Raw genomic sequence first — 112,875 nt, forward strand, 5'->3', positions numbered from 1 at the left:
GTCTCTTGTAGCCTCTGCCAGAAAGGACACACATCACTCCTCCTCGCATTCCATCGGCCAGAGCAAATCGCATAGCCACATTTGAGTTCAAGAGGGCAGGAAGCTACAATCTTCTTAGAGAAGGAAGCTGGGTATTGCTGCAAAGGAAATTTATTATCTCACATACCAAGAATTCTGGAAGCAGAAACCATATTCAATGTCAAGAGGCACAAGCCAGAAACAATAGTAGCTTTGAAACGGAGATTTATTTCTCTCTCCCATCGCGGAACTCTAAAGTGTGTAGTCCGGTGCTGAAGAAGGGGTTCCTTGGTGTCATAAGGGACTAGGTTTCTCCTGACATAATGCTCTGCAATGCTTAGCACGTGGCTCTAATCCTCAAGATCACAAAATGGCTGCAGGAACCTCAGCAAGCATGTCATATTCCCGGGGGAAAAGCAAGAAGAAAAGAAAAAGGTGGGGTTTGGGGAAGGCACCGCTAAGTGAGTTTATGCCTTTTCAAAAGACTTCCCAGGATCTCCTCCCAAAGACTTCTACTTACTTCTCATTGGCCACCTTCTATTTGCAAAAAGTTGGGAAATGTAGTCTTTTAGCGGAGTCCACAACACCCTAAATATCATCATGGAAAACAGTAGCCCCAAGGAATTGGGCGATGTAGTGAGGAGGATGCTGGGCTTGTCCTAAATTAAGGGTGGGGACTCAAGCTGTTTTTATTCTAATATGAAAGGAAAAGGTAAATCTTTTTTTTTTAACTTTTGACGTTTATTCATTTTTGAGAGGAAGAGAGAGACAGAGTGCAAGTGGGGGTGGGGCAGAGAGAGAGAGGGAGACAGAATCTGAAGCAGGCTCCAGGCTCCGAGCTCTCAGCACAGAGCCCGAGGTGCGGCTTGAACTCATGAACTTCAAGATCATGACCTAAGCCGAAGTTGGACACTTAACCTGCTCACCACCCAGGCGCCCCAGGAAAAGGTAATTCTTAAGACTGGAGTCTGTTGAGACCTCCAGGGGACAGAACACTGAATCTCTGGCTTGGAAAACATATCCCGAAATCTCTCCAACAGCTCTCAAAAAGCTGTTCATCTGCTGCCCCAACCCTTCCCGGCACAAGACCCCTTTTTCTGTTGTGTGATATCTACGCTGCGGCCTTCTCCTCCACTCTTACATCAGGGGAGAGACGGCTTGCCAAGAGCTAATGGAATTGCCCTTGTAATGCGGCCAGGCTCCTGAGTACAATATTGACAAGATTCTCGTTCTGGAAGAATTAAGGCCGAATCACGCTAACTGGAAGGAATCTGCTTTCTTCACATGGGACCACACCGTGCTTTTTGGGGGGTGTTGGGAGGGACTTCCAAGGCTTGCTTCAGTGAGGTGTTGCTTCTACTGAGGTTGGTGAGTCGGTGAGCTCCTGCCGGTGGGGAGATTAGACAGGATTTGTTTGTTTTTTTTTTTTTAATTTTTTTTTTTTTTCAACGTTTATTTATTTTTGGGACAGCGAGAGACAGAGCATGAACGGGGGAGGGGCAGAGAGAGAGGGAGACACAGAATCGGAAGCAGGCTCCAGGCTCCGAGCCGTCAGCCCAGAGCCCGACGCGGGGCTCGAACCCACGGACCGCGAGATCGTGACCTGGCTGAAGTCGGACGCCCAACCGACTGCGCCACCCAGGCGCCCCAAGACAGGATTTAAAACATCTTGTGAGGTGGCTTTGTGGTGTGTCCATGCTAAATGACATTTCCTAGCATTCCCCTCCTTGCACGCTTCTGCTTAGGGTGGCCTGCAAGAGAAGTTCGCATCAGAGATTGCTGGGTCGGGGTTGGAGCAGTGGTCATTTTACGGCTTCCCCTGGCTGTGGCTTATCTGCGACTCATCTCGTTGGCAGAAGGCAGCCGGGCCTGTCCCGTCTCCCCCTCTGTCAGCTCCCCCAACTCCTGGGCCAGATGTGAGCCTCGCCCTGTGACGGGGTGTCCCGGTGGTGGCAGCACATTGCACCACCAAGATCACGGGCAACGAGGACGGCGTGGGGTTCAGTCCACCCTCATGAACTCCAGCTTGCGTTGGCGGGTTCCAGACTGTTCTCGCTCTTCCTGACCTTACACTTGCCTTCCCTTCCTGACCGCCTGCCCAGTGGACTTCTAGTCCAACGTCGAGCACAGAGACAACAGCCTTACAGAGACAGCTTAACTAGCTCCCACCATTGTGAAAGGTCAAATTCCTGTGACGAATGTGTGTGTGTGTGTGTGTGTGTTTTAGTGGTTCTGCTCTGCTGATAACAGAATGTGGTCTAGGAGTGGTTCCAGAAAAGCCGAATCTTAAGGATGAGTTCTGGCTTTTTCTGGAATTGTTTTCCTGATCTAATTAGATCGAAAGGCATCGGTGAGCCTGTTTCCAGTGGTACAGGGGGCACTGAGAGTCCATTGTACGAAGCGGTGAAGCAGTCACTCAGATCAGTACGAGTGGCTTCCTGTATCTGTAGGCAAGCCTCGGGGTGACCAAGTATTTCCTCCCAAAGAACATTTTAGTAAAACTCAGGCGTGTAAGAGTTTCTTGGTTGCCTCTAATGATGCTGGAAAACCCTGGGAAAGAAATGGGGAGCTCAGACTTTTACATTTTGCCATCTCAAGAGCTGTACAAGGGACTTAACAGTTTCTGCGACTGCATGGAAAGAAACTCTTATTTCCCATTGACACAGGGCCAAGAGTTCTAAACGCCAAATCAACGTGAAATCCTGTGGGTGGCCAAATTACTACTCAAATCAAACCTCCAACCCCACAGGGTCTTTTTGTTAATGTTAGAGCATCACGCGGGAAGAAACAGGGGCCTGAAAATTGGGATTGAGATATATGAGCAGATTCTTTATATTTTTTATTTTGTTTTTTAAAATTTTTTTTGAAAGAGAGAGAGAGAGAGAGCGAGTGTGTGCAAGGGAGGGACAGAGAGAGAGAGAGAGAGAGAGAGAGAATCCCAAGCAGGCTCTGTGCTGTCAGTGCAGAGCCCGATGCGGGGCTCAAACTCACGGACGGCGAGTCAAGAAATCAAGAGTCAGATGCCTAACTGACTGAGCCACCAGAGCACCCTGAGCAGATCCTAATAAGGCTGTCGAGTCTTCTTTGCCCACAGAGTGAGCCTGCACCCCTGCCTGAGGAGGTTAGTCTCCTCCTGCTTGAAGAAACGGTAATGGCCTTCCCTAAGGTAGCCGCCTTGCAAGGGGCCGCTTATCCTCCTACATCCTTTTCTTGCCTCTGAAACCTATACCTAGACTCAAGTCTCAACAGAACCCAAAGGGTGAAGTACAAAATATGACCCATGAGGAGGTCACCAAAACAATTGCCAATTTCCGTTTGCCAATGTGTAGCAACAGAAAACCGCAGAATGGGTATGGAAATGGGTCATAGGTGAGCTGAATCAAGGTGGTGACAGAACATAAAGTTGGATCAGGCCAAATTTATTGATTGCGTCCACTGAGCAGAGATTCTGGATTCCGTGTTTGAACGTACGGGTCTAAGAATATCTCTGCCGGTTTGCTTGGTTTTTTGACTGACATATGCACCCAAAGGTTGCCTGTACTGGGTTAAAATGTCAGAGGTTCTTTGGAGTACCACAGAGCATGAATCAGCAAACCTTTTCTGCAAAAAGCCAGACAGTGTATGTTTTAGGTTTTATAGGTCAGTGTCAGCTTCAACTCTGCCATTATGGCAGAAACGCAGCCAAAGACAATTTGCAAATGAATAAGCATGGCCGTGTCCCAATAAAAGTTTACTTAGGAACACTGAAATCTGAACTTCATATCGTTTGCATGGACCACAAGATGTTATTCTTCTTTTGATTTTATTTGAATTAAAAAGGTACAAACCATTTTCAGTAGCCTGTGGGCCATACGAAAACAGCCTGTACAGTAGGTTCGGTCCCTAGGCTAGAGTTTGCTGACTTCTGTTATAGAGGAAGGTATCCAAAAAGCTTGAGACCTAGAGGACACTGTGCTAAGTAAAATAAGCCAGACACAGAGAAATAAATATTGCATGATATCACTTATAAGTGGAATCTATAAAAATCAAACTAATAAAAGCAGAGAGTGGAGTGGGGGTTGCCAGAGACAGGGGGATGCGGGAAATGGGGAGAAGTGGGTCAAAGGGCACGAAGTTCCAGTTATACAAGTAAATTCCAGAGATCTAATTGTACAGCTTGGTGACCATAGTTAATAATAGTGTTCTTATTACAGTGATACTGGATTTTGCTAAGAGAACAGATCTTAGGTGTTCTTACCACACACACACACACACACACACACACACACACAACTATATGAGGTGATGGAAATGTTAATTAGCTTGATTGTGGAAATCATTTCACGATGTGTACGTACATCAAAACAACACACTGTACACCTTAAATATATGTAATTTTTATTTATCAATTATACCTCAGTAAAGCTGGGGGAAAACCCACCCAGGCTTAGAAAGATTGGAACACTGAATGGCTTTGTCATTTAAGAGTTGCTTATACACGCACAGTGGGGAGTTAAGGGACCACAGTGACATCACTATCATTAGCTGTCATGTGGCTGTCAAATAAATTTATAAGAAGGAGTCTTAGCATCCTGGAAGAGCTTTATGGTGGCTCTTCTTCGTAAAAAATTCTAGAGGAAATGGCTGTCGTTGAACTGGGATCTTTAAATGCAATAGGCATGATGGAACCCACAGGTGGCAGGGACCCCTGGTGGCACTTGCACACCAAAGATAAGACAGCATGGCTTCCACAGTGGGTAGTGAAGCCAAACCAGTAATGGGAATAGTCTGACTTGCAGAGACCATTGGCATTTACCAGTTTGTCATGGCTTCCCTAGAAATGAAGCAGGAGGGCAGCCTACTAAAAGTCTTGCTCAATTTGAATAAGTGGATGAGTTCTGGGTCTAGTGAACGAAGTCTAACCCGAATGACCAAAACCTAGGCATGGTGTCTCGCTTACTTCCTACACTTGAGCCTTTGATCGAAGGAGAGGCCAGGTTCCTTTGAGCAAGGACCCTGTTCCACTGCCGAAAGTGTATGCTGTTAATCTGTCTCCTAGACTTCTCCAAAGAGACCTGTGGCCGTTTACCAGGCAGCTGTGCGCTGGGGAAAAGGAAATAAGCAGATTTTCTAAGGATTACTGGACCCTGGGTGGCCACTGACTCTAGTTCCTGGAATCCCAGGAAGTAGTGTTTCACTAGTCAGAGGGGGGCTATGGAGGTCAGGTGATCAATGGAGTTTGGGGGAAGGCCTAGCTGGTCACTGAACCCACCCTGTGGATACCCAAGTAAATTTGTTCAACGCTTAGCTGCAAAAATTGAATAGACATATTGAGCAATTAGAAGAATTCCAACACTGGTGCCTTGAACCATGGAGTGAGGGATACAATGGTTAGAAAAGCCAAGTGGGAGCCACTAGAGCTCTCTCTACCTATGCAAATACTAAGCCCAAAGCAATACCACGTTCCCAGAGAAACTGCAGAGATTGGTGCCTTTGTTAACACTTGAAGGATGCAAGGGTGGTGATTCCCACCACATCCCCATCAACTTGCCTATCTGGCCTGTGCAGAAGACAGAGGGATCAGGGAGAATGACAGTGGATCATCATAAACTTCATCAGGTGGTGGCTCCAATTGCTGCTGTCCCAAATGGGGTTTTGTTGCTGGAGCAATCAATACATCTCCCGGGACCTGTTATATAGGTATTGATCTAGAAAATGCCTTTTTATCTACTATACCTGATTGTAAAAACCATCAGAAGTTTGTTTTCAGCTGGCAAAGCCAGACACGCCTTTATTGTCCCAGCTTAGAGGTATACCAATGCTCCAGCTCTACATCATAATATGGTCTGGACTGATCTTCGTCACCTTCCTTTTACACAAGACACCATGCTGGCCCATTACGTGGATGATACTATGAGGATGGGATCTGATGACCAAGAAGTAGCAACCACTTTAGACACATTGGTAAGACACTTGCATGCCAAAGAGTGGGAAGTAAATCCCACCCACGAAAATTTGTGGCCTATAACTTCAATGAATGTTTTTAGGGTCCAATGATTTGAGGGGTGTTGAGATATTCCTTCCTATGTGAAGGAGAAGTTGCTGCCCGTGGCCCCTCCTGACACCGAAAGAGACACACAATGCCTGGGGAGCCTCTCTGGATTTTGGAGTCAACGTATACCTCATTTGGGAATGCTGCTGTAACTCACGTGTTGAGTAACCCGAAAAGCCGCCATTTTTGAGTGGGATCCAGAATAAGGGAATGCTCTGCAACGGACTCAGGCTATGATGGTGCTTGAAGTGTCAGTGGTAGATAGGGATGCTGTTTGGCCACTGGCAGCCCCCCTCTAGGTGAGTCACAGTGTAGACCTCTAGGATGTTGGAGCAAAGTCATATCCTTCTCTGAAAATAATTATTCTACCTTTGAGAAACGGCTCTTGGCTTTCTACTGGGCTTTAGTAGAGTCTATCTACTTGAACGCAGACCACTAAGACGCTATGCAAACTGAGCTATGTATCATGACCTGTTGTATGACCCAAGGAGTCACAAAGTTAGGCATGCACCACAGCAGCAATCTGCGGGAGTGATTTATACAAGATGGCTCTAGCAGGAGGCGGAGGCACAGGTACTTTGCGTGAGGGAGTTGACCCGATGTCCAGATCCCTGCTTCCTGCTTCAATGCCTTCTCTCTCCCAAACCTCAGCTATCGCTAATGGAGAGTTCTCTACGACCAGTTGACTGAGGAAGAAAAAAAATTGTTTTACAAATTGTAAAACTCCGGTTACATAAAACCCTGGTTCACACATAGTTCTGCAGGACATGGAGGCACCGCCCAAAAGTGGACAGCTGCATTCAATCACTGTAGCCTCCTTCTGGGACACCCTTGAAGGATAAGGGTAATGGAAATTTTCCTAATGGGCAGAAATTTGAGCATTGCACCTGGTTGCCCATTTTGACCAGGAGGAGAGATGCCCAGAAATATGGATTTATATCAATTCATCAGTTGTGACTAATGGTTTGGCCAGACGGTCAAAGACTGGTTGAAAATGGTTTGTCCAGGGGCGCCTGGGTGGCTCAGTCGGTTAAGCGGCCGACTTCGGCTCAGGTCATGATCTCGCGGTCTGTGAGTTCGAGCCCCGCGTCGGGCTCTGGGCTGACCGCTCAGAGCCTGGAGCCTGTTTCGGATTCTGTGTCTCCCTCTCTCTGCCCCTCCCCTGTTCATGCTCTGTCTCTCCCTGTCTCAAAAATAAATAAAAAGTTAAAAAAATTAAAAAAAAAAAAAAAGAAAATGGTTTGTCTAGATGGTCAGAGACTGCTACAAAGAGGTCTGGGGAAGAGATAAGTAGATAGACTCTCCAGAGGAGGAAAATAATTGATTCCATGTGAATGCTCGCCAAAGAGTGACCTTAGAAAATAAGATTTTAGGAATATAAGATAACCCATTTGTGTACACCAATCAACCACTTTCCCCAGCCACTCCTGTCGTCGCCCAGCCAGTTCATCGACAAGGTAGCCAGGGTGGTAGTCATGGGAGCTGTGCATGAAGCAACAAGAACTTCCACTCACAAAGGCTGACCTGGCTACTGCCACCAATAAGTGCCCAATCTGCCAGCAGCAAAGACCCGCCCTGAATCCTGTGACATACCGGGGTATGCTGTGTGCACCACTCCTCAACAGGATCAGTCAGCTTGACGATGGCAGGTTGGTTTCATTAAAACGCTTCCCTCATGGAAAGACCAGCACTTTTTAAAATAACCACATTCTTGTACTATAATTTACATACCACATCTTTATAGTGTATAAGCTAATGGTTTTTAGTATATTCATAGATACGCCCAACAATCAGTTTTAGAACATTTTCATCGCCCCACATGGAAACCCCAGGAGAATTCTGGGAAGATGGAAGAGTAGGAACCGCGAGGGATCTGTCTCCCCACCTGGACAACAACTGGACTGGCGGACTCATTTTGGAACTTTGGAGTCTATTCAAAGCCAACAACTTCCAGAGGAAGGCTTGGATACTAGATTGTGGTTGATTTTAGTCAATTTCAGCTCTTAGCAGAGTAGCAGTTCTCCATCAGCCAACCCCAGCTTTGTGGCAGGCAGCCATGAACATGTTCCTGCAGCAGCTTGCATACACCCTGTAGGACCAAAGTGGGCAAAAAGCATCTTGTCCTCCATTATAGAGGATCAGTGGTCTGATCGCTGATTGCTGCTTCTGATCACAGAGGTGCAGATAAAGAGGCAGGTAGCCATTAGTGTTGCACCTCCCCTCATTGTTCCAGCCTCTTCCTCTTCAGCTGAAGTGACTTCCCAGGAACTTAAAGAGCTGGTGACTTTTTATCCCCACCTTCATTTTTCGTTTTCCCCTTCTGGGAGCTAGATAGTAAAGACTAGGACATTAAAACAACTGCATATACAGGGGAAGGTGCAAGGTCAGAAAAAACCTCAGAAGACCTTAGGTTTACACCCCAGGCTGATCCTCAACACAGAAACAGCTTACAACAATTAGGAGGAAAGAAAAAGAAAGAAAGAAAGAAAGAAAGAAAGAAAGAAAGAAAGAAAGAAGAGAAAGAGGAGAGCCTGGGTGGCTCAGTCAGTTAAGTATCCGACTCTTGGTTTCTGCTCAGATCGTGACCTCGTGGCTTCATGGGTTCGAGCCCTGCATCAGGCTCTGCACTGGCAATGCAGAGCCTGCTTGGGATTCTCTCTCTCTCCCTCTCTCTCTCCCTCTCTCTCTCCCTCTCTCCCATTTGCACTGTCTCTGTCTCTCTCAAAATGAATAAATAAGCTTTAAAAAAAAAGAAAAGGTATTGGAGGCCTTGTTATTAAGAAAGAAAGAAAGAAAGAAAGAAAGAAAGAAAGAAAGAAAGGGAAAGAAACACCAATAAGCAAAAACAATAACAAAAAACAGCAAACCCTGGGGATGAAGAGAATCTGATTTCTAGAGTTACCACATTATTAGTTTTATATGGCCATTTTTCCAAAAAAAAAAAAAAAATCACAAGGCATACAAAGAAACAAGAAAACATGACCCATTCAGAGGAAAAAAATAAAGTAACCTAAACTGTCCCTGAAAATTGTCTGGTGACAGACCTATAAACAACTTTAAGACAACTGCCTTAAAGAAACTCAAACAGCTAAAAGAATATATGGGGAAAGTCAACAAAATGATGTGTGAACAAAATGGAAATATCAATAAGGACAGAAAACCCGAAGAGGAACTTAAAAAAAACTTCTGCAACTAAAATGTATAAAAGCTGAAATGAAAAACTCACTAGAGGGATTCAATGGCAGATTTGAGCAGACAGAAGAAAGAATCAGTGAATTCAAAGATAGGACGATGGAAATTATTGAGTCTGAGGAATAGAAAGAAAAAAAGATTGAAAGGCGAACAGAGCCTAAGTGACCCATGGAACACCATCAGGTGGGCCAATATACATATTGTGGGAGTGTCAGAAGAAGAGAGAAAGGGGTAGAGAGCATATTTGAAGAAATAATGGCTGAAAACTTCCCAAATTTAGTGAAAGACATGAATATAAACATCTAAGAATCTCAACTCTAAGTAAAATGAACACTGGAACACATTATAATCAAACTTTCAAAAGCCAATGAAATGTGCATTGGTGGTATACTGGTGAGCATAGCTGCCTTCCAGAACCCCAAGGAACAAAAGATGGAATCTTGAAAGCAGCAAGAGAGAAGCGACTTTTCACCTCCTCAATGTGATTATCAGCCGATTTCTCATCGGATACTTAGGAAGACAGAAGGCAGTTGGCTGATATATTCAAAGATATAAAAGAAAAAAAAAACCTGTTAACCAAGAATTCCATATCCAGCAACTGTCTTTCAAAAGTGACAGAAAAATTAAAACATTCTCATATTAAAATGTAAGCTGAAGGAGTTTATTCCATCACAAGACATGTTTAAGGTCGTCCTGCAGGGTGAAATGAAGACACTAGACAGTGGCTGGAAGCCATATAAGGAAATGAAGATCTCAATAGGTGATAATAAAGATCTCACATGGTGAGATTCCATGCCCAATTCTGACATGTGGGTGTTTTTCCCCCTCACCAAGCAATTCTCCAACAGCAGCTGGGTGTCTTACAATTTCACAATTTTGACACCATCTACTCTGAGATAGTATCAGATGCCACAGCTCAAAGGCTCCGTTCTACCAGACTGCCTTCCCTTCAGATGTCACTTGTAAGCCCAGACTGTTGTCTGTGCTTCTGACTGACTGGTTATAAATCAGAGGCTCCCATGACCCCCTCCTTGGCTTCAATTAGCTTGCTAGAGTGGCTCGCAGAACTCAGGGAAACAGTTCACTTACTAGATTACTGGTTTATTATAAAAGGATATAACTCAGGAACAGCCAGATAGAAGAGATGCATAGGGAAAGGTATGGGGTAGGGGTGCGATGCTTCTGTGTCCTCTCTGAGTGTGTCAGTCTCCCCAGATGTCCATGTCTTCACCCACCCAGAAGCTCTACGAACCTCATCTTTTGGGGATTTTATGGAGGCTTCATTACATAGGCAAGTGTGATTAAATCATTGACCGCTGGTGATTAAACTCAACCTTCAGCCTCTTTCTTCCCTTCTAAGGGAAGGTGGGGTGGTAAGACTGAAAGTTCCAAATCTCTAGTCACATGATTGGCTCCTCTGGCATCATCTTCCATTTCCAAGAATCACCTCATTAACATAACAAAAGACATCTTGATTACTCTGATTCAAGGGTTTTAGGAGTTCTGTGCCAGGAATGGGGATGGAGACCACACATATATTTCTTATTATAAATCCCAATAATGCACCTGGGCAATTAAAAAGCTAATATTATTTTCATAATGATTTATAACTGCACTTTTTGTTTTCTATATTATCGGAGAGACATTTTTAAAATTATTATTCTAAAAGCTAGTAGTATGGTGGCTTCGGTTTGTAACATCACACTTTGTCTTCTAAATAATTTGAGACTAATTTAAATATTTCATTACAAAAACAGTTAACTGAACATAAAAGAAGACGGTAATGGAGGAAATGAGAGACTAAAAGCTGTAAAACGTGGAAATCAAATAGGAAAACAGCAGAAGGTAAGTCCCTCCTTACCAAGAATTACTTTAAATGGAAATGAATTAAACTCTCCAATCAAAAGACAGAGAGACTGACAGAATGGGTAAAAAAGAACATACACCATCTACAAGAGACTCATTTCAGATCCAAGGAATCTTCTCTCTGTGTGGCTGTCAGGTCATGATCTCACAATTCATGGGTTCCAGCCCTGCATCGGGTTCTGTGTTGACAGCCTGGAGCCTGCTTCAGATTCTGTGTCTCCCTCTCTCTCTCTCTTCCCCCATCCCCTGCTCACTCTCTGTCTCTCTGTCTCTCTCTTTCAAAAATAAATAAATGTTAAAAAAGTAAAAAAACCAAACAAACAAGAAAACTTGCAAATCAACAACCTAACCCTATAACCCAAGGCACTAGAAGGAGAAGAACAAATGAAACCCAAAGCTAGCACAAGGAAGGAAAAATAAAGATTAGGGTAGAGATGAACAAAATAGAGAATAGAAAAACAATAGTGAAAAACAATGAGATAAAAAGCTGATTCTTTGAACTATAGAGAACAAACTGATGGTTACCAGAGGGAGGTGGGTGGGGGGATGGGTGAAACGGGTGAAGGGGATTAAGAGTACATTTAGAGGGGCCCCTGGGTGGCTCAGTCAGTTAAGCATCCGACTTTAGCTCAGGTCATGATCTCGCGGTTTGTGAGTTCGAGCCCCGCGTCGGGTTCTGTGCTGACAGCTCAGAACCTGGAGCCTGCTTCGGATTCTGTGTCTCCCTCTCTCTCTGCCACTCCCCTGCTCATGCTCTGTCTCTCTCTGTCTCAAAAATAAATAAAACATTTAGAAAAAAAGGTACATTTAGAGCACTGGGTAATGTATAGAATTGTTGAATCACTATGTTGTACACCTGAAACTAAAATAACGCGGTATTTAACTGTACCGGAATTTAAAAAAAATTTTTTTTAAATTTGTTTTTTAACGTTTATTTATTTTTGAGACAGAGAGAGACAGAGCATGAACGGGGGAGGGGCAGAGAGAGAGGGAGACACAGAATCGGAAACAGGCTCCAGGCTCTGAGCCATCAGCCCAGAGCCCGACGCGGGGCTCGAACTCACGGACTGCGAGATCGTGACCTGAGCTGAAGTCGGACGCTCAACCCACTGAGCCACCCAGGTGCCCAGCAAAGGAGGGATTCTTATGGGAGATTTGGGGCAGGGGGGAAGTAGAGGCCACTTAGAGGCTCACACATGCTGTCCTTTATCTGCTGACTCACTCCATTGGTCCTGAGACTTCTCCACCGTCCCCTGGACCCTTCTTCAGCTTCCTAGTTCCTGAGCCAGGTGTGCGTTTAGCTCCATGACGAAGGGCCCTGGCTCCAGCCGGACACGCACATCACCAAGGTCGTCAGAGGCAACAAGACCCAACATGTGCTGAGTCCACGCTCGTGGACTCCAGCTTGTGCCGCGTGCTCCTGCCAACTCTTGCTCTCTCTGACCTTACGTCTGTCTTCCCTTCCTGACTGCCTGCCCCGTGGACTCCAAGTTCCCGTATGAGACTGCTTCACTAGCTCCCCAGATTGCATAAGATCCAGGAACAAGTGCCTTCATAGCTATTTATACATATATCCTGGTGGTTCTGTTTCTCCGGTTGAATCCTGACTGATACACCCACCAAATTCTTGTGACTTCAGAACCAGAGCCTGGAACGTGGGCGTGGACCCTCGGGAGTAGGAGATCTGGCCAGAAGAGAGTTTCTATTAGCCTCTGACTGAAGCTCCCCCTCCCACCCCCGTCCTGCAAAAAGAGATGGCAGGATGGAATTTCACAGGGAAGAGGGGAGGAATGCTAGATTCCATGGCCGGAAGGAAGGGCAATAGCGGGGAGGCTGAGAAGAGAATAGGAGAAAAGATTTCCCTGCAGGCACAGAGGTGCACTCCTAATGTCGTCCTTGGAGCACCTGGATCCAACTCTGCCTGAAGCCAAGTACATTTGAGTGCACCGATAAGATCCACCTCCTCTGTTGGTGTTCTGTTTAAGTCCGTTTGCAATTGGGGTTCTGACACTTGCCGCAGACTCAACACTAATAAACCGACCCCTCAGTGAAAGAACTTATGTATAGTTGCCTCACATCTAACGTGTGTTTGATTTGGGGGAAAATTAAGGAGGCTGGAGACACCATTAACAATGACAGCTAACCTTACGGAGCGCTTATTATGCACCGGGTGCCCTTTAAACGCCACATGTATCTCAATGTCCCCATGAGGAGGCTACCAAAATTGCCCCCAGGTTTCAGATGTGGCGCAGACGGCTTAGGCAGCCACCTCCGGGTTACGCAACAGGCAAGAAGCATCCGTGGGAAAGGGAATGTCAACCCCTTCCTGACAGCAGCGACTGGGAGGACTCCCCAAGAGTGGGAGAGGGAAAGGTTGTATCCTGATTGCACTGGTCCAGGCTAGTTGACCTCTTCTAAGTGCCGCTGTATGGCTGTTTTAATCGTTATCACGATAATGTTATGAATAACGTGCCTCACTCGGCCCTGGACCCTCCCAGGTAAGCTGATTCTATCTGCCCCATGCCAAGACCTGCGGCGCTAAAGCAGCTCCCCGGGCCCTGTGTCTTCTCTGTCATCAACCCCTGGTTTCTTCCACCGGTGCCTGTGGGCTGTTCCAGCTGCTCTCAAAATATATTCCGTGTGTGGGCTGATGAACTCCTTGCTTCATGGTTTGTAAGGAACATCAGTCCAGGGAAATGCTGAGCTCTCCAGGTCTGTTTTTTCTTAGCGTGGTCGCATCTGACCCACCAGGGGTTGTGGTGGTTGTTGTTGTTTTTAAGTTTATTTGTTTATTTTGAGAGAGACAGAGAGACCGTGAACAGGGGAGGGGCAGAGAGAGAGAGAGGAAGAGAGAGAATCCCACGCAAGCTCCATGCTCAATGCAGATCTCGTTTCGAGGCTCAATCTCGTGACTGTGAGATCATGACCTGAGCCTAAATCAAGAATCAGAGGCCTGGGGCGCCTGAGTGGCTCAGTTGGTTAAGTGTCTGACTCTTGATTTCAGGTCAGGTCATGATCTCACGGCGTTCGTGAGTTCCAGCCCCGCGTCAGTCTCTGCTGATGGTGCGGAGCCTGCTTGGGACTCTCTCTCTCTCCCTCACTCTCTCGCTCTCTCTGACCGTCCCCAACTTGCACTGTCTCTGTCTCTCTCAAAAATAAATAAATAAACTTAAAAAAAAAAAAAAAAAGAGTCAGAGGCTTAACTGACTGAGCCACCCAGCCACCCCCAGAAGTTGACTTTTAAACCCAGTCTATGGGGTGCCTGGGTGGCCTTAGTTGGCTAAACATTTAAGTCTCAGACTTGGCTCAGGTCATGATCTCATAGTTTGTGGGTTCGAGCCCCATGTAGGGTTCTGTGCTGACAGCTCAGAGCCTGGAGCTGCTTCAGATTCTGTGTCTCCCTCTCTCTCTCAAAAATAAGCACTAAAAATTTTTTAAAAAAAAACAACAGTCTTCATTAACAGAAGGCACTTCCGGAAGGGGCGGAGTCCTCTTCTGTGCCCCGCAGCTGTGTGCAATCTGTATCCTAAACCTAGTTGCCAGGATCTGGTGGGAGAAAGTGTGAAAGAGGTCATTTACAAGAACATGTCCCTTGCACCGGGGTAGTAGCCTTGTGTGACTCGTGCTTAGGATAAAACCCAAACGCCCCGCCCTGCTGCAGGCCCTGCCTGGCCTGGGCGCCCGCACCCACAGCCCCGTGTCCGCGGCTCCCGCCCTGCTTCCACTCGCTCTGCACTCCAGCTTCAGGCTCGGACTCACCTTCTCTCTCTGCACAAGGCTTTTGCACATGCTATGCCTTCTCCCTGAAACACTCTTCCCTGCATTCTTTATCTAGTTGACTCCTCACATCCTTCAAGTTTCTGCTCAAATTTCATGTCCCCAGAAAAGCCTTCTTGGAGCCCCTATATGATATGCTCTCGTGAATTCCTGTACTTTTCCTTCACGGCATTTACATGTTTATATGTGTGTGTGGTTATTTCGGTAAACTGTTCACTCCCTTTGAGAATGTAAGCTCGGAGCACCTGGGTGGTTCAGTGAGTTGAGCATCTGACTGACTCTTGATTTCAGCTCAGGTCATGATCCCAGGGTCGTGGGATTGAGCCCTGCGTTGGGCTCTGCACTGAGCACGGAGCCTGCTTAAGATTTTCTCTCTCTCTCTCTCTCTCTCTCTCTCTCCCCCCCTCATCTAGCCCCTCCCCCGCTCATGCTCTCTCTCTCTCTCTCTCTCTCTCACTCTCGCTCTCTAAAAAAAAAAAAAAGAAAGAACGTAAGCTCCGTCCATGTGGGGAACTGACCAGTAGTGTGCTCACAAATGTTTAACGAGCAGCTATATAGGGTGTTCACCTTAAAAGTCAATTATTTTGCTAGCAAAATTGGATTTCTTTGGGAATGGCATAGATTGCCATTTGGAATGTGCAAACAATGGCAGAACCATAGGCAAGTCCAGAGAATAAAGGAGAGGAGTATTATTTTATGGAGAAAAAGGAAGAAGTCGGGAGCCGTTGTTCTCAATGGAAGTCCATTGGAGAAAAGCAAGAGTGATAGTGGTTTCTCATTGGCTGAGCTTCCAAGCGGTCCATTTTTTAGGGCCTTTAGTTGATCACTCTTTCCTGTTGGGGATTCTTCCTTGGGGTCTGTAGGAATTGACAATTCTTCCTGCAATCGACATAGAGCAGTACGGCCCCCTTCCAGCCCCCCACTGGACTTTAGTAAGGTTTCCTTTTATTGATTTCCGAAGGGGTAAGGTCTGTGTGTAGGGGGGCACTGATGATAGCTTTTGATGACTGGTGTGGCCTGTCTCAAGCCACCCGTGTGATTTCAACCAAAATTCCTGAAAATTTTAACGATTCCTGCCAACTTGTATCAACCAGCTCCAGCACACCACTGCAGCTGAAACCCCAGCACCCAGCACACGTTTGTAGAATGAGTGAATGAATGAATGAATGAATGAATTTAATCCCACAGAAATAGCTTCCCCTATTTGTACCTATCCATGGCACATTCTCATCTGTCCACTGTAGATTTTTTAAAAAGGAAAACTGTGATGTTTTTATCAAGCAAAGTGTATTCAGCATAAAGGATTATTCTTTGGGTACAACCTTCCGATTTTTTCCTGGTGTTAAAACATCCTTTCTTGCACATAATTAAAGCTTTGCAGACTGTGAGTAGTGACTCATTAGTGGTTCATGAGATCAATTTGGAAGGTCATGACAAGCATTTTTAAAATGAAATTGAGTAGAAGAGAAGAGAAATTCCAAAGTATCAGAATTTGTCTTGGGCTATTAGGAAGTATTGTTTTGGGAAACTTCCGTTGGGAGCATATGTTCATCATGACTTGTGATGTAAAGTGACTTTTTAGAGTCAAGAAAGTTTGAAAGCCATTGGGATTGAGAGCAATACTTTTTTTAAAAAAACACTGATAAACTTTATTTTTAAAGCAACTTTAGGTTTGCAGCAAAATTGGGTGAAAAGTACAGAGATTTCCCATAAAACTCCTATGCCCACAGCCCATGCAGGCACAGCCTCCTTCCTGTTATTAACACCTCCCGCCAGAGTGGTCCATTTGTTACGATCAAACCCACAATGACACATCATCACCCAAAGTACATAGTTAACATTACAATTCACTCTTGGTTGTGTACATTCTATGGGTTTGGTCAAATGTATGACATGCCAATCATTGTCTTATCCTACAGAGTAGTTTGACTGCCCTAAAAATCCCCTGTGTTCTGCCATTTCTTTTTATTTTTTTATTTTTTATTTAAAAAAAATTTTTTTTAAAGTTTATTTATTTTTGAGACAGAGAGAGACAGAGCATGAACGGGGGAGGGGCAGAGAGAGAGGGAGACACAGAATCGGAAGCAGGCTCCAGGCTCTGAGCCATCAGCCCAGAGCCCGACGCGGGGCTCGAACCCACGGACCGCGAGATCGTGACCTGAGCTGAAGTCGGACGCCCAACCGACTGAGCCACCCAGGCGCCCCTGCCATTTCTTTTTAGTGCTGCTCGATGTTTCATTGTCTGGATGGATATACCACAGTTTACTGATCCATTCACCTGCTTAACAACATCTTAGTCTTTCCCAAGTTTGGCTAATTGCAAATAGAGCTGTGATAAACATTGGCTGCGGGTGTTTGTGTGGACCCAAGTTTTGACCTCCTTGGGTTAATCACCAAGAAGTTCTCTTCCTGGGTCACGTGGTAAGAGTAGGTTTAGATTTGTTAGAAACTGAAAAACTGTCTTCCAAAGTGGCTGGACCATTTTGCACTCCCGCCAGCAATGAGTGAGAGTTCCTGGTGCTCACATCCTCGCCAGTATTTAGTGATGTCAGTGTTTTGGATTTTGGCCATTCTGATAGGTATGTAGTGGTATCTTGTTTGGATTTACATTTCCCTGATGACACATAATGGTGCACATGTTTTTATATGCTTATTTGCCATCTGTATATTTTCTTTGCAGAAGTGTCTGTTCAGATCTTTTGCCCATTTTTTTTATCAGAGCAATGCTTTTAATTTACTAGTTTTGTTTTATTTTCCGTGTCCTTACTTGCAAAATTTTTCAAAAACAAGAACACTATATCAATCTATCTATCTATCGATAGATAGATTGATATATATATCAATATCAGACTTCATATTTTTGTGGCACATTTTACCAGTGTCTAAAGAAAAAAAAACCCACCAAAGTCTAAACAAAACCAAACCAAACCACCCAGCTTTCCCGAGACCCTGTCTCCCATCCCCCAGTGACCTAAAGGGTTAAGCCCACTGAGCTCTGAGAGATGATAGAGATAGATAGCTAGATAATTGGTAGATAGATAACAGGTTGATAGATGAGAGAGAGAGAGAGAGAGAGAGAGAGAGAGAGAGAGAGGAAGGTGTCTGGCTTGGGGGCCAGGGAACTTCCTGTTCTAGGCTACCCCCTCCCACTCTTCCCCAGTGCCCCTAGTTATAAGTGTTCATCCCAGAGTTGTGGGACCCTTTTTAGTCTAGCTGCCCCCACCTGGTGACAGCATGAGCAGGGCAGGGAGCATCATAGGGCTGACGCTTGCTGTTCCCATCCATCCTACATGCAGGGGACGGCCCTTAGCTGGCCCTTAAGAGCTAAGGTAAGGGTTGGAGGAGGGTTGGAGGTGAAGCTTGACCCAGGCCACTGGCAGTCACATGTCCTGCCAAGAAACCTCTCCAGATTGTAGCTGGCTGACCAAATGACGTGGTGAATCAGTTTTCCATCTGCTGCCTGGAGCCCTGCACTAGACACTTTTATCTGTGTGAGTTCATTACATCTGCACCCCTGCTGTGTGAGCTGCGCCAGCACGCGCATCCCTGATGGGGAGGAGTGATGGGGGGGGGGGAGAAGCGTGGAGGTACTACGGTGAGCCTCAGTTTTCAGAGAACAAGGTCACACAGCCAGGAAGCCACCGTCACGGCTGGAATCTGAGCACTGGGGAGTCACGTACAGGTAACCGCCGTGCCAGCCCTCTCCCAGAGATTTCACGACAGCCCTAAGGTGCTAATGATAGTCCTATAGTGGCTGACCCTTAGGGGGCACCTGTATGAACCAAGCTCCATGCGCTCCGAGTGCCTCAGATAGGTTGTCTTCAGAGGACGTGTCTACTGTTATGCCCGCTTTACCGAAGAGGAAATTGAGGCACAGAGAAGGCACAATCACCTGGAAAAGAGCAGACAGGGAGTGCAGCTGAACCTTGAGCCCTCTGAGCACCTAGCCTGTGCCAGGGGGTGTGCTGGGCACTGGGGTGACAGCTGTGACCGCAGCAGCCCCACCAACATGAAAGCCTCAGGGAAAAGGAAGTAAAGCAGGTCCCCGTGACTGGGAAGGAGCTGTGGGGCAGGGGGCTGGTCCCTCAGTTGGGGTGGTCAGGGAGGGCTGCTCGGAGGAGGGGACCTGGCTGAGACCTGAGGGCTAAGAAGGAGCCAGCCTCGCAAAGTTCTTGGGGAAGGGTGTCTCAGGCAGAGGGAACAGCAAGCACAAACAAATGTCTCGAGACGGGAACAAAAATTTGGTGTGTTTGAGGAACAGAAAAAAAGGAAGTGAGAATGAGAAGGGAGAGCAGGAGGGAAGGGTGGGAGGGTGGGGAGGGGAGGGGCAGGGAGAGGGAGAGGAAAACAAGCTTTGGACAGGGGGAGGGTTTCTGGGTGGCCCCAGCAGCCTCAGAAGGGGAGGGAGGGCTGTGGGACGTGGTCTCCAAGGTAGGGTTCACTGTCACCCTCTCCTCCTGGCTCTTGAGGAGTGCATACACCTCTCCCCCTTCCCCACTCAGGCTGTCTGCCCTGTCCTCTTCCCCTGCAGTATCTACAGTCTGACCCCAGCTCCCCCGTTGCTACAGAGCTCATGGCTTCCTTCTGAGCGGGAAGACAGGGCTCTTGTATATAGTTCCTGCCTGTAGGCATTCATTCATTAATTCATTTATCCACTCACCCATAAAGTGTTGATTTGTCTCAGGTCTTTTGCTTTTGCAGGTCCCTGTGCCTGGCACATTGTCTTGTATTCCTCAGGGCTCTGCTTCCCATGGTGCCTCTTCCAAGATGCCTTCCCTGACTACCCCCAGCTAATTTAGCCCCTTATACCCTGTTAGCAACCGTACTGCTCTTCATGATAAAACAGGATAGGCTGGTGCTCCCAGGGGCTCTCTCTATACGTAAGAGATATATTAGCCCAATGGGCATTCATTTCCCTTCTCGTTTTCTTTTGGGAACCATCCTTTCCTTCTCTGTGCAATTTGTTGATGTCAGCCCCATTCCCCAGCTCCACAAATGAGCACATCACCCAGGGAAAGCCAATGAGAGACGGCTGCAGGACTTTTGCTGGAGCTCCTGGAACGCTGAGTTTTGTGCTGCCGTGGTTGTTTACCTGGTAGGCTGGCAGGCTGGCACTGCCGGGGGAGGAGAGGGCCTGCCTGAAAACGAAATCAATATCGAGGGAAGAAAAGGTGAAAGAAGGAGAGATGTACAGTCCTGAGATTGTTGGAGCACCTGGATCCAGCCATACCTGAAATCCAAACTCCCTCCCGCTGGACTTTTTCACTGTAAGAATCAGTAAGTTCCCGTGGTGTTTAAGCTAGTTTGGGTTTCCGTAGCCTCCAAGATAACAAAGCCTCAAAGATATGCAGGCAGCCAAGCTTAGGTACTTTCCCCTTGAGGGATGTGGGCAGGTGTTTCCCTCGCTCAGAAGTCACGTCCCCTCTAGAGGCTCCTTTTCTACAAGGCCTGAATGTTTGGGGTTCGCTCCACCTGAGGCAAAAAAGCAGAAGCAAAGTGCGAGGCCAGAGGTGGGGTGCCTACAGAAACAGCCATGCGACCAGCAGCAGGAAGTGGGGATCTGCATTATTACTGTGCTAACCCATTTCCCTGCTTCTCGGTAGGCTGAGCCCTGATTGTCTTAGCTTGTTTATTAGCTCTGTCCATGTGTTTCGGGGAGGTGTCTAAGCCAGTCATAGTTCCCCAGTCTCCCGGTCAGTGACTGGTTCTGGAAGGAGCCGTGACTCACTCCTAGACAAGAACATGTGAGGGTAAGTCTGCTGGGAAGTGGTTAGGGGAGGTTTCTGGAGGAAAATGGTTTTGCTCTTAAAAAGTAATGCAAGGGAAAGACGCTTCCCTTTTCTGCCTCCCACAGAAAGTACGGCGGCGTGGGGAGACACCAACTGATGGTGGGATTTTCGTTTTCTCGAACTCTTAGTCTAAAGCAGAATCACGACAGAGTCTGTGTTTGGTTTTGCCCTCCAACCACGTGGGAGAAAAAGGGGGGAGGGCGGTGCTAATAACACTCCCCTGGTTTAACAACAACAAAAAAACACCTCGCAAATATTTAGCCTTTTCAAAATCTACATGCCCACTTAAGTATTATTCCCAGGGCAATAAGTTATTAAGTAAGACAAATCAGAATTACAGATTTTGGAAGGTTGGAGCTGCCTTTCACAAGATGTAGCAATCTCTGAAGTCTGTATGGCCTACGAAAAGTATTTGCAAGGGGAGTTTTACGTTGCCGAGGAGTGTCTGATTTTCTGCAGCTGCAAAGAAAGATCATTTTTCTGCTTCTCTTTCTGCAATTTCTTTCACCAGCACTTTGAAGACCCTATAATCCTCAAAGCCAAGAGCAGGATTTACACTAAGTCCCAAGAGCAAACCCAGAGAGGCAAAACACTTAAAATGTAGGGGGGAGACGGGCAGAGTAGGATTTTAGCAAAAGGAAGTATAAGGCTGTTGTGTTCTGCCTCTAGAGGAAACGAGGGCTGGCACTGTGGCAGCTATGTTGCCACCTTAAGGGAAGACACTGCCCACGTGCCGAGGAATCTTCGTCCGACACCGTTGAACGTGAACACCGTTCACAAGAACACCGTTCAACGGGTGGGCTGACCGCTGTACAACCTCCCTACCTTGGTGAGATTAGCTGTTTGGGAAAATAATAAAGGCCTTTAGTTTTCAAGGTATTTGGAATCTCTTGTTCCCTTACCTGCAACCAGCAGCAGCCTACGTGATACACCCAGAGTGTGTGGTGCACACGGGACGGCATGGGGACGTCAACAGTATGGCCCGTTCGGTGCCCAGAGCACTGCCCTCACCAGACACGGTCCTGGCTGTCAGGGTGAGAGCCCCCCCATTCCCTCCCGGCCCAGCCACTGCTGGCATCATAGTGTTGATTATGCTTTCCATATTCTTCAGAGGGGAACAGTCGTTATGTTTTAAACTCTAGCCACCAACCCATAAAGTTTGGTGAAGGTCACTCCCAGAACGTACGTGTCATCGACCCTGATAATTTGACAGTGAAGTTAAAAAAATATCAGAGCCATGACTGCCTTTGGGGGTGGGGTGGGGATGACCCAAGCCGGTAACTTTGTGGGGTGATGGAACTGTCCTTTGTGTCAATAGGGGTTGACCCGTCTATGTGCCAGTCAAAACCCAGTAACCTGCGTTGAAGATTTGCGCATTTCATTGTATGCAAATTTCACCTCACAAAAGAACCGTGGGGAGCCTGGGTGGGGTGGCTCAGTGGGTCAAGCAGCTGACTTCAGCTCAGGTCATGATCTGAGCCAGTTCGAGCGCCTCGTTGGGCTCTGGGCTGACAGCTCAGAACCTGGAGCCTACTTTACATTCTGTGTCTCCCTCTCTCTGCCCCTCCCCTGCTCATGCTCTGTCTCTCTTTCTCTCCCAAAAATAAATAAACATTAAAAAAGATTTTTTTTAAAGAACTGTAAGGATTGAATTCTAATTAGTGATATGGACGCTGAGATATTTAGAAGTTAAAAGTGCAGATGTCTGCTTGAAAATACTTCACTTTAACTCATTTAAAAATCCAGCAAAGAAATCATGTGTTTGAATAAATAGAGGATGGACAGATAGGTATGTGATAAAGCACATGTAGAAAATTGTTAACAAGGGGCGCCTTGGTGGCTCAGTCAGTTAAGCGTCCGATTTCGGCTCAGGTCACGATCTCGAGGTTTGTGGGTTGGAGCCCCACGTCGGGATCTGTGCTGACAGCTCGGAGCCTGGAGCCTGCTTCGGATTCTCTCTCTCTACCTCTCCCCCACTCGTGTTCTGTCCCTGTCTCTCTCTCAAAAATAAATAACATTAAAAAAAATTTTTTTAACGTTAACAAGTGTAGAATCCAGATGATAGGTGCATGGGAGTCATGGTAAAATTCATTCACCTTCTCTGTAGGTTTGAAAATTCTCATAATTCAGTGTTGGGGGGGGGCAAGGAAAGCCTATGGAGAGTCAGGAAATTGAGTCCACTGCTGTGGAAGATGCTCAAATCAATGGTGGCTCGGGGCATCTGGGTGGCCCGTCCGTCAAGAGTCCCATTCTTGTTACTGGCTCAGGTCGTGATCCTGCCGTTCTGCGTCAGACTCTTGATTTCAGCTCAGGTCATGATCTCAGGGTTCCTGAGATCGAGTCCCACAGCGGCTCTGAGCTGACAAGTGTGGAGCCTGCTTGGGATTCTCTCTCGTCCTCTCGCTCTGCCCCTGCCCCACCTCAAAATAAAGAAATAAACATTAAAAAAAATAATGTCGGCTCAAATCGGGCAGAAGCCTGGATCTTTCTTGGGGACGGCGCCCCTCTCTCCTGCTGGGGGGGCCAGCCGAGGGTGTTGTCCTCAGTGGCTCACAGTCGCCAGGTCCAGGGAGGAAAGGCAGGAAGGGGAAATGGAGATCTGTCTGTGGTTGGGACTTACAAAGCTAACAGAGAAACCAAAAGGGATGACAATTATAACGACAATGGCCAGCATACCCCCTTACAGGAGGCGCGGCCCTCTTCCAAGGGCATTACAGGGTTCATCCCTGTGACCCTCACGACCTTGTGAGGTAGGTACCTGCTGTTGTTCTCATTTCCGGATGTGGAAGCTGAGGCCCAGGGATGTTGAGCCGAGTCATTATGTCAGGAAGGACACGGCATGAAACGAATCCCCATCCCCCGGGGCCGGAAGTCAATGGCTTTGCGGGTGACACTGACGAATCAAAACCCAGAGGCATAAACATCTTAAGAGTTGGGGAGATGGTGATGGAAGGGTGACAGGCCGCCGTGACTACTGCTTGTGTCTGGAGGGAGGAAGTGGTGGAGGGTGGGTGAGGGAGGGGGTGGCAGGCACGGAGGCCACAGCTGCTATGTCAGGAAATGAGGCCTGGGGGCGCCTGGGTGGCTCAGTCGGTTGCACATTCCAACTTGGTCTCAGGTCATGATCTCACGGCTCGTGAGTTCGAGCCCCACGTCGGGCTCTGCGCTGACAGCTCGGAGCCTGGAGCCTGCTTCGGATTCTGTGTCTCCCTCTCTCTCTGCCCCTCCCCTGCTTGCGCTCTGTCTCTCTCTGTCTCTCTCTCAAATATAAACATTAAGCAAATAAATAAATATTTTACAATTTAAAAAAAAAAGGAAATGAGGCCCGAAGGCGTGAATCTGGGAGTCGGGCAGGTTCTGCGCGTGAGCTCCCCAGTGTCTGCCCGGCTCATTCACGTGAGCGTCCACACCCACTGTCGGCATCCGGGATGGGGGTCAGCAAAATCAGCGCCGATGAGCGAGGCCGGTGGAGCCGGACAGCCTGCCTGCAGGGAAGACCCCGGCTGGACGCACCAGACGAGGAGCGGCCCACAGGGGCACAGCCACAGGGGCCTCTCCCAGCATCAGGCCAGTTCCGCAAAAACCACCATTGAAGACAGCAGCACCAGCTGCCGCCACCAACATTCGGAAGCACATTTCTAGCCAGGCGCTGCTCTAAGTGTTACAGGGCCGAGAACGGATTCCAAACTCGGGGTCGGCTGCTGGCCGCTCTAAAGCCAGACACAAGTGAGGGTGGGAAGGCAAGGTTGCTTTATTCAGGAAGCGGGCAACCCGGGAGGATGGTGGACTGATGTCTCAAAACCATCTGCCCTGTCCAGGGGGAGCCGGAGGGTTTTAACGCGGAAGGCACAGGAAGAGGGCAGGGGCTTGCGTGCGGGAGAAGCTGGCGGCCAGGCCATTCGGCGGAGGTCCACGCGGCCCTGAACAGACTCGGCATCAGGGACGGCTGTTTTCAAATGTGGTCATGCCTTCTCTTCTGGGGAGGGGTGGGCCTTCACTTCCCAAGGCCAGCGGTCTGCAAATCTCGAGGAAAGTTGCTTAGTTCTTCTACAGAACAAGGGACTTAGGTCCGCAAGCCAGGGGCTCGTGGACTTGAAGCAGGTTATCCCTTAAGACCTGCTGGAGCGCTGTTACGTAAGCACTACACATGCATTAACTCACTCGATCCTCCCGGCGACAGGGACGGGGAGGGGACCCGGAGGCTCAGGGCGGGGTCCCATGAAAGGCCGTGGCACCGGGGATCCCCCGGGGGAACCTGCGGCCACGAAGGGTCACTGCAGCGTAATGTTAGTCAAACATCAGCTTGCCCGAACGTGGACAGTTACGTGGCTCACTTCCAGTGCCCTCGGCTTGAATCTCAGCCGCAGGAGCCACATCGGCGCACAAGTGCAGAGCGAGCCACCGTGGAGGAGCCACCCGGCACGCGCCTGCATCGGCAAAATGGCAATAGTAGGAGCACTTTGCAGAGAGTCCACTGAGGCCGGCGAGCTCCTCGTGTGGGGAACTCAGGGCCCCGCTGGCCCTAAGGCCAGTTAGCGTTAGCACTGTGATTCTTGCTTTGATAGAAGGTCAGCGAAGGAAGAAGGAAGGAGGGGAAGAAGGCAGGAAAGAGACGAGAGAAGAGCACATCTTCACATTGAAGGGGAAAGAAGGCAGTGAGGAGGGAGGGGTGGGATGAGGGACAGAAGAAGAAATGTAAAGCGGGTGGAATGTTCCCGAAGGTTCCCACGAACAGCTAAGCTTTGTCCTCAGTGGGGTAGATGGGTCCCGACCACACAGCCGAGCAGGTTTTCTGAGCGGGTTAAGAGTCTTCCTGGGTCCATTTCCAGCTCTGCCATGTCCCAGCTGAGGCGACGAGCAAGTGACCTTCTCTCTCTGCGCCTCAGTTTCCCCGTGCCAGCAGGTTGGGAACCCGAGGAGCCCATGTAGCCAAGCATGCTTGCTGTCTTTGTTAAGGGGCGGGCGGTGACGCCCGGATTCTGCTCATGAGATGTCATTACATTCACCCAGTTCTCAGTCGGCTGACAAATCAAAAGCATATAAATAGCCACGTTCGGTTTCTCATAAATGCATTAAAAAATGACTCGGCGTGACTGTTTTGCAGAGATCTAACGGGTGTCAAGGTCACGGGCTCAGAAGGAACTGCAGCTGCCCGGTGGCACCAGGTGTCGTCCCTCTCAGCCCATGCCCTCCTTGGCACAGGCTCACGCTGCCACTCCGGGCCCTGGCAAGCCCTGCCCGGTGACTCAGGCCCGGCCACTGCCCGTTTGCCAGGACTCAGCCCTCTGGCCCAGCCTGCATTAGGTCAGTCTGTTCACAAGCGGGTTCCGGGAAGGCTGTGCCAGGCCGTGGGTGGAGGGGAGAGCAGGGAGACACAGACACGGTGAGGGGAAAGACTGGGCTGTCCTGGGGCCCCCCCTCCACCTCCCTTCCTAAAGTTCTCGGAGGCTGACCTCACCCCTGGCTCAGAAGAGGGACGCTGGGGACAGCAGACACAGCTTCGGGACTCCACTGTCTGGATTCAGTTCCTCGCTGCCCCACACGTGACCTCAGGCTTATTCACCCTATCAGTGCCTCACCTTCCCCATCTGCAAAATGGACATAATAACAGTGCTACCCCACAGGGTTGCTGGAAGGTTTAAATGGTTCAATGGATATTATTACCGTTATGTCCTGATGCTCCCAACAATGTCAGGCACAGAGTATCTTCTCCGAATAAGGCTTGCTATTATGACTCCTTTTCTGTGAAGTAGTTAAGAGCAAGGAGTCTGGAGCAGCCTCGTTGGGTTCAGCTCCCGGCCTGGCCACTCATTACCTGCGAACCCTTAGACATGGATCTTAATCTCTGTGCCTCAGTTCCCTCATCTATAAACTGGAGATGATGATAACCTCATAGGGTGTGAGGACTAAATAAGTTACCACCTGCCAAGTGCTTAGAACAGTGCCTGGCACACAGTGAGCACTCTGCCGTTGTCTCTGTCGTCGTGAGAGGTATGCTCTCCTTCCACTGCGATGTAATCCTGGAGCTGCCCTCATCTCTTGGGAAGCATCTGCCTGAGGATTAAGGCAATGCAGAAAAAAGGGGAGTGAAGACAACGTGGGAGGACACTGTTTGAGCACCTGGATCTAACTGTGCCTGAAGCAGAACTACTCTTGGACTTCTCCACTCCAAGAGCCAATACACTCCTTCTGAGCTTGAACCACTTTGCCTGGATCTCTGGTACTTGCAGCCAAAGGTGTTCTGACTGATACAGAAGGCTATTGGAGGCTCAAACAACACAGAGGGGAAACACATGGGGTGGTGGGGAAGCTAAGGAAAGGAACACGAGTGATACAGCTGGGAAGACTTAGTTTCCTCCTCCTGGGTTAGAACCCAGCCGTGTTCCTTGCTGCCTACGTAAAGCGATTACAGAAAGGATGCAGCCCATCACTCCTCCCTGTATGCATTCTGCCAGTGTGACTTTGCTCCTCTTCTCATCAAAAGATGGAGTCTATTTCCTCACGCTTACAATCTGGGCTGACCTTGTAACTTGCCGCGGCCAATAGAACACAGAGAAAGGGATGCTGTGCTACTTCTAAGCTTAGCCTGTGCAGCTTCTGCTTGCTTTCTTGCAGCCTTGCCATGACCTCGTGAACGTGTCCAGGCTAGCCTGCTGCGGGTAGGAGACTGAAGGCTCCCCAGCCAACTGCCACCCAGCCCCCTGAAGCAGAGCCATCTAGCTTCCGGTAGACCAGAAGAACTACCCAGCTGAGCCCAGCCTGTTACCGACCTACAGAATGGAGAGGTAAAGAAATAATCGTATCAAACCACTGCATTTTAAATGGTTTCTCCTGCAGCAGTAGATAACAGATCTTATTTATTTATTTATTTATTTTTCAACGTTTATTTTTTTGGGACAGAGAGAGACAGAGCATGAATGGGGGAGGGGCAGAGAGAGAGGGAGACACAGAATCAGAAGCAGGCTCCAGGCTCTGAGCCATCAGCCCAGAGCCTGACGCGGGGCTCGAACTCACGGACCGCGAGATCGTGACCTGGCTGATGTCGGACGCTTAACCTACTGCGCCACCCCGGCGCCCCAACAGATCTTATTTAATCCAGCCTTGCCCAGGGGTCTTTCCCAAGCCTAACCTTCAAGGCACATGGAAGGCAAGCCAAGGCCACTCTGCCCAAGTCCCTGGTCAAATGCTACCTCTGAGCTTGGGCCTCAAAAGGCCCTGCAGCTTCTGTCCACTTTCTTGGACCCTTCCCACCGCCTTGTGGACAAGCCTGGCTCTCTGCCTGCTGGAGGATGAGACCACGTGGAGAGCCCAGCTGCCCCAGCCCACTGCCGGCACCTGGTCCAGCCTGGACGGCCGACTCCTGCACACGTAAGGCACCTCAGCCAAGACTGGAGGGCCAACCCCAGGCCGCTGTTGATCAGAGAAGCACGAATAATCCCAGCTGAGACCCGAACTACCGAGCTGGTCGCTAGACTTGTAAGCAATCATAGACTCTTACTATTTTAAATCCCTGATTTGGGAGGATGTTTTTATTTTGCAGCCGTAATTGATACACTAAGTGTGTATCCATAGGCAAGTAGATTTACCCTTCTAGCCCTCAGTTTCCTCCTGCGGGGGAAAACAAATCACTTGGGATGGTCGTGAGGATGCTGTGCGCTCATGATCCTAAAGCTTTTGGCACAGTGCCTGGCAGAGACTAAGCACTCAACTAAGGGAAGTTGTTTTAAAAGAGGTAAAACGAAGGGCAGACAGCTGACAAACACCCCCTCACTTTGCATCTCCCCGCCTTGTCTGGCCAGCTGTGGCTCATTCCAGAGATGACCAGTGGTCCATAGATTCCCAAGCCTTTTGTCCTTTTTTTTTTAAATTTTTTTTAACATTTATTTATTTTTGAGACAGAGAGAGAGCATGAACGGGGGAGGGGCAGAGAGAGAGGGAGACACAGAATCCGAAACAGGCTCCAGGCTCCGAGCAGTCAGCACAGAGCCCGACGCGGGGCTCGAACTCACGGACCGCGAGATCATGACCTGAGCCGAAGTCGGCCGCTTAACCGACGGAGCCACCCAGGCGCCCCAAGCCTTTTGTCCTTTAATGTCACCAATGCAGAGATATTGGAGGTAGGGCTGAAAACCCTTGAGAAGGTAGTTTAACACCTAGCACCCCAAGGCCTTCCTGTCCAGGAAAGGTAGCCACACAGTACTCAGAACAAGTTTTGAACGGAGACCTAGGTTCTGATCCAATCGCTGCCATTTTCCTGCCATGTGTCATTGAGCAACCAATGCAACCATTCTGAGCTTCCATTTCATCCCTGTAAAATAGCGATAATTATACTGACCTCCTAGGATTATGGCTCATTGATTTCTTCCTTCAGTCAATTGACACTCTTGCTATGTTCCAGCTGTTTCAGGAGTAGGAGATACAGTGGGGAAACAACAACAAAAAATATCCCTGACCTCATGGAGCTCTCAGTTCAGTGGGTAAAGAAAAATATTAGCCCAACGGCGACAAAAGCAAGTGAAAAATCGCAGAAGTGACAAGTGTTTTGGAAGGAGTGTGTGTCAGTCAGGATAGGCTGCTTATGCTGTGGTAACAAACATCCCCCAAGCCTTACGGCTTATAATAACAAAAGTTTATTTCTAACTTATGTGCCATGTGTATTGTGAGTCAGCTGGAACTCTGCTCATACCTCGACCCAGGCTGGCAGAACACCCTCCATCTCAAGGGCCATGGGTTCTGCACAGAGGAAAGAGGACTCCAGAGTATTTTGCTCTGGAATTAAGTGCTCTAGCTTAGAAGTGACTTGGATTACTTCTGCCATGATCTCATGGTTCGTGGGTTCGAGCCCCACGTCGGGCTCTGTACTGACAGCTTGGAGTCCGGAGCCTGCTTCAATTCTCTGTCTCCCTCTCTCTCTCTCTGCCCCTCCCCTGCTCATGCTCTGTCTCTCTCTCAAAAGCAAACATTAAAAAAGAAATTCTTGTTAAAAAGAAAGTATCAGCAAGGAGCTAGGAGGTCTGAACAACTAGATGGAAATTTGAGAACCAAAAAATACTTTAGCCAAAGGAAAAGGCTCACTGGACGGACGGAAGAACACAGCAGAGAGGACCCAGGGAGGTGACAGCAAACTTGATCAACAGACGTTCTCTGACCTGAAGAGAAGATGGGGGGGGGCGGTGGGGAATCAACAGCCTCAGGGACCCGTGGGACAGCAGCAGGTCTAACATCCATGTCCCAGGAGACAAGAGGGGAACATGTGGCTGAGAAAATACTTGCAGAATCTAATCTGGGGAAGCGGAAGTGAGGGAAAGCAAGGCCCGAGAGGGGCTCACCTGATGAACGGGCATGGATGGGCCGGTTGCCGCTGTGCCCACCTGAAGGTCGGTGTCACTGAAGAGCCTGAGGGAAGGTGTTGGATGCGCCCCAGACCTGTGGCTCCCACCGCCATCCCTCTTGGGTAAGGATTGCTCCCGGGGGCACCAGCTGCCCAGCTGCCGGCCTGGCTCCTGAGGGGAGGCAACTGTCTGCGTCACCGCTGAAGCTGCAGGGGACCTCAGGGGGACCGGGGGTTATGGGGGGGGGGGGAGTTTGTTGCCTACCACTGCGTAACAAATGGCAGTACACTAAGTGGCTTAAAACCACACACGTGCATGATAGCCCAGTGTCCAGGGGTCAGGAGTCCGGATGCGGCTCCCTGGGGTCCTCTGCTCAGTCCAAGTGTCGGTCAGGCTGTGTTCTCATCCGGATGCTCGACAGAAGAACCTGCCTCCCGCCTTACTCAAATTGTTGGCAGAGTTTATTTCCTGGGGACCGTGTGACTGAGGCCCGGGCTGTCACCTCAGGTCCTAAAGACTACTTGTGGCTCCTAGAGGCCGCTCACGGTTCGCACCAAGCGGGCTTCCGTGCCATGGCTGCTGACCTCACCCGGCCAGCGAGCCTCTCTCTGCATCCGGGAGGCTAAGACAGAGTCTCATACAACGTAGCCTCATCCAGGGGTGACATCCTGACCCCTTAACAGTAAGAATATGAATATGAATGTGGTTAGAAGCAAGTCACCGGTGCCATCCACACTGGACGGGAAGGGGAACCCCACAAAGCGTGGACACCAGGAGGTGGAAATCACTGGGGTCACCTTAGTGTCTGCCTGCCGCCGGGGGACGTGGACTGCCTTGGCTGTGGACTGTGGTCCTCAGGCCTGGGGGCAGCCTGTGCTTGGTGCTGGCTGTTCCACCCCCGGCTACCGCGCCATGTGCCGCCGCGGGTGCGGGAAACCGGGGGTTCTGGGGAGCTGGTCGGAGGGCCCCAAGGTCTTCCTTCACTCTCCCGTTGCTGGCCCCATCTCAAGTTTGCTGTGTGACCTCAGGCAGGGTGCTTGAGCCCTCTGTGCCTTGATGTCTTCAACTACAAAACGAGGTTTGGAGGCGCCTGGGTGGCTCCGTCGGTTAAGCGTCCGACTTCGGCTCAGGTCATGCTCTCACGGTTCGTGGGTTCGAGCCCCGCGTGGGGCTCTGTGCTGACAGCTCGGGGCCTGGAGCCTGCCTCGGATTCTGGGTCTCCTTCTCTCTCTGCCCCTCCCCCGCTCGAACTCGGTCTCTCTCTGTCTCTCAAAAATAAATAAACGTTAAAAAACCATTTCAAAACAAGGTTGGGAGGAACCCCAGCCTCATGGGTGGCTGGCTGTGAGGACATAAAGTTCATGAAGGTGTGAGTTCTGATCATGCCAGGAAGTTCACAAACATTTGCCATTGCTGTCATCATTATTCTCTGCCTCTGTTTCCCAACGGACCCTGTTTAGTTCTCCACGAATGTCCTCCCGATTCTGCAGGAACCTTTGTGTCTGTGGGCACCGTGAGAAGCCTTAAGTGTTTTGGCAACAGTGTCTGGTAAGCGAGGAGTGAGCTCTGCCCTCTGCTCAGGGGCAGAAGCTCCGTTCTGGAAGTTTCAGATCTGTCCAGTGGGATATCAGGGCAACGAGTTTTACGAGGCATTAATATTTTATTTCTCACTCTTGCACTCTGCGGAACAGTGTATATAATTTCTGGGAACAACTAGGCTTGGTGACTCCCGTGGGTCAGCTGGGCCAGGCCTGGCGCCTTGTCCTGGTAGAACGGGTCTGTCTCTCCTTCTTGGGGCTCTCTCTCCACTGCAAGAGCCAGGAGGGGTGACACAGGTCCGGCGGCCCGGGGCTACGACCCTGGGAACACCCTCTGCCTCGGACAGATATGGCTAAGCCTGAAAGCCCTCAGCACATCTGAGGGAGTGCGGGGCAAGGACAACCAAGGAAAGGCAGAGCCCAGTGCTGATCTGCAGGTCGGGGTGTGACCCCCCCTCCGCTACTCCCTCCCATCCTGTCTCAGCCCTTGTCCTCGGGGGAATGCAGTAAGCTGCCTAAGGTGGCTACAGTTTACCAACTCCCAGAGACTCGCCCTGAAAACGGTGAGTTCCATCTCTCCCGTCCTCCCCGTGAGGAAAACAAGACTTGAGCTCAAACTGGAGCGCCCCCACCCCCCACCTTCCAATTACTGGACAGTAGTTGCCTCAGTTTCCTCATCTGCGGGATGGGGATTGTTAAGGGGTTAACAGAGCAGGACCTGGAACAGGGAAGAGCTCATCAGCCTTCGCTGCGGCCATGGGCCTGTTCTGCACCTGCGGGCACCGCCTCTGCCGCCCCCCACCCCCCCGGAAGTGCCTTGGGAAGGACAGTTAAAGTGACGGAGACACAGGAGGCCAAGTGTCCTGGGCACAGAGGGCTTGCTTCATTTCACCAGCAGCACCCGGTCACTGCTTTTGCCCTGGGAAGGGTGGAAGATCTTGAGCAGCACCCCCAGCAGGCCCAGGACCGTGCCCAGCAGCAGCAGCAACTTGAGCCCCTTGAGGATGGAGCTGGCCTTCCCCTCCTGGGTCTTCCCTTTCCCCCGGTGTGGCCCGCCTTCCTCTTCCCTGAGAGTCTCCGCCGTGCCTGGAAAGGGCACGGGGTTGAACCGGGCCATGAGCTCCTGCTGCACGAAGCACTTGTAAATGGCCGGCTGGAAGACCCGCAGTTGCTTGCCGCCGTTGGAAGGTTCCAGAATGGTGTCCAAGTCCTGGCTGGAGAGCTGGCTCTGCCAGGTCAGGGGGATGTTGTCGGCTTCCCAGAGGATGGGCCTGCAAAGGAGGACAAGGTCAGCTGCTGTGGCCCCGGGGGGGTACGTGGGGGACTGGTGTCTGAGAGGAGATGGGGACAGCGGCGCCCTCCTCCCTGGGGAACAGCGCACAGTGCTACAGAGCAGGGGGAAGGTGGGGACGGGTGTCGGGGAGCTCAGAGCCCCACCCCCACTCGATCTGCGACAGGAAAATGCCTCTAGCTCTTCAAGCCTCCCATTGCTCATCTGAAAACCGGGGGGTGTGACTATACCTGCCTCTGAGGGTTACTTGGAGGAATCAGCAAGAACGCACACCCCCACTGCCCCCCACCCCACTTTCCTGGCCGGGCCTCATTTTCCCCACTCTGTCTCTCACTGAGGCTGCCCCAGCCACATTGGCCTCCTAGGTGGTCCTCCAGCACGCACCTTCCTGCCTCAGGGCCATTGCCCTGGCCGTTCCCTCTGCCTCGAGGGCTGTGCCTCGGCACACAGGGCTGGCTCCCTCATCTCCTTTCAGTGCTGGCAACTTCTCAGCCCGTCGTGACCGAGGAACAGAAAGGAGACCCAACAGACGGCATTGACAGGGCCGGTCATCATGCAAGCGAAAACGAACACCCACTAGAGGGTGGGGCTTTGCGTCTGGACAGGCATTTGCCCCTTAGACATCACAATGAGCCCGTGATGGATCGTGTTGGATCGTGTCCTCCCCAAATTCGTGTTCTAAACCTCAGGACGTGACCTTCTTTGGAAATTGGGGTGTTGCAGATGTAATTAGTGAAGACGAGGTCAGACTGGAGTAAATCCCTGGACCCTAAATGCAATACAACCTGTGTCCTTTTGAGAAAGGGAGAAGAGGGGCGCCTGGGTGGCTCAGTGGGGTAAGCGTCCGACTTTGGCTCAGGTCATGATCTTGCAGTTCACGAGTTCGAGCCCCGCGTTGGGCTCTCTGCCGACTGACAGCCTGGAGCCTGCTTCGGATTCTGCGTCCCCCTCTCTCTCTGTCTCTCCCCCACTCACGCTCTGTCTGTCTCGAAAGTAAACATTAAATAAATTTTAAAAAAAGAAAGGGAGAAGAGACACAGACCCAAACAGACAGGGAAAATGCCGAGTGATGACAGGGACAGATGGGGGGCGGGGGGATGCAGCTACAAGCCAAGGTAGGCCAAGGATTGCCTGCCACTCCCAGGAGCTAGGCAGAGGCAGGACAGATTCCACCCAGCATCTCACAGGGCGCGTGGCCCTGGTGACGCCTTGGCTTTGGACTTCTGGCCTCCAGAACTGCAAGAGAATACATTTACATTGCTGTAAGCCACCCAGTGTGTGGTACTGTGTTGTGACAGCCTTAGGAAATGAATGCAACCCGCATTCTACAGACAGGGAGACTGAGGCCCAGAGGGACACCACAGGCCCAAAGTCGCACAGCTGGAAAAGCGGCAGAGCTGGGATTGGAGCCCAGGTCTGGATGAATCCAGAGTCCAAGATGTAAACCTCACAGGAAATGCCACTCCACTCGGCTCCCTTGAGACCCGGCAACTCCTAAAGCCTCTGGGGACCTCCCTTGATTCTTATCTCAGGTCCCCAGTGACTGGCAGCCAGGGACTCCTTGTCTGGCAAGCGGCGTGGAGTGGGTGGCCCAGTCCAGGTAAGAGGAGAGACTCGTGTGCCCTTTCCTGCACTTCTGAACTGGGTGGCGGGGGAGGGTTATAGGGAGTAGCTGTTACTTTTATACTTAAAGGAGGAGGGGAAAAGGAGGAAGGGACACCATGGAGAGAGGGTGAGAAGGAGAAGAGGTCAGAGGTCACAGCTGGAACAAGGGAGAGCAAACCAGATGGAGGTAGCGGGTTCACACTGACAGAGCCTGTGGCTACAGAGGCCCCAAGGGGTTGCTGGGGCCCCCACCTTGCAAGGGAGGGGCCATCCCTGGCACGCGGGGCTGGAGGCCACGGGGACTCTGCAGCCAAGCTTGCAGGATTTAGGGCCACCGTGGATCCCCCCCCCCCCCCCCCCCGCTCCGGGCAAGGACTGTGCCTTCTGAGAGCTGCAGCTTCTTCATCTGTAAATGGCCCCCCTGGGGCCCACGGCTCTGGCTCTGGGGCTGGGATGCAGCCCGTGGCCAAAGTGCAGGGTTGTGAGTGGTTGTAATTCTTCTCACCGGGGTCAGGGTCATCAGTGCGGGTGGCTTAGGGAAGACAGGCCAAGGGGAGATTTCCCAGGGGCTCCAGGCAGGAATATAAGAACATGAGTGTGCGTTCTGCGAGGCAGACCCTGATGGGTACCCTCCCGGGGCAGCCTCCTCTCCTCGGGGCTCTCTGATCCTCCCCAATGAGCAGAGGTCTCAGGGTCCCACAGCGTTCTGAGCTTCCCCCGGCATAGCCTCATTACTCACGTGGGCTTCTCCCATCCCAGCCCTGACCACCCCGGGCTGTCCACCCCCCATCCCCACCCCCAGGCTGGGGGCTTCCGCAGGGGTGTCTGATGAGCGCCACATCCACAGCATGGCCGACCACAGGAGCGGCCACAGAATCGGCCAAGCCCTCCCGAAGGGTCAGCGGTCCTGTTCTACCTGTGTGACTCAATTGTGTGTGGGCGCCAGGAGGCTCTTACCAAAGGCACATCTGAAGAGGCCGGCAGAGAGCAAGCTGACCATGTGGGCCCCCTCCCCTCTGCAGGAATTCATCATGAAGGCTCCCAGCCTGGGGGACCCTGGCTAGGAGCCAAGGGCAGGGCTGGTGCCTGTCTCCATCACCTGTAGACAGATCCCAGGGGGCAGGTGAGCCACACGGATCCCGACTCCTCAGTGATCTCAAAGTTGTCAAAGGGGACGTAATCCGACGTCAGTGCCGTGCACGGGACGTGGCAGGCGTCCACCTGCATCTCGGGCCGCATGCGGCTGGACCACACCTTCCTACCTCCCAGATACAGCCAGCAGGGCATGGGTTCCTGCAGGGGCTCCTCGATGTAGCAGTACCCCAGGCGTTTCCGCTCGCCCAGCCCCCCACAGCGGTTACAGTCCTGCCAGGGCTCCCAGCGGGTGAAGACGATCCCTTTGCCACCCAGACTCAGGCTCTCGTTCCGCAGGGGCTTCTGACCCAGTCCCTTGTGTGTTATGTGCAGGGTGCTGACATCCTGGAAGTCAATCTCATACTGTACCACTTGGAGGCCGTCCTTGTCCTGGCAGTGGTAGAAACCCGTCTGGGAGGGCAACGGACTCTGAATGAGAACGCCACTGTCAGGTATGATTTCTATGTTGGAAGCACTGGAGAGTGTGTGGGACCAGCTGGTCCCATCTTGCAGGAAGAAGTACCACTGTGACCCAGAAGAGTTGCAGGGCAAGAAGACGTCATTGTCCGAGAGGAGGGCTCTTTGGCATTGTTTCTCGTTGGGACAGCTGAAGGAGACATAGAACCCTGGCAAGGGGACAGCAAAGCTGAGCAGCAGCCATAGGGTGGTTAGCATGGTGGACTGGGACTGTGGCGGTGGGCAGGGCACCACGCTGGCCATTGTGAAGTCACCCATGAAACCCAGGCCGGCCCTGGGCAGCAGGCTGAATTGTAGCTCACCTCATGGCTAAGTGAGGTCACAATCCCTGTTTGACTGGTGACAGTTTAACAACTCTAATATCTATTCCAAGCCCTCCACTCTGCTGGGATAGGAGGAAACTTAATTTGTCTATTCAGGATTTTCTCTACCATTCCCTGCTCTGGCATTAACGTGCCACATGTGAACGTTCAACACATTTTTCCTGAACACCTACTATGTTCTGTACACAGTTCTTAGTGCAGGGGGTGGAGAGGTGAATAAATTCTGTCTGGTTACCATTCTTATTTCCTACCCCTCTCCCCCAGCCTCTCCTCCCCAGACATGCTGGCCTCCCTGCCACCTTCTGAAAACATCAGGCAAGCAAAGGGCTCCTGCCCCAGGACCTTTGCATGTGCTGGTCCCAGACTCTTGCCACAGATATCTGCATGATTCAACTCATCTTAAATAAGCAAATATTTTTCTCAGTGGTCCCCTTTCCAAACCCTTTCCTAAACTCCTTCTCAGTACTGAAATTAAAAACAATTATTGTGCAGGCTTGATATGCCATCGCTCACTCATTTCACAAGTTTCCTGAATGCCTACCATGTGCCTTATTCTAATCACAGCCCCAAACAGGTTAGACAAAGCCTCTTCCCTCTTGGACTTACCTTCTAGTGGAACAGACAGATAATAAACAAATATATAATACACAATACCAGATACAGGTGATTCTCCTTATTCATGGTGGTTATGTTCTATAAAGTTGCTGAATTAGCAAATACTGAACATTGTTTGTAGGAGACATACAGACTTAAGCAAGGTCCTACGAGCCTTTGGTCATAACATTTTCTGTCAACTGCTCAACATATAACTTTGCTATATGTATATTTTTGTTTAAAGGCCTCTTAGTTAATATATATCGTTAATTAATTAACAATGAACTTGTACACAACAGCACTATTAACTCATGCCTGAACAATGCTTCTCTAACACACGTGTTTTCTTGACCAGACATGTCACAGCCTTCTCGTGCTTAGGGACACTGGCTAACATGTCAGCACTGCCTGGGAGCCATTTTAAATAGTGAAATCATCAACAAAAAGTACAAAAATGCAACAACAACAAAAAAAGTGGCACTAAGCAGACCATGAAAAAGGATACTTGTTAATAGTATGATAGCTGATGGGGCGCCTGGGTGACGCAGTCGGTTAAGCGTCCGACTTCAGCCAGGTCACGATCTCGCGGTCTGGGAGTTCGAGCCCCGCGTCGGGCTCTGGGCTGATGGCTCAGAGCCTGGAGCCTGTTTCCGATTCTGTGTCTCCCTCTCTCTCTGCCCCTCGCCTGTTCATGCTCTGTCTCTCTCTGTCCCAAAAATAAAATAAAAACGTTGAAAAAAAAAATTTAAAATAGTATGATAGCTGAAACCAGAAGGCAGTGTCTCCCTGTTCAACCTCAGCTGGGAATGTGCATTAAGTGATTCGACTGTTTCACTCCTCTTTGCATGTCCACAAATGACTTTGGAACCACTGTGGGGGTTGACCTGGGGCTACAAATAAATTTTAGCGAGCGGGTGAATTCACAATCATGGAACCCTCAGATGATGAGGACTAATAATCACTAAAGATAAGAGTAAAGCAGGGGATCGCTTCTCAGCCTTTTGGCTGAGATCAAGTGAAGAGTAAAGCAGGGAAATGGGCATAGAAAGTGAGGAGATGGACGTGAGCGCGAGCTGAGGGAGGTTGGTCAGGCCTGTCTGAACACTCACCGAGGAGGTGAAGTTGCACAAACACCTGAATAAATTGACATAAAGGGCCGTGTGGGTTTCTGGAGGAAGAATATTCCCAAGAGATGGCTAGACCCTGACATGGCTGCCATATTTAAAGGGTGTAGAGGCCAGAGCGGCTAAGGAGCAGTGGACAAGGAGGAGAGTGGTGAGTGGGTGAGGTCAAAGTTCCATCCAAGTCTTTGCTAAGACATCCTGCCTTCCTCTACCTGGCTCCTTATGACCGGGGGCTCTCTCAGTCATGTCCCTGTCCCATGTGGAGACCTCTACAGGCTGTGTTTGGCATAAGCTGTGCGCTTCGACTCTGGAACTGCTGCTTCCATACCATTTCACCACCACCACCTTCACCACAGGAGTGGGCCACACATCTCCTCTGTTCTCGGATCTGTAAAACCGTTCAGAGTTTTTGTCTGCTCCCCAGGACCTTCTAAAATCCCTCTCTCTGAGACACATTAACAGTCGTACTTGTGTTGTTTCCCCTCCAGCTCTCTCCCTCTCTGTCTCCTCAGCCCAGGGGATCTTTTCTAAACACGTAAGCGGGGATATGGGGCCACTGTGAGATAGCCCACTTCCGATTTTCACACGGTCTAGGTGAGAAGTAACAGACTGGCTGGATACAGCCTGAATAAATGTTTGAATTGGCCTCCCTGGTGGAGGGGGTTGGGTATTTAAATCAGCGGCCAACATGTAAAAGCCAAGAGATTTCACATGAGAATCCAGATTCCCTGCTATTCTTTAATAATGTGGGTGGGGTTTCCGCTTACTACTACAACCGAGAAGCTTAGATCAACACCCTTGCTAATAACAACTATAGATTTTAAGACAACCATGATTAATATGTTCAGGAGAGGACAAGAAGAGGATTTTGAACCGGTAGAAAAGAATCAAATGGAAATATTAGAACTAAAAAATAAAATTTGTGAAATTGAGGATTCTCTAGAAAGGATAGCAATCTATTAAACACAACAGAAAAGAAGATCAGGGAAATGAAAGATGGGACCACAGAAAAATATCTATACTGAAGTATACAAAGAAAAAGTGCAAGACACATATAAGACATAGCAAAAAGTTCTAACGTTCATGTAAATGGAGACTCAGAAGCACATAAGTAATATTTTAAGGTACTGAATGAAAACTTTCCAAAACTGACAAAAAACATCAAGCAACAAATTCAAGATGGCCTTCAAATCCCATACAGGGTAAATATAAATGGAGCCACACCCAGGAACTTTATAGGAAAACACTGCTGAAAAGCAAAGAAGAAATAATAAAGATGGCCAGAGAAAGGGCGCCTGGGTGGCTCAGTCGGCCGGGCGTCTGATTTCGGCTCAGGTCATGATCTCACAGCTCATGAGTTCGAGCCCCACGTTGGGCTCTGTGCTGACAGCCCGGAGCCTGGAGCCTGGAGCCTGGAGCCTGCTTCGGATTCTGTGTCTCTGTCTCTCTCTCTGCCCCTCCCTGGCTCATGCTCTCTCTCTCTCTCTCTCAAAAATAAATTTAAAAAATTAAAAAAAAATGTTTTTAAATGGCCAGAGAAGAAAAAGATACAAACTTTGAAAGTGATAATCCTAAGACCCTACACGGACTTTTAAAAAGAAATGATGGGAAAAAAAAAAAAAAAAAGAAATGATGGAAGCTAGAAGACAATGCAATGCCACCTTCAAAACACTAAAAGTAAACGACTGCCAATCTAGAATTCTATATATAGATTTCTATAGACCACAATTAAAATATCTTCTAAAGACGGAGGCAAAAAATAATGATATTTTCAGATGAAAACTGAGAGGATTTACCATAGCAGAGCATACTAAAAGTAATACCAAAGAGAATTCTCCAGGCAGCAGGAAACTGATCCCAAATGAAAGCAAGGCAACACAGGAATAAAAACTACCAGAAGAGTAAATATGTGGGCAAAATTAAATTAATATTTAGAGTATTTAAAAATAATGTCTTATGGGGTTTAAAATATATTTAAAATAAAAAATACTAAGCACAACAGACGGAAGCATAAATGGAGCTAAAAAGTTATAAGGTCTCCACATTGTCGAGGTAATGGTACAAGTACAAATTTATATTATATTATATTCTAATGAGTGAGAATTAATTTTGTAATCTCTAGCGAAATCATAAAAGAATGCATACCTAATAAGCTAATAGATGGGGAAATGGAATAATTAAAAAATACTGGGTAAAAAAAAAAAGTACTTGGTGAATCCAGTACTATGTTGAATGAAAGTGGCAAGAATGGACATCCTTATCTTTTTCTTGACCTTACGGGGAAAGCTCTCAATTTTTCCCCACTGAATATAATGTTCACTGTGGGTTTTTCATATGTGGCCTTTGTTGAGGGCTTTTATCATGATTGGATGTTGTACTTTGTCAAATGCTTTTTCCGCATCTATTGAAAAGATCATATGGTTTTTATTATTTCTCTAATTAATGTAATGTACCATGTTGATTGATTTACAAATATTGAGCCACCTTTGTATACAAGGAATAAATCCCACCTGATTGTGGCAAACAGGATAGAAAACCCAGAAAAACCCCCACAATTATATGATCACTTAATCATCAAAAAAACAGGAAAGAATATCCAATAGGAAAAAGACACTCTCTTTGATAAATGGTGTTGGGAAAACTGGTCAGCGACATGCAAAAGAATAAAACTGGACCACTTTCTTACACCATACACAAAAATAAACTCGAAATGGATTAAAGACCTAAGTGTAAGACTGAAACCATAAAAATCCGAGAAGAGAGAACAGGCAATAGTGCCTCTGACATTGGCCTTAGAACGTTTTTCTAGATATGTCTCCTAAAGCAAGGGAAATAAAAGCAAAAATAAACTATTGAGACTACATCAAAACAAAAAGCTTCTACACGACAAAGGAAACAGTCAACAAAACTGAAAGGCAACCTACTGAATAGAAGAAGATATTTGCAAATGACATATCCAATAAAGGGTTAGTATCCAAAATATATAAATAACTGATACAACTCAACACCCCAAAAACAATAATCCAATTAAAAATGGCCAAAAGACATGAACGGACATTTCTCCAAAGAAGTCATCCGAATAACCAACAGACACATGAAAAGATGCTAATATCACTCATCATCAGGGAAATGCAAATCAAAACTGCAATAAGATATCACCTCACACCTATCAGAATGGCTAAAATAAAAAACCCAAGAAACAGCAAGTGTTGGCAAGGATATGGAGAAAATGAACACCCTTGCACTGTTGGTAGGAATACAAACTGGTGCAGCCACTGTGGAAAATGGTATGGAGGTTCCTCAAAATGTTAAAAATAGAACTTCCCTATGATCCAGTAATTGCACTATTGGGTATTCACTCTCAAAATACAAAAACCCTCATTCAAAAAGATATATGCACCCATATGTTTATAACAGCATTATTTAAAATAGTCAAATTATGGAAGCAGCCCAAGTGTCCACCAATAGATGAATGCATAAGGAAGATATGATATCTATACAATGGGATGTTATTCAGCCATAAAGAAGAACGAAAGTTTGCCATTTGCAACAACATGGATGGAGCTAGACAGTATAATGCTAAATGAAATAAGTCAGAGAAAGACAAATTATTTCATTCATAAGTGAAATTTAAGAAACAAAACAAATGAGTAAAGGAAAAAAAAAAGGAGAGAAAGAGAGAGGAAAACCAAGAAACAGAATCTTAACTATAGAGAATTGATGGTTACCAGACGGGAGGTAGGTGGGGGGATGAGTTAAATAGGTGATGGAGATTAAGGAATGCATTTGTTGTGATAAGCACTGGGTGATGTATAGAACTGTTGAATCACGATATTGTACACCTGAAACTAATATAACATTGTATGTTAACTATATTGGAATTAAAATTTTTAAAAATACTTGGTAAATCCAAAAGTAAAACAAGACAAAAGAGCCAAAGAAGGGACAGAACATGTAACAAGCAAAGAGGAAGATGGTAAACTTAAACCCAACTATATCAGTAATTACATTAAATGTAAATGAACTAAATACTGCAATTAAAAGACAAAGATTTTCACACTGAATACCAAAACAAAAATCTAAATATATACTTCTTTTTTTTAATGTTTATTTTTTTTTAGAGAGAGAGAGGCAGAGCACAAGCTGTCGGGGGGTGGGAGGTAGAGAGAGAGGGAGACACAGAATCCGAAGCAGGCTCCAGTCTCTGAGCTGTCAGCACATCACCTGATGCAGGGCTCGAATTCATGAGCCGTGAGATCATACCCGAGCCAAAGTCAGACGCTCAACCAACTGAGTCACCCAGGTGCCCCTAAATATCTACTTCTTAAGAGATTAATTTTAAGTAAAAAGATATAGAAAAGTTGAAAGTAAAGACATGGAAAAATATCATGCAAACACTAAATAACAGAAAACTGGTATAGTGGTTATACTAATAACAGAAAGTAAACATTAAGGCCAAAAGTATTAATAAGAGATTACAAGAGCCATTGTATAAGATGGTCAGTTCGATAGGAAGTTATAATGATCCTAAATTTGTGTGAAACTAAAAATATATGAAGCAAAACCTTCTAGCACTAAATGTTGAAATAGACAAATCCACAAGGCAATATGCAAACAAAAATTTAGTAACAATAAAGAATATTTGAGCTATATGATATAAACTTGACTTAATCATATATATAATGTAGAACACTGCACTCAACTTCAGATCACATATTTTTTCTAATTACATGAAATATTTGGCAAAATCGACCATATTTTAGATCATAAAACAAGTCTCAATAAATGTTAAAGGAACAGAATCACATTTTTGGTCAGTAGAATTAAGTTAGACTCAAATGACAAAAAGATAACAAGAACATCACTAGATATTCGAAATTTGTACAGTGAAATGTCTAAATAACTAATGGATCAAAAGAGAAACCACAATTGAAAATATAAAGTATTTTTAACTGAATGAAGATAAAAATATAACATTAAAACTTGTAAGATGCAAGTAAGTTATATCTAGGGGGAAATTTCCAGCCTAAATACATATTTTGAGGGGGTGGGGGATAGAAACTAGAGATCTAGGCAAGTATCTCAAACACCAGAAATCAATTAGATAGAAAACAAAACCAACAAACCAAAAGTTGGTTCTTTAAAAGATGAATGAGGGGCGCCTGGGTGGCGCAGTCGGTTGGGCGTCCGACTTCAGCCAGGTCACGATCTCGCGGTCCGTGAGTTCGAGCCCCGCGTCAGGCTCTGGGCTGATGGCTCAGAGCCTGGAGCCTGTTTCCGATTCTGTGTCTCCCTCTCTCTCTGCCCCTCCCCCGTTCATGCTCTGTCTCTCTCTGTCCCAAAAATAAATAAACATTAAAAAAAAAATTAAAAAATAAATAAATAAATAAATAAATAAATAAATAAAAGATGAATGAGATTGATAAAGCCCTAGCAAGATTGATCAAGAAAAAAACAGGAAGAAGGCCTAAATAACAAATACTAGTAATGAAAAAAAGAGATATTACTACTTTCAGGCATAAAAAGATAATCAGATGATATTAAAAACAACTTTTGGCCAAAACTTACACAAAAATTTAGATAAAATGGATAAATTCATTGAAAAGCTTAACGACACTGTCACAAGAAAAATTCTGAACTGTTCTATATTTTCTATTAAAGAAATTGAATTTGTAATTAAAAACCTATGCACAAAATCTTTCTAATTCCAGAAAGCTTTACCACTGAATTCTTGCAAACATTTCTTAATGATTAAGAAATGGGATCAATCTTTCAAAATCGCTCCAAAAATATAAAAAGATGAAACACTTCCAAACTTCTATGAGGCCTGCATCACCTTGACACCAAAACCTTATGAGGATATCACCACTAAGGAAAATATCAGGCCAATCTCTTTCATGAACAAGGACACAATATCCTAAACAAAATATTAGCAAATTTCTTCCAATGATAAGTAAAAAGAATAAACATCATGACCACACTGGGTTTATCCCAGGAAGGCAAGCTTGGGTTTACATATGAACATCAATCAATGTAATTCACCATAATAACACAACAAAGGAGAAAACCATATTATCCCCTTATTAGATGCAGAAAAATCATTTGATAAAATTCAACACTCATTCATGGCTCAAAACTCTTGGAAAACTAGGAATAAAGGGAATTTTACTAATTTGATAGTATTTCTACTAAAAACCTAGAGCAGTATTATATTTAATAGTGATAAGCATGTCTGCCATCAACCTCTCCACTCAGCATTTTACTAGAGGTAAGTGAATTTAGCAAAATAATTTGATACAAAGTCATATACAAATACCAAGTATATTTTTATATACCAACAACAAACAATTAGAAGATGAAACTTAGAAGATATAATTTGTCTCTTTAGCTGCCCCTCCAAAGTTGACAGGCATGTGTTTCAGCCCTCCACTCACCTGCACCCCTGCCAAAGCTAATGGATGCACCCAGGCCCTGTGCTCTCCTTCTGTCTCATGAAAACTGGCCAGTATGCCAACCAACCAGTTGACACAGGGGATTCCCCTTAATTGCCTGGTTCTGGTAGTTGGTTCTGGGGAGGGGGTGTAGGGCTTGTGTTTCTAGGCCCCAGTGGGACTGAAACAATTAGAGAGACAGTGCGGGTAGGCTACTATCCCTAGGGCACTCTACAGAAGACTGAAACACATCCCAGTCTTCCTGTGAAAAAGACCTATCTACCCATCCTAGAGTTTTGCCACACATCTAGAGGCTATGAAGGAGCTCTCAGAGAATGTAGGCCACGGGCACCATCTTTGTGTTCTCCCTTGGCCTTACTACAGTTCACTGTTACCTTCCAGAATGGAGCTTATAAACTCATCTGGAGCCCTAATTTTCACATCTGTCACACAAGGGACACCTACAGATCAACTAGTTTAGAAGCCAGCAGGGTTTATAACTGTTGTCTCATAGGACTGTATAAATTGGCATAATTTAAAAGCTGCTGCCAATCAGCCTGAAACTAGGTGTTGACTGAGATTCCTCCCTTTGAAACACTGAAAATTCTTGGCACACCCTCACCAAATGGGACCAAGCAAGAATAAGTCAGGCTCCTTGAACAATCAAAAAGGTATGAGAGAAAATCAAGAACTAGGGAACAGTTGAATGATAAAGGTTCATCTCCTACACAAAGTCACAAAGTCATTTCTTCAAGACTGGGAGAGGTAGCTATTTCACCTAAGATCTAGAAACAAACACATAAAGTTGAGCAAGTTGAGGAAACAGAGGAGTTTTTTTCCAAATGAAGGAACAAGATAAAATTTAGAAAAAAAATTAATAAAATGGAGATAAGTAACTTACCCAAGAGAGTAAGAGTTCAAAGTAATGGTCACAAAACGATACTCAGGAGAAAAATGAATGAACACAGTGAGAACTTCAACAAAAACAAATAAATAAAATCTAAGAAAGTACCAAACAGAAGCCACAGAACTGTAAACAATAACTGAGCTGAAAATGCACAACAGGAGTTCAACAGCAGACTAGATGAAACAGAATAAAGGATCACTGATCTGGAAGACAGGGCAGTGGAACTCACACAAACAGAGCAGCAAAAAGAGGAAAAAAGAATTTTAAAAAGTAAAGATAGCTTAAGGGACCTAGAATACAACATCAAGCAGGATAACATTCACATTATAGGAGACTCAGAAGGAGAAGAGAGAGAGAAGGGAGAAGAAAACTTATTTGAATAAATAATGGCTGAAAAATTCCCTAAACTGAAGAAGGAAACATACATCCAGATCCAGGAATCCCAGAGGGTTCCAAAAAAGATGAACTCAAAGAGATCCGTACACCAAGACACATATATAACTAAAATGTCAAGAGATAGAGATAAAGATAACGAGAGAATCTTAAAAGCAGTGAGAGAAAAGCAACTTATTACATACAAGGGAACCCCCATAAGACTATCAGTAGAGTTTTCAGCAGACATGTTGCAGGAAGAAGGAAGTTGGCATAATATATTCAAAATGCTGAAATGAAAAACTTCCAACCAAAATACTCTACCTGGAAAGGTTATCATTTAGAATTGAAAGAGAAAAAGAATTTTCCAGGCAAACAGAAGCTAAAGAAGTTCATCATCACTAAACCAGCCTTATGAGAAATGTTAAAGGAACTTACATATGCCAAAAAGAAAGGACACTAATTAGTAACAATAAATGTATGAAAGTAAAAATATCACTGGTAAAGATAAATATACAGTAATAAAGATAATGGATTAATCACAAAGCTAGTGTGAAGGTTAAAAGACAAAATTAGGGGCACCTGGGTGCTCAGTCTGTTAAGCATCTGATTCTGGATTTTGGCCCAGGTCATGATCTCACAGTCATGAGATCAGCCCTGTGTTGGGCTCTGCACTGGCTGTGGAGCCTGCTTGGGATTCTCTCCCTCCCTCTCCCTCCACTCCTGGTGCTGCTGCTTGTGCACATGCTTGCAATCAATCAATCAATCAATCAATCAAAACTATACCCACAATAATTAGTTAAGGGATACACAAAAATAAAAAGATGTAAAATGTGACATCAAAAACATAAAACAGAAGGGTGGAAGTAAAAATGTAGAGTTTTAGAATGTGCTCAAACTCAGCTGGCTATCAATTTAAAATAGACTATTATATATAAGGCCATTATATGTGAGACTCATGGTAACCACAAAACAAAAACCTATAGCAGATACACAAAAGATGAGAAAGGAATCTAATCATAACACTAAAGAAAGTCACCAAACAACAAGGGAAGAGAGCAAGAGAAGAATAAAGGAACAAAGAGAAACTACAAAACAGCCAGAAACCAATTAATAAAATGGGAATAAGTATATACCTATTAATAATTACTTTAAATGTAAATGAACTAAATTCTCCAATCAAAAGACATAGAGTGGCTGCATGGATTTAAAAACAAAAAACAAAAAACAAAACCCATTAATATGCTGCCTAAAAGAGACTCACTTCAGATGTAAAATTACACAGAAACTGAAAGTGCTAGAAAAAGATGTTTCATGCAAATGAAAACAAACAAAAGGCTGAAACCTAACTTATATCAGGTAAAATAGACTTTAAAATAAATTCTGTAATTAAAGACAAAGATGGGCATTACATAAAGAATTCAACCCAACAAGCTATAACATCTGTAAACATTAATGCACCCAACACAGAAGCACCTAAATATGTAAAGGAAATATTAACAGGGAGAAACTGACAGCAAAACAATAGTAGGGGACTTTAGTACACTACTTACATCAATGGATAGATCATCCAGACAGAAAATCAATAAGGAAATAACAGCATTAAATGACACATTAGGTAAGATGGACTTAATAGGTATTCACAGAACATCCTATCCAAAGCAGTAGATGCACATTATTCTCAAGTGCACATGGAACATTCTCTAAGATAGATCATATGTTAGGCCACAAAACAAGTCTCAGTAAATTAAAGAAGATTGAAATCATATTGGGCATCTTTTCCAACCCCAATAGTATGAAATTAGAAATCAATTACAAGAAGAAAACTGGAAAAATCACAAATATGTGGAGATTAAACAACATGCTCCTGAACAGCCAATGTGTCAGTAAAGAAATGAAAGGAGAAATCAAAGGATACCTGAGACAAATGAAAATGGAAATACAACATACCATATTCTATGATATAGAAAAAGTAGTTTTAAGAGGGAAGTCCATAGTGATACAGACCTCAAGAAACCAGAAAATCTCAAATAAGCAATCTAACTTTACACCCAAAGAAACTAAAAAAAGAACAAATGAAACCCAAAGTTAGTAGAAGGAAAAAAATAATAAAGGTCAGAGCGGAAATAAATGAAATGGAAACTAAAATGACAATGGAAAAGATCAACATAACTAAGAGTTGGTTCCTTGAAAAGATAAACAAAGTTGGCAAACCTTTAGCTAGACTCACTAAAGGAGAAAGAGAGAGAGGTGGGGAGAAAGGGCCCAAACAGATAAAATCAGACATGAATGAGAAGTTACAATCGATATCACAAAAATATAAAGGAACATAAGAGACTACTGTGAATAATTATACATCAACAAATTGGACAACCAAAAAGAAACGGATAAACTTCTAGAAAAATAAAATTTTCCAAGACTGAATCATAAAGAAACAGAAAACCCCAAAAGACATTACTAGTATAGAGATTGAATCAATAATCTAAAACCTCCCAACAAACAAAAGTCCAGGACCAGACAGTTTCACTGGTGAATTCCACCAAACATTCAAAGAAGATTTAATACTTATCCTTCTCAAACTCTTCCAAAAAAATTCAAGAGGAGGCAAACTCATCTTTTTAGACCAGCATTACCCTGATGCCAAAACTAGACAAGGATGCAGAAGAAGAAGAAGGGGAAGAGGAAGAGGAAGAGGAAGAGGAAGAGGAAGGAGGAAGAGAAGGAAGAGAAGGGGGAAGAGGAGGAGGAGGGGGAAGAGGGAAGGAAGGCAGGGGTAGAAGAAGAAGAAGGAGAAATAGGGGGCAGAGGGAAAGGAAGACGGAAGGAAGGGAGGGAAGAAGAAAGAAGGAAGGAAGGAGGGAGGAGAGAGAAGGAAAAAGGAAAGGAAAGAAGGAAGGAAGGTGGAGAGGGAGGGAGGGATGAAAAGAGGAAGGAAGGGAGGGAGGGAGGGAGGAAGGGAGGGAGAGAAAGGAGGAAAGGAAAAAGGAAAGGAAAGGAAAGGAAAGGAAAGGAAAGGAAAGGAAAGGAAAGGAAAGGAAAGGAAAGGAAATAATTACAGGCCAACATCCCCAATGAACACAGATGCAGAAATCCTCAAGAAAATATTAGCAAACCAAATTCAACAATACATTAAAAGGCTCATAAGCCATGACCAAGTGAGATTTATTCCAGGAATTCAAGAATGATTCAACATCCACAAATCAACCAATGAATGTGATACACCATGTCAACAGAATGAAGGATAAAAGTCATATGATTATCTCAGTAGATACAGAAAAAGCATTTTACAAAATTCAACATCCATTTATAATAAAAATTCTCAAAAGTAGTTATAGAGGGAATGTACCTCAACATAACAAAGACCATATATGACAAGCCCACAGTTAACATTATAGTTAATGGTGAAAACCTGGAAGCTTTTCCTCTAACGTCAGGAACAAGACAAAGATGCCCACTCTCACCACTTTTATTCAACATAGTACTGGAAATCCTAGACATAGCAATTAGACAAGACAAAGAAATAAGACATCCAACTTGGAAAGGAAGTAGTAAAACGATCACTATTTGTGGACAATATGGTTTTATATGTAGAAAACCCTAAGGACTTCACCAAAAAATTGTTTAAATAAACAAAGCCAATAAAGTGGTAGTGTACAAAACCAATGTACAAAAATAAGTTGCCTTTCCATACATCAACTATAGTTAGAAAGAGAAATTAAGATAATAATCTCATTTACATCAAAAAGAATAAAATACCTAGGAATAAGTTTAACCCACAAGGTGAAAGACTTATATACTGAAAACTGTAGTCAATGATGAAAGAAATTGAAGGAGACACCAATAAATAGAAAGATATTCTGTGCTCATGAATTGGAAGAATTAATATTATTAAAGTGTCCATATTACCCATATTACCTATAGATTCAAGACAATCCCTATCAAAACTCTGATAGCATTCTTTACAGAAATAGAACAAATAATCCTAAAATTTGTATGGAACCCCAAAGACTCCAAATAACCAAAGCAATTTTGAGAAATAACAAAGCTGGAGGCATCACACCCCAAGATTTCAAACTATATTACACAGCCATAATAATCAAAATAGTGTGGAATTAGCATAAAAATAGACACATAGATCAATAGAACAGAACAGAGAACGCAGAAGTAAATTCACACATATATGGTCAATTTATGACAAAGTATCCAAGAATATATAATTAGGAAAGGACAGTCTCTTTAATAAATGGTGTTGGGAAAAACTGGATGCTACATGCAAAGGAATGAAACTAGACCTTCATGTTACATTATACACAAAAATCAACTCAAATGGATTAAATGCTTAAATATAAGACCTGAAACCATAAAACTCCTAGAAGAAAACATAAGCAGTTAGCTCTTTGACATTGGTCTTGGCAACATATCTTTGGATTTGACCCCAAAAGCAATGCCAACAAAAGTAAAAATAAAAAAATGGGACATTAAACTAAAAAGATTCCACACAGCAAAGAAAATCATCAACAAAATGAAAAGGAAACCTACTGAATGGGAGAAAACATTTGAAAATTATTTTTCCAAGAAGGGGTTAATATCCAAAATACATGAAGAACTTATACAACTCAATAGCAAAAACCCAAATCATCGAATTTAAAAATGGACAGAGCATCTGAATACATGTTTTTCCAAAGAAGACATATAGCTAACAGGCACATGAACAGGCACAGGCTCAACATCACTCATCATCAGGGAAATTTAAATCAAAACCACAATGAGATATCACATCACACCTGTTAGAATGGCTATTATTTAAAAGATAAGAAATAACAAGTGTTGGTGAGAATGTGGAGAAAAATGAACCCTCATGTACTGATGGTGGGAATGTAAATTTGTACAGCCACAATGGAAAACGGTTTGGAGGTTCCTCCAAAAACGAAAAATAGAACTACTACATGATCCAGCAAGTCCATTTCTGGGAACTTACCTCAAGAAAATGAAAACGCTGATTTGAAATGATATACACACCCTTATGTTCACTGAAGCATTATTTACAATGACCAAGATACAGAAACAATCTAAATGTCCATCAGTGGATGAACGGCTAAAGAAGATGGAGTGTAAATTCACGGTGGAATACTACTCAGCCATAAAAAAGAATGGAATATTGACATTTACGACAATATGGGTGGACCTTGAAGGCATTATACTAGGTGAAATAAGTCAGACAGAGAAAGACAAATACCATGATTTTACTTGTATGTGGAATCTAAAAAACTCAACAAACTAAAATTTATAGAAATAAAAAACAGATTGGTTGCTAGAGGGGAGGAACGTTGAGGAGTGGGTGAAATTAGTGATGGGAGTCAAGAAGTACAAAATTCCAGTTATAAAATAAACAAATCATGGAGATGTAATGTACAACATGGTGACAATGGTCAATAATATTTTATTGCATATTTGAAAGTTATTAAGAGAATAAATCTTAAAAATTCTTATTACAAGAAAAAAATTTTGTAATTTTGTATGATGATGGATGGTAATTAGATTTATCACGGTGATTATTTCACAGTGTATACAAATATCGAATCACTATGTTGTACACCTGAAACTAATATAACATTATATTTCAGTTATACCTGTCTCTCTATAGAGGGATGATAATTGAAGAGGGGTTTGAACAGGGATAATTAAAATAGAAGGTTATATTAGTTTCAGGTGTACAACATAATATAATACTGTATATAATATATATTTTATGTATGTTGTACATTACAATAATATGTATAATATATTTGTTATGTGTATGTATATATATAATATATACCTGTGACTTGAATCAGATCTTAATATCAGGTATATTAAAATTTTGTCAATAGTCAAAACACTGTTTACAACCTTGGATTATTTTATTTCATGTACCGACGTACTAAATCATGCCTTATAAATCCATAAAAAAGACACATTCGTAATTGCATGAAAATCAAGTATTTAGAAATAAATATAATAAAACATGTAAAATCTCTACATTAATAGCTGTACATTACTGGGAGAAATTTAACAAATCCTAAATAAAAGAAATATTTATGATGTTAATGGATCAGAAGTCTAAATATTGTAATATATTGATTCTACCCAAATTTATCTTTCAATTCAATGAAGTCCCCATTTATTAAAACATAGGGTTTTGGCGGGGATGGAAACTACAAGCTGATTCCAAAATTTTTATACAAACGGCTAAGACTAATCAAGACAGTCTTGAAGGACGAAGTTGGAAAATCTATACTACCAGATATCATGACTTATTACAAAGGGACAGTAATAAAAATACCACGGCATTGATGCAAGGATGCGTAAACAAATTGTATTCATCAGAGTTCAGTGAGGAGACAGAAACAACACTAGTGATGATGTTGACATGAATATGGGCCAAAGTGCTTGGTCTCTAGGTTTCACATTTGGTCACTCCTGAATATCAGGAGCCTATGAAGGCAGGGACTAAACTTTTTTGGTCACCCCTGTGTCCCCAGTAGCACCCTACCCAGGGCCTGGCTCAGAAGGAGCAAAAGTAGTTCCTACTGAATGAACATCTACCTGAACAAGCCAGTGAAGAGACCCCTTCCTGGACAGACTGACCATGAAGGCTTATGGGTGGGAGACAGAGCCTGCTTTTCCACTGGAAGGCAAACCCCTGGCCCAGGTGGGCTTAGGAAACAAAGCCTAGGTGAGGGTCAGGTGCAGGGCTGATGCCCTGGTCCAGTCACCTGTAGATGGAGGTCAAGGGGCAGGTAAGCCACATGTTGTTGGTCAACTTGCCCAACTGATATATGTCAAAGATGAAGTATGGCTGGTTGATTTCCTTAACGTGGTCACAGGGTACAAGACAGGCTTCCACCTGCAATTCGGGCTGCATACGGCTGTGTCGTGCCTTCTCCGCTCTCAGATAGAGCCAACAGGGCATGGGTTTTTCCTGGGGCTCCCCAATGTAGCAATACCCCAGGCGTTTCCGCTCACCAGGCCCCCCACAGCGGTTACAGTCCTGCCAGGGCTCCCAGTGGGTGAAGACGAGTGGCCACCCAGTCTCAGGGTCTCATTTTGCAGGGGCTCTTGGCCCAGGCTTTCGTGCGTAACATGCAAGGCGGTGGCATCTTGGAAATCAATCTCATACTCTACCACAAGGGCGTTGTCATTGTCCTGGCAGTGATAGAGGCCTGTCTGGGAGGGCTGAGGGTTGGTCAGTTGAAGGCTGCCCCCAGGCAGTTTCTTTATGTGAGGCATTGAAGAGAGCAGGAAGGGATCTTCCCCTAGAATGGAAGAGAAGTACCAGAGTGCTTTGGGATAGTCACACTGCAGGACGACATCATTGCCTGAGACTAGGGCCTGCTGGCAGAGACTCTTATAGGCACAACTGATTAATATCTGGGCCCACAGAGTGGGGAGAGAAAGGCTAAGCAGCCACAGGGTGGCCAACATGGTAACCTGAGACTACAAAAGAACGCTGGGAACCATCTTGGGCATTGTGAAGTCACCCACAGAACTTGGGCATCAGCCCTGGGCAGTAGAATGAAACTTGGTCTGCTGCACTTCTAGGAGTATACAGACATCACTGGTCTGTACCATTTCTAAAATCCACTGAGTAAACACTGCAAGGGCCTCCTGTCTTGTAACTGGGGAGGACTGCTTAATTAGCACCAGATCTGCTAATTGAGGTGGGGTGGGGGTGCTTTCTAAATCTTTGTTCCCTGGGCTCCTGTCCCCACTCTCCAGAGAAATATCTTCTTTGCCATTATCATCCTTGGTTACATCTGAGGTGACACTGAAAGAGGTGCCCTCCTTTCCACATGAACAGTTTCCTTGGCCTGCTTCCTGCCTTCCAAAGTTTGGGACCTAAGGATTCTAAGAGGCTCCAGCCAACTCCATTTGCAAAAAAACCCACACCCACAGTTCTGTGCAAGGTGTGCCCCATCTCTTTCCCACTCTCTCCCTCTCTGTCTCTCTGTCACTGCAGAGGCACCATATCAGGCATGCATCGGGAGCCATATTCTTCATTTCTCTTTCACTGAGCACTTTTGCCTACCTGGGGGTATCTTAAGGATTTTCTGGGAGTATCTGAATTCATTCAGAGTCTTTAACAATGGGTAATAAAGATTTAACTAGCTAATTGGATTTTGCCTCTCAAAGGCCTTCCCAAATTTTGGCCAACTTTAGTGAACTTTCACGCACACTCTTCTGTATTCCAGCTGCTTCCACTAAAGCTGCAAGTTCATGAAGTATATCATTTGCCTTTAAAAGTATCTCAGGCAGGGGTGCCTGGGTGGCTCAGTCCGTTAAGCACCCGACTTCTGGTTTCGGCTCAGGTCATGATCTCAAGGTTCATGAGTTTGATCCCTGCCTTGGGCTCTACGCTGACAGTGCGGAGCCTTCTTGGGATTCTTTCTCTCCCTCTCTCTGCCCCTCCCATGTGCTCTCTCTCTCTCAAAATAAATAAATAAACCTAAAAAAAAAAGTAGCTCAGCCAACAGCCTCCATCCTGCTGGTTTCAAATACATTTCTTGTTCCTTTTGTTGTGTTTGAAGCCAGTGCCATGTGTTTTTATTTTTGGTTACAGCAACACCTCACTCCTGATACTAATTTCTGTATCACTCAAGATAGGCTATTTGCTTGTACGGCAAATGTAGAAATACCTCAGGCTTACACATCTCAATGACTTACAAAAACAAAGGTTTATTTCTCACTCAAGCTCCACATCCATTGTGGGTTGGTATTATAATCACTCAGGGACCGAGGATGATGGAGCAAAACTACCCCAAACATTTCCAGTTTCATATCAGAGGAGGAAAAAAGAGAGCTCTGTAGGATTTCATATCCGTAATTAAATGCTCTGGACTGAAATGACACCCGTCACTTGCTCACAAACCACTGGCCAGAAATGGTTACATGGTACCACCAGTTCACCAATCCAACAAAGGAAATGGAATTCTACTATGCCCAGAAAACATTTAGTAGAAGGAAGTCAGTTTAGTAGAAGGAAGTCAGTTAAAACATTTAGTAGAAGGAAGTCAGATTACCACAGTTGATAGTTACCACAAGGAGTGTTCTTTTACATCAGAAAGTTAAAATCATTTGCAAAATCATCCCATCAGATCTCCTAAGGTTCCATTAGCCAAGATTAGGTCCCATGTGCAGACCCAAACCAATCCCTGAGAGAAAAGAGAATTCCCATGATTGGCTTAAGACAATCAGAATTTGTTTTCTAGGACTGAGGAAGTATAACCCTCTCTGACTACAGAAGTCATTGAAGACAAACAAAATCCGGGCGTTGTATACAGAAGAGATGTAGAAGAGAATGCTTATTTGGGGGGAGTAATTCTATACTATCTAGAAGATCAGAAGAATGCAGTGTAGCTAAAGTGGCAGTCACTCATATGACCTGGGAGAGGGGGAGGACATTTGGTATTTTGTGGCTTGGACAATGTTCCTGTCATGTCTGTTCAGACATGATTATAGCGTGATGTTGTTTTTGTCTTGGTTCATCACAGTCACAGAGAGGCTTTGTGTGATACTAGTATTCTGTTAGATTGTTTCTGTTCTATAGCATACCATGACTTAGCTGTGAGTTACAGGCCACCTCCTAGTGACACCAACACTGTGATTAGTGTCAGGTCAGCTACCAGCTATCAGGGGCTGCTTTTTCTCTTTCTTACAATTTAAGGAACTGCAATGAAGTCTCTTCCTGCAATGGAGGCCTGATCAAATGGCTTTCTCTTTGTAAACCTGTTTCCTCATTTTCAAACAGGGATTTTAATGGTACTGGCAATCAAGGGCACTTATGAAGATTTGATGAAATGTTGTAAATAAAGTGCTCAGCCACTGTTGTTATTGGGGAATGTGCAACAAGGACTTTGCCCTCTAAATCAAGGTTCTGTGTTCTGACTGCAGATTACTGCTTCTGATCACAGAAGTGCAGACACAGAGGCAGGCCACCATTGTTTCGACCCCCGCTGGCTGAAGCAGCTTCCGGGAAATTTAAAAGGGCAGCCTCTGGGCTTTCTCCCCTTTCACCCCTTTTGGAAGCCAGACATTTATGGATTAGGACATTTGCAAGCAACCATACACACAGAATGTAGGGGAATTTAGAAAGTCATTGCACAAGTCCAGGGGAAAATGCAAACTCAGAAAAGATCTGAGATGACCCGAAACTTACACTTTGGGCTGATCCCCAGCACAGAGATACCTTAAAACGACAACAACTACCAGCAAGCCCTGGGGAGAGGGGGATATATGATATCCAGAGTTACCACATTATAAGATTCAAATGTCCATCTGAAACAAACAAAAAAAAGGGGGCGGCTGGGTGGCACAGTCGGCTAAGCGTCCGACTTCAGCCAGGTCACGATCTCGCAGTCCGTGAGTTCGAGCCCCGCGTCGGGCTCTGGGCTGATGGCTCAGAGCCTGGAGCCTGTTTCCGATTCTGTGTCTCCCTCTCTCTCTGCCCCTCCCCCGTTCATGCTCTGTCTCTCTCTGTCCCAAAAATAAATAAACGTTGAAAAAAAAAATTAAAAAAAAAAAAAGTAATAAGGCATTAAAGAAACAGAAAAGTATAGCCCATTCAAAGAAAAAATTATCCCCAAGGAAGCCCAGGTGGCAGACTACTAGACAAAGACTTAAACAATAGTCTTAAAATGTTAAAAGAGCTTAAGAAGACATGGTGAAAAACAGGACAATGATGTATGAACAAAATGAGAATATCAATAGGGAGATCGAAAATATTACAAATAGACATTCTGGAGCTGAATAATACAATTACTGAGATGAAAAATTCATTCGAGGAGTTCAAAACAGATGTGAGGAGGCAGAAGACATAATCAGTGAACTTGAAGATAGGACAACTGCCAGTATTGAGTCTGAGGAATAGAAGGGAAGAAGATTGAAGAAGAGTGAACAGAACCTCAGGGACCTATGAAACACCATCAGGCAGACCAACATATGTATTGTTGGAGTCCCAGAAGAAGACAGAGAGAAAGCTACTACAAAACTATTTGAAGAAATATTGGCCAGAAACCTCCCAAGTTTTAAGAAAGACATGAATCTATAAATCAAAGAAGCTCACCAAACTTCAACAGCATTAACCTCAAAAGAGGCACGCCAAGACACATTGTAACCAAACTGGCAAAAGCCAAAGAGAAAGAGACAATCTTGAAAGCAGCAAAAGAGAAGCAACTTGTTACATAAAGTGGTTCCCAGTAAGAGTTTCAGCTGATTTCTTGTCAGAAACCCTGGAGGCCAGAAGGCAATGGGTTGAAATATTCAAAGTTCTGAGAGAAAAGAATTTTTTTCAACCAGGAATTCTATAAGTAGCAAAATTATCCTTCAACAATGAGAGGAAAATTAAAGCATGCCCAGATAAGCAAAAGCTGAGAGATGTTGTTGCCATTAGATCTGCCCTGAAAGAAATGATAAAGGGAGTCCTCCTAATTGAAATGAAAGGATGCTGGACAGTAACCAGAAGCTATAGGAAGAAATAGAGCTCTGCAGCAGAGGTAAATACATGGGCAATTATTAAAGCTAATATTATTATATTAAAATCCACTTTTATTTTTAAAAAAAAATTTTTTTTCAACGTTTATTTATTTTTGGGACAGAGAGAGACAGAGCATGAACGGGGGAGGGGCAGAGAGAGAGGGAGACACAGAATCGGAAACAGGCTCCAGGCTCTGAGCCATCAGCCCAGAGCCTGATGCGGGGCTCGAACTCACGGACTGCGAGATCGTGACCTGGCTGAAGTCGGACGCTTAACCGACTGCGCCACCCAGGCGCCCCTAAAATCCACTTTTAATTGTCTACATGACTTAGAAGAAAATCCATAAAAATAATTATTAATCTTTGCTATTGGGAAAACACTTTATGAAGATGTAATTTGAGACACCAATAATGGAAGGAGGTGATAGAGATGTACAGGAGCCCAGTTTTTATATGATATTGAAGTTAATTAAGCTGGTATAAATTCAAACTGAAGTGTTATAACTTCAGGAGATTTTATATGTAATGTAATTCCCAGGGTTACCACAAAGAAAATTGCCATAGGATATATATATATATATATATATAATTGGAAATGAGAAGGGAGTCAAAACATTTTACTGTAAAAACATGAACTAAACACAGAATAAGGCAGTAATGGAGTAAATGAAAGGCACAAAGAGAAGGCTTTGAGGCATACAGAAAATGAATAGCAAAGTGGCAAAAATAAGTCCCTCCTCATCAGTAATTACTTTAAGTCAAAAGATGGGAGATTGGTGGAATAGATAAAGAAAACATGATCCAACCATAGGCTGTCTACAAGAGACTCACTTTAGACTCAAAGACACAAACAGGATGAAAGTGAAAGGATAGAAAAGAATATTCCATGCAAATCATAACCAAAAGAGAGCTGGAATGGCTATGTTAATATCAGACAAATTGAAAATAGGTTTCAAGAGACAAAGAAAGACAGTATCTATTAATAACAGTTTCAGCACAGCAAGAAACCATAACCTATACATTTATGTACCTTAAAATATGAAGCAAATGTGAACAGAACTGCACAGAGAAATAGACAGTTCTACAATAATTGTTGAAGGCTTCAATATTCCGCTTTCAATAATGGATAGAACAAACAAGTAGTAAGTAAGGAATAAAAGACCTGAACAACACAATAAAACAACTAGCACTGACAGACATATACAGAACATTCTACCCAACAACAAATACAAGTATGCATGAGTCATTTTCCAGGATATACCATGTGTTAGGCCACCAACTAAATCTCAGCAGATTTAAAAAAAATAAAAAATAGGTATCCTACAAACCATCTTCTCTGGTCACAGTGAGCTTAAGTAAGAAATCAATAACAGAAAGAAAAACAGAAAATTTACAACTGTGGAAAATAAACACTCTAAAACAGTGAGTCAAAAGAAATCACAAGGGAAATTAGAAAATACTTAGAGATAAATTAAAATGCAATATACCAAAACTTAAACTAGTAGAAGGAAGGAAATAATGAAAAGTAGACCAGAATGAAATAAAATAGAGAAGTGGGGGGAAGAGAAACAATGAAACCAAAAGGTTTTTTTTTAATATCAACAAAAATGGCAAACCTTTGGCTAGACTGATAAAACAAAAGATAGAAGACACAAATAACTGAAATCAGAAATGAAAGTGAGGACACTACTACTGACCCTACAGAAATAAAAAGAATTACAAGAGAATACTAGGAATAACTATCTGCCAAGAAATTAGATAACCTAGAAGAAATGGACAAATTCCTTGAAACATACATCTACCTAAACTAACTCAAAAAGAAACAGAAAATCTCAACAGACCTATAATAAGTAAAGAGACTGAATCAGTGATCTAAAACCTCCCAGCAAAGAAAAGCCAGGGACAGATGATTTCACAGATTAACAAAACATTTAAAGAAGAATTAACATCAATCCTTCTCAAATTCTTCCAAAAAATTGAAGGGGGGGGGGGGGGAAACACTTCATAATTCATTCTATGTAGCCAACATTACCCTGATACCAAAGCCAGACAAAGACATGACAAGAAAAGAAAATTACAGTTCATTGTCCCTTATGCATATAGATGCAAAAATCACAAGAAAATATTAGCAATGCAAAACCAACAGCATATTAAAAGATACTAACTAGAATTTATCCAAGAATGTAAGGGGGGTGGTTCAACATAAGAAAACTAATCAAAGTAATACATCACATTAATAGAATGAAAGGAAAAGAAACGCATGATTATCTCGATGGAGAAAAGGCATTTGACAAAATCAAATAAACTCTATTGACAAAAACCCTCTGAAAACTAAGAATAGAGGGAAAATTCTCAACCTGATAAAGAGTATTATGGAAATCCACAGCTACATCATACTCAATGGTGAAAGATTGAATATTTTCCTTCTAAGGTCAAGAACAAGACAAGCATGCCTACTTTCACTGCCTCTATTCAATACTAGAAATCCTAACATAGCAATCAGACAAGAAAAAGAAGTAAAAAGCATTCAAATTGGAGAGAGATAAAATTACCCCTACTCACAAATGACATGATCCTGTATAGAAAAAGTCCAAGAGAATGCACAAGAAAGCCACCAGAGTTTATAAATAAATGAATTCAAGAAACTTTCAAGGTATAAGACTAACACAAAAGTCAGTTGTGTTTCAATACAACAGCATTAAACAACCAAAGAAGAAATAAAAAAACAATTCCATTTAATTTACAGTAGCATCTAAAAGAATTGAATACTTAAGATAAATTTAATCAAGGAAGTGAGAGGTACCTGGGTGACTTACTTAGTTGAGCGTCTGACTCTTGTTTCAGTTGAGGTCATGACCCCAGGGTCGTGGGATCGAGCCCCATGTTGGGCTCTGCACCGAACATGGAGCCTGCTTAAGATCCTCTCTCTCTTCTCTCTCTGCTCCTCTCCTCCACTTGTGTGCGGCACACCTGCTCTATCAAATTAAAAAAAAAAAAAAAGGAGGTGAAAGACTTGGAAGCTGAAACTATAAAAGATTGTTGAAAGAAGTTAAAGAATATCTAAAGAAATGGAAAGACATTCAGTGTTCATAGATGGGAAGACTTAACATGTCAATACTACCCAGAGTGATCTACAAATTCAATGCAATGCCTATCGAAGTTCCAACAGCCTATTTCAAAGAAATAGAAGCAAATCTTCACATTCATATGGAATTGCCCTGAACCTGAATAGCCAAAACAACCTTGGGGAGAAAAAGAACAAAGTCAGAGGACTCACACTTCAAATCTTACTACAAAGCTACAGAAATTGAAACAGTATGGTACTGTCATAAGGGCAGATATAGAGACCAATGGAATAGAACAGAGAACCCAGAAATAAACCCTCATATATGTGGTCAATTGAGTTTTGACAAAGGTGCCCAAATCATTCAACGGTTAAAGGACAGTCTTTTCCACAAATGGTGCTGGGAAAACTGGATGACCACATGCAGAAGAATGAAGTTGGGACTCTTACCTTGTCCCATGTACAAAAATTAATTCAAAATACATCAAAGATCTAACTTAAGAGCCGAAACTATAAAACTCTTAGAAGAAAATATTGGGAAAAATATTCATGACCTTGGATTTGGCAACAATTTCATGGATATGACACCAAAAGCGTAGGCAACAAAAGAAAAAAAAAACAGATAAACAGAACTGCATCAAATTAAGAACCTTTGTTAAGAACTTAATAGTGTCAAAGACCACTGTTAAGAAAGTGAAAAGACAACCTACAGAATGGGGAAAATATTTGCAGATTATATATCTGACGAGGGATTGATATTTAGAATATAGAAAGAATTTCAACTCAATAACAACAACAACAACAACAAAACAACCCAATTCAAAAATGGGTAAATATTTGAACAGACATTTCTCCAAAGAAGATGTACAAATGGCCAATAAGTACAAGAAAAGGTGCTCACCATCCCTAGTCATTAGGGAAATGGAAAGCAAAACTATGATGAGATGCTACTTCACACCAACTAGTATGGCTATAATCGGGAAGATGGGAAATAATAAATGTCAGTGAGGCCGTGGAGAGGTTGGAACCATCCTGGGTTAGTGGTGGGAATGTAAAAGGTGCAGCTGATGTGATCTTGGCAGTTACTCAAGATTAGGAACTACCATATGACCTAGAAATCCTACTCCTGGATATATATCCTAATGAACTGAAAGCAGGTCTATATACACCAATGTTCACAGCAGCATTAGGTACAATAATCAAAAGGTGGAAAAGAACACAAGGGTCTAACAATAGATAAGTGGACAAAATGTGGCATACATTGGATACTTTAAATGGAAGCCATAAAATGGAAGGAAATTTTCGGTGTGATATATCCTACGACATCGACAGACCTTGAAAACATTATGCTTAGTGAATAAGCCAGACATAGAAGGACAAATGTTGTATGATTCCACTTACATGAGTTACTCAGAATAGACGGAGTTTGACAAAGAAAGTAGAGAAAAGGTTACCAGGGGTTGGGGGCAGGTAGGAATGGGGAGTTATGGTTGAATTGATAGAGTTTATTGGGGATGATGAAAAAAGGGTATAGATAGTGGCGATGAGAAGGTAACGCTATGAATGTAATTAATGCCACTGAACTGGACACTTACAAATAGGTTGGGGCACCTCGGTGGCTCTTGATTTTGGTTCAGGTCATGGTCTCTCCATTGGTGGGATCGAGACCTATGTCAGGCTCCTTGCTGACGGCAAAGGAGCCTGCTTGGGATTCTCTCTCTCTCTCTCTCTCTCTCTCTCTCTCTCTCAAAATAAACAACTAAACTTTAAAAAATAAATGCAAATGGCTAAAATGGTATGTATATTTTATCACAGATACACAAAAAATAAAGAGGCGAGGGAGGGTTGAAATTTTATAAGAAATGACCTTTCTGTAGAGCCGTAAAGGAGGCGGAAAGCCAAGTGGCCATCTGCAGGAAGGGGGTTCGGCCAGAGGGAGTAGTACAACAGGTCTGAGTGGGAGTGGGAGAGACACATTCCAGTATCGGGCGGGAGCCCGTGTGGCTGGAGTTGAGTGAGCCTGGAGGAGAGTGGAAGGAGGGGAAGCCAGAGAGAGCTCAGGCCGCGGTAAGTATTTTGGTTTCTTCTGGGAAGGGGAGCCACAGCAAGTTTTTGAACAGCTGTACGTGATCCGACTTGAATTTTAACAGGATGCAGTGGAACAAAACATCCGAGGCCGCTGCACCGGCCACCGGCCAGCCAGTGGCCAGTTCGCTACCTCCAGGGAGTCTGTCGAGTAAGCGCCTAGTGCTCCCCAGGAGGCGCTTCCCCGAGCCGCCTTCGGGGGGCAGAAGAGCCGCGCTGAACGCCTCGCGTTCGGGTGCCTCGACACACCCCACCCTCGGGCGCAGGTGGCCCAGACCCTGGGAATCCTTACGCCGAAACCTATCCGTAGTTGCGCGCTTCCGCTCGGCCCTTTAAGAGCGAGCGTGTCCGGAGGCCTAACCTGGGGCGATGGCTGCCCGGGGACTGAACCGCGACTTGGGAAGGGAGGCGGAGAAAACTTCCCAAAAAGAATTCCAACTTTTCCTGGGCCTGATTCCCCTCGGGCGTCCCTAAGAGCGCAGAGCTTCCTTTCCGGAATCTTAACTCGGTTCTTTCAATTATCTAAGTGGAGGGCACAACAGGCCTGCAACGCCTCCGTTCTCCCTGGACGGGAGCCTCCCCCAGCCCAAAGCTCGCTAAGACTCGCCCCTCCCCGCAGGGTGTACCTAGGCGGGTCCATCGCCAGCCGGGCAGAGGGGTGTGGGCAGAGAGGGAACAGGTGCAGGGAGGGACCCGCCCCCCTCAACAGGTGAATCACCCCAGTTAAGCGTCGGTTCTCGTGAGCTACACTCTGCGCGGCTTCGCCAGGGCAGGAGAGGGCCGGACAGGATCCCCAGTCCGCAGGCGCCCTCCCGGCGGGCTGGTCACTTGGTTCCGACCCTCGGGGCCGGAGCGTACCTGGGTCAGCCCACTTCCGGGGAGGGAGGTGGAGGAGCCCCTCCCCACCGCCCACCCCCTGGCCCAGCCCTCTGCTCTCACCCAGTGTACCTGGGCTGATCCATTCCCCAGAGCGCGCAGGGGGTGGAGTGGCTCGGGGAGCCACAGTGGGTCCGGCGAGTTTCTCCCCGAAAGCTGAAGCGTGCTCCTCATCCACGTTATTTCCGCTAATTAAAGTCCTGGAACAGGGCAGGGTGGGCTTGGAATAGGGACAAGGAACGGAAGCGGGAAGGGGAGGAGCAAGCACCCCTCCCAGGTTTGGTGCGCGCCGCGCCCCCTACCCTCTCGGTACCAAGTAGGGGACGCGCGGGCCAGACGCGCCCAGACGGCCGCGATGGCGCCAGTGGCTCGCGGGCTCTCCTGGGGGATGGGCCCTCACCTAGCCTTTCGGGGCTGGGGCGCGGTCGTCTTCGTGTGGCTTTTTCTCAGCACCTTGTGCACAGGTATGGAGAGCGGGGCCTCTGGTCGGCGGAGCGGCGGGACGGCACTGTAGAAGGGGGATGGATGGAGTTCTACACAGCCGAGCGGGCTGGAGAGCTGGGGGAGGGGGAGCGCCGAGACCAGGATCTCTGGATCCCCAGGGTCTCGGGAAATCTGGGTGCCAGGGTGAAGGGAATTCCCCATTCGAGCCAAGGAACGCTCCCCCGCCCTAGTTCAGAGATAGCAGGAAGTGAAACTCCCCGGACCGCGAATCCTGGAGCGGCAAGGAGAAGGGGACCTTTTGTGATGTCGGGGTGAAGGACCACCCGATCACTGGCAAAGGCCGGGATGGGGATTTGGGCGCACCCCAAGATTTCTAAGACTTGGGGTAACGGAGAGCGGACACTCGAGGGCTGGATCAGACTCCGCCTGGAGAAAGATTTCAAGAAACAGAGCCCAGGCTTTGGGTGGATGTAGGACTAGGGACTCCCCAGGCCCCAGCCCCATCCATGTTGCGAAGTATCTGCTTAAGGGTCTGGTGGGATGGACTTACGGACTTGGTGTGAAACCATCTTCTGCTGGCGAGCTTTCACCTGGATCAGATGTTTGGGTGGGGATGTGGAGGGGACTTTATCTTTACCCAAGCGCTTTTGGTGTGTTCGTTTGAGATGGATTAGGGTCGGGTGAGGTGGGAGGCTGATGGAGACACTATGGGGGCTTTAGCTACTCCATGGCAAAAGAGTTCAGTGAAACAACTCCAAAATTCCACTCCCCTCCCTCGCCCCCCAGTCACAAGACCCCATGGAACTTGGAACCTTTAGTGGTTGTTTTTGCAGTAGGGCCTTGAGTGCAGTGGCCTTGGGGTGGTCTTTGCGCCTTCCTGCTTAGGCCACAGAGAGAGGTCCTTCCCATGAGAGAATGGCTAAGGGAAGAGGGAGCCAAGGCCACACTCTAGGAAGAGGGATGGACAGGACGTTCCAAGAAATCTGGCTGTGTGACCTTGCACTTGCCACTTTAGCCCCACGGGTCTAGGAAATGGGCATGATTATCTGAGCAGCCTCTCCGGTCCCAGGGATTAAGGAACAATGTGTGCTAGGGATTCTGTAAAACCATTACACTTGCAAGTGTCCCACTGGTGACCAGTGATGTTGCTCAGTCCTGAGGCACTTCCCTGAGCTCACAGAAGCCCTTGCTGACTCTCCCCTTGCCCTCAGCTCCTGCCAGCGCCATCCAGGTGACTGTGTCAGACCCCTACCACGTGGTGATCCTCTTCCAGCCTGTGACCCTGCCCTGCACCTACCAAGCCACCACGACTCCCACGGCACCCATTGTGATCTGGAAGTACAAGTCTTTCTGCCGGGACCGCATCGCCGATGCCTTCTCCCCAGCCAGTGTGGACAACCAGCTCAATGCCCAACTGGCAGCCGGTAACCCAGGCTACAATCCCTACGTGGAGTGCCAGGACAGCATGCGCACTGTCAGGGTTGTAGCCACCAAGCAGGGCAATGCCGTGACCCTGGGAGACTACTACCAGGGCCGAAGGATCACCATCACAGGAAGTATGTTGGGCTGGGCAGGGCAGGGGACGGGGCGGGGCTTGCTTGGGTGGCGGTGTTGGCTCCCTTGTGCCCAACCTGGTGTCGCCCCCCCGGAAGCTCTTGAGCACCAGTGTCTAAAAGGCTTGATGAAGGGAGGGATCCTTCCTTCCATCCATCCATTCATCCGTCTGTGCTTTATTTAACAACAAAGATATATTGAGCACCTAACGTATACAGGTGCTGTTTGATGCTGGAAGTTCATCAAATCCTTTCCCTTGTGGAGACCACATTCCAGTGAGGGAGACCAATGAGATAACATGTAGTGTCAAGTGCTTGGAACATAAAATTGGGTAATGAAGAGAAGCAGCGGTTCTAGAATGATACTAATACCAGCAACAGTATGTAAAAATGTATATAAGTATGTGCCAAGGCCCTCATCTGGGTTTGTATGGATTAACTCATTTAGACCACACAGTAATTGTGTGAGATTCTATTCTCATTGTATAGAGGTCCAGAGAGGTAAAGCAGCTTACACGGGGTCACAGAGCTGCGATTCTAAGGCGGCCACTTTGGGTCTCATCTCCAAGCTTGTAATCCCTTTACTTGCCCAGGGTGGTCAGCAAAGGGCTCACTAAGGCAGTAACATGAGTAAGCTGACGGGGTGAGAGATTTTCATGGATAAAGCCTATGACTTGCCAGGCACCTTACATACTTTCTCCTATGCAGTCCTCGTGACCACATTTTACACTCTTGGCTTTGAGGCTCAGAGAGGTTAGAGTGGCTGTCTAGACACACAGCTAAGAAGGGGCTGGAGCTGGGATTTGAACCCAGGCAGACTTCAGAAGCCTGGTCTTTAACCATAATGCTGCCAGCTAATAGGAAATGCCTTTTGGGACTAAGTAAGGAGCAGGTAGGAAGTCATCCATTCATTCTTTCGGTATTTATCGAGCATCTGCTACATGTTAGGTGCTGATGTAGGTGCTGTGGATGTAAGTGGCGATCAGGACAGCCAAGGTCTCTGTGCTCAAGGAGGTGACATTCTAGTGGGGTGAGACTGGCAGTAAACAAGCAGAGAAAGAGAATTTCATGGAGTACTAAGTGCTACAGAGCAAGCCAGCTAGGGCCACCTACTATATGGAATGAGTCAGGGGCGCACCCCTTAAGACGTTTAGTGAGTGTGATTTTCGAAGGACCAGACCCTAGGGGTGCCTGGGTGGCTCAGTCGGTTAAGCGTCCGACTTGGCCAGGTCATGATCTCACAGTTTGTGAGTTGGAGCCCCCGCATCGGGCTCTGTGCTGACAGCTTAGAGCCTGGAGCCTGCTTCGCATTCTGTCTCCCTCTCTCTCTGCCCCTCCCCAGCTCGCACTCTGTCTCTGTCTCTCTCTCTCAAAAATAAATAAACATTAAAATAAGAGATAGAAGGACCAGACCCTAAAGAATCTAGGGGAAGGTGATGGGGCTATAGTGGGCGAGGGGTGAACGCTCAACCCATGTAATGGATTTACCCTTTCACTGTCTTAAATAAGGATTAGAGGTTTAATCTTGGGCATGGGGACAGAGCAGGGAAGGGAGCGTCCCTTTGCAGACCCCGAGAGACCAGGCAGGTCGTGGAGCACACTCCCTCGCTCTGTCTAGACCATGGACAGAAGGCAAGGTTCCAGAGACCCAGTCTGTCAGCAGTGCTTGGGGGAGGGACCCGAACAGCTTGCCCTGACTTTTCATGAGCGTCCTGCTGTTCTTGAGGTCAGAGAGCTTCTTGGGGGTTCAACCTGTACAGGCCCCTCCCCTATAACCCAGGGCCGTCTATGGCCTGGACCAGGCGTGACTACCCAGCAGCCCTGTCCGGATACTCCCAAACTGAGAGTGTCCTTGAAGGCTGGCTGGAATCACGCCTCCTCTGCTGAGGCTAAAACTCCAGAGTGACCCTCAGGCTCTCCTGGGGTAGACTCTTCTTGTTCCAGAGGCCTAAGGTGCCTTGACGCGGGGGTTTCAAGCTGCCTTGACGCGCTCTGTGTCGTGTTTGATACAGGCAGTAATGTGTAAATATCCATTGTGTGTATGTCCTCTCAGGAAATCTGGGAGCCGCGGGAGCTTCCTCCATTTCAGCTTTGAGGATGGAGAAAAGCGGACCCCATTTTGGTGTTCCTAGGGCCACCAGCTGTCCAGGTTTTAACTGGAAGTTGTCCTTGGCAAACCATAATGGTGTGTCCCTCAGCTCAGGGTGCCTCTGGCTACCCCTCCATTCCTCCTTGCTTTGGGTGATGTGGAGCACCGGGATGGGAGCCTTGTTTCTACCTCGCCAGGCTGCCTGGGCACGTGTGCCCCCCACCACCCCTACCCAGTAGCACTAGAAAGCCCATGGGACCCCTGGGGTGAGGGCTCCTTCTGCCTGATGCAGATAAGGAACCAGAGGCCCAGAGATGTGGAAGAGGCCCTGCTCTGTTCTCAACTGGAGACCCAGCACCTCCTCCTGGCACCTAAAACAATGAGGGCAATGCCCAGCCCGAGTGATGTCAGGACCACACATAGACCGGGAACAGGGTGCGCCCTGCAGGAAGGAGGTGGGCCTGGGCCTTAGAATTGATCAAAAGCAGCTGGAAAGCCATATTTTGTGTGGGTTTTGAAAACGTTATACAGCCTCAAAGAAAACATTGAGCCTGGGATCCGGCCCAGAGGAGCCAGGGGATTTCAACTCCTGGCCTGTGAACTTTTGCTGTAGCCGGGGGTTCCCATCCACCTCTGCAGCACAGGGTAGGGACCCGCCCCTCAGCTCTGGTTTTGGAGACTTGCTTGGAGTCTGATTTAAGGACACAGGTGGAAAAATGATGGGCCGAGAGGGTGTTCCGGAGAATCAGGAAGATTTGGGAGCACGTAGTTCAGCGTTTTATGAGGATTCAGTGAGAATACATGGAAAGGGACCCAGCACGGAGGAAGAGCTCAATAATCAGTGGCTAGATGTGTGATTGTGGAGGGGAGTTGTGTCCTCTACTCCCTCACAGCTGCTCGGAAGGTCACCTTACGTGTAAGGCTTCCCTGGGCACCCCTTAAATTTACACAACTCCCACCTCTGGCACTTTCCATCTGCCTTCTCTGGTCGGGTTTCTCCATACTCCTTATCACCATCTGATACGTGGTATATTTAAGTTTATTTGTCTTTCTTTCCCAGTTAGGATCTGAGCTCCGTCAGAGCGGGGATTTATATCTGCTGTAGGTAGCAATGGTTCTCAAACTTGTCGGTTGTAGGGCCTCTCCACTCTTAAATACTTCAGAGGACTTTGCTTTTATGACTAGCAAACAGAGGAGTTTAAAAAATATTTAAAATGACAATAACCAATTTGTTACAGGTTAATATAAATAACGTGCTTTTTTATGGAAAAAGAACCATATTTTCCAAACCCAAGCAAAAACCTTTAACCAAGAGTATGGCATTGTTTTAGTTTTATATTTTTGCACATCTCCTGCAAGTCTGCCCGAGCAGAAGAAGCTGGCTTCTCAGAGCTGCTGCTGCATTCAGTATACTGTGACAGCACAGGCTTTATAGCCTCTGGAAAACTTCCTGGCAACGCACGAGAGATTGAGTGAGAAAGGCAGATAACACCTTAGTATTATTATGATGATAACTTTGACCTCAAGGACACCTCTGAAAAGATCTGGGGGAACCCCGGGGTCTGTAGATCACACTTGGAGGACTGCCTTTCTAGCACGCCAGTCGCCTCAGGTATGTCCGGAACATAGGGTGCATTTGGTGATTATGTGTTGAATATTGAATGAGTGTATCAAGTGCCTATTTGAATACAGCCATGTGCCCAGGATGCTGGAACAGACAGCAGGTGCTAAGGAAGGTGGGCATGAAGAGGGAAGGGGTTCATTTCCCCGTCCTGGCCAAGGCCCCGTGCCAAGCACTGGGGACTCAGTAGTGGCCGAGACAGGCCGGGTTCTGCCTGCATGGAGCCCACATTCCCTTGGGCATGGGGTCACGGAGGGTCAGCCCCTGAGCTGGCTGATACAATTCAGCAGTCAGGTGGAGGTTACGCTTGCAGGATGGACCCAGCCCTGTGAGCGTCTGGGAACCCAGTGCCAGGGAGGTATGGGCCCAGCATCTTGGGGGATGGTGAGGAGGCCAGTGTGTCTGGAGTCTAGTGAGCAAAGGAGAACAGTGGGTTTGAAGCTAGTGTGGTAACCAGTGGCCAGATCTTGCCAAGGGCCTTGTGGGCTGGGGTAAGGTGCTTGGAGGGGCGTAGGAGGACCTCGGCAGGAGGGTTTCCTATAGGCGCGAGGCCTTTTGAAAAAGGAAGAGGGATCAGCTCTTTCATTACTTCATCAGTGGACTGATGCCCTGCTGGGTCCCAGGTGGTGCAGACTGGGGCACACACTTCGTGCCCTCGGGGCCCACATGGGGAAGGGCGTTGGGTGTGCGGGTCAGGGAGGTAGGCAGGTCAGCAGGAGCCAGAGAGCCAGAGCAGCTGCGGAGAAAGCGGCCTGGACTCCTGGGGTGGGAGAGGGGGGTGCTCATTTCTGGCCTGTTCCTGTCTCCCATCCTCCAAGGGCCTCCTGGGGAGTCGCCCGGGGTCCCACCCCATCCCACGTGGGTGAATGGCCGAAGGGGTTTAACTAATTAGGGCCCGAGGAGTAGGGAGGACACCGGATGTGCTGAAAGACTTTCATTACCCCTGTAATTGACAGGCTCCTGGCCCGTGTGAGCGTCCCAAGCCCTGGGCCTGACCTGGAATGTGGGGCTGGCGACTCGGGAACTGGGGGCGGCCCTAGTGTCTCTCACAGCCACTCTTTCCCAGGCCTGGGCGGCTCCCAATTCCTGGAATCTGGCCTATTTCTCTGCCTCGCCACCCCAGCCTCCTGCCCCTGGGTCTATCCCAGGCACTATGGTGGTTCTTGTCGGGGGAGTCCCCTTTGCTGTGAGAGGTGGTAAGACAACGGCTATAAATCTGCTGCAGCCCAGGCTCTGGAGTCAGACCATCCAGCTCCACTGCTGACGACTCTTATGACCTGGGTCAGATTAGGTGATCTCGCCAGACCTCTTTTCTCATCTACCGAACAGGAAAGGTAACAGGACCCACCTCACAGACTAGTTGAAATACCCCATGTTAAGTAGTTACAACAGAGCCTAAAAAGTAGCACACCCTTGGTACGAGTCATTTACTGTTCCCGTGGTCCGTGTGTAGGCCTGCTCTCTTAACCCTCTTCCTGACATGCTCTCGGGGAGGCCCCGATGCCCTCCCCCGAGGCTCCCTCACCGGTCTCCTGTTGCAGATGCTGACCTGACCTTTGACCAGACGGGTTGGGGGGACAGCGGTGTATATTACTGCTCCGTGGTCTCAGCGCAGGACCTCCAGGGGAACAACGAGGCCTATGCAGAGCTCATCGTTCTGGGTGAGTGGGCTTGGGCCCTGCGGGCCCGGGAAGGGGGTGGGAACCGGGACCGGGGCCCCTTCTTCAGCCACTTGTGTATGTCTGCCGTCTGCCCTCCGCCCTCCAGCTCGCTCTCTGGACTCTGTCGCCTGCTTCGCTCTCCCCTCATGGCACCACCAGTCACTGGGGCTTCTCTTTGCCCTGCACCCCAGGCAGGGACCCCTCCCCCCAACAATTCAGATAAGCCAGAGCCACACTGAGAGTGGAGAGCGCTGGGGATTCTACCTCTTCCTGGTCTCCGTTTTTAAAAATCTCGAAATTCTCAGTTAATTGGCAGTGAGTGAGGAGGGAAGGCGGTGTGTCTAACTGAGGGAAGGCTGGATCCTGCTGCCATGCGTGGAAGGGACGCTGCCATTAGCCAGATGCTCTGTTACCGGCCAACACATATAGTCATGTGTGGCGCGTGCTATATGTGAGGCGTGTGCTGTACGTATGGCGCTGCTGGGCTGGACGTTGCCATCATCACACGTGTGATGCAAGGAAACACATGTGTGAATGAGCACACACATGATGGGGGACGTGCTCCAGGGTGTTCAGATCACAGCAGAGCTCAGGTGTGGGTGACCCAGAGAACGCTGGCCTTTGGTCAAATGCACATTCTACATCAGCATTTCCCAAAATGTAGTGTTAGGACCTGCTTAACGCATTAAACAACTATCGAGGCTCACAAAGAGTTTTTGTGGACGGTTTTGTGGATTATTACAAATTGAAAGCAGGAGGTTTTTTTTAAGCACGAGGCACGTGGGCACCTGCTCCATTATCCTCAAAGCGATGAGGTCATCGCCCGGCACAGAGCCTCTGGAAAACCCCTGCGCACCTGCGGGAGATGGGGTGCGAAAAAGGCGAATGATGGCGTGGTGTCATTCTGAAGAGTTGTAGCCTCGTGGGCAGGACCACACTTTGGGAACCGCTGGCTTGCGTGCTAGAACCTCCTCGTCGGGGCAGGTGGCACGGAGTATGTGAGGTCTGTTGGGGAGAGCTTTGTTGACACAGAGCTGGTGTGTGGGTGCCCCGGCGGTACGATGCTAGTGGGACACAGAGCAACCGGTGGCACCAGCTGGGCCATGGAATGTGCGTATGGGACAGTGTGTGAAATGAGACGGAACTCAGGGCCACGCTATGATTTTGATGGCCTGTTGGCACTTTTGCCTTCATGGGCCTCTTCCTTCGTATTAAAAATACGTGTTTTATGATTGCATTGCTGTAAATTCATTATTATATATTCAGTGTTACTATATTTTTTTCTTCAGATTTTAAAATAAAATTAAAACATTTTCATGGGCCCTCGGGCACTGTGCCTCCTCTGCCTGATGGAACAGGACTGTCCCTGTCACATGACATGGAGCCCTTTGGGGCGATAGGACCCGTGTATGTGGAAAAGATGGAGTGCCCACACGGAGGTTGAACCTTCAGAACCACGGGACCCTTTGGGGCAAGAGAATTCCCCATGGCATGAGAGAGTGGGTAAATTATGTGGTTGGAAGCCTTCTGGAAAATAGCACTCAACTGGTGGGGGGCGTGTGGCAGGAACTGTGTGCCAGGACCCTCCTGGGCTACCAGCCCGTCTGCTTCAGGACACCTTCACCCTGATGAGCCTGGAGCTTGGCTTCAGGGTAGGGGCGGGCTGGGCTGGCCCCTGCCAGCATAATCTGTCTTTCTTTTGTCCCTCCAGGCAGGACCTCGGGGGTGGCAGAGCTCTTACCTGGTTTTCAGGCGGGGCCCATGGAAGGTACGGGGTGGCGCCCCCCCCCCCCCCCCGCCCCCGACACCACTTACCGCTGCTAAGTATTCTCCCCCACCCTAAACACTGCTCTCTGTGGACCCCCACTAACCTCACCTGACTCCAACTCCGTGGCATCAGGTGACCTGGCCCTGGGATTTGGGGTGGGCCGGGCTGGCTGAGCAGGGGCCTGGGGTGCAGGCAGGGGGCTCCTGTTGACTGGTGCCTGCCTTACTCTTCTAGAGACGAGGATCTGGGCAGCTCGCTCTCTGTCCCTTCTCTGAGGCTCCATCCTGTTCTTGCTCCAGCCAGGTCACCCCTCATTCTGTGCCTTCCCTGATGAGCCCAGTGCAAGCTCCCTAAATTCAGGACTGGCCTGGGTCGTAGAGGGCGGGCATCCCTCTGCTGCTGCGCCCCGGCGTCTGGCACGGAGAATCCAGCAGGGGGCTGCAACGTCCCCAGCAAGTTTCACAAACAGCTTCGCCCCACCCGTGACTCTGCACTGCCCCGCTGTGCCTGTGTCCGCGTGTCCCCATGTCCTCCCAGGCCTCCCGCTCATGGCCTTTTCTCCTCCCTCCGCAGACTGGCTATTTGTGGTCGTGGTCTGCTTGGCTGCCTTCCTCGTCTTCCTCCTCCTGGGCATCTGCTGGTGTCAGTGCTGCCCCCACACGTGCTGCTGTTATGTCAGGTGTCCCTGCTGCCCGGAGAAGTGCTGCTGTCCGGAGGCCTGTAAGTGCCCCTCACACGCCCACCCCTGCAGGCCTCTCTCCTGGCTTCCAGGGGAGGAGGTAGCCCTCTGCCCGCTTCCCAGGACACTGTCACTGTTCTGGAGGGTTTGAGCAATCTGGGACAAAGTGGGCCAAGGAGGATCTGCTGTCTTCAATGCTCATTTAGATTTTCACTTATTTGGAGTTGTTTGTTTTGAAAGCATAATTTATGCACATGGTTAAAAAAAAAAAGGATTCAAATAGTGCAAAATGCCATTCACTGGGAAGAAAAGCTGCCTTGAAAAACAAAATCTGCAATGAAAAAGTAAGACACCAGACAAGGTTTACAGCACTGTATAATTTACAAAATTTTAAAAGCCCACGTCCACAAAAGCACTCTGGGATTGACGCGGATGCCATGTTTAAGGCCATCTCTAGCACATCAGAGTAGGTATGGCTGGGGACGGAAGGGGAAAGAGCAAACAAAACAGGAAGGGGGAAGCAAAGAGAGGGAGTCTCCCTCTTGCCACTGGCCCAGCTCCTCTCCTCAGAGACGTGAGCGCTGCCAGTTCCTTCTAGAGCGTCCAGGTACGGCGGTGCCCCTCCGCACTTCACGGTGAAGTGGCAGGCGGCTGTTGTGGGCTTAGGCAGGTGGAGATGTAAGGCCTGGCTGGACAGGTCACCCGCTTGGAAGCCTAATGAGCCACCTCCCCATGTGTGTCCGGTACTTAGCGCGGGGCTCAGCCTACAGAAAATGTTCCTCACCCGCTAGCTGTCGGACATGTTGCTGTCAGCACTGGTAATGACTAAGGGCCAGGAAGCACCTTGGAGCCCTGGCAGTGAAACTGTGTGACCTCACACAAGCAGCACCCACTCTCCCGGATGGTTTCCTTCTTTGCCAGGTCCCCGCAGAAGGTGTTTGAACATGAAGGGAAGAGTGCGTGTGAGCACCCAGCACAGGGCTGCGGCTCAATCCACACTGGCTAATTTTATGACATCGAACTCGGCAGTGAGCAACCCGGTTCCTCAAAGTATTGCTGCCCTGAGGAAAATCCGCTGCTCTCTGGAGGCTGCTGGCCATCCTGTTTCTCTTGTCATTTTTAGTTGAGAGCTTCCGTATTCAGGCAGGGGGTGCTAGCCCACATCACAGGTGATGAGAGATGCCCCCAACCCCCCCTGCCGGGGCTGCATCCAGGTTTGCAATTACCCCACTAACTAAGGCTGGGGCCACAATGGCAAATGCCTGTCCCCAGGCCATGTTCTTTCCATCCTGAGACCCTGATACCTCAGAGAACCCATGAACTCACTGCCAGGGGCCCCGTTCCTTTGGTCCACAACTCCCATCTAGTAAGAAGTCGGTCCAGTTCCCACGGTTAGTTAGGGAGCTGCCAGATCACCTGAGCTACCGAGGGGCTTCTCCTGGGGGTGCTGAGTGCTGAGCTTTCTGTTTCCAAACTGAATCAGAGGAGGGAGCTTTCTGTGCCTCCCATTTCCCTGTCCCAATCCCAGGGAGGAAGCAGCCTCCTGGGGCCCAGTGACTCTGACACAAGAGCAGCCACCAGAACTCAGCCTCTTGCCTGGGGAGGAAGACAGCAAAGAGGATGTGCCCTTGAGCTCTCCAGCCTAGAACCAGGCGGGGGTAGGGTGGGAGTGGATGTGGCCCTCGGTCACCGGAGGAGGTACTTGGTTCGCTGCTTGGCTGAGGCAAGTGAACGCTGAGGCTCCCACGCTCTTGCCTCAGACTGATTCCCGTTGCATGTGGGCCTGGAGGACCCAGCAGCCATGCGAGGGGAGTGGGCATGGGATTCCTCCCCAGATGATGCATTTTCTGGAATGGTCAAGGGAATACTTGAATCCAGCTAGAGAATCTAGCACATGGGCTTTACCTACAGGGGCTCCTTTGCGCCCTACTGCTCTGTAAGGACACAGGCCCAGGGTGGCCACATCTCCTGACAAGGTGGTTAGAGAGCTGGGATTTTATGTAAAACCTTGTCAAATGTTGGCAAATCATCATACAAACATGCTGGCTTGCCAGATGGGGGCCCCCCATCTGGTAGCACGTTCTACCAGTGCACACCCCCTGCCCAAAACCTTTGTGAAGAAACACAAAGGGGGTATGGATTCAACGATGATGTCCTGAGTCTCAGGGGCGCTGCAGAAACCAATCCAAGTGCCTAGGGAAGCCCCATGGCTGGGGGATCGGGAAGAAGGTCCAGGCATATGTTCCTCCAGACCCTCTAACACAGCAAAAAGCGGCATGGCTCCTGGCCACCTTCTCATCTTGTGTGTCCTTCCCAGTGTATGCTGCCGGCAAAGCCGCCACCTCAGGCGTCCCAAGCATCTACGCCCCAAGCACCTATGCTCACCTCTCCCCTGCCAAGACCCCGCCCCCACCAGCCATGATTCCCATGGGCCCCATCTACAATGGGTACCCTGGAGACTTCGACAGGAATAGCTCAGGTGAGGCCTGGGGGAGCCAGGAGCAGCTGGGCAGGGGGTAGGCTGGACATTTGGGTCCTAAGGGGTCTGGGGCTGGAAGGAAGAGGGGATTGGAGGCAGGGGAGAGGAGGCTGGATATGGGTTGCTCCAGGTAGACAGCCACTGACAGTCATCTATCTCCCTCAGTTGGTGGCCACAGCTCCCAGGTACCCCTGCTTCGTGACACAGACAGCAGTGTGACCTCTGGTAAGAGCCAACCGTTAAAAGATCGGACATGCCTTTAGGGGAGGGAGCTGGGTCTACATCTGCTCTTCTAAACTGATCACCTCCATCTCCTGCCCTTAGAAGTCCGCAGTGGCTACAGAATTCAGGCCAGCCAGCAGGACGACTCCATGCGGGTCCTGTACTACATGGAAAAAGAGCTGGCCAACTTTGACCCTTCTCGACCTGGTGCCCCCAATGGCCGCGTAGAGCGGGGTGAGTGGGAGCCTTGGGGTTTGAGGGGTTCCTGAGTGGGGAGGGAGAACCAAGTCTCCCTGACACCTGCCCTGTGTATGCTTGTGGCAAATCCTGGGCACAGTCCCTCCTTCCCTGCCACAGCCACAGCCACAGCCACAGCCACAGCGAGAAGTGTACGGGACCCTGCATGTCAATACTTAAAAAGATGAGAAGTTTAGGGTCTTCTAGAAAGTGTATGAGCCAAGTGGGTGACACTGCTGGGCCCTGGAGTTCCTGACCTCCCAGCAGTCAGTGACACACCCCCACCCCCCCTTCCCTACAGCCATGAGTGAAGTCACCTCCCTCCATGAGGACGACTGGAGATCCCGGCCATCCCGGGGTCCTGCCCTTACCCCAATCCGAGATGAAGAATGGAGTCACCACTCCCCTCAGAGTCCCAGGCGGTGGGAGCAAGAGGCCCCCACGGAGCGGCCAGGGAGTGGCTGGGGGGCCGGGCGGCCCCGTGCACGATCTGTGGATGCTCTGGATGACCTTACCCGGCCAAGCTCTGCTGAATCTGGGAGGAGGTCTCCCCCAAGTAGGGGGAGGAGAGGCCAAGCGTATGGACCTCCCAGAAGCCGAAGCCGGGATGATCTCTATGACCAAGATGTCCCAAGGGAATTTCCACACTCCCGGGATCCCCACTATGATGACTTCAGGTCTAGAGACCGCCCTTATGCTGACCCTAGGTCCCGCTACCACCGCTCCCGGGACCCTCGGGAAGATAGCTCCAGGTCTGGGGACCCCCAATATGATGGGCGGCTATTGGAAGAGGCCTTGAGGAAAAAGGGGCCAGCTGAGAGGAGGAGACCTTACAGGGAGGAAGATGAGGAGGCCTACTACCCTCCAGCGCCTCCCCCTTACTCTGAGACCGACTCCCAGGCTTCAAGGGAGAGGAGGCTTAAGAAGGTGAGTGAACAGCCCTCCCTGGCTTTAAGACCCTTCCTGGACTCTCCTCCAGAGTCCCCAGCTCACACCCTCTTTTTTTCTCCCTTGCAGAACTTGGCCCTGAGTCGAGAAAGTTTAGTCGTCTGATCTCACGTTTTGTATGTACCTTTTGTACTGTTTTTTTTTTTTTTTGTTTTTTGTTTTTTAATTTGAGGGACTATTGATTATCTTGCCCTCCTAAGTCTAATAAAACTTATCATTACAAGGCCTGTGTCTAGAGGGAAGTGTTTGTTTTGCTGCACGAAGTGGGTAGCCGGGGAGCTGCTGCGTCTGTGTGTGCGTGCCTGCGAGTGTGCAAAAGGCCAAGTGTCCAGTTTTCTCTCAGGACTTGCCTCCTGGGCCGGGAGGAAAGAACCGGGTCTGCCTTCCTCCCCAGGCCGGGAGTACGTGCCCCACGCAGGCTCCGCCTGGCCTTGCGTGCGCGCCCCGGCCCCGCCCAGACGTGCGCATGCGCCCCAGTCCTCCGCCTTCGCGCACCTCCGCCCGGCCGCCGGGAGCGCGCGCGCGCGCTCCTCTCCCCTTCAACCCCGTTCGCCCCCCCGCCCCCCCCCCCCCGACCTACTTTACTTCTCCAAACCCCGCAGCCTGCCTCGTCCCGGGCGACCAGAGCCCCTCCTCCGGGTCCCCTGGCGTTCCATCTGGGCCCGCGTTCCACCGGGCGGCCTGTCGGCGGGTGCCAGGCGGAGGCGGCGACGGCGACCTCGCGCCCCGCCGAGACCCGGGCCCGCGCGCGCCCGCCCGCCATCCGAGACACACAGCGCGCGCGCTCCCCGGGGGCTGCCCTCCCCCCGCGCGCGTCGGCCCCGGGCTCGCGCCGCCGCCGCCGCCGCCGCTGCCGCCGCCGCCGCGCGCGCGCAGCTCAAGTAAAGGAGGAAAAAAAGGGGGAAAAAATAGAAAGCAGCGGCGGCTGCAGCAGCGATCCGCCGCCGGACTGGGCCAGGCCGGGCGGCGGACGCGCGAGCCGGCGATCCAGGGGAGAGGCGGCAGCCATCCAGGGCGGGCCGGGTTAAAAAAAAAGTCGCGGCGGCGGCGGCGGCTGCTCAGGGAAGGAGGCCTGAGGGCCGCGTGCAGCGGGCGGGGGGCGGCCGCGCTGCGTCCCGGAGCCGGGAGCCGCCGGGAGCCGGAGGGCGGGCGGGCGGAGGCGGCGGCGGCGGCTGCAGGAGCAGCGGCGGCGGCGGCGGCGGCGGCATCTCCTCCTCACATGACCCCACTGTTTGTCCCCGTGATCAGCGCGAGCGGCTCCCGTGTCTCCTCCGTCCCCTCCTGCCGCGCGGCGTGAGCGCCGGGCTCGGGGCCCCCCCGGCCGCCCGCCCCCTCCCCTCCCTCCCCTCCCCTCCCCTCCCCCCCCCCGGGCCCCGCGCCCCCCCCGCCCCCACCCCCCCCATGGACATGCTGGACCCGGGTCTGGATCCCGCTGCCTCGGCCACCGCTGCTGCCGCCGCCAGGTAAGAATGCCGGACCGGTCCGTGCCCCCGCGCGCCCCGGTCCCGGCCCTTCGGCCTGGCGACCGGGCCGCCATGATCCCGAGCGGCCGCCGGGCCCAGCTCAAAATGGAGGCCGCGAGGGAGGGGGGCCCCGCGCTAATACCCTGGGTCCCGGGTCCTAGCGGTATCCCAGCTCCAGGCCGGGCTGGGCGGGACGGGGGCCGTGCACCTGGGCAAAGGGGCGGGGGCGGCCCTGACCCCCTCTCCTTCCCGTCCTCCTCGCAGTCACGACAAGGGACCCGAGGCAGAGGAGGGCGTCGAGCTGCAGGAAGGTGAGTACTCGAGGGGCCCACCGGGTCTGCGGCCTGAGCTCGGGGAGGGGACTGGGGGCGCCTAGGCCGCGTGACCACTGACCATCCCCCCCCCCCCCCCCGACCGCAGGCGGGGACGGCCCTGGGGCGGAGGAGCAGACGGCGGTGGCCATCGCCAGCGTCCAGCAGGCGGCGTTTGGCGACCACAACATCCAGTACCAGTTCCGCACAGAGAATAATGGAGGACAGGTGAGGCTCCGGGCCGGGAGCCCGCGGGCAGGTGGAGTGTTGAGCTGAGGGTCCAGAGGGCGAGCTGGGAGGGGCGCGGACCTGGCCCCTGCCGGGACCCTAGAACCCATCTCGCCGCTTTGCTGCCCCCTGCAGGTGACGTACCGCGTAGTCCAGGTGACTGATGGTCAGCTGGATGGCCAGGGCGACACGGCTGGCGCCGTCAGCGTTGTGTCTACGGCTGCCTTCGCTGGGGGTCAGCAGGCTGTGACCCAGGTGGGTGTGGATGGGGCAGCCCAACGTCCTGGCCCCACTGCTGCATCTGTGCCCCCAGGTCCCGCAGCACCCTTCCCACTGGTAGGTGCCCACAACCCCTGGGGGGATGGAGAGGGGACAGTAACTCTCTTCTCGGGGATCCCCAGGGAGTGGGGCAGGTGGGACACAGATGCTGCCTTTAGACCCGTTGCATTGTGTGGGTCATATCCCTGTTCTGCAAGGTGAAATTTGGGTCAGGAGTTTTGAAATGTCATTTTTGTTGTTGTTGTTTTCTGTAAAAGGGGGATGAGAGTAACAGGAAAGACTCTTAGAGGTAAAAATGAATCAACCCATCAGGTGATCACTGAGTATCTGCTGAGTTCCGGGGCTAGGAGACAGAGTGGAGTGGCGCACAGGGGTTTTCCGTTCGCCATAGAATGCAGTGAATGTCAGACACAGCAACACGGGAGCGGGTTGGGGAACAAAGATGGCTAAGGGTGGCCTCTGTGTCCTCCTACTCCCCAGGCCGTAATCCAAAATCCCTTCAGCAATGGCGGCAGCCCTGCAGCTGAGGCTGTCAGTGGGGAGGCACGCTTTGCCTATTTCCCAGCATCCAGTGTGGGAGATACCACAGCTGTATCCGTACAGACCACAGACCAGAGCTTGCAGGCCGGAGGTAAAGGGAGGAAGGGGCCAGGGCGGAAGGCAGGGGAGGCAGCAGGCCTAGCAGGGAGGGAAGCCCCCTAACCAGTTCTCGCTGCCCCCCAGTTTTTGCACTAACCCCTGCTTTCGCTGCAGGCCAGTTCTATGTCATGATGACGCCACAGGACGTGCTTCAGACAGGAACACAGAGGACAATTGCACCTCGGACACACCCCTACTCCCCGTACGTGCAGGAGACCTGTTCCCAGGAGCAGGGGACCCTGGGAGGGCCTGGTGTGAGAGGGCCAAAGGAAGGGAAGGTTTTCTGGAATGGGAGCCAGGCAGTTGAGCACACGGCAGGCAGTCAGTATGTGTTTTTGGTCTGTTTCTGCTTCTTGAGTATAAGGGAATTACCGTTTTTCTATTTCTGCATAAGAGTTTATTTTACACAGCTGATTCTCAAGTCTGACTCTTTAGTAGACGTTTAGGCAAACGGTACCTGAGATACTACGTGCCCATCTTTTTCCTTTTCTAGGAAAATTGACGGAACCAGAACACCACGGGATGAAAGAAGGAGGGCCCAGCACAACGAAGGTAAGGCCGAGGTGGAGTTTCTGGGTCTCACGGGCATGGCCAGGCCTGGTGCTTGGTGTCACAGATCAGCGACGTGCTAGAAGTGCCCAAAAGGTGTTCGTTGAATGCCGGAAGAGTAGAAACGGGTGGAAGTTCGTTGTCAGGAACAGACAGGCAGGAGGTGTGAATTGGAATGTGTTTTGTCATCTTGGTTAGTGATCTCGAATTAATGGTCAGCATCTGAAATGGCGTGTTTCACATTCACATACGGATTTCCTGCCTGTTGAAAACTCGAGTTGATTTGATGCCCCTAGAACTATCTTTCCATTGGTGGCTGTCATTGACCTCAAGTCCCTCATTCCCCTGCCTACCTGACTTCCAGAAGCTGTGCCTCTGGCTGGCCAAGGCTGGGGCATCGTGCCTTTTGTAAACACCAGAGCCCACCCTACGGTCATTTTGGCCCTTCATGATGTCCCCTAGTTCCCCACCCCGAGCCCTGCCTGCCCCCAGTCCGTAGCCACTGTCGTGGATGTGGTCACATGCAAGTCCAGGGGAACATTTATGTCTTGACGGTTGTCTCTCAGCAAATGTTTCCTGAAGGTGGATTCTGGGCTGGGTGGCAAGCACGTTCCCCCTGCCCCCCACCCTGTGCCAGGTCTGGAGCCCGGTCTGCAGTGTCAAGGAGGCTGGATGGAGTTCAGGCTGGTTTCTTCCCCAGAGAGATGGCCTTTAGGAGTGCGTGTCAGGCAGAGGGGAACACAGGCTGGAGGGCAGGCAGAGTGGCCTGCAGCTGCTTCGGGGAGTGCTGGTGTGGTCATAGCAGAGGTTCCATGCGGAGTGCTTGGGGGCGGGGGACCGGGGAGGACTAAGGAGGGCCTTGAATGTCAGGCGAGGCCCTGAGACTCCCCACGGTGTTCAGCTGGGTTTGGGCCTTTGTACCTGTGATCGGAGCAGCTCATTGAGCTTGGCGTTGAGCATATCTGTACCACGTATATGCCTGTGTTTTAGGCCCTCGGGTACAGTGGATGATAGAACAGATGAGGTCTTGGCTCTCCCGGTGTCTGTTCTGGTGGGAGAGACAGAAGTCACCCAAAGCTGCGGTGTGCCGTGAAGTAGCGTAAATCACGACTAGGAACATAAAGCTGCATGGGAGGTTGGAGGGTAACGGAGACAGCATGCTCCGTAGGCCCCTCTGAGAGGTGACATTTGAGCAGAGGCCTGAATGGGCCGGCCAGGTGCCTGAGGATGCTTAAGTGCAGACGCCCAGGCCGAAGCCAGAACAGACTTGGTGTCTTTGAAGAAGAGCAGGAGTCCGAGAAGGAAAGAGGAAGTTGGAGTTTCAGGAGGGCTGTCCGGGACCGGGGTCACACAGGGCCTTGTAAGAGGCCCTCCCAGCATCCCTGCTCCCGGGTTTTTATTCCAGCCAGCAGAGGGGTTTGTGTATGGACGCTGGATGGCAAGGGTGATGGGACACCGGGGGCTGGGAGCATAGGAGGTAATTGCAGATGTTGGCTCGGGATAGGACAGGGCATGAGGTAGGGGAGCGCGTCGGGGAGATGATTCCAAGGCTGGAGAGTCAGGGCTTCACGATGGCATCAGGTCGCTTTGTAGGGAAGGGGCAGGTCTGAGCTTGGTTTGGGCTGCGGTGTGTCTGAGGGGCCTCCAGTAGGATCCCAGGCAGTCGTGGCCCTGCTGCTTACTGGCTGTGTGACGCGAGGCTGCTTCTCAGTGTCTGTGCCTGTTCGGTGTTGTGTAGAATGGTGCCCGCGCGGCTCCCCCGGACACTCATGGTGACTTCAGCCAGTACAGACACACGAGCCCCCCCAGCAGCGCGGTGTGCCGCCTGGTAAGGCTGCACCAGTGACTCGGGGATACCATCCAGCCACCCTCCACCCCACTCGTCACTCTCTGCCTCTCACTAGGTTGGTCTAGCTGCAAAGTCGTGAATCTTTCTCGTCCTACGAGAAACCGTCTCTCTCATAACCCTGTCTTTGTCCAGCTGCATCCTGTTCTCTCCTGACCTGCACGGTATTTGACCCACCCTCTGCCCATCCTCCCTGTACCCTTGGCAGTCTGGCTCATTTCTCTACCAAAAGACGTCCATCTAAGGTCACTCAGGATGACCTCATTGCCAAATCCACTGGCTTCCTTTCCTGTCTGTGCTCCAAGCATCTGACCCTGCCTGTTCTTCTTTCGGGAATGTTCCCTTCTGCTCTACCCGCTCTGGTTTTTCTGCACTCTCTGCTTTTCCTTCCCAGCCTGTTCCTCAGAGCATAGCATCCCAATAGCTCCGGGAAGCATGTTAACGGTCTCTATCTCCAGGGCTGTCCTCTCAAGGTTCTGAACAAGCGGGTCAGAGGGAGGCCCAGGAGTCTGTATTTCAACAAGTTACCCAGGTGATTCTTCCCATTGGGCAGGGGTGGGAAACTGCTTTGACTGATGGTTTCCGTTGAGGTCTTGCCCCTCTTCTGTTGGCCTCAGGAGAGTTGAAACATTAGGCCCAGGGATGGTCAATATCCCCAAAGCCTTATCCCCTATTGTAGGTGTCGATCGTTTCTCCAGAAAAGAGTATGTGACTTGGACAAGATGAGAACCACTCTTCAGTGTCCTCCCAGCCTCCCCACCACTCCCCCGCCAACGCCCTGGCCCTGGCTGTGTGCCAAGCTGTCTCTATTCCATTCTTCTCTCTTGATCTCCAGACCCATAGTTTGAGCTGCCCATTCAAAATCTTCATTTCTGGATGTGCTAGAGACCCCTTCGTACTCAACTTGTCCAAAACAGAGCCTGCCGTCTCCCCTCCCCAAAGGCTCCCAGGCAACATTTCTCTTTCCAGAGCGGCATAAGGCTCCCCTGTGGTAATTACCCAAGCTGGAACCAAATGCCAGGGCCACTGTCCACTCTGCCCCCTTCTCCTTCCCTCTGCGAACCCTGAGATCCTGTGCCAAAGTGGACTTCAAATCAGATTCTCTTTCTCCTTTTTCCCTCTTTTCCCCCGTTTCTTGGAACCACAGGAGCCTGTCTCCAGGCCCCATGGGAAACTGGGTCCTGCGTGTCCTGCCTGAGGGTGGCCCATGCAGCGCCAGCCCACTGCAGCCATGTCAGACTTTGGGTCCCCTGTTGCCCGGATCCTCTGAGGAGCCAGAAATCCAGATCTCTGTGTGAAATCTGGTTTTTAAATGCCGGATGGGATTGCTTTTTTTTATTTCATTAGTTCCTACTCTTAATGTTGTTAATTCGTTCCATCTATTTACTTTGGATTTAATTTGTTTGGGGGTTTTTCCCTAGCCCTTTAAGATGATTTAAACCTTTCTTTTTTCCTAGCACAGGCCCTTCTGGTTGCAAATTTCACTCCACTGCTGCTTCAGCTGCATCCCATTTGGATATATTGGTTTTCATTATCGTTCAGTTTAAAATATTTTCCAGTTTTCTTAACGATTTCTTCTTCCAATCATGTGGGTTTTCTGGGTAATTTTTTTGTTTCTGATTTCTAATTTAGTTCTGTTCTCATTAGAAACATACTCTTATTATACAATTTCAGTGCCCTGAAATTTGTCGAGCCTTACTTTATGGTCCTGAACGTGGTCTGTCTTGTGAAAGTTTGCATGTGCACTTGAAGAGAATGTATCTGCTGCTGTTGTGTGGAGTGTTTCCTCGGTCAGCGAGGTCAAGTTGGCTGACACTGCTCAGGTTTTCTGTGCTGACTTTTTTGTCTACTTGTTCTGTCAGTTACTGAGAGAGGAGTGTTAGCGTCTCCAATTGTATCTGTGAATTTGCCCAATTCTCCCCCCAGTCCTGGCAGGTTTTTCTCCTGAATTGTTTTCAACGTTGTATGGGCGTAACTTCCGTAGAACGGATGTGGCCTTGGTCTTAACGGTCTTCCACCATTTTAAATGTGCCAGGATGGTCAGGCCTGTGGCCTGACCACCTCACCACCTGCTTGATGAAGGGGCCTACACTCAAGGGCCTGGGCCCATAAACAGGGCATTCAAGGCCTTACAACCTGGCCTTTCCTACACCCTGCCCCACCGTATCTGCCCCCCCCCAAGTATTGCCATGTCGCCATTTCTGAATTTTTCACACCTGTCTGCCTAATGCCCCTGTCCTCAGAAACCAGCCCAAATGTTCCCTCTCCGAGTCTTTTCTCTAAAGGTCCACCACGCCCCACCCCCATGCAGAGATCGTTGCCTCACGCTGGCGTTCCCCAGGCCCTCGGTACGATCCTCGATGCCAGCACATCCACGGTGTCAGTACCCCCCGTTGACGCACATCTCAGGGATGCTGTGGGCGCCAGCAGGGCAGAGATGGAGTCCACCGTAGACTCTGGCCTCGCAGGGCACCCTGCACACGGTAGGGCAAGCAGGACAATTTAAAGCAGGAAACGCAAACTGGAAAAGCTGTGCCTGGCCCCCCATCCCTGCCCCCTGGTGGCTGGAAGGGAGGAGTCCACGTGAGGTAGGGCCGCGGCAAGGTGCCCGGGCTCGAGCTCGCCAGGCTGCACGAGGGGAGACCAGGAAGCGGAGGAGCCACCTGCTGTGGAGTGGAGCGCGCTGCGGGGGGCCGGGGGGCAGGGGGCGGCGCCGCCAGGCCCGGGCTGGACTCTGGGCTCCGCTGTGGTCTTTTGGCCACGGAGTTCCCAGACCATAGGACACGGCCATCCTCCATGGGGAGGTGCAGGTCTCTCCCTGGGACCCAGGTATTGTGCACTCACGCCAGAGCCGGGGTGGGGCAGAGTGCGGTGCCGGGCACGTTCTCAGCAAGGCGTTGGGGAACTCTTGTGGAAAGACGGGAGAGTCCACGTAGGAGGGCGTCCTCACCCAGGCTAGGGTGGGGAGCTCTCGGACGTAGGGAAAGGCTGGTTGGCAGTGAGCAGACAAAGCCAAGAGCCGGCGGTGGGATTTGTCTGTTCGTGGCCGGGCGTGTTCTTTGAGAGAACAGCAGGGTCAAGGGGAGGAACCAGCCTCAGAGGCTGTGAGGAGTAAGGGGCGTGATTCCGGCCCACCCTCCTTTCTCACTCCCCCCCCCCCGCCCCCCCCCCCCCCTGTAAACGCCTGTCAGCACCGCCCAGCCTGGAGACCATACTCCTTTGCCTTCCTCTCCAAATCCCTCCTCCAGGCTTCATCTCCTCAGCAAACACCGACGGCTTTTGTCTGTGGTCTGTCCTGGCAGGAGGGATGAGGGTGTGTGATAGTTGTGGGTTGACGGAGGCTTTCTTGTGTGTCCACACCAGTGCCTAGTATTGTGCTTGGAAGGTAAGGAAGATTCTGGCACAGCTTTGCTTCGGGAGGCCCTGAAGTGGGGTCTCGGGCTTCAGCGCAGGCCGCCCCCAGGCAGCTGTTATAGAAGGCCCTGAAGTGAGCCAGAGGGAGGAACTGGAGAGAAGGCGCGGGCCCCAGCTGAATGGGGTAGCTGCCGCTCAAGTCAGCTGACAGCTTGGGTGAGGTTGCCCAGTTTTATAGAGTAAAAATCACGAATCTGGAATTTTTCAGGTGAAACCTTCCATTAGTTTGCCAGCCCTGGCCTTCGAGGTAGGGTTCACATCCTTTGCAGGCCCCTGCGAGCCGCTCATGCCAGCTGGGGGGGCTTGGGACTCGCTGCCAGGGCTCTGGAGAAGGATTTTAGCCGGGGGTGGGATATGGTCGGACTGATTGTAGAGATGAAGAGAAAACAAAATTACGGAGCCCAAAGCTCTAGGGAGTATGGAAAAATCAAACGCCCCTGCTCTGGGGGACCCGCGAGGCGTACTTGGGTCCCGTGTAAAGGAGCTCTGGCCCATTCTTGCCTCCCAGGCACACAAGCCACAACTCCCATTTCTCAAGATGCCAACTAGTACGTGAAATTTCTTAATTTGAATCTTGGCTCAGATTTTTAGAATCTGCCGGGCGGGGGGGCGGGGGGCAGGTGGGTAGAGGGGAGACTCTGTTCCTCTTGAGAAGCGGGGCGCAGGTGCCTCCGTTCGGGTCTCGGAACATCAGCGTCAGGGAGTGAGCCGCCCGAAGCTCCGCTGGCACGGCCGTGGACACTGCTGTTGCTCTTACAGTGGAGCGGAGGCGGAGGGACAAGATCAACAACTGGATCGTCCAGCTTTCAAAAATCATTCCAGATTGTAATGCGGACAACAGCAAGACGGGAGCGGTGAGTGCCCCCCGGCCCTCCGGCTCCCCGCGCTGCCGTGGGCCAGGCCCCCAGCCCCTGCGACGAAGTCTGCCTGACCTGGCCCCCGGGCACAGGCCCTGTCCCGGGTGAGCCGGGGGGGGGGGGGGCGGCGCTCACCGGCGCTCTCGCCCACCCCCCAGAGTAAAGGAGGGATCCTGTCAAAGGCCTGTGACTACATCCGGGAGCTGCGCCAGACCAACCAGCGCATGCAGGAGACCTTCAAGGAGGCCGAGAGGCTGCAGATGGACAATGAGCTCCTGAGGCAACAGGTGAGGGCCGGGCCGGGGCAGGGGGCGGGGGTGGGGGAGCCGGGGCAGGGGCGGGGAGCCAGCCCCTGGCTCCTCGTGCCCTGTCGTGTGTGCCAGATCGAGGAGCTGAAGAACGAGAACGCCGTGCTTCGTGCCCAGCTGCAGCAGCACAACCTGGAGATGGTGGGCGAGAGCACGCGGCAGTGACACCCGCCCCGCCGCGCGGCGGGGGCTCCTCCGGCCGCCGCCGCCCCTTCCCCAGCCCTTAGCACAGAGAGGGACAGACGCCCCTCCCCCAGCTGCGTTTTTTTATAGTAGATTTTTAACAAAACGGGGAGAAATAATGCATTTCTGTGGATAAGCGCCCACCGCTCTCCTCAACTTGGGAAATGATCTCCTCCCTCCCCCTCCTGTCTGTCTCCCTCCTCCGGCCCCCACGGAGCCCCAGCACTTCTAGTAGTCTCGCCTGGAGGCAAGAGGGAGGAGGACAGAGCCCTGCCATATCCCGCTGCCTCCTTGGTCTCTAGAGGTACTGAGACAGGGTGCTTTCGGGAAGGAGGGGAGACTTTAGGGGGGCCAGCCCCGGGGCCTGGACCTAAGCAGGGAGGCCATGTCCCACCCCACCTCTTGTTTCTGGATCCCTGCTCCCCTTTGAGTGTGTGTGTGTGTTTTAATTTTCTTTATGGAAAAGTGGACAAAAAAATAGAGAGAGAGAGAGAGAGGTATTTAACTGCAATAAACTGGCCCCATGTGGCCCCGCCTTGTCTGTTTGTGTATCTGTCCATCTCGGGTTTGGGGAGGGGGGCCTGGGGTCTGCAGAACTCCATGTTGTGTTCGTGGCTGTGTGCCCATCCCTGCCATCCTGTACCCCCTGGTACCCAGTCTGTCGGCTGGATGGTGGCGAAATTAAGGAACGGATATCCTCTTTGAGGCCCCAGGTGTGCATATGTGGTGTGAAGGCAGGAGGTGCCAGGGTCAAGGACACGTCCCATGTTTTTGGAGGAGAGGCTGGGGTCTCTCCTGTCATCCGTTCTAAAAATAGGACTGGCTCCTGACCCTGCCCTTAGGGGTTGAAGCCCTCCCCTCTGCACCAGCCAATGGTGGGGCCTGGCCTTGAGCCCCCCACCCCCAGGAAGGGCAGATGGCCAGGAAGCCAGGCTTGGCCCGTCAGCCTGTCGCCTCACACTGTGGCTCTGGCGCCTGTACTGTGACCCCTGCCCCGGCTGATGACGAAACCTGGCCTGAGCGGAGACGCGGCGATGCCTGGCGGTGCCGGGGGACGCTGCCATGTCTCCCTGTGGGTGGCCGCACAGCCCTTGACTCCGCTTCGGCCCCACCCCCCACGCCGCTCCAGGGAGCCGGGCCTGCCGGCCTCGTCACCTCACCGAGCTCTCCGGTCCCATCCTGAATGTTCCTACTTGGTGTTCCCCCCTGACGGGGTTCCCTCTGACAGCCCCGTCCCCTCGGCCGAGTGAAGGCGTGTGGGGCAGGAAGAGCCTAACGTGGACCGAATCGGGGGGCAGGTGGCAGGGAGCAGCCTTTGCCTCCCGGCCCCCACACGCCCCACTTTTGTGGTTTTGAGTGGGCCTCAGCGGCAGCTCAGACCCAGCAAGGGTGTCCGTTCCTTGGCAGCGTCGTCTGTAGGCTCTTCTGCCGGAGTTGACCCTGAACGGTCCTAGAGTGAGTCAGGGAGGCGGCATGGCTAAAGGCCTGTCTGCCGAGTCAAGGTTGGTAGTTCCCAGGGCCGTATGCCCGCAAAGACGGCCCAAGTGAGTAGGAGGGAGGTGGCCCCAGGCAGGCACCCAGGCTCGTCTCCATCCGGTGACATGCTGGAGGACCCGCTCGCCCAAAAAAGGCCCAGCTGTGCAGCGTCGGCCACCGTCTGTGGTTTGGCTGCTCCCACCACGGCCGGTTTCAAGGTGCCAGGGGGATGTCCCGCGGCAGAGCTGGGATGAGATGCGCACCCTTCGCTCCGTGGAGCCGGTGTGAGCCGGGTCTAGCACGTCCCACCGTGGCCTGTGCTCGTGGGGAGGCAGGAAGGCCAAATGGTGAGAGCACGGGCCCCAGAGTCCGGCCGCTCAGGCCGGCCTAGCTCTTCTGACCAGGTGCGCTTGGGCACTGCCCCGAGTCCGCCCTCGGTTCCCCCTACAGAATGAAGAAAAGCAGCCTTGGGGTGGCCGTGGGCTCCTAGGAGGGAGCAGGGCCTGGGAAGCTAGGCCGCCGGGACCGGTGGCTAAGAAGGCAACGAGGGCCCCAGAGCACAGAGCAGAGCCGACATGGGGCAGGCGGGAGCCGCGGGGGGCGGGCGGCAGAGGCCGAATGCAAAAGTGGGTCAGTACATCTGCTGGCGCGTTGGATGCAGGCGTCTGATGGCAGCCGTTACTATCACTGCTGTCTCGAGGCCCAAAATTCTCGGGGACGTTCTGCAGATACATTTCCCAAGATTCAGAAAACCACATGCCTGCTGGGGGCTGGAGCCGACACAGATTCCTGCGTCTGGCCACCGCGGCGTTTCCTGCCAGAACCCGTGCACGTGTGAAGACCGCCTGAAGCGGTAGGAATTCTGCTGGACACCCGAGGGGACCATAGTGACAGCCGGCCTCCCTGTGGATGAGGATATCGGGAAAGGGTGGAGAATAAGAGGTCACCTTCCTCCTACTCATCGAACTGTTCAACTTTGGGGGCAAAAGGAATTTTTTCTGAAGTCAACAGGGTGATGATGCTGTGTCAGGGAAAGTGTCTCCCAGGTGGCTGGCTAGAGGCGTGGGTCTGTGGCCCCGTCTGCCCCACCCCCTGGACACACCTCCGCTGGCTCAGGGTGACATAACACTGTTCCCTGTCGCTCTGTTCCCGCTTATCTCCCGTCTTGTCGGCGCCACCACCTTCTTGGAAATGAGTTGGGACAAAGGGGAGGGGGCTTAGTACCCCCGCCTCCCCCAGAAGGGCCCATAAAAGCAGCTGAAACGGGACCCCAGACACCACAGCAAGTCCCAAACCCGACAGCGGGACACAGCCAGACAACACGATGGCACTGAGCACACAGGTCCAGGCCGCCTGCCTCCTGCTCCTCCTCCTGGCCAGCCTGGCCAGTGGCTCAGCTCTCCGGCAAGAGGTGAGAGCCCAGGGGGCCTGGGCCCGGCACGGTGGCCGGGACCGGAGAGCCAGGCCCTGGGGTGGTGGGGGACTGCTGAGGGCAACTGGTCCCCTTAGCACCGGGCAGAGCTCGGGGCAGGGACCGGGATGGGGACGGCCGGCCGCCTGAAGTACAGAGATCGTGGCCTGAGGATCGGACTGGGGGCCTGAACTAGTTCCACAGTTACAGAGCACCTGCTCTGTGACAAGTCCTTTTCTAGTCAGTGGGGATCACGCAGCGAACAAGGTAGATGAGAGAAGAGTTTTGCTCTCGTGGAGCTTACGTCCCGGCCGGGGAATTCGTCTGTGAACAGTTAAAACATAACCAGGATAACTGTCTCGTCAATGGGATCCTGAATAACAAGATGGTGACGGCAGCAGAGTGGCCACGAGGGGTGAGGGGAGGACTTCCGACGGACCAGGGGCCGGGAGTCGAGCGGGATGGTTTGTGAGAAATGAAATTCGACCTGGGACTGGGTGACCTGGACCCTAAGAGAAGGGGGCGGTGAGCGAAGCCCCGCGCAGAGGGCAGACGGGTGTCCGAGGATCGGAGGCTGTAGTAAGTGGAGAGGACGCTGCTTGGAGAGGAGACTGAGGGGCGGACTCCAAGTACTGACTTTCCTCCGCCTGTGAGCGCAGCTCTGCAGGCTAGTTTCTTTTAGCACACGCGCAGGCACTGGGGAGAGGGGCGGAGGGAGAGACTCTCGAGCGGGCGCCACGCTTTTAATCCGACCGATAAGGTGTGAGGAACGAACGGGATGGACGGGGCGAGACGCAGGGAGACTTGCTACAGGCGGGGGTGGTATCCAGGCCAGGGAGGGTGATGTCCCCAAGAAGAGAGAGAGGGAGACGGATCCGGGATGTCTGCAGGAAGAGCTGCCCGAGGGCGGGGGAGAAAAGGCCAGACAGCAAGGCCACTCCTGGGATACCAGCTGAGCCCCAGGACACCGACCACGCGGGGAGAAGCTGGTCTTTGGGGGCGAGTCTGAGAGCTCCACGTCCCCACCACCCTCACCACCCCTTCTGCTCTCACAGACAGGACAGCTCACGGACCTCCAACCCCAGGACACAGCGGCAGCCGAGGCGGGCTTGAAGGTGAGAGCACCTGCGAGTCCCTTCTGAGCCTCCCCGTCCCTTCCCTGCGCCCAAGCTCCACTCACTCTCCCTTCCTCCCCGCAGCCCGTGCTCCAGAGGCTAAGGAGGCGAGACACCCACTTCCCCATCTGCATGTTCTGCTGCGGCTGCTGTAAAAAAGCAAAGTGTGGGATGTGCTGCAAGACGTAGAGCCTCCCCAGCCTGCCCCCGGACCTCCCTCCCCTCCGTATTTATTCCTGCTGCCCCCTGACTCTCAGTGAATGGACTTGGAATAAAATGGCTCGTTCTGTCTGTTGTTTTCCATCCCAGAGTGTCTGTTGCCCTTTCTCCCTGCCCCAGGCCAATGCCAGAGGCTGGTTCTGGCCCCTGTCTTGTAAGGGCCGGTACCCCGTGGGGTGTACGGGGTTCGTGCGTGCTGGGTTTGGCAAGGAGGCTTGGTGAGGGAAGTTTCTTCCCTGTTCTTCCCTCCCTTCCCCTCTTCAGAGGACCTAGAATTTACGTTGCTACAGCAGGGGCTGGAAGTTAAGCCAAGCTCTTCTCCTTGAAGTCTTCTTGAAACAGGGGTTACAACTTCAGATTCCCCACAAGGGTTCTCAAAGCAAGGTCTGGGGACTCCTCGCAGGGCTCCACAAGGTGGAAACTACGAAAACGTCACTTGTTTTTTTCTTTCACCTTCTTTGCGTCCCGGGCGTACAAGCTCTGTGACACGGGATGACCCCATGGCTCTGACGGTAATGAGCTGTGCGTTCGTGTGCCCCCGTGCTTTAAAAGTGCCCCAGTCTCGATTTCTCATACATTGAGCAGCCATAGATACCACCCATGTAAACAAGAGTTGTTTTGGAGTCCTCGAAGATTTTGCAGAGTAGAAAGGGATTCTGACACCAAAGAGTTTGAGAAAAACCGACGACCTTCCGGACAGGCACGGCGAACGAGTGAGGGGTGGTGGGCTTGTCTCAGAGGAGCACGTGGGAGGCTCTGTGATCTCAGTAAGGACACGCGGCATGTGACCCACGTGGGAGAACGCCGTCCACCTCCATGAGGAACTGAGTTCCCTCCCGTTGTTCTTGGGACCATATCCCCCTCGCTTTATCCCATTTCCCCACTGATAGAAACAGAGAAGATGCATTTCACTACCTTCCCAGCCTCTAAGAAAACATCAGCGCTAGCATGGTGATAAGGGGCCTTGGCCATTTGGGCCCAATGTTTCGTATCCATGGGGAGGCCCGGGTATCCAACGGGGGACCGGGAGATGGCTGTTGTGCCCAAAGATGGGCCAAGCATGGCGAAATCTTCTTTTCGAGAGAAGGTGGCCATGCTTATTTTTATGTGAAATTTCCTGATTTTTTAAATATTGGCAGCTGATAAAAGGGATTTTATTTTTTGTAAACAACACTCTGTGAGCCCAACTAAACCCAGCCAGGGAGCCAGATCGGTCCTGTACATCGCCACCCTCTACCTTCTGCCTTGGAAGCCATGAGAGGCTTGCCCTCTGGGAGTGATTTCCCTGAATGGAGACCAAAGGGTGGGAAGAGGAAGGTGAGGTAGACAGCTTGGTCTCCCATTAGCTGCAGGATCTCGCAGGCGGCTTCTCTCCACGGAAACCCCGCCTCCTCATCTGAAAAAGGAGAAGCGTCTCTAGGCTTCGGTTCATCGGGTGATTTAGCTGCTTACGAGTTATGAGTTGAACTGTGTCCACCCCCCGCCACATTTAATTTTTTTTTTTAATGTTTTTTATTTCTTTTTGAGACAGAGAGAGACAGAGCATGAATGGGGGAGGGGCAGAGAGAGAGGGAGACACAGAATCGGAAACCGGCTCCAGGCTCCGAGCCATCAGCCCAGAGCCCGACGTGGGGCTGGAACTCACGGACCGTGAGATCGTGACCTGAGCCGAAGTCGGACTCTTAACCGACTGAGCCACCCAGGCGCCCCAACATTTAATTTTTTTTAATGTTTATTTATTTTTGAGAGAGAGAGAGAAACTGAGCGCAAGCATGGGAGGGGCAGAGAGAGAGGGACGCACAGAATGGGAAGCAGGCTCCAGGTTCTGAGCTGTCAGCACAGAGCCCGACTCAGGGCTCCAACTCACGAATCACGAGATGATGACCTGAGCCGAAGTCGGACGCTTAACCGACTGAGCCACCCAGGCACCACCCACCCCCACCCCCACATTTAAATGTTGAAGTCCTAAGTCCCAGGATTGTGACCCGATTTGGAAATAGGGTCTCTTTAGAGGTAATCAAGTTAAAATGAGGTCAGTAGGGTGGACCCTGATCCAATAGGGCTAGTGTCCTTATGAAAAGCAGGGATTTGGACACAGAGGCCCGTATACGGGAAGAACGCCATGCGAACATGAAGACCGTCACCTAGGAGCCAAGGAGAGGAGCCTGGAGCAGATCCTTCCCCCCAGCGCCCAGGGTCGAGCCTGCCAACGTCTTGACGTCAGACTGCAGCCTCCAGCCCCGGGAGACAATCAATTTCTGTTTTTTGAGCCACCCGGCATGCGGTGCTCTGTCACAGTAGCCTTACCACACCTGCCTGGTTTGGAAGGCTCGGCCGGACCAGAGCGGCGGCTCCCCCTTTAGACACTCTCAGGCTCCCCAGCGCCCCACCCTCCTGTGGCCTGGGGACCCAGGACTGCAGATCTCAGCCTAGTGGCCAGGGCTCTCGGTGGAGGCACCTGCCTGTGCATCCTACCCGCCCCATGAGACAGCCTCCGGTGCACACCTAAAGAGGAGCTGAACCCCCAAACGGCACAGGCACGCGACCCCAACGGGGTTGGTGTTGAGGCTGAAGGCTGTGACATATGAGTAGCCCAGGATCTCAGTGTCCTCCTCTGAAGCCCAGGCACCGGGCCCCTCTCTTCTCCGGGACCCAGGCGTTCAAGCCCCACCCCACTCTCAATGGGCCTTTGTCCCTGTCTGGGAAAGGCACGGGCAGAGTCTGACATCATGAAGCCTGAGGTGGGGGTGGGACTCCCCCTCCCCCTCTATCCAGCTTTCTCTGACTCCACACGCCTGGGTCTGAGGGATTTCCCTGCCCCTCACCCTCCCCACCCTGGCCGAGTTCTCCCTTGGGAGAAAGGACCTCCCCTCTCCCCACAAACTGCTCTGGCCTGAATGAGGACTGAGGATGCACCAGTGTGACTGAACAGCTCCTGGTCAAACCATCACTACGCTTAATCGCGGCATCACCAGCTCCCTCCGCCCGTCCCTCCCCGTACAAGCACCTTGCAGAGGTCATGACCAAAGAGGAGGATCGCTGTGGAATCTGGAATCGGCACACAGAGGGTCCTCACCCAGCTCATAGAGTAAACAGAGCCCCCGATAAGCCCCTCTGTGCACCAGGTGCTGTTCTATGGGACAGAGGATGAACTAGACAGACAGGTAGAAACCCTGCCCTCTGGGAGCTCCTGTGCCGGCGCGGAAGGAGCGCACCCAGGGCGCGGAAGGAGCGCACCCAGAGCGCGGCGGGCAAGCGTGCGGAGGGCTCTGGAAGGACAGGGCAGCGTTTGAATGGAGGGGCCCGGCTTGGTGAGACGGGCAGGGCAGGCTTCCAGAGGAAGTGGTGTCCGAGCTGGGAGCCAACAGAGTGCACAGGCTGCGGCCAGTGGCAGAGTGGGGAGCCGGATGGGGTAGGGAGACCTGTCCGGGAGGAAGGAACAGGTAAGTGCAAAGGTCTCCAGGCAGAAGGTGCCGCTGGGTATTTGAGCAACACATTCGTGCACCCGCTCTGTGGTTAGGAAGCTTAACTCTGTGCCAGGAGCCATTCTACAAACAGGACAGACGGAATAAGCAGGCAAAGCCCTCGTCGTTCTGGAGGCCAAGTTCTCATGAGAGGAGACAGTCGAACCATGCGGTCACTTGTGATAGCAAGAAGAGCCTGGAAGATAGACCAGGATGTGGGCACCCAACCTGACCCTGGGAAGTGATTCAAGAGAGAGTGGAGGTGACGCTGAAGCCAAGAGCGGGCAGGTCCCGCCTGCTCCTGCTCACACCCTCTGTGGCCTCTTGGGACTGAGGTTATACCTGTTCTTGCCACTGACGTTCCCTAGACACTGAGGACAAGGCCTCCTGTTAGCCTGAGACTTCCAGGGATATCAGAAGGCCCTCTCAGGGACCCAGAACCAGGGTGATGGAGGAGGGGGGACAAGTGAGGCCGCTTCCCCCCCGCCCCGTCCCCTCCAGGAAGGAGCTAGTAGAACCCAGGCGTCAGGCTGCCCAGTTCCAGCGGTGGTGACAAGGGCCCCTTTGTGCCCCCTCCCTCGGGGGCAGGGAGGAGCTGGGCCCTGGAGGCAGGCGGCCCCTGGCACCCAGGGGGAGGGGACGGGCTGGCAAGTGGGGGCCCGGACCCTGGGAGGCCAGGGGACTGTGAGCTGGGCCGGTGGAGCAGAGGGTGCAGAAGCAAGAGCATCCAAGTGAGTACCGCCGCCAAGAGGGGCCAGCGATGAGGTGGAGGGCAGAGGACCGGGACTGAGGGGGCGGCGAGGGGTGCCCAGAAGCACGCGCCAAGGCCAGGCGCTCCGGGCCGTGCATGGTCACCGGCAACTGCCACCAGCTTAGGTTGGAGCAGGGTGCGGGTCAGAACTGCTTTGGGGAGGGGCCGGGACCGCAGCAGGGACAGTGACCGGGCTTAGGGAAGAAACCAGAGAGAAAGAACAAAGGGCCCCCTCAGCATCCCCACGGTGGAAGTTGTGCAGGAACGGCCGCCCGAGGGCTCCTAAGGTGCGGTGGGAGTGTCTGGGGCTGGATGAGGAACAGAAGGATGGGCAGGAGATCAGACACCTGCATCCCGCTGTCTGTGAGGGCGTGAGGGCGGTGGGCCGTGAGCGAGCAAGTTCTAGCACCCGGCACCTGACAGGTGCATGTGTGTGTGTGTGTGTGTGTGTGTGTGTGTGTGCACGTGCACGCACACACACGCTGCCCCTGGGTCCGCCTGGATCTGCATCAGCGTTCCTCAGCCTTGTTTTTGTTACACCCCACTAAGGAAAAATTGTAGACCTGGTTTTCCTGATCCCACTCCCACCAAGCAGATACACCCTACGCATGTTTATGCACCGCGGCCCTTTCGAGACTCACACTGCATTGGAACCTCTAAGACTTTTCTGGCCCACCCCCCAGGAACCAAGTTTTACCCCCCGTGAAAAACAGGTGGCCTACAAGCTTGTTTCACAAGTCGGCCCGGGTCCTGGGGCTGGGCCTCACCTGTGTCTATCTCCTGTTCCTTCCGGTGGCATCAGCCACGTGGCCATCAGCGCGCGTCTGGGCGGGTCTGTCCTGAGCCACACCTCATCGTGTGCGCAGGTCCGTGGGTCTTTGTGAGCCTGGCCCGCAGGCGGGTCCACGCGCGTGCCTGAACGCCGTGCCCACGCCAGCCCAGGTGGACACGTGCAGCGGACACGAGGCGGGGCAATGCAGCATACTTCTGTGACTGTGTGTGTGCCGGCACGTTCTCCGGGCGCGGGGGTCTCGGTGCCTGTCTGCGGGTGCAGGGCCCTGACCGGGGTGCGCCCGAGTCCCCGCTGTGTGAGCCTGCTCCTTCTGGTCGGGTCTGGATCTGTCACTTTTCATACCGGCCTTTGCATGTGTCTGACTGTGCACGCGTCTGTGTCCGTGGGAAGAAGGGCGGCAGAGGCCAGGAAAGGCAGCCACTTGGAAACCTTGGCTTGGACCCTGAGGCAACCCACAGAGCCGCCGGGTGCCAGGGACTCAGTGACTCCCAACCCCTGGTCCCGCCTGGTCCCGCTCAGAGCCCAGCCAGGAGTGCCGGACTCTTCTCCCATCCCACCTACCCGAGAAGCCCCCCGGGATGAGGCACCCTCACCCTGAGCGAACAGGGCTCTTTTGTAACCGGTCCTGGCCTCTGTTGAGGGTGGGGGACACCAGGGGCCGTCTGTGGGGTGGGAGAGGGCGGCAGGAATTCCCGCGGCATGCCGGGAATGCTGATGCCGTGAAACCCAGTCATTGATGGGCCAGGTCCCTGCCTGCCACCCCCAGGCCTCAGCCGTGGGACATCTGCTCCCTCACCCTACTCACCACCCTGCCTGCCTCCCCCCCCACCCCAATGCTCTGCCGCTCCCCCTTTCCTCCCCAGAGTTCTTTGCCATCACAGCTTGGGGTGGGCCGTGGCCACAGAGTAGCTGCCGGGCCGTGTGGGAGGGTCCCAAGCATCCACAGGCCGCAGAGCCCACACGGGCAGCCTTACGGCGGGTCGCCACTCAGAGCGGACCCTGAAAGAGGGCGGCAGGGGGACACTTGTCTGACTCTCGTTCCAGGTTGGCTGGCTAACCGCTTCAAGTGAGACCCGAAGACATTCCCAACTCAGGGAGACGGAGGTGAGGGGCGGGGTTCCAACTTCTCTTTCCCCCTGGCTTCCCCCGTTTCCCGCTGCTGGCCCAGCCCTGGCTCTGTCCTTACTTTCTCGAGGTGCCCAGGGGCATGAGGACAAGGAGGCTAATTATCAGGGCGGTTCGGTGGTGAAGTCTGCAGACCCAGAGCTAGGCAGACAGGGCTTGAATCCTAACTCTGCCACTTGCGGGCTGTGTGGCCTTGGGCAGGTTACTTAACCTCTCTGGACCTCAGCTATAAAGTGTGGGTTATAATTGCACCTACCTCAAAGAGATCACATGAATTAATATCACGGAGTAAAGCGCTGAAGCCTCGTACGCGGTCAATGCCATAGAAATGTTTGCAACTACAGACCATAATAATACCAGCAGCAGCTAACATCTGAACAGGCCCCTTCCTGAAGCCTTTATAGAAGCAACCCTCACCACCACCTCCCCTTTCCAGCTGTTGCTCGCTTGCTGTACAAAATGATATTCCTCACGACACTGCCTCTGTTTTGGATTATGATTTCAGGTATGAGGTAGGGGTGCTGGGGGTCCTGGGGCCCTGAGCAGGCTGGGGTTGTCTCTGTGGGCCCCTGGAGCCCTCGGGGCGGTGGAAGGCGATGGGAGTGGGGGCGGGGGCGGGGGGTCAGGGAGGACGTGTCCCTCCGCCTCAGTGGTCCCGCTTGCCTGCAGCCTCCCGAGGGGGTCACTGGGGTGCCTGGATGCCCTCGTCCATCTCTGCCTTCGAGGGCACGTGCGTCTCCATCCCCTGCCGCTTCGACTTCCCCGACGAGCTGCGGCCGGCGGTCGTGCATGGCGTCTGGTACTTCAACAGCCCCTACCCGAAAAACTACCCCCCCGTGGTCTTCAAGTCTCGAACCCAAGTCGTGCACGAGAGCTTCCAGGGCCGCAGCCGCCTCCTGGGGGACCTGGGCATGCGCAACTGCACCCTGCTGCTCAGCAGCCTCAGCCCGGAGCTGGGCGGCAAGTACTACTTCCGCGGGGACCTCGGGGGCTACAACCAGTACACCTTCTCTGAGCACAGTGTTCTGGACATCATCAGTGAGTCCCCAGAGGGTGCGCGGGTGCTGCGGGCTGGGGCGGTGCACAAAGTCTTCCCCGGGACCTCTCCAGGGAGGTCTGGGCTGGCAGGTCCCGGGACTTCTCGGTCTGGCTGGGGGGAGGGGTGCAAACCCCAACGCCCACACGGACCAGGCGGACGACAGCAGACTAAGACCCCGGATAGTCTTATTGCCCTCAGAGGAATATGAGCGCTCTTCCTCTTCTAGAAACAACTCGGACAAAAGCAGCGGGGCCCAGGGGTTTGGGGTGAGGCCTCTGGATGGATCCCTGTGTCAGCTGGGTGACTGGGGGCAAATTACTTAACTTCTCTGGGCTGTGCTTTCCTCTTCTGTAAGACGGGGATGGGAACAGCCCTTAGAGCTCAACGAGTGAAGAGTTACCAGTGCTCAGAGCAGCGCCTGGCACAGGGGACCCTGCTCTGGGTAGCTGGTGATCCGGGAGAATGCACAGATACCGCTCCCAGACGATCTGAATTTTTAAGAGAAACCAGAACTGTGTGTTTTTTCCGTGTAATCTCCCAATTCCTAAACATTGGCTGCTGATTCAGATTTTTTTTTTTAATCCTAAATTTAGGCCAAATAAAATGCAGTTCTGGGCCAGATTTGGCAATCAGAGTAGGGCACGCTGCCTAATGTCTGAGAGGCCCTGTAGCATGGAGCCCTTAGATTCGGATTTCCCATCAGCACGGAGCTAAATGAGCCAGATCACAGCCGTGATGCAGAAAGAGACCCCACTGGCACAGCCAGGCACGGACACACACACGGAAAATAAACCAAAGAAAACACGGGAAAGGAGAGAAGGGTTTTTTTTTTTTTTTTTTTAATGTTTATTGTTTATTTTTGAGAGAGAGACAGAGTGTGAGTGGGAGAGGGTCAGAGAGAGGGAGACAGAATCCCAAGCAGGCTCCGGGCTCTGAGCTGTCAACACAGAGCCCGACGCAGGGCTGGAACCCACGAACTGTGAGATCGTGACCTGAGCTGAAGTCAGATGCTTAACGGACTGAGCCACCCAGAGAGAAGTTTCTTAGGGGATATAATGTCATAGCCAGAGCACAGATTATGAAGCCAGAGTGACAGGGTTTGAAGTTCAGTTTTACTCCACCCTAGCTGTGGTCTCAGTAGAATTCCTCATCTCAAAAATGAGCAAACTAATATTACCCACTTAACTAGCATGGCTGGGAGGACTGGCAAGTCAAACTGGTGTCATGTACTCAGGGCATTATAGCATTATTTTCATTATTGCACACCTGTGGTTGATTGTGGAGGACCTCTGGGTGACAGGTAACCGGGAGGAGAAAGGGTCGTAGGGAATTCTGTCTCCAAGGATGGGGAAGCAACCAGGTACCGAGAATGAAGTAGGACAAGGTAGAGGTGGCCTGTGGCCCGATTCTGCTTCCTCAGCCCTCCCTCCTCCCCCGGCCCCCACCACCCCTGTCTCATCTAGACACCCCCAACATCGTGGTCCCCCCGGAGGTGGTGGCAGGCACGGAAGTCGAGGTCAGCTGCATGGTGCCTGACAACTGCCCAGAGCTGCGCCCGGAGCTGAGCTGGCTGGGCCACGAAGGGCTGGGGGAGCCCACCGTGCTGGGTCGGCTGCGCGAGGACGAGGGCACGTGGGTGCAGGTGTCGCTGCTACACTTCGTGCCCACTAGGGAGGCCAATGGCCACCGGCTGGGCTGCCAGGCCTCCTTCCCCAACACCACTCTGCAGTTCGAGGGCTACGCCAGCCTGGACGTCAAGTGTGAGCCTGGGGGCGGGGCTGGGGCGGGGGGGGTGGGGTGGGGGGGCGGTGGTCAGGGCCAGGGGCGGGGTCTGCGTCCCCAGCCCCCTGACCCCACACTGTGTCCCCGGCCTCAGACCCCCCGGTGATCGTGGAGATGAATGCCTCGGTGGAGGCCATCGAGGGCTCGCATGTCAGCCTGCTCTGTGGGGCTGACAGCAACCCGCTGCCGCTGCTGACCTGGATGCGGGACGGCACGGTGCTCCGGGAGGCCGTGGCCGAGAGCCTGTTCCTGGATCTGGAAGAGGTGACCCCCGCGGAGGACGGCGTCTACGCCTGCCTGGCAGAGAACGCCTATGGCCAGGAGAACCGCACCGTGGGGCTCAGCGTCATGTGTGAGTCTCCTGCACGCGCCAGCACCGGCCCCGGGGCAGAGAGGTTAGGGGAAACCGGCCTCACGCAGGGCCGCTGGAGTCGGGCCGGGCCCGGCCCTGGCCCCCTCCAGGCCATGAACAAGGTGGAGGTGGAGATGGAGAGGAGGGCGTCAGGTCGAGGCTTCCCGCCTGCTTCCCAAAGTATCTGGCGAACACCTACTGTGACCACTCTCATCCCTGGGACAAGGTGGGGGGCAGATGGAGCCCCGCCCCCTGGGGAAGCCTGTTAAACTCAGCTTCCTGCCCACAGCCTTGGCTGCTCTGGGAGTAGATCTTGACCCTGGAAATCTGCATTTCAAGATGAGCCCCGTTGCAGTTCTAGTGGGAGGGATGAGGGGACCCCGGACCTCACCCAGCCCCTTGCCTACACGGTGTGTATTGTGGAGTCGATGGGGAGGGGCTGGTCAGATGAGGTTCTTTGTTAGGAACCAAGGAGAGGTCATTCATTCATTCACAAATATTTATTGAGGCAAAATGCCCAGGGCTGTGGGTAATAATAATGACAGCTACAGCCAAGATTTACTCAGAGTGCTTTACACAAATACTCTGCCCCCAGGCATCCCCACGGCTGGCTCTGACCCACCTCTTCTAGACCCAGGGAGGCCCTCCCTCACCATCCCAGTTAAAACTGTAACTCCCTGATTTCCCATTACATTAATTTTTCTCCAAAGCAGTTATCCCCATCTTGCCTCCTATATGTTTATTTACTTACATAGGGTCTACTCACGTGGTTGGAAATCTTCATTTTCCCTTGTTCAGGTTACAGGAGTGCCTGCCACTTAGGTTCCCAGTGGCTCCTGTGAGGTTGGGACTCTGATTAAGCTCCTTTTCCAGAGGCTTGGAGACGTTAGGAGATGGGTCCACTCACAGCTGGGAAGGGGCAGAGAGCTGAGGTTCAAACACAAGTACTCTGGCTGCAGAGCCCGTGTTGATGTAAGCAGGATAAACCAGGACAGGGGTCACCCGAGCCACCCTGAGCTGGTGCGCTCAGGTCAGGGTGGATGGGGTCACGTTGGGGCTGGGAGTTGGCTGGCAGAAGAGGCACCCTTGGCTTCTGACCATCGGCCCCCTGTCCTGCCCCCCAGATGCACCCCGGAAGCCGATGGTGAACGGGACAATGGTGGCCGTGGAGGGGGAGACGGTCTCCATCTTGTGCTCCACACAGAGCAACCCGGATCCTATTCTCACCATCTTCAAGGAGAAGCAGATTCTGGCCACGGTCATCTACGAGAGCGAGCTGCAGCTGGAACTACCTGCCGTCACGCCTGAGGATGACGGAGAGTACTGGTGTGTGGCTGAGAACCAGTACGGCCAGAGGGCCACCACCTTCAACCTATCCGTGGAGTGTGAGTACCCGTCCCCCCCTTCCCCTGCTGACTTGATCTTGACTTCCGGCTGGACTTGACCTCCTTCACCTTCCCTGCCTTGGTGGATGGTTCGGTGGGGGTACCTGGATTACTGGAAAGCATCCGTGCCTCCCAACCCGGGGTCAGCTTTGCACCAGCAGGTGAGAATGGGGAAGGTAGGGAAGCCGAATCCACAGCAAGAAATTAAAAGTCCCCCCTGAGAGTACTGTGTTCTCACATCCTGGGGCGTGCTTGTCACCAAAGAGATTTCTGGATCGTGTGGCCTTTTGCGTTCAACAGTAATCACGACCTCTGACCCCTGTGTTGCATTGCTGGGTACCAGGCGTTGCTGGAAGCTCTGTTCAGGGGTCCTCTCGTTTCATCCACATGACATTCCCATGAGGGAGGTTCTAGTCCTGTCTCCAGTTTCCCGAGAAGCAAACTGAAGCCCAGAGAGGTTATGCCACTTCCCCAAAGTCACACAGCCAGAAAACGGTTCAAATCCAGGCAGACTGGCTCCACTTTTCCGTACTGCCACAGTTGACTTCATCCTCTGTTATTACATCAGAATACATTGATCAGACAGTTGTGCTGTGCAAAGGGCAGTGTGGCTCTGTGGGATGTGGGGGAGGGGACCAAGAGGGCACCAAGCTTTATTATCAGATACAGTGTAGCCAGAGAGGTGGGGTGGATGCACATAGAAAGCTAACTGTCTTCGAAATGGAACTCCTCATTCCACTGGCAAGCAGCACCTCTCCCGACATCACCCCCAACAGCCCTACCCCCACCCTGGCTTGGGGCCGCCGTTCAGGGCCGCGGCTCCCAAGTCAACGTTTCCGCTCCCTCTCCTGCCGCGACTACCTCTGGAGTGTCATCTCCATATTTCCATCTGCTTCGTTTTTAGCTCCGGCCTGGCCCTCCGACACTAGTCTCCAGACTTTTCCGCTCCTGGCCTCCGTGACTCCCCCTACTGTGGTCCCCACCACACAGGTTTGCCGGAAGGCACTGAGCACAATCCATAATACGGTGTATGTGGCGATAATCAGTACGTGGTAGATACAGATTATTTCTGGAGGGCCACCTTCTGTGGCAGAGGGGTGGCCACACAGGCTCGGCTGGCCTTTCACCTCTGCGCACATTCTCTGCCCGCAGCGTCCGGGGTGATCGCGCGTTGTGGGGTCCTCTGCTTTCCCCATGCTTGCCCTCCTGGGCCCAGCTTCCTCCTGCTGCTACGCCCCCTTTCCCTGTCACACCCCAAGCCAGCGGATCTTAGGTTTTAGAGGCGGAGAGCCCCAGAGAATCTGATGGAAGCCGCGGAACGTGCACACCGCCCCATCTCACATACGTTTGTAGTCACAGACCCCTGTGCAGTAAGAGTGGCCAGCGGTCATGAACGGTCTGCTCTGGGCAGGATTCTAACTTCCGCGGTGTTACTTTGCTGAGCCTTTGTGGCCACCCTGTGAAGCACGTATGTGCTATCATCATCTCCTCTTTGAGCGAGGAGAAAACCAAGGTCAGAATCCCCCAAGACCATGCAGCTAGGAAGGTTGTGTAGAGCCAGGATCCTTCTGGACTCTCGTCTGCCTCTGCTCTCAAACCCGTGGCGGCTTCGCGTCCCCACAGCCCTGGGGACCCAAGGACTTGCTTAATCTGGCTCGTTCTGATAACAAACACATTGGGAGTGGAAGGCCTTCAATCTGCTGGAGTTGAGAAGCAGCTGTGCCCCCCCCCACCTGCCCCCACCACACCTGCTGAGCCCTTTAGGCTTCCCCGAGGCCCCTTTCTGTTCCCGAAGGCTTTGTCCTGTAGCACCAGGGGTTTCGTGCTCACTGACAACGGCGGGTGCTCCTAGTGAGGGGTTTCCTGGGGTTTCCCGCTGGCCTGCGGATCCCAGGGCCACACAGGCGGTGCTCGCCTCCCCTGAGTGTTTGTGGGCGGGGACCAGTCTGAGCCGTCGGCACACATTGACCTATTTTGGTGTCACAACAACACGTGATGGTGAGGGACTGTTCCTCACCCCGGTTTAACAGAAGGAGACTGAAGTGTGAGCTGGTCGGCATCCCAGCTCTGTCCCCACCTTGCTGCATGGTCCCGGCCAAGGGACTCCACCTTTGCTGCGCCCCTCCGCTGAAAACTGGGTATGAGGGCAGTAGCTGAGCCCAGAGAAGGTTGTGAAGACTGTGGAGGTTAGTGAGCCCCCCACAGTGCCTCGCCTGACGTGTCCTATGTGCTCCGGAAGGCTGAGGCATCGCTTCCGGCTAATCTCTCCCTCGGACTCCAGGCTGGATGCCCGCCCGGCCTTTCCTGCCGCCGAGGCTTTGCTCATACGCTCCCTCTGCCGGGATGGTTCTGTTGATCTCCTCCTAAATCCTCGGGAGCATCGCGCTTGTGAGCCCGCCTTCAGAGTTCACGTAGCTCCTTTCGAGTAAGGACCAATACTCCTGTTTGCACAGATGAAAACTCCATCCTGGAGACCCAGGGAGGCTGAATGGCCTGATCGGGGCAGAGCTGGGCTTCCAGCTGGGCTTCCAGAACTCCCTGCTCTTTGTGGAACTTGGGGTCTGCGTAAGGTCAGTCAGGGTTTCCTAGGCGTCCCGGGCTGCCCGCAAAGCTGCGGCGACACTGAGCACGTACGGGCAGAGTGGCGGGAGGCTGGCGTCGAGCACAGCGGCGCAGTCGTGCATGAAAAGTTTTTTTAAAAAATGTGATAGTTCAGGTTTGTCATTGTTAATGTACCCTGTGGTGTATTAACTCGTTAACACTACGGCAAGCACAGTGCCTGTCTGCCTGGGCAAAATTTGGGCCATACGTGTTTAATTTACTAGATTTAGATGCATGAACGCATTGAGGTTCCAGCTGGAATCATCTCTAGTTTGAATCCGGTCACGTGACACCTGGTCCATCACTGTGACTTGTTTTTTGTTTTTTTTTTTTTTCTGGAAATTGAAAATAAGTGGGGGAAATGATGGCCTGAGAGTGTTTTGCCCACGTGTAAGTGGGTTTTGGTCGGGACTGAGACCCAGAGCTCAGTCTAGAGTGAGCGGACTCTGGTGCTGGATTCTTCAGGAGGGAAAAAGAACTTGGCAACATTCAGGGGCGCCTGGGTGGCTCAGTCAGTTAAGCATCCGACTTCGGCTCAGGTCATGGTCTCACGGTTTGTGAGTTCAAGCCCCGTGTCGGGCTCTGGGCTGTCAATGCAGAGCCTGCTTCAGATCCTCTGTCTCCGTCTCTCTACTCCTCCTCCAGCCTCTCTCTCTCTCTGTCTCTCAAAAATAAATAAACATAAAAAAATAAAATAAAAAGCAACATTCAAGTTAACTAACTTGGATTTAAATTTTAAAAAAAGCAACATTTGAGATCCTATTATAAGATCATATTTTGGAAAATGAAAGAAACAACAACAAAAAAACCGGAGCAGTCCCAGTTTTGTAATACAAATGGCAGCAAAGGGAGGCTCAACACAATGATCTTGGGGGGAGGATGGGGGCCGGTGCCAGTGGCAGTGGGGGGCCCCCAAGGGAGGGACGGTCAGGATGCAAGGGGGTTCTAGCGATCAGCAGGGGCATCTATAGTTCCTGCCAGTGTTCACAGAGCTCGGCTGCGTGAAAGGCGCGGTCTAAGTGTGGGGACGGAGTGGAGGCCGAGCGAGAGCCTGTCCTGATGGAAGTAAGAGACCAGCCAAATTGATCATCTAACATGGGTAGGGGTAAGTGCCGGGGAGCAGACCCAAACTTGCCGGCAATGCATAGTCAGGGAAGCAAGGTGCGGTTTCCGTGAGTGGTAGGAGAGAGAGGCGTCATCTGAGCAGAGCAGGGGACTGAGTTCAGCCGATGTCAGGGAAGTGTTCCAGGCTGAGGGGGAAACGCAAAGACCCTGAGGTGGGAAAAAGCTCCATGAACTTTAAAAAACAGCGAGGAGGCCGGTGCAACTGGGAAGGAGCCATGGCGAGAGAAGATTAGTGCGGCTGGGTCCTGCGGGGGCCTTGCAAGACCAGGAAATGAATTTGGATGTCACTGTAAGTGACATGGGGGAGGGGGGTTCATCACGATCTCATTTGTGTTTTGCAAGGTGAACGAAGAGAGGGTGCAAGAGATTCTGCAAAGGGGGAAATACAGCTCATCTCTGACGCGGCCGCAGCTATCCTTGGCCCTCAGCCTCTGGGGGGCCTCTGGTCCCCTGAGTCCTGGTATTTCTTGCCCCCGCAGTCGCCCCTGTGATCCTGCTGGAGTCCCACTGTGCAGCGGCCCGGGACACAGTGCAGTGCCTGTGCGTGGTGAAATCCAACCCCGAGCCGTCCGTGGCCTTCGAGCTGCCCTCACGCAACGTGACCGTGAATGAGACCGAGCGAGAGTTCGTGTACTCGGAGCGCAGCGGCCTCCTGCTCACCAGCATCCTCACGCTGCGGGGACAGGCCCAGGCCCCGCCCCGGGTCATCTGCACCTCCCGTAACCTCTACGGCACCAAGAGCCTGGAGCTGCCCTTCCAGGGAGCCCGTGAGTGGTGCGGGCCGGGGCCGGGAGCCACGGGGGTGGAGGGGGCTCCTCTTGGATCCACACTGCCCTCCCCAAGGCCGACCGAGCACGCGGCTTGATCAGGTGGTAAGGGTGCCCTTCCCGGGTGATGCGGAGGGGCTGTCCTGAGTCTGCCTGTGCTCTCCTGGGTCCGCTCCTGGGCCCTCCGGCAGCTAAGCCCTCCAGGCCAGTCAGGGCGAGGACACCCCAGCTGTGTAAATATTTTCACTATCACCTCTGCCCCAGCCTGGCTCCTAAGAACCCGGGTGTCCTCACTACCACCAGCAACCCTGAGGGGGCCTGGGTCTTCTGTCCTCAGACCGCCTGATGTGGGCCAAGATCGGCCCTGTGGGAGCCGTGGTCGCCTTTGCCATCCTAATTGCCATCGTCTGCTACATCACCCAGACGCGGAGAAAGTGAGTGGCCTGCCGGGGCTCATCTGGGTGTGGGGAGTCTTCCCGGGCTAGGGAGGCGGGGAGGTCAGTTAGAGGCTGCGGGGGCGGGGGGGGTGGGCGAGGGAGGCCTCCCTGTCTGTGTGTGGGAGGGCAGTTCTGCTCTGAGAATGTTCCGAAGGATGGAGGAGAGAGGCTCCCGCCAACACGAGCCACCGCCATTCAGGGCGCGCCGGTGCCTGGGAGGGCACTTTCCCCTGATGCGTCCCTGTCCCCTGCGTTCTCTGCTATGGGCCTCCTGCCCTCTAGGAGCCCTCCTCCTGAGCAGGCCGCAGCGTGATGGGGGAATGCCAGCTACCCCTGGCTCGCAACCATGGGGTCGGCCCCAGGTGGTTCCAGGGCCCTGGTGATCCCACACCTCATTTCTGGCAACAGAAACACTCCCGGCCCCAAACCACGCCCCCCTGCCACAACGGTGCTGTTTCTCTGCCTTGTGGAACACGCACGTCAGCTCCCCTGAGAGCGGGCTAATCTTTCTGCACCACATCCTGGCAGCAAGGGGGTGTGACGGGGCCAGAGAAGAACCCCTAGAAGCCAGACCGGGGTCCTGAAAAGTGGCAGGGACCAGGTGGAGGGATGGGCAGTGGGGGACAGGAAGAGGCTGGTCATTCTGAAGAGGCCGTCTGCCCCGTCTTAGAAGGCTGGAAACCACTCTGGGGTCCCTTGAGTGAAACTCCTAAGGTGGATGGGGTGCAGAAATGGAAGGGAGAGGGAGGCCTGGGACTCCCCCTGGGGCTGACATGTCCTGCCCTGCAGAAAGAACGTGACAGAGAGCCCCAGCTTCTCGGCGGGGGACAACCCCCCGGTCCTGTTCAGCAGCGACTTCCGCATCTCTGGGGCGCCAGAGAAGTACGAGGTGAGGGCCTGTGGCTCCAGCTTAGCTGGAGTACCTGGGTGCCAGGGACACGGAGGGTCTGGGAGAGCCTGGGGGGCCAAGGGGCAGCAGGGAGGCTGGCCCCTCAGAAGGGGCAGGGAGGAAGTGCGGAGGGCTGGCTGCACCTGGGCTGGGCAGGGCGCTCGGGCTGAGGCCGTGAAGGGGGCCGAGGGGCTCCGCTGAGGGCAGCCCCCATCCTCCCCACCCGGGTCTGTGACTGCATTTCCTTCTCCAATAGTCCAGAGAGGTCTCTACCCTGGAATGAGCGCCCCAGGAGGTAGGTTCCGGGGGCCTCAGTGTGCCCGCCTCTGGGCCCTTGTCGGGCCGTGGGGTTGGCGTGCATGTGTGTGCGTTCTCGTCAGGCATCCAGGACGGCTCCTGGTCAAGTCCGGCCCTGCCCGGCACTCCTGGCCTTGTCTATTCTGTCCTGTTGCTGCTCCCTTCTGTCTGTGGCCGCTGTCCCGTGTCTGTGTCCAACGGGTGGGGGCGGGGATGGGGCACATGACCGGGAAGCCGAAGTCACACCTGCAGGATCTCGCAGACTGCGGAGGGGAGCCTCACCAGACCCAAACATAGGGAAGGACGCACTGAGCCAGGCATTTGCAAATATTTGGAAAGGTGGGATCCCGACCAGGTGGCTTTAATCTGGGAAGATGCTATGGGTTGACTTGCATGCCCCTCAAATCCCTACGTTGAAGAGGGCTTCCCGGAGACATTGAATTTGTAGGTGACTTTCGGGCTCAGCAAGGAGGAGGTGGTTGTGCGTCGGGGCACCCGTGGGGGCAAAGGCCCCAGGGTGGGACGAGAAAGGAGGTTCACGTGGGGCTTTGGGACTCAACTCTGGGGCCGTGCAGGCGCAAGTAACCGCAGCCTCTGGAAAAGGCGGAACGAGGGCCTCCTAACGGGCTGGTTCTGTTCCTAGAGCGAGAGGCGACTGGGATCTGAGAGGAGGCTGCTGGGCCTTCGGGGGGAACCCCCAGAGCTGGACCTGAGCTATTCTCACTCGGACCTGGGAAAACGGCCCACCAAGGACAGCTACACCCTGACGGAGGAGCTGGCCGAGTATGCTGAAATCCGTGTCAAGTGAGGGGGTGGGGGCAGCCCGTGTGGCCACCCCTCCCTCGGGACCCTCACCGGCCCCTACTGGCTATGGGCTCCCTTGCTCCCCAGAGCGGTGAGGGCTGGGGCAGGAAAGGGATGGGGCAGGTGACGGTGAGGTCCTGGGGGCCCGGCCTCCCCTCCTTCCCAGCTGCCCCCACCCTGCCAGCACCCACCCCGCACTGTGGCTCCTCTCTAACCTCCTTTAACCTCATCTGTCCAGAGGGGAGCTCCGTCTGTCTGTCCGTGTTATTTATTGCTGCCCCTTGCCTGGTCTCCTGCCCCCACACCCGGCCCCAGGGCCTGTACAGAGGGACATGAAATAAATGCCCTGAATCCAAATACCTATCTAGATACTGATGACTCTTTTAAAAATTTCTTTTTAAACTTTATTTATTTTGAGAGAGAGAGACATTGTGAGTGGGGGAGGGGTAGAGGGGGGGAGAGAGAGAATCCCAAGCAGGCACTGCACTGTCAGCACAGAGCCCCACACGGGGCTCGAACTCACAGAACTGCGATATGGTGCCCTGAACAGAAACCAAGATCTGGACACTTAACCGACTGAGCCACCCGGGCGCCCGATCCTGATGATTTCTGATCCATTCCTAGGCGAACCTACCATCGCCCTCCTTGCCCTCTGCAAGGCCCCGTGTGGCGACGTGGGCCCAGGAATTCTAGCCCTGAGCCCAGGCCAACTGCCCTGAAGCCGCTCCCACTCGGGGCTGGCAGCTGTGAGCTGAGTCTGGCCCCTTCACTCACTCCCATTCCCTCCTGTGCCCTGCTGGGCGGGGTGACCGCAGGTCTTACCGTCTCGTAAGCCTGTGTTGGTTTGACTGCCTTCCCCCCACGTTCGTGCCACAGTCTGTAGCTTCAGCCTCTCCCACCTCACTCATTTGGTTCAAGAAACATTAATTAGGCACCAGCTGTGTACCAAGCCCTGTCAAGAAGCTCAGGCTATCGTGGGAAGGGATAGGACAACCCTGTGAAGGTAAGAACGCTGCGGCTCCGAGAAGCCAGGTGATTTCCCCAGGGTCCCAGGGCTAGGAAATGGAGTGGCCGGGCCCTGGACTCAGTTCTTCGTTTTCCATAACCCCTGTTGGGAACGTGAAGAGGTTAATCAATCTCCACTTACCTTCCCTAACAAGTAGGACAGTGGCTCTCACAATGGTCCCTGTACCAGCGGCATAAGCGTCCCCTGGGAACCTGTCAGAAAGGCACATTCTCAAGGCCCCTTGTCAGTCTGCAGGAACTAAAAGCTCGGGGGTGGGGGGACGGCAGTCTGTGTTTTGACGAGTCCTCCGGGTGATTCTGAGGCATCGATGTTTGGGAACCTAGGGGAGCCGAGGCACAAAGGTTAAATCACGTCCTTGAGGTCCCCCAGCTGGTGACTGCACAGCCCCAACCTGAGCCCAGAGCCGGGCTCCCGCCTCTGTGCGCTCCGCCATCTTGAAGCAACGGGGGCTCACGGGACGGAAAGTGCTGAGGGAGCGGGGAGGACAGGGCCGCAATTGGGCCGCGGGCCCTGGGCCGGGCTGGGGCGGGCCCTGCTCTTTGAAGAAGGCAGAGGATACCACAGAGGCCAAAGTCAAGGCTGAGAGGCGGGACTAACCAAACCGTGTCGGGAGGGAAAGTGATGAGGCCGCCTCCGGCTAGGATGGCGAGTCCACTTGCAGGAGCAAGAAGGGGCTGTGGGTGGTCGCGGGGCTGTGAGCAGTGGGGAGGGGACTGACCCCAGGCCTAACCCGAGCCCCTTCCTCCCGGAGCCCTCTTGGTCCCGTAGAGAGAAGGACGTTGAACAAAGGACCTCACATGTGATGCCCGACTGCCACCGATGACGCCTGCTCCCAAGGGAAGTGCAAGGGGGGCTTTTAGAGCCGGGACGGAAGTGTGCCTCGGGGTCTCAGGGGTCGGGGGAAGCGTCCCGATGACAGGAAAGTCTCACGGGAACACGGCGTGTGAAGGCCCCCCAAGTGGGAACATATTTGGCAAGATCCCGGGAGCCGAGAGGAAGGACGGAGAGTGGTGGAGGATGAGGCAGAGAATCGTGGGGACTTCACAGGAGCCACGGGGGAAGTTCCGAGCAGATCTCCTGCGCAACGCAGGGACCCCACCCTGACGCACCTGTCCTCTGACGACAGACTCTGGCTCCGGCAGGTCTGGGCTGATAGGAAGGCCCCTAAGGACTTCGCCCCGAGGAGCAGAGCAGTGTCAATAATGAGGGACTCCGGTAACCCTGTGCTGCCCAAAGGGCCGCCCGAGTGCCATGCTGGAGAGCAACTTCCACATTAATCCTGATGTTTCATTTGGCATGGATCGGAACAAAAGGAAAGCGACACGCCAAACTGGTGATTGGGTTGTTTTTTTGTTTTTTGTTTTTTAACAAAAGCTTAGGATGAGGCTGTTTAAAAAATAATCAGTCAAGTGGGGGTGCCCGGGTCAATTTAAGCATCCAACTCTTTCTTGATTTTGGTTCAGGTCATGATCTCACAGTTTCGTGAGATCAAGTCCCACATCAGGCTCTGTGCTGAGGGTGGAGCCTGCTTAAGATTCTCTCTCTCTCTCTCTCTCTCTCTCTCTCCCTCTGCTTCTCTCCCCCTCTCATGCTGCTCATTCTCTCTCTCTCTAAAATAACTTAAAACAGTCAAGTGAATTGGTTTAAAGAGATGTATGAAATAAAGGACAGACAGAACAAAAGTCCTGAAGGTCATAGGCAGACCTCTAAAGTTTACGGAAAACGAAGTGATCTGATACAAAGACCGTCTCTTAGGAGGGACTAACATTCAGTGATGACACACAAGGAAGATCGGAATTTGGGATATCACACTCCACCCCTCTCCTAGACTCCCCCCAGAATTCATCTCTTCCATTGACACGTGGTTCCTGAGCACCTATTATGTGCCTACTAAGCATCTACTGAGCACCTATGCTGGGCTCCAGGGATATCACAGTGACCAAGAAGAAACTCCCTCCTACATCATGAGACTGACACTCTGTGGAAGAGACAGATGACAATCAGTCAAACAAGTGCTGGTTGGGGAGTGGGTGTGCTAAGAAGGAAAGTGAGCACGATTGGACAGAATGTGCTGTGTAGGGCTGCCATCTTGGAAAGAGGTCATTTGAGTAGAGAGAAGGAAGTGAGGGAGGGGATTCTGGTCATTTGTGGAGAATGTGGATCCAGGGAAAAGCCAAGATCGGGTGCAAAGGCTCAGGGTGGGAATGTACGTGTTATGTTTAGGAACCAGAAGGAAACCAGCATGCGGGGGGGGGGGGGGGGTTGGTGAGCTGGAACAGTTCCCCAAGGAAGCCTGATCACAGGCCTTATAGGACGGTTAGGACTTGGTCTTTTACTCAGAGTGATCTGGGTTGTCACTGGAGGATTATACACAGAAGCATATTAAGGAGGGGCTGAGGTTTCTAAGACCCCACTGTGGGAACAATGAACCCAGCTGATGGGCAGAGGGCTCAGGAGGCCAAGAGAGAGGAAGTGGAGACAGTGAGAGGGGACAGGTCAGGACCTCTGTTGTAAAAGGAAATGACGGAGCTTGCTAGTGCTGGAGGAGAGGGAGAGAGAGGGGTTCCAGATAGCCTCTTCCTCAGCCACCGAAGACGGTGGAAGGGACAAGCTCGTGGAGAACACAAGTGTGCCCTACTCCAGCCGCATCAATAGGAAAGGCTGACGGCAGCCCTCCCTTGGGAAATTACAAGCTGAGGAAGAGTCAGAACCTATGACATGGTGACTTAGAGACATGGGGACAGAGGCACAGGATGACGTCTGGCTGGGCCAGCGTAGAGGTGAGCAGGTCTCATGTTGGCAGGGACAGCCACCGCGTGTAGGAAGGAAGACGCCCAGGCACCGGGCCAGGGTCATGACCACAGGCATCTCCTTTTCCTCTTCTCCTGCCACCTCCCAGGT

At 51.0% G+C, this 112,875-nt stretch overlaps 6 protein-coding genes across 8 annotated transcripts; 4 read left to right on the forward strand and 2 right to left on the reverse strand.

The window, feature by feature from the left end:
* Positions 1-32,317: 32,317 nt before the first annotated feature.
* Positions 32,318-36,540, reverse strand: LOC115503338 (protein FAM187B). The gene is made up of 2 exons (XM_030299482.3): positions 35,539-36,540; positions 32,318-32,814 (listed from the first exon to the last, which is right to left on the reverse strand). The coding sequence occupies exons 1-2, from the start codon at positions 36,306-36,308 to the stop codon at positions 32,427-32,429; spliced, it is 1,158 nt and encodes a 385-aa protein (XP_030155342.1). The 5' UTR covers positions 36,309-36,540; the 3' UTR covers positions 32,318-32,426.
* A 16,012-nt stretch (positions 36,541-52,552) lies between these two features.
* Positions 52,553-53,265, reverse strand: LOC116737778 (protein FAM187B-like). Its single transcript, XM_032591278.1, is given in 2 exon segments — positions 52,553-52,863; positions 52,866-53,265. Coding segments are annotated over 2 exon segments (711 nt in total).
* Positions 53,266-63,665: 10,400 nt separating this feature from the next.
* LSR (lipolysis stimulated lipoprotein receptor) lies at positions 63,666-77,263 on the forward strand. 2 transcript variants are annotated; one of them, XM_032591279.2, is made up of 10 exons: positions 63,666-63,801; positions 64,993-65,337; positions 70,586-70,705; positions 72,417-72,473; positions 73,047-73,193; positions 75,470-75,631; positions 75,797-75,856; positions 75,956-76,087; positions 76,392-77,017; positions 77,108-77,263. In XM_032591279.2, exons 1-10 carry the CDS (start codon positions 63,693-63,695, stop codon positions 77,141-77,143), a joined length of 1,794 nt encoding a protein of 597 aa, XP_032447170.2. In that variant the 5' UTR covers positions 63,666-63,692; the 3' UTR covers positions 77,144-77,263. The 2 variants fall into 2 exon arrangements, with proteins under 2 accessions (XP_032447170.2, XP_035920121.1); XM_036064228.1 differs by lacking the exon at positions 72,417-72,473.
* A 1,140-nt stretch (positions 77,264-78,403) lies between these two features.
* USF2 (upstream transcription factor 2, c-fos interacting) lies at positions 78,404-87,656 on the forward strand. The gene is made up of 10 exons (XM_030299483.2): positions 78,404-78,501; positions 78,766-78,812; positions 78,922-79,040; positions 79,176-79,376; positions 79,800-79,950; positions 80,073-80,160; positions 80,452-80,510; positions 86,527-86,621; positions 86,783-86,911; positions 87,008-87,656. Exons 1-10 carry the CDS (start codon positions 78,440-78,442, stop codon positions 87,095-87,097), a joined length of 1,041 nt encoding a protein of 346 aa, XP_030155343.1. The 5' UTR covers positions 78,404-78,439; the 3' UTR covers positions 87,098-87,656.
* Positions 87,657-89,844: 2,188 nt separating this feature from the next.
* Positions 89,845-91,420, forward strand: LOC115503340 (hepcidin antimicrobial peptide). The gene is made up of 3 exons (XM_030299484.1): positions 89,845-90,002; positions 91,058-91,117; positions 91,202-91,420. The coding sequence occupies exons 1-3, from the start codon at positions 89,916-89,918 to the stop codon at positions 91,304-91,306; spliced, it is 252 nt and encodes an 83-aa protein (XP_030155344.1). The 5' UTR covers positions 89,845-89,915; the 3' UTR covers positions 91,307-91,420.
* Positions 91,421-95,460: 4,040 nt separating this feature from the next.
* On the forward strand, positions 95,461-109,304 carry MAG (myelin associated glycoprotein). Of its 2 annotated transcripts, XM_030299510.1 has the most exons (12): positions 95,461-95,531; positions 97,389-97,448; positions 97,906-97,974; positions 98,139-98,507; positions 99,972-100,268; positions 100,385-100,642; positions 101,767-102,027; positions 106,233-106,520; positions 106,858-106,954; positions 107,747-107,846; positions 108,103-108,141; positions 108,787-108,873. In XM_030299510.1, the coding sequence occupies exons 3-11, from the start codon at positions 97,929-97,931 to the stop codon at positions 108,127-108,129; spliced, it is 1,743 nt and encodes a 580-aa protein (XP_030155370.1). In that variant the 5' UTR covers positions 95,461-95,531; positions 97,389-97,448; positions 97,906-97,928; the 3' UTR covers positions 108,130-108,141; positions 108,787-108,873. The 2 variants fall into 2 exon arrangements, with proteins under 2 accessions (XP_030155370.1, XP_030155369.1); XM_030299509.1 differs by lacking the exon at positions 108,103-108,141 and having other exon boundaries at positions 108,787-109,304.
* Positions 109,305-112,875: the final 3,571 nt, after the last annotated feature.

The sequence above is a fragment of the Lynx canadensis genome, chromosome E2, assembly GCF_007474595.2.
Source record: "Lynx canadensis isolate LIC74 chromosome E2, mLynCan4.pri.v2, whole genome shotgun sequence".
Lineage (NCBI taxonomy): Eukaryota > Metazoa > Chordata > Mammalia > Carnivora > Felidae > Lynx > Lynx canadensis.

Excerpts from the sequence above, each read along its gene's own strand:
- LOC115503338 (XM_030299482.3), bottom strand. The coding sequence starts at position 36,308 with ATGGGTGACTTCACAATGGCCAGCGTGGTGCCCTGCCCACCGCCACAG. Across the intron at positions 32,815-35,538 it reads CCCCTGGGATCTGTCTACAG|GCCCATCCTCTGGGAAGCCG; the intron begins GTGATGGAGACA and ends CCTCCTTTGCAG.
- LSR (XM_032591279.2), top strand. The coding sequence starts at position 63,693 with ATGGCGCCAGTGGCTCGCGGGCTCTCCTGGGGGATGGGCCCTCACCTA. Across the intron at positions 70,706-72,416 it reads TGCAGAGCTCATCGTTCTGG|GCAGGACCTCGGGGGTGGCA; the intron begins GTGAGTGGGCTT and ends TTGTCCCTCCAG. Across the intron at positions 77,018-77,107 it reads GGGAGAGGAGGCTTAAGAAG|AACTTGGCCCTGAGTCGAGA; the intron begins GTGAGTGAACAG and ends TCTCCCTTGCAG.
- USF2 (XM_030299483.2), top strand. The coding sequence starts at position 78,440 with ATGGACATGCTGGACCCGGGTCTGGATCCCGCTGCCTCGGCCACCGCT. Across the intron at positions 79,041-79,175 it reads CAGAGAATAATGGAGGACAG|GTGACGTACCGCGTAGTCCA; the intron begins GTGAGGCTCCGG and ends TGCCCCCTGCAG. Across the intron at positions 80,161-80,451 it reads CGGACACACCCCTACTCCCC|GAAAATTGACGGAACCAGAA; the intron begins GTACGTGCAGGA and ends TTCCTTTTCTAG.
- LOC115503340 (XM_030299484.1), top strand. The coding sequence starts at position 89,916 with ATGGCACTGAGCACACAGGTCCAGGCCGCCTGCCTCCTGCTCCTCCTC. Across the intron at positions 90,003-91,057 it reads GCTCAGCTCTCCGGCAAGAG|ACAGGACAGCTCACGGACCT; the intron begins GTGAGAGCCCAG and ends CTGCTCTCACAG. Across the intron at positions 91,118-91,201 it reads CAGCCGAGGCGGGCTTGAAG|CCCGTGCTCCAGAGGCTAAG; the intron begins GTGAGAGCACCT and ends TCCTCCCCGCAG.
- MAG (XM_030299509.1), top strand. The coding sequence starts at position 97,929 with ATGATATTCCTCACGACACTGCCTCTGTTTTGGATTATGATTTCAG. Across the intron at positions 97,975-98,138 it reads GTTTTGGATTATGATTTCAG|CCTCCCGAGGGGGTCACTGG; the intron begins GTATGAGGTAGG and ends GCTTGCCTGCAG. Across the intron at positions 107,847-108,786 it reads GGGCGCCAGAGAAGTACGAG|AGCGAGAGGCGACTGGGATC; the intron begins GTGAGGGCCTGT and ends TTCTGTTCCTAG.